Consider the following 128,434-nt stretch of genomic DNA (forward strand, 5'->3'; position numbering starts at 1 on the left):
TCCCAGGCGGTCTACCATCCAAGTACTAACCAGGCCCGCCCCTGCTTAGCTTCCGAGATCGGGCATTTTCAGTGTAGTATGGCCGTAAGCTGCCAGGTCAACTGAAAAGATCCTATTTGAAGGCGACGCAGGCCAAACTAGACTCCAGCAAAAAGTGTCAAACAGCGCCCTCTGCTGTCAGGCAAGAGCAGAAACCATAAAAAGCTTACAGCACCTGGTATTACCAGGCGGTCTCCCATCCAAGTACTAACCAGGCCCTCCCCTACTTAGCTTCCGAGATCGGACGAGATCGGGCGTTTTCAGGGTAGTATGGCCGTAAGCTCCCAGGGCAACTGAAAAGATCCTATTTGAAGGCGACACAGGCCAAATTAGACTCCAGCAAAAAGTTTCAAACAGCGCCCTCTGCTGTCAGGCAAGAGCAGAAACCATAAAAAGCTTACAGCACCTGGTATTCCCAGGCGGTCTCCAATCCAAGTACTAACCAGGCCCGCCCCTGCTTAACTTCCGAGATCGGACGAGATCGGGCGTTTTCAGGGTAGTATGGCCGTAAGCTGCCAGGTCAACTGAAAAGATCCTATTTGAAGGCGACGCAGGCCAAACTAGACTCCAGCAAAAAGTGTCAAACAGCGCCCTCTGCTGTCAGGCAAGAGCAGAAACCATAAATAGCTTACAGCACCTGGTATTACCAGGCGGTCTCCCATCCAAGTACTAACCAGGCCCTCCCCTACTTAGCTTCCGAGATCGGACGAGATCGGGCGTTTTCAGGGTAGGATGGCCGTAAGCTGCCAGGGCAACTGAAAAGATCCTATTTGAAGGCGACACAGGCCAAATTAGACTCCAGCAAAAAGTTTCAAAAAGCGCCCTCTGCTGTCAGGCAAGAGCAGAAACCATAAAAAGCTTACAGCACCTGGTATTCCCAGGCGGTCTCCAATCCAAGTACTAACCAGGCCCGCCCCTGCTTAACTTCCGAGATCGGACGAGATCGGGCGTTTTCAGGGTAGTATGGCCGTAAGCTGCCAGGTCAACTGAAAAGATCCTATTTGAAGGTGACGCAGGCCAAACTAGACTCCAGCAAAAAGTGTCAAACAGCGCCCTCTGCTGTCAGGCAAGAGCAGAAACCATAAAAAGCTTACAGCACCTGGTATTCCAAGGCGGTCTCCCATCCAAGTACTAACCAGGCCCGCCCCTGCTTAGCTTCCGAGATTGGACGAGATCGGGCGTTTTCAGGGTAGTATGGCCCTAAGCTGCCAGGACAACTGAAAAGATCCTATTTGAAGGCGACGCAGGCCAAACTAGACTCCAGCAAAAAGTGTCAAACAGCGCCCTCTGCTGTCAGGCAAGAGCAGAAACAATAAAAAGCTTACAGCACCTGGTATTCCCAGGCGGTCTACCATCCAAGTACTAACCAGGCCCGCCCCTGCTTAGCTTCCGAGATCGGACGAGATCGGGCGTTTTCAGGGTAGTATGGCCGTAAGCTGCCAGGTCAACTGAAAAGATCCTATTTGAAGGTGACGCAGGCCAAACTAGACTCCAGCAAAAAGTGTCAAACAGCGCCCTCTGCTGTCAGGCAAGAGCAGAAACAATAAAAAGCTTACAGCACCTGGTATTCCCAGGCGGTCTCCCATCCAAGTACTAACCAGGCCCGCCCCTGCTTAGCTTCCGAGATCGGGCGTTTTTAGGGTAGTATGGCCGTAAGCTGCCAGGACAACTGAAAAGATCCTATTTGAAGGCGACGCAGGCCAAAATAGACTCCAGCAAAAAGTGTCAAACAGCGCCCTCTGCTGTCAGGCAGGAGCAGAAACCATAAAAAGCTTACAGCACCTGGTATTCCCAGGCGGTCTCCCATCCAAGTACTAACCAGGCCCGCCCCTGCTTAGCTTCCGAGGTCGGACGAGATCGGGCGTTTTGAGGGTAGTATGGCCGTAAGCTGCCAGGGCAACTGAAAAGATCCTATTTGAATGCGACGCAGGCCAAACTAGACTCCAGCAAAAAGTGTCAAACAGCGCCCTCTGCTGTCAGGCAAGAGCAGAAACCATAAAAAGCTTACAGCACCTGGTATTCCCAGGCGGTCTCCCATCCAAGTACTAACCAGGCCCGCCCCTGCTTAGCTTCCGAGATCGGACGAGATCGGGCGTTTTCAGGGTAGTATGGCCGTAAGCTGCAAAGACAACTGAAAAGATCTTATTTGAAGGCGACGCAGGCCAAACTAGACTCCAGCAAAAAGTGTCAAACAGCGCCCTCTGCTGTCAGGCAAGAGCAGAAACCATAAAAATCTTACAGCATCTGGTATTCCCAGGCGGTCTCCCATCCAAGTAATAACCAGGCCCGCCCCTGCTTAGCTTCCGAGATCGGACAAGATCGAGCGTTTTAAGGGTAGTATGGCCGTAAGCTGCCAGGACAACTGAAAAGATCCTATTTGAAGGCGACGCAGGCCAAAATAGACTCCAGCAAAAAGTGTCAAACAGCGCCCTCTGCTGTCAGGCAGGAGCAGAAACCATAAAAAGCTTACAGCACCTGGTATTCCCAGGCGGTCTCCCATCCAAGTACTAACCAGGCCCGCCCCTGCTTAGCTTCCGAGGTCGGACGAGATCGGGCGTTTTGAGGGTAGTATGGCCGTAAGCTGCCAGGGCAACTGAAAAGATTCTATTTGAATGCGACGCAGGCCAAACTAGACTCCAGCAAAAAGTGTCAAACAGCGCCCTCTGCTGTCAGGCAAGAGCAGAAACCATAAAAAGCTTACAGCACCTGGTATTCCCAGGCGGTCTCCCATCCAAGTACTAACCAGGCCCGCCCCTGCTTAGCTTCCGAGATCGGACGAGATCGGGCGTTTTCAGGGTAGTATGGCCGTAAGCTGCAAAGACAACTGAAAAGATCTTATTTGAAGGCGACGCAGGCCAAACTAGACTCCAGCAAAAAGTGTCAAACAGCGCCCTCTGCTGTCAGGCAAGAGCAGAAACCATAAAAATCTTACAGCATCTGGTATTCCCAGGCGGTCTCCCATCCAAGTAATAACCAGGCCCGCCCCTGCTTAGCTTCCGAGATCGGACGAGATCGGGCGTTTTCAGGGTAGTATGGCCGTAAGCTGCCAGGGCAACTGAAAAGATCCTATTTGAAGGCAACGCAGGCCAAACTAGACTCCAGCAAAAAGTGTCAAACAGCGCCCCCTGCTGTCAGGCAAGAGCAGAAACCATAAAAAGCTTACAGCACCTGGTATTCCCAGGCGGTCTCCCATCCAAGTACTAACCAGGCCGGCCCCTGCTTTGCTTCTGAGATCGGACGTTTTTTTATTTTTTATTATAGAACTTACAACAGTACATCACAGATCTGCGTTTTTTTTAATTATTATTTTTTAAAAATCATATATATATATATATATTTATATATATATATATATATATATATATATATATATATATATATATATATATATATATATATATATATATATATATATATATATATATATATATATATATATATATATATATATATATATATATATATATGTATATATATGTATATATATGTATATATTTGTATATATTTGATATATGTATATATTTGATTACTATTATAATGTTTTTTTCCCTGTCCTCTCTCTAGCCTATAAGTTGAACATTATTTTGCCATTGTCTGCTACTGAGATTAGGCTGCTCCCTTCTGTAAAAGAGTTCTCGAAGCTTTCTTGGTCGGCGGCCCGGCATATCGACATGGCCTTCTTTACATTAGCCTCAAAGTATGTCCATACGGGTATCTTCTTTTTTTCAAACTTTGTGAGGTTCCGTCTCAGCCATATGGCGTACCTCGCATGGCTCAGCATAAAGTTCCATAGGAATGGAATGGCCTTTATTGTCATTATACAAGATGTACAACAAAAGTGGAGAGCTTCTCCTTCCAGTGAAGTAGTCAAGTTTAAAGAAACAAAAAAGTATATAAAGTAGAGAAAAAAAACAATTTAACAAGATATATACAATATATCCAAAATATACACATAGTATTGCACAGGAGCATATGCAGGAGCAGATATATTAATTTTAGTGCAATGATCAATGGGTCATAGTGCAAATAATGTCTGGTGTATACAGATGAGTAAAGTTACATATGAGTGTATTGTAATGGTTGTTAAATAAATAAATATGATTGAGATAGTAACAGAGGCAGTGATGGAAAATATTGCACATTTGTACGTTGTATGTCTGAGTTCAGGGTGGTGATGGCTCTTGGGAAGAAGCTGTTTCTCAGTCTGCTTGTTTTTGCCTTGATGCACCTGTAGCGTCTGCCGGAGGGCAGCAGGTCAAACAGCTGAGCACCGGGATTTAAATTGTCCTTGATGATGTTGCGAGCTCTGCTGAGGCACCGGGTGGAGTAGATGTCCGTCAGGGAGGGGAGATGGCAGCCGATGATGCGCTGCGCTGCCGTGACTGTCCTCTGAAGCCTCCCTCTGTCCGCCTCAGTGCAGCTTCCGTACCAGGTGGAAACGCAGTAGGTCAGCAGGCTCTGGATGGATGAGTGGTAGAAGGCCAGTAGCAGCTCCCTGTTCGGGTTGTTCCTCCTGAGGACTCTCAGGAATTGTAGACACTGCTGGGCCTTCTATATGACAGCTGTGATGTTGTCTGTCCAGGAGAGGTTGCCGGAGATCTGGACTCCCAGGAACCTGAATGTGTGGACCCTTTCCACACACTCGCCATTGATGTAGAGGGGGGGCGGGTCACTTCTGTTCCTTCTGAAGTCCACGATGATCTCCATTTGTTTTGTGCGTGTTCAGGGCTAGGTTGTTGTTGGAGCACCAGGTCGTCAGCCTCTGGACCTCCTCCCTGTAAGCTGCCTCGTCTCCCTGTGAGATCAGTCCGACCACTGTGGTGTCGTCAGCAAACTTGACGATGATGTTGCTCTCATGGGCCGGACTGCAGTCGTGTGTGTAGAGGCAGTACAGGAGGGGGTTCAGCACGCAGCCCTGTGGTGATCCGGTGCTCAGACTGCGGGTGGAGGAAAGGTGGGGGCCGAGTCTCACAGTCTGGGGTCTGTTTGTTAGGAAGTCCTTGATCCATCTGCATGTGAGGGGAGGGAGGCCTAGGGTGTCCAGTTTTGTAGTTAGGATGTCCGGGATGATGGTGTTGAAGGCCGAGCTGTAATCCACAAAGAGCATCCTGGCATAGCTGTGCTGTGGTTCCAGGTGGTGCAGGGCTATGGCGATGGCGTCCTCTGTGGATCTGTTCGCCCGGTATGCAAACTGGTGGGGGTCGAGTGGGGGGAGGAGACAGCCTTTTATGTGCTGGAGGACCAGTCTCTCAAAGCACTTCATGATTATGGATGTGAGGGCAACAGGGCGATAGTCACTGAGGCTGGATGCGGGTGACTTTTTCGGGATGGGGATGATTGTGGCGGATTTCAGGCAGGTGGGGATGACTGCTTGGGCCAGGGAGAGGTTGAAAATCCTGCAGAAGACTCCGGACAGCTGGTGTGCACATGCTCGGAGAACCTTTCCAGGTACGCTGTCAGGGCCTTCCTGGGGTCCACTGCTTGGAGCACACGCCTCACGTCATGCTCTCCTACAGTTAATGGGGGGAGGGGGGGGGGGTCGTCGTGGGGCCGGGAGGGGCTGGGGGCAGGGCTGGAGAAGATGAGTGTGGCTGTGGTGTTTCAAAGCGGGCAAAGAAACTGTTGAGTTCCTCTGCCAGAGACACGCTCAGGTCTCCTGACATCACATCACGTCCTCTGAAGTTAGTGATGCTCTGCAGTCCCTGCCACACCTCTCGTGGTCTATTGCTGGAGAGGTGGGACTCTATCCTCCTGTTGTAGTCCGCTTTGGCTGTTTTTATTCCTCTTCTCAGGTCAGCTCGAGCCGTACTGTACAGAGCTCTGTCGCCTGACCTGAAGGCAGAGTCGCGGGCTTTGGGGAGGGAGCGGACCTGGCTGGTCATCCAGGGTTTCTGGTTTGGAAAAATCCGGATGACTTTGTCCACAGACACAGTTCCCATACAAAACTTGATATAGTCTAGTACTGTCACTGTGTGTGTTTCCAGGTCCTGATGTTGAAATAGGTCCCAGTCTGTGTGTTGGAGGCAGTCCTGAAGTTCACTGAGTGCATTTTCCGGCAATGTGGTGATGATCTTTTTGGTGGGTCTGGATCTGCGTGTGAGGGGGGTGTATGCAGGAGTGAGCAGCAGGGAGAGATGGTCTGACTGTCCGAGGTGGGGGAGTGGTGTTGCTCTGTAGCCGTGCTTTATGTTTGAGCAAACATGATCAAGAGTGTTTGCTCCTCGCGTTGGACACTTGACATGCTGATGAAACTTCGGGAGTACAGTCTTTAAATTGGCCTTATTAAAGTCCCCGGTTATAATATGAACGCCATCAGGGTGGGCCCGCTGATGTTCATTGATGACGTTCAACAGGAGAGAGAGTGCTGTGCTAGCGTCCGTTGGGATGTAAACAGCGTTGACGATCACAACAGTTAGCTCCCTCGGGAGAAAATACGGCCGGCATCTTAAGGACATGTACTCAATGCCAGGGGAGCAGTGAGTCTCTATGATCTTGCTGTTGTTGCACCAATCCTCATGCACGTAAATACAGACCCCCCCCCCCCCCCCCCCCCCACCTCTGCTCTTACCGGAGTCCTCTGTTCGATCCCAGCAGTGTAGAGAGCGGCCGGCTAGCTGCACGCTAGCATCGGGGATCGTCGGTTTCAGCCAGGTCTCCGTGATGATTAGAACACAACAGTCACGAATGTAGCGGTTTCCCTCAAGCTGTAACTCCAGGTCGTCCTTTTTGTGGGTAATGGATCTGGCGTTGGTGAGGTACAGGCTGGGCAGGGGTGGCTTATGTGGGTTGTTTTGTAGCCGTAGCAGTAAGCCGGACCTGCGACCTCGCTTCTGCTTGTGCTCCCGACGCCGCCTGCGCCTCTTTCCAGACCCGACAACAATCCACGGAGCGCCCGGTGGTCTCGCTAGTTCGTCTGGGATGTTGTGTCGATGATGAAAGTCTCTGCAAACTGCCAGTTTGTGTCGGTAGCCGATGTCCACAAGGTCCTGTCGGGTGTAGTGGTGTAATGCCGATGTATACGTGGATAGAGTCCATAGACAAACACACATAAAATAAGCAAAAAAAGCACTGAAAGGGAGAGCCGTGAGCCGCTGCGTCTGTGCGCGCCGCCATCTTTGATGTGGTGTCAATTGGCCAAAGGGGAATTCAAAACAGAGGCTCGTGGACCATGAACAATTTTATGGTAGCTGGAGACTTCAACCAATGAAATCCATCCATTTTCTGCACCACTTATTCTCATCAACGGACTGTATTCCCCACCTGTTACCAGCATGGGGACATTCCAACCCAAGATGACAACATACTGGACCAGGGACACAGCAACGTATGTGGCACAGACCCAGTGTCACACTGCCCTACTTTTAGCCCAGACTGAGAGCCACTTTAGCAGCTGAAATATCTCAGGTGGGAGGGTGTTATACTGAAGATCTAAAGGTCCCTGGTTCAAGCACGGTTTTAGCATAATCCTGATTTGCATTGTGACTTGGCAAATAGTTTGGAAAAGGGACCTTAACTTCAAAATCCCGCCCATCCAGCCAACCTTGAGTTCACTGAGACATTAAGGTGAGCCTGAGGTTGGCTCAGGTGCTTTCTTCACAGCTGGCTTTTAAACCTTTCAAGCCTCATTTCCAATTGTGATTTCTTGTTTTGTTGAAAAAAAGCCCATTATTTCTGGAACATGTTATATGAACTACAATTTTCCCTACAAAGGAAAAGTCAATTTGGACAATTGTCATTCTGCCCCCACTTTGGACACATCGTCGTGATTCATTGTTTGGCAACTGCTTTGCGACCTCGCCAATCCTCTTCACAGCACATTCCCCATTGATCCCCATTCACATGTAAAAGATCCCCGGTTCGAAACTGGGTGGAAACATAGCCGTTCAATTCCTACTTTTACAAAAACATGGGAACAAGGACATGTGCTTGATCTCTGAAGGTGTATACACAAGCATCTGTCCCCAGTTTGGACACACAATCCATATTTCCCAGATGACTGATTGGGTGCATCACTGGCCTGCATGGAGGGGCTGTGGTGTCATTGCGTGTGTGGCAAAGCGAGCAGGGTAGGTAGTTTTCTGACAACGCCACCTGGGGACTTTCACCCCAGGATGTAACAGGTTTGATCAATCACAAACTCTACATTAATCCCCAAAATCCCACAGAACAAGATCGTGATTTACAATGATAAAAGTAGTTATTTTATTAAACGATTATCTTAAAATGAGTGACAAACCATGAATAATACAAATAAAGTGGTGATGGGAGGAGTCAAAAAGAAAAGTGGCCTGGGCTGGGGCTTACCACGACAGTGGTAACATAATGGGAGGGATCCAAACCACACTGCATCCGTGACTCAGTAAACCAAAAGTGGGAAAAAAGGGGACCAACAGGGAAACTGCTGCCGCTCTGGGCCCTCAGCACCTGCCAACGAAAAAGAACATCCTTAAAAGCATAAAAGCAAGGCAACACTCACACACACTTCATTAATTAAAAGTCAATTTCAAACCAGCTGATGCCGGGGCTTGCCCTAGGGTCATGGTTGGCGCTACCTCCCTGGGTCTGTCCTGGGTCGCGGGCACCAATGTGCCCTTGGGGGGGCGTTCACCGGCCTCCAGGCAGTGGGGTCCGCGCTGCTGGTGGCCTGAAGTCTACGGTGGTGGCTTGGGGTTGCTGTGCTGTGGTGGCTGCTGCGGGGACCGGGCTGTGTGTTGGGAGGGGGCCTGATCCTGCTCATGGAGACATGCTCCTTGGAGTGGGGCCTGCTGGGGGGACGGTGCTCTTCTGGGCGTTTGGGTGTCTGCTGCCACTGGTCCTATGCTCTGCTGCATCGCTGTCCCTGTCTTTGCCCATCCCCAGTCTTGCCTTAGGGCTCGTCAGGGATGGTTCTCCGGTACGTGGGTGGAGCGCTGCTGGTTCTGGGGGCGGGGGGGAGGTCGGCCCTCCCGTTGGATGGTGGGGTCCGTCGGTGGCCTTGCGCTGGTCTTAACTCCTCGGCTCTGGTGCTTGGCCTCCCCATGACTTGGAGCTATGGCTCTCCCTCACGGGGGTGAGCTGCCCGGCGGGTGTCGGCCGGCGCGGTGGAGCGCCTTACCACTTGCCTGCACGCCCCCTCCGCTTACTCATGTGCAGGCCTCCTCCCCTTGCCCGCTCTTTTGTCTACCACACTGCCGTAGCCCCGATGCCGTGGTCGAGGGGAGTCTGGGGGTGCTATCCCTTGGCGGCCCGTACCTCCCTGGGCTTGGGGCCTGGTTGTGGGTCTGGGACCCCTGGGTCCCCCGCCCTGTGATGCCCCGGACGCCCAACCCGGGGACGTCCACAGTGTGTGCTTGCGTGTGTCTGAGATTATTTTATGTATTTATTGTTTTAAATACTTAGATAAATAATGATTAGTTTTATTATAATTATATATATATATGTGTGGGTGTGCGTGTGTGTATATGGCTATATAGATATACGGGGGGGCTCTGCGGGGGTCTGGCGCAGGGCGTTCCATCTCTACCGCCCGGTCCTTCATGGAGCAGTGTGCCCGGGCCTCTTCTGTTCTGGTATCTCTTGGTGTAATTCTACCTTACAAATGGATGCCTTCTTCCGGCCGATACTCAGGGCTGACCTCTGCTGGTGGTGCGGTGGCACACGGTGCAAACATCTCCTTTTTGCCCTCGAAATACAAGGGCAACAGGACAATCCCTTGGTTCCACCAAGACTTGAACTTAGACCACTGGATTTAAAGTCCGGGGTGCTAACCATTACACCACGGAACCTGCAAGGACACCTTTGCCACAGGACACAACCACAGGACACCTTTGCATCAAATGTTTCCAGCTCAAATCAACTAACTCATCCTTAACAGACCGCATTCTCTGTGCTCGTGGTCGAAATTTTGCTTCTCGGACAATGGGGTCATCTGCCCCCATTGATCATGCAGTCACGGTGGGCGAGAGGTTTGCCGCTGCTCTGCTTTGCCATGCTGTTTTCTTTACCTTTCCCCGGTCGGTTGGCAGCCTTGATGGGGGTGTTTCGCAGTTGACTGGGTTGTGCGCTGTTGGTTGGGGCCTGGGGGGTTTTGGGCTTTTGTCGCAGCCATGCTGTTTTCCTTGTGGTGGTGTACTGTTAGTTGTTGTCAACAGGTGCTTTTGTTGTTTCTTCACGGTCCGCATTCGCTGCACTCCACTGCCCCCATTGATCTGCTCCTTGAGTCTTGGTGACCAAGAGGTTTTTTGCCGCTCTGCTTTGACATGCTGTTTTCTTTACCTTTCCCCGGCCTTGTCGAGGGTGGGTGGTGTGATGTCGGTTATGGGGGCCGGTAAGTTGCCGCCCTGGGCTTTTGTTGTTCCTGGAGCACATAAAGAAGAGTGGCTAATACGGGGGTTGAACCCGTGACCTTGGCGTTATTAGCACCACGCTCTGACCAACTGAGCTAACCGGCCACTGGACACCATTGCAATATTTTATGTTTTTTTTTATTTTATGTACCCCGAAGCAGACTCAATCGGTACGCTGGGGTCTGAGGGCGATAGGTGGGTACCTGGTGGACACCTTGTTTGTGCTCTTGACAGGTATTTCGGGACAGTTTAACAATTGGCTTTTGATGGTGGAACAAGCTAAAACAAGGAAAACAAATTGTTCAGCGTGCCTGGGAGTGGGCCCCTTATTGCAAATAGTTCCCGCTGTGATTTCCGCCGAGTGTCCCTGATGAATACATCCACTGCTCCAGAAGCAGCCTCGGCTAATTGTCGGCCATTCGCCATAGCGCACCCCGAGGTTACAGAGGTCAAAGGTAAGCCCATATTCAGCAGCACAGTGGCGAAAGGTAAATTTATGTGCATTACCGTTTCCACAGGTTCCCCATTGGTACAACCCGGCATTAATATCTCTTGGTGTAATTCTACCTTCGAGATGGATGCCTTCTTCCGGCCGATACTCAGGGCTGACCTCTGGTGGTGGTGCGGTGGACCCGGCGTGAGTGATAGGTTACCGACCGAGAACATGACTGGTGTTTGTGCCCCGATTTCTTTCCTTCTTCCAATGACAGTATTGTCAGTAGATGTGGAGCGCCTAGTGCATAGTGCTACTTCCGTAGGGTCTCACCTCGTGCCACCGGCCACCCTGAGGACCAGGCGAGGTGTGTCAACCTCACCCTGGTTAGACACCCCCAACCCGACGTACATTGACGCCATAGGTATCCCTCGTGGCGTCCCAGAGGAGTATACAATTATAGATCAGATTATATCCAGTTTTGCTTCTATCATCCCTGTGATTTCCATTAACCATAATACCGAAGTGATTCATTATCTGCATTATAACGTTCAGCGTCTCTCTAATCAAACTGAAGAAGTGTTCAGAGCAGTTAGTGTAGCAGTTAGCTACTTCTCTGATGGCCTTCCAGACTTGCATGGCAGTTGAAATGTTTAAAAATGTATAATTATGGTTAGAGCATTTAAGAGCATTTAAGAGTAGTAATAGTTCATGTCATCCATATAAAATTCAGTTGTAAAAGAAAAAAAGACACCCTCCTATTTTTTTATGTTTGTGTCTAAAATAACCAAATCTCCATTGTTGGCGTTTGAGTGTAATACCGCAAGCTCCACTAGGGGGTGCTAGCAGCGATGGTGGTATAGAGTAGGTGACAAAACGACAGAGGAAGAATAAATCCTGAGGGTGAATATACGTCAAGTCTTCGTGGATTGTCTTCTTTATTCTGTACCACATGTTAGTATAAAGTAGAAATAATGTATGCAAACGACTGTAAAGAGTGTAGAAGTTGCTAAAGTAAACAGCTGACTGCAAAGTGGTTTGTTATAAATGTTTTGTAGAGCACTTGAGCACATGTGAAATGGCTAACGGCTAATGCTAGCAATCCTTAATGTATGGTGAATAGCATTAAGCAGGTTAACTGCAATATGTGAAATGTGTTACTGATAGTATTGTACTAAAGATATGTGAAAAGTATACATTGGCTGTGGAAATTGTCACTAGATTGACATGTAAAGCCATTGTCTTAACATCACAAATGTTTAGCTGTTCAAATGTTTGTTGAACCAATAATGCTGAAAACAAACGGCCAACTGTTGGTGTAGTCATCTTATGAGATCTGAAGTGCTGTTATTGGTCTGAGAGAAAGAATAAATCCTGAGGGTGAATATACGTCAAGTCATCGTGGATTGTTGTCCTTATTCTGTACCACAGGATTTTCAAGGCATACATGTTAGAATAAAAAGTAAATTCAATTATTATAGTGTTAAGTTATCACCCTTATATCCGTTTGCTTAGACAATAGACAATAGTCTTGAGTGTTTTGACCCAAGATGCTGACCAGCAACTCCCAGCACCACTAATCTTGCAGGTGCCTGGGAATGCCAGCAGCAACCTTGAAGAAGTTTCATCATGCAAAATGGGCCAAGATAAGAACACATGCACAAAAAGTAATTATTCTCACATACACACACACACATAGACAACAAGTACAGCTTGTGCAACTGCTTGCTTCCCCCTCCCCTTAGAGTTGCACGACCATGTATTAGGGACCTCCTAAAGAAAATAAAAAGAGAGGAGCATGAATGGCATACTTAGAGTGGAGCGGCATGTCACTGGGTTTGTTTTTTCACTCTCCTTGCTGCGAGAAACCGCAGAAGGTGCTTGAATCCAAAGAGTATGACATTGTGATGTGTTGTCATTCAGCGTTACTTTGCAGAGGCTCATCCACTTGACAGTTTAATTTTTTTTCTCTTACAGTGTGTCCCCACGTGGTATTGGTGGTTCAGTGGTAGAATTCTCAGACATTTGCTGTCAGCCAATCAGGATGCGACACAGACGTCAGACAAGCAAAGACACTCGCCTGCCACGCGGGCATGATTACCATTACCATTACCATCTATCAGGGATGGCAACTGAATTAAGAATCAAAGCCAGAAACCTGCCACAGGATTTCAGATAATGTTTTGATGCAGACTGGTCATGATGCCTCTGAAGTTCACCAAAGCAGACCTGACTTAAAGTGACTACACTTCCAAAGTTCCCAGTGATGACTGAACCTCTCGCTCCTTGTTTCCCTGAGAAACTCATATCTTCAATTTAATTATTGAGAATTGTGTTTACCCACAGTCCTGGAAGATCGCAAAGGTGCTAGGTCGAAAAGGTTTACTTAAACAAGTTATTCCTTGTGTGCTGTTGTAGTCTCTGTCACGCAATTGGTCAGCGTGTTTGGCTGTTAACTGAGAGGTTGGTGGTTTGAGCCCACCCAGGGACTCTCAATTCACACGTGTTGGACTTTGGACTCCCTCCCTTGTATGAACATTTTTCCCCATTGGCGAACTGTTTTTGTGTTGGTGCCAGATGCACAGCTGGCACTGTGGCTAAGCTGGTCAAAGTGCCTGTCTCGCACTGTATCTTCAATTTAATTACACTGGGGAACACTCAAAATGTTGCATTTAAAGTAAGACTTGTTTTTAGTCAATTTAAGTGTGCTGAGTTCAAATCTGAAGTTAGTTTTTTTCTGCAAGCTACAGATTTTATGCAATCTTTAATTTTTATTAAAAATAGAAAAAAATCGAGCATTATTATAGGATATTGCAATGTCAGCCACAAATCAGTATATTTAACAAGGCAAAAGAAACAGAACATTAAAATGTGATTTTAGATTAAAGTACACCATTGTTAGAAGTGCCATATGTTTTTCTGGAAGCGTTTCTCAGAAAACAGTCTTTATCGCAACGTGAGATAAGCATAATTTACAACGTTCTTCAGATAAGAGTCAATCACAGCTAATAACGCTTATCACTTTCTGTCAGTACAGTATTTTAGTCAGGCAGGAATTTGCGTTTGTAACTTTAACACTTCATCTGGGCAATCTCGTTTAATACTCCAGCAGTAGTCGGCCATCATACTTTTGTCCCAGCGACCTTGGTAGCGTTCTTCCATGATCTTTAGGTCTTGGTGGAACCGCTCTCCTTGTTCGTCACTCACAGCCCCCAGGTTTTCAGGGAACTGGTCAAGGTGGCTGTTCAAGAAATGAAGCTTGATGCTCATGTTGCACCTGAGAGCACGAAAAGCGAGGAGCATTCTGTTCACAAGTTCATTGTAGTTCTCTGCCTTGTTGTTTCCAAGGAAGTTCTAAGCGACTGCCACAAAGGATAACCATGCTGCCCTCTCCAAGGCGGTCATCTTGGCAACAAACTGATCATCACGAATGAGGGTTCGAATCTGTGGGCCATCAAACACACCTGCTTTGATCTTCTCGAACGACAACCCTGGTATAGCTTTGATTATGTGTTGGAAACATTCACCTTCGGTATCCAGTGCCTTGACAAATTGTTTCATCAAATCTAGTTTGATGTGCAGAGGAGGAAAGATGATCCTATCTCTGTCAACAATTGGGTCATGTGTGATATTTGGCATGCCTGCTTCAAGGGTTTCACGAACAGGCCAGTCCTTCTGGACCCAGTGTCTGTCTCGTGCTTGACTGTCCCACATGCAGAGGAAACATGGAAACTTGGTGAAACCTTTCTGTTGACCAAGAAGGAAGTTTACCATTTTCAAGTCTACACAAATGATCCAGTTGTGCTCACGATATTTTAAGAATTCCATGACCATTCTGATGTCATCATAGTCTTCCCGCAGATGAACTGAATGACTTACAGGCACTGCCCCGTAAACATTGCCACTTGAGACTGCGTTTAGAACTGTCTACAAAGAGCCGCCATTCAGTTGGATCACAGTGAGGAACACCCAGTTCTTTGAGAAGACCTGGGATATCATGGCAGTAAACAAACTGTCTGTCTTCAGAAAAGAAGGTCACAAAAACCTGGTCGCGCTTTCTGTAATATGACACTTTAACAGTGTGATCAACAAGATTTTTGCCTTGTAATCTTGATGCCAAAAGCTCAGCTGCTTTCTTTGAAAGACCTAAATCCCAAACTAAGTCATTCAGTTCAGTTTGGTGAAGAGGCTTGGGGACTGGGGGAGATTCAGTCTCTGAAGAACATTCCTCGGATTGTTCCCACTCAGTTTCTGGCAATTCATTGTCACAACTGTCTTCCTCGTTCGTATCATGTCCAATGTCTTTATCGTTTAATGAAGGCAAACCTTTGAAAACTGGAACAGGAATGGAATCTATGTATATAATCTCAAAACGCATAGATTTGGGTTACGTAAGTTCATATATTTAGACTATTTCATCTATCTCAAATTGCATGAAAACTAGAGCTTATGGAGAAAAACTAATTTCAGATTTGAAATCAGCACGTAAAAATCATTCAGAATCAGTTAAAAAATCCAATGCAACAGAAAGTTGAAAAAATATTGTTCCCCAGTGTTATTGAGAATGGCATTTACCCACAGTCCTGGAACATCGCAAAGGTGCTTGGTCGAAACGATTTACTTCAACAAGTTATTCCTTGTGTGCACGGTCATCTCCTTGGCCTTCTCGGTGTTGAGGATGAAGGAGCAGAAATCTTCTGGCATAGTGTACTTGACCACAGAAGGAGGACCAACTGAGCTATCCAGGCCTTTGTAGAATGAGGACAACTCACAAACTGAAATCTTCTGGCATACTGTGCTTGACCTTGCAGAGAGGAGAGCTTCTTCTCTGGCTCTGAACAAAGGCGGTCGCATCTTTCCCCTCTCCTCCCTATCCCTTATCTTCCCTGCTTTGTTGTCCCTTGGTACTTTATGGAAACGATGTGAGGTGCCTGGCTTTTAACTAGCCGTGGAAAGACTTGTGTAGCCCCTCACACAAACCACGTGTCTTCCTCCCATGCACATGTTGCCAGCTGATCCTTGACATCAGCAACATTTTGGTTCTAGGACAATGGGGTCACCTGCCCCCATTGGTCTTTGCCAAGCAGTCACGGTGGCCGAGAGGTTAAGGCGTTGGACTTGAAATCCAATGGGTTTTTTTCTGTGACGCTTTGGTTGGGCATTTGTTGCCGCCATGCTGTTTACCTTGTGGTGGAGTACTGTTGGTTATGAGGGCCGGGGTGTTGTCGACGGGGGCTTTTGTTGTTTTTTCACGGTCTGCATTCTCTACACTGGTGGTCTAAATTTTGGGTAGAGGATAATGGGGTCCACTGTCCCCATTGATCTGCTTCTTGCAGTCTCGGTGGCCGAGAGGTTTGTTGCCACTCTGCTTTGACATGCTGTTTTCTTTACCTCTCCCCGGTCTTTCAGCGGCCTTGTCGAGGGTGTTTCACAGGTGGGTGGGTGGTGTGATGTTGGATATGGGGGCCAGTGGGTTGTCACCGTTTTGTTGTTCCTGGAGCACATGAAGAAGAGTGGCCAGTACGGGGGGTTGAACCCATGACCTTGGCATTATTAGCACCACACGCTGACCAACTGAGCTAACCGGGATAACGGCAGAGAGCTGCTGGAATGACAAGGCGCTACGAAACGCGTATCGGGCGAGCCTCAGCGTCTGGGTCTCATCCCGAGCGGCCAGCTCATCTTGCACTTGTTGGCTGAGGCTCGCCCGATATGCGCTCCGCAGCACCTTGTCATTCCAGCTGCTCTCTGTCGCTATCCATTCGACTCGACAACCGGCTGCGGGAGCGCAACGCACAGCGGAGGGCGGAGCCTCTCCAACCCACAGGTCGGCTCCAAATCCCACCTCCTGGGGCTCTTCTGGCACCACTCCTCCCTCCCTGCTCCAGCAGCGGAGCGCCGTCTTACGACGCCGGGAGTGTCGTCCCCATGCAACTGGGAGCCAGTCGCCTTTCGTCAGCGGAGAGGAGTCACCACCTATGCCTGTGGCTGTGCCTGTGCCTGTACTGTGGGAGTCCTATACACGATTTCCCGCTGTCCAGTTCGCCCAGCACGCCAACGCTCTTCCTCCACCAGGGATATTCCCCAGCTGCTTGCACTGCCCGCTCCAACCACAACCTCTCAATTCACACATGTGTTGGACTTTGGATTCCCTCCCTTGTATGATTTTTTTTCTCTTACAGTGTGTCCCCACGTGGCATTGGTGGTTCAGTGGTAGAATTCTCACTTGCCAAGCGGGAGGCCCGGGTCCGATCCCCGGGTCCGATTCCCGGCCAATGCAACAGGGCTGTTTTTATACCTTTCATCGGTGGTCGTGTTGAAAAAAGTGCAAAGACCCTTTTCGGGACCAACACATGACCTCTGAATTCGATCAGAAAAGTCACACCTAACCACCTGAGACTTGATTATCTCAAAAACACTGTCAAAAGTGGCATTCTCATCCACAGCGTGTTTGAGCCTGCAACCTCAATGAGACGCTCACTGGCCCTAAAACAACAAGACCTTTGATAGCTCAGTTGGAAGAGCGGATGACTATAGTGTTTCAAGCTTGAATCCTGAGGTCCCAATATCAAGTCTGGCTCGAAGGACAAGCCGTTTGCTTATGTTATGTCTGCCAGGAAAGAATGGCAATACCGTCTACCGTCATTTTCCATTGCATTTGCATTTGTGGTTAAGGCGATGGACTAGAAATCCATTGGGGATTCCCCGCGCAGGTTCAAATCCTGCCGACAACGTGCGATTTAGGGGGCACTCGGGGTGTCAAGACACCTGAACAGCACACAGCTTCCAGCTCGCAACTCCCTTGTGGAAGGACCACAATGGGTCATCCTGAATAGCAGGTCATCATAGCTGCCTTCCTGGGGTCCACTGCTTGAAGCACACGCCTCACGTCATGCTCTCCTACAGTTAATGGGGGGGTCCGTCGTGGGGCCGGGAGGGGCTGGGGGCAGGGCTGGAGAAGATGAGTGTCGCTGTGGTGTTTCAAAGCGGGCAAAGAAACTGTTGAGTTCCTGTCTTCTCTGCCAGAGACATGCTCAGGTCTCCTGACATCACATCACGTCCTCTGAAGTTAGTGATGCTCTGCAGCCGTGCTTTATGTTTGAGCAAACATGATCAAGAGTGTTTGCTCCTCGCGTTGGACACTTGACATGCTGATGAAACTTCGGGAGTACAGTCTTTATTTATTTATTTTTATTTTTTTTATTTTTTTGTCCCGTCCAGCCATTGGGGCAGATAGTATTGTTGATCTGAATGCTCTTACATGCTAGACAGATTTGCTCTGTGTCAGGAAAGGTGTTGGCTACAACTTCCCTGTACCATGAAATTTTATTTGCCGTTATTTGATGTTTTTGTTATGCCATTTGGGGCGACTGGACCGGAGCAAGAAGAAGAACAGAAAAGAAGAAGAGAGAAGAGAAAGGTGGGGCCGGGGGGGGCAATAGAGGGAGAGACAAAAACAGCAGCAACAAGAATTCGCAAAACAACAACAGTGACAAACAGAACAGTTAAATGTCAATGATGGCTAAGGGTCACAATAGAGATGATATCAGTGAAATGAAACAGTCCAACTTACCAGTAGCAATAGTAACGATGAAGACATGACCCATGATAGTAAACACAATTGCAACCATACAGTTACAGTAATTAAAATCTCACTGCTTGACATCATTATTACTGTAATAATAGCATACCAATACTATATAAACATCAGGGATAAGATAGTAGATTGTATAGAGAAGCACCCATGTGCTGTGAGTGCCCATATGGAGGTGTGTTGTGTATGTGAATGCGAGTGTGTGAATGTGTAATTGTCACTGAGAATGACAAAAGGAGAGAGACTGCCTTCTACCGCCCAGCAAACCCCGCCCCGCGCAGCCAGGTCAAGCCCCCACCGCCAGAGATCCTCCGGCCACGTGGGTGTGGGCAAAGCCAGGGCCGACTCCCCAAGACCCGCCCCCGAAGCAACTCCCCGAAGAGACCAGCAAGAGGCCATGGAGGAGCAATCCCAACCGGCAACAGGGCGCCAGCAGGCCGGAGGAGAGCCGCACCCCCGAGACCAGCGGGAGACCATACCCCACTAGGGCAGAAGGGCATCGAAGGCCACACACCCATGGGCACAGGGGCGCCCCCGCTGGCCGGAAGGGAGCCCGTCCACGGCCGGAGGCACCGCCTCCCACCCCCCACACACCCCCAGGAAGCAGAACCAGGCCCGCCCCAGGTAACCCCAGGCCCGACCACCGACATAGGACCGCCCCGGCCAGGACAGAAGAGGCCCGGGCACACTGCCCCATGGAGGACCGGGCGGTTGAGATGGAACGCCCTACGCCAGACCCCCGCAGAGCCCCCCCCCCCCCCCGTATATCTACATGGCCATATACCCACATACACACCCACACATATACATATATATATATATAATTATAATAAAGCTAATCATTATTTATCTAAGTATTTAAAACAATAAATACATAAAATAAACTCAGACACATGCACACCCCATCCACTCAATACACACACATGCTGTGGACGTCCCCGGGTGGGGCGTCCGGGGCATCACAGAGCGGGGGACCCAGGGGTCCCAGACCCACAACCAGGCCCCGAGCCCAGGGAGGTACGGACCGCCAAGGCATAGCACCCCCAGACTTCCCTCGAATCAGGGCTACGGCAGTGTGGCAGACAAAGGAGCGGGCGAGGGGAGGAGGCCCGCACATGAACAAGCGGAGGGGGCGAGCAGGCGAGTGGTGAGGCGCTCCACTGCGCCGGCCGACATCCGCCGGGCAGCTCACCCCCGTGAGGGAGAGCCATAGCTCCAAGTCACGGGGAGGCCAAGCACCAGAGCCGAGGAGTTAAGACCACCGACGGACCCCACCATCCACCGGGAGGGCCAGCCCCCCTCCCCGCCCCCAGAACCAGCAGCGCTCCGCCCACATACCGGAGAACCATCCCCGACGAACCCTAAGGCAAGACTGCAGCGATGCAGCAGAGCATAGGACCAGTGGCAGCAGACACCCAAACGCCCGAAAGAGCACCGCCCCCCCAGCAGGCCCCATCCCGAGGAGCATGCTCCCCATCCCCACACGCCACCCAGGCCCACGTCCCCACGAGCAGGATCAGGTCCCCTCCCAACACACAGCCCGGTCCCCGCAGCAGCCACCACAGCGCAACAACCCCAAGCCACCACCGTAGACTTCAGGCCACCAGCAGCGCGGACCCCACTGCCTGGAGGCCGGTGAACGCCCCCCCGAGGGCACGTTGGCGCCCGCGACCCAGGACAGATCCTGGGAGGTAGCGCCAACCATGACACCAGGGCATGTCCCGGCGTCAGCTGGTTCCAGCGGGACCCCCAGGAAGGCCAGGCAGACCAGACCAAAATATCCTGCAGCCCAGGGCACCCCGAGCCGCCAAGCCCCAGCAGCCAGCGGGCCAATCGCTCTCCGGTCCAGCCCGCTACACCTGTGTGTGTGAAGATGGTATTGTGTAGATAGTGCAATTAAAAATTGGCCTGCCCCATATGGCTGACCTATGTGTGTGGTGTATGTGTGTGTGTGTGTGGAAGGAAGGTGAGCAATGGTGGGTCCCATGCCTGCCCAGACCCCCCCCCCCCCCCCCCCCCAGAACTGAGTGTCTAAGGTGCGGTTAAAATTGAAGGGTGACCAGCCAGAGGAATGCCGAGGACAAAAGGGCATCCGCAAGGAAACCCTTCGCCCCCGGCAAAACCAGTTGCAGGCCACCCCCCAAAGTCCTACATGTATGTGAGGTGGTGCAGTGCAGCAGGGAGGATCGGGGCCCCACACACGCCCACCCCGCACTACCGGCTAACCGAGCCGGGCAAGCCAGCCGCCGGGAGCAAGCCCTGGGCCACAGGACCAACCACAAGCCCCACCCAGCCCATCGTGGCGGCCAGTCCGGCCTGCCAGCTCCCCCCCGGAGGGCCCCACCAGAGATTGAGCCAGCTACGCCACCCCCGGACCACCAGGAGCCGCGGACAAATCACACGTCCCGAGGAAGCTCCTACAACCACCAGAACAGCAGGAACCGCGCCCCGGCAACACATCCGTCACCATGGCAGCCCAGGGAGTGACACCACAGAGACCGCAGGAGAACCGGGACCCGCATGGGGAAGAGCCCAACCCCGCCCCCCGGGCTCGTGAGCCAAGAATGCCAGGGCGGGACAGAGACACACACACCAGGCAGCAGAGCCCACCAGGCAGACGACACCCCAACAGCCGCAAAAAGTGAATGCCCCCCCAGTCCCACCCTCCACCACAGCGCTGACCCGTCTCCACCACATCTCCCATCCACCCACGGACCCGCCAAGTAGGACACCCCGGAGGCGGGAAGACCGCCACCAGACCGGAGACAGAAGGGGCCAACCAGACACCGGCAAATAGCAGGGGCCGCCCGTGAGCCACCGGCCAGCCCCACCCCCCAACCCTTGGTCGAGGCCCCCCCACGACCCAGAGCCCACCACCCCACCCCCCAAGCAAGCCCCCCGCTAATCCCGGCCCGCGCCGCGCAGAGCACCACCCCCACCGCTATCCGCCCCGCTACCCACGCACCCACAGCCAGCGCCCCCACCCGCCCGCCCCACATCCACTACAACCCAGCCATCCCCCTACCGAAGGGAGGGAAGCAGGTAATGCCCCACCCCAGCACCGCACCTCCCCACCCAGAGCCCAAGCTGCACAAACGAGACCCCCCCTCCCGTATGAGCTTACCAGGCGCCCCACCCGGGGCCATACACCTACCATACACAAAAATTAAAATTGAGAATAAAAATAATAAATAAAAAATAAAAATAAAGTAATTGATAATAATAATAATAATAATAATAATAATAATAATAGTAATAATAATAATAGCAATAATAATAATAGTAATCATAATAATAATAATAACAATAATAGTAATAATAATAATAGTAATCATAATAATAACAACAACAATAATAATAATAATAATAATAATAATAATAATAATAATAATAATAATAATAATAATAGTAATAATAATAGTAATAATAATAATATTTATTGATAGTTATGTATGTATAATAATGATACTACTATTGATACTTAATATATAATAATTTATATATAAATATATATATAAATATAAATATATAAAATATATATATAAATATATTTTCTAATAATTTAGATCTTTTAGCTATTTTAGATATGATATATATATATATATATGATATAAATATATACATGCATACCTACACACACACATATATAGCCATATACATACCTAAGGGGGAAGGCTCTGCAAGGGCAGCGGGGTATAACCACCCGTGCCCACACCAAGGGCAGGGCCAAAGCCTCCCATGCCCACACCCCACGGTCCCACACAGTAGCCAGGCCAGAGCACCCAGGGCAAACCCGGCCCACCCCCAGGGGCGAGGGAGGCCGCGGAGGAACCAGCGCCACCGGACGCACACAGGCCCCCCCCAGCAGCAGCAGGCGCCCACCACCCACAGGATGCGGCTCCCCGTTTACCCACCACCCCGAGGGACGGCCTGCACCACCCCCGGGACGACCACCACCACCCCACCCACGCCCCATCCCCAGATCCGGACAGCCCCCCACCAACCCCCACCAGAACCTCCAGGGGGTCAGCCCAGCAGGAAGGGACAGAGATACACAGCACCCACCCGCTCACCCCCCAGACGCCAGGGCAACCCGGCGACCAAGACCATGCCCCAAGCCAGAGGAACGAGACCGCCAGGGGCAGAGACAGGCACACTCAGCCCTTCGAAAAATTACATTAAGCGATTAATTTTAGAGATTAATTATTGGAGCCCATATAGATTGAAATTCTGACAGTTGTTCTTTGGATTCAGCAGACATTCTCTCAATTGCTATATGATCTAACAGAAGATTTTTGTAAAAGGCTATGTTCAGTTTTTTTTTGGATTTCCAATTGATAAGAATGGTTTTCTTGGCAATGCTTAACGCTGTGATGAGGAGTTGTGTGTGATTTGTTTCTACGTTGACTGTAGAAAGATCACCCAACAAGCATAATACAGGTGAGGAAGGAATAGAGGTCCCAAGTGCCAAAGAAAGGTCCTCGCACACTGCTTGCCAGAAATTACTAATGGGGGCACATGCCCACATGGAGTGTAAATAATCATCTACTACATGATCTGGGCAGTATACACAGATGTTGGAGTCGGTTAGTCCCATTTTAAACATTCTCTGCCCTGTGTAGTGTACTCTATGAATGGTTTTGAACTGAACCAACTGTAGGTTGGGATTTTTTATTAAACGGAACGAATTAAGGCATATTTGCTTCCAGAACTCAGGGTCACAGCTTGTAGATAAATCTAGGTTCCATTTGGAGACTGGAACCCCAACGGTGTTGTCACACTTTGACAAAAGAATGTACAACTTGGATAATGTTTGGGGAGTGGATACGTTTAAGAATTGGTCAATGGTGGGATAGCTTTCCCAAGATATGTTACGAAACCTAGCTCTAATTATGGATTTAATTTGTGAGTATTCAAGAAATGTATTCTGGCTTAACCCATACTGTGTAACAAGGTAAGTGAATGACACAAACTTTCCCCCCCTTATGATATTTTCCAAGCAACTTATTCCTTTGTCATGCCATGTTGTAAAATCCAATGTTTTTTTTTAAGCAATATATCAGGGTTATTCCAGATCGGAGTGTACTGGCAAGGATTGAGCGAGGACCTAGTTATTTTTAAAAATTCCCACCAAGCTGTCAGAGTGGTTTTAATATTTATGCTTTTAAAACAATCGTGTTTCCTAAGGATTTGACTTATGAAAGGTAAGTTAAAGATGGGGATTTCTTGGCTAAATGATTGTTCAATGTCTAGCCATAACTGATCCAAGGGGTTAGGTTTTATCCATTTTAAGATATACTGTAGCCTATTTGCCAGGAAGTAATTGGAGAAATTTGGCAGTTCTAAGCCCCCACATTCTTTAGATTTTTGTAATGTTTTTAGGCTTATTCGTGCTGGCTTATTTTTCCAAAGAAATTTAATTATATATGAATCTAATGACTTAAACCAAGTTATAGATGGTCTGGTTGGGATCATAGAGAACAGATAATTGATCCGTGGTAATATCATCATTTTCACAGTGGATACTCTGCCCATAAGAGAGATCGGCAAAGTTCTCCAACGTTCAAGATCATCCTCAATCGATTTCAACAGTGGGGTATAATTCAAGCTGATCAGGTCTGACAGATTGGGGGAAATGTTGATGCCCAAATACCTGATATTCCCTGAACGCAGTGGTATAGAGGGGGTGCTCTGGAAAACGAAATTAATGGGCAATACTATGGATTTAGACCAGTTAATAGAGTAGTCCGAGAAGGTGCTAAAGTTATTGATGAGTGTGATAGCTTGGTGCAGTGAGAAGTGTGAGTTTTTTAGGAAGAGTAACACATCATCAGCATAAAGGCTTATCTTATGATGAACATTTGTTGTGTGGATCCCTTTAATATTTCCATGTTGTCGAATTGCAGCTGCAAGAGGTTCAATGAAGATAGCAAACAATGAGGGGGAGAGTGGACAACCTTGCCTAGTACCTCTTTGTAAAGTGAATTCTGGAGAGATCAGATTATTGGTTCGAACGGAGGCCTTTGGGATGCTATATAATATTTGGATCCACGTTCTAAATGACTCTCCAAAGCCAAATTTCTGTAGGGTTGCAAAGAGAAATTTCCAGTTAACTCTGTCGAATGCCTTTTCAGCGTCTAGTGAGACGATTGTGGTTTCCAAATTATGGATGATAGAATGATCAATCAAATTGGTTAAGCGGCGTACATTGCTAACTGAGTGTCTCCCCTTGATAAATCCTGATTGATTGGGATGATGGGATTATATGAGGGGTAACTTTTTCCAGTCTTCTAGCTAATACTTTGCATATTATTTTAAGATCCGCATTAATAAGTGAAATTGGACGATAACTGGAAGGTAATGTTGGGTCCTTTTCTGATTTTAGCAAAAGACTGATTGTAGCAGAATTCATATATGGGGGTAGGCGTGCATTTTCTTTTATTTCCTGAACCATTTAAAAAAAAACTGGGGCTAGCAGTGACCAGAATGTTTTATAAAATTCGGCAGGAAACCCGTCCGGTCCTGGTGCCTTGTTATTTGGCATTTCCTGTAGAGCATCATAAAGATCTGTCAGTGAAATGGGTAAGTCCAGGGTTGTCACCTGATTTTTTTTCTAATTTTGGTAATTCTATGGTACTAAGAAATGTTTCAATGTCTGGAACAGAAGGGTTAATCTGAGGTGTGTATAGTCTTTTATAAAAGTCCCTAAAGACTGAATTAATTTCCTCCGGAAGGTGAGTGATGTTACCTTCTGAGTTTCTAATGGAGGATATAGAGTTTTTTTCTTTATTAAGTTTTAGTTGGTTAGCTAAGTATTTTCCAGATTTATTGGCATGTTCAAACTTCTCCAAACGTAGTCTTTGTAATTGGAACTGAATTTTCTTATCAGTAATTTCTTTTAAATCTAATTTCAATTTTCTAAGGTTATTCAGAGTATTCTCATCCTGTGAATTTGCATATGCGGTTTCAAGGAGTTTAATTTTTTCCTCCAATTCCAATTCCAATAATCTTTCTTTCTTTTTCTTATATGATGAGTAGGAGATAATTTTCCCGCGCATTACTACTTTTGCTGTCTCCCAGAGAACACAAGCCGAGGTTCCCGGTTGGTCATTAAAATCTAAAAACATTGTCCACTCTCTCTCAAAGACCTTTAAAAAGTCTGGGTCTTTAAGCAATGATGTATTAAATCTCCAGCATTTAGTAGGTGTACTTGTGGTTTGGTTAGTAAGAAAGAGAGAGACTGGTGCGTGATCACTAATAACACTGGGGAACAATATTTTTTCAACTTTCTGTTGCATTGGATTTTTTAACTGATTCTGAATGATTTTTACGTGCTGATTTCAAATCTGAAATTAGTTTTTCTCCATAAGCTCTAGTTTTCATGCAATTTGAGATAGATGAAATAGTCTAAATATATGAACTTACGTAACCCAAATCTATGCGTTTTGAGATTATATACATAGATTCCATTCCTGTTCCAGTTTTCAAAGGTTTGCCTTCATTAAACGATAAAGACATTGGACATGATACGAACGAGGAAGACAGTTGTGACAATGAATTGCCAGAAACTGAGTGGGAACAATCCGAGGAATGTTCTTCAGAGACTGAATCTCCCCCAGTCCCCAAGCCTCTTCACCAAACTGAACTGAATGACTTAGTTTGGGATTTAGGTCTTTCAAAGAAAGCAGCTGAGCTTTTGGCATCAAGATTACAAGGCAAAAATCTTGTTGATCACACTGTTAAAGTGTCATATTACAGAAAGCGCGACCAGGTTTTTGTGACCTTCTTTTCTGAAGACAGACAGTTTGTTTACTGCCATGATATCCCAGGTCTTCTCAAAGAACTGGGTGTTCCTCACTGTGATCCAACTGAATGGCGGCTCTTTGTAGACAGTTCTAAACGCAGTCTCAAGTGGCAATGTTTACGGGGCAGTGCCTGTAAGTCATTCAGTTCATCTGCGGGAAGACTATGATGACATCAGAATGGTCATGGAATTCTTAAAATATCGTGAGCACAACTGGATCATTTGTGTAGACTTGAAAATGGTAAACTTCCTTCTTGGTCAACAGAAAGGTTTCACCAAGTTTCCATGTTTCCTCTGCATGTGGGACAGTCAAGCACGAGACAGACACTGGGTCCAGAAGGACTGGCCTGTTCGTGAAACCCTTGAAGCAGGCATGCCAAATATCACACATGACCCAATTGTTGACAGAGATAGGATCATCTTTCCTCCTCTGCACATCAAACTAGATTTGATGAAACAATTTGTCAAGGCACTGGATACCGAAGGTGAATGTTTCCAACACATAATCAAAGCTATACCAGGGTTGTCGTTCGAGAAGATCAAAGCAGGTGTGTTTGATGGCCCACAGATTCGAACCCTCATTCGTGATGATCAGTTTGTTGCCAAGATGACCGCCTTGGAGAGGGCAGCATGGTTATCCTTTGTGGCAGTCGCTTAGAACTTCCTTGGAAACAACAAGGCAGAGAACTACAATGAACTTGTGAACAGAATGCTCCTCGCTTTTCGTGCTCTCAGGTGCAACATGAGCATCAAGCTTCATTTCTTGAACAGCCACCTTGACCAGTTCCCTGAAAACCTGGGGGCTGTGAGTGACGAACAAGGAGAGCGGTTCCACCAAGACCTAAAGATCATGGAAGAACGCTACCAAGGTCGCTGGGACAAAAGTATGATGGCCGACTACTGCTGGAGTATTAAACGAGATTGCCCAGATGAAGTGTTAAAGTTACAAACGCAAATTCCTGCCTGACTAAAATACTGTACTGACAGAAAGTGATAAGCGTTATTAGCTGTGATTGACTCTTATCTGAAGAACGTTGTAAATTATGCTTATCTCACGTTGCGATAAAGACTGTTTTCTGAGAAACGCTTCCAGAAAAACATATGGCACTTCTAACAATGGTGTACTTTAATCTAAAATCACATTTTAATGTTCTGTTTCTTTTGCCTTGTTAAATATACTGATTTGTGGCTGACATTGCAATATCCTATAATAATGCTCGATTTTTTTCTATTTTTAATAAAAATTAAAGATTGCATAAAATCTGTAGCTTGCAGAAAAAAACTAACTTCAGATTTGAACTCAGCACACTTAAATTGACTAAAAACAAGTCTTACTTTAAATGCAACATTTTGAGTGTTCCCCAGTGTAATGATAGGGTGTATGTGAATATTTGATATGTCAGATAAGATTGAGCTACTTGTTAAGAAGTAGTCAATTCGGGAGTACGTGTGGTGCACTGGTGAGAAATACGTATATTCTCTGTGAGTAGGGTGATAAGAGCGCCAAGCATCACAAAGACCAAAATCAGTCATATATTTTTTCAGTGTTGTTGTTGCTTGAGACTCACGATGTCCCCCAGCTGGGCTAGACCTATCCAGGTGTGCAGAGAGAGAAGAAAAAAAGGTGTGAAAGAAAGAGGGGTCATCAACATTAGGACCATATATGTTGGCAATGCAAAATTTAACATTGTCCACAGATATGTTAATTATTATATATCTACCTTCTATGTCTGTAGTATTGTTGAGCAGTGTAAAATTGACCCTCCGGCTAATTAAAATGGCTACGCCCCTCTGTTTGGAGTTGTAGTTTGCTAGGTATATGTGTGGAAACTGTGGTGAGTGAAATGTATGGGCAGCTGCATTGGAGATGTGAGTCTTTTGCAATAAGACAATGTCTGCTTGGATATTCTTTAGATGGTTAAACATTTTTTGTCTTTTTTCTCGAGACCCGACTCCCCTGACATTCCAAGTGACAAATTGCAGTGAGGACATCCTAGACTAGCTTATGATGATATGTGTGTGTATATATGTGCAAGTGTGAAGTATATGTGCCTGTAGGTAATGTAAGCATATACTATTACATATATGCTTAAAGTGCACATGGGCATATTATAATGTAGTCCTCCTGATCTGACTAGTGAAGGTGTAATGTTGGTGTATGCATGTGTGAGATATGCGTGTGTGTAAGTGGCAGTGTTGTAGGTTTATGTGTCAGATGTACAGTACGAGCCACCTGTGTACATGGATGTGTGCCTTTATGTACAATGTTTATATTTGCGGGTTTGTGATAATGTGAGTGTGTGTGAACTGTATAGACATGCTGGTACAGAAAACAGACAAGTGACAAACAGGAATATAAGTGAGTGAAAGAGGGGAAAGACAGTGAGAAAGTGTGCAAGACAGGGAGGAAAGGAATGAGGTGACATGCAAGGAAGAAAAATGGGGAGTAATTTGAAGGCAGAGTGCAGGCGTTAACGAGGATGAGCGCGTTATGATATACGAACCTTTATCATGTAACTATGAAAAAGTAGGACGTTACCTTACCTTACCAAGCATATTCAGTTACCATGTTAGAATGATTAATACAGCCACGGTGTAATTTCACGATCGCGGTATAGCTGTCCATTAACAAAGAGTTTGTCCACTGTGATGACAGCTCGGCACCCCTCGTTGATGAACTTTTTTCGGATAGGGAATAGGCGACGGCGTCTGTCGAGGATCTCCCTTGGGAACTGGTCGTTCACGCTGAAGTCCGTCCCCTTCAGCTCTCGGCCTCGGCCTTTCACCTGCTCCTTCTGCTTGAAGTGTTCAAATTTTGCCACAATGGGTCTCGGTCTTGTATTTTCTGGCTTCTTGGCTCCCAGGCGGTGGACGCGATGGAAGGTGATGTCCCCGATGACGTCAGCCGGGAGCTTGAGCCGTTGCGCCATGAAGGCCCTTACGGATTCTTCCGGGTCTTCCTCGGATTTCTCCGGAATTCCTGCAAAGACGAGGTTGTCCCTCATGCTTCGAGCCTGAAGGTCCAAGATCGTTTCCTTCATGGACTTGTTTTCCTGGCGGAGTTGTGAAACTCCGTCGGTGAGGGACTTCACCGATTCACGGAGGGTTGCGTTCTCTGTCACCAAGGAGATTATTTGTTTTTGGCTGAAGTCCAGAGACTCACGGATGGCCTGAAATTCTTTATGGAGTACCTCGACAAGAGCCAGGCGGCCGTCCAAGCAAATCAGCCTCTTGTCGATGGAATCGAGGATGTCCTTGATGTCTGTGCCTGGTGGCGACGTCTCCCCAGGGGAGTCCTCAGGACGGCTACGCTTGGAGTTCGGCGTCTTGGGTGACTTGCCCGACTTGCCCATGACGATACTATCGAAGCAACCGTCGATGTACTCCTCCAGATCTTCCAGGTTTGTTTTTTGTGAACTGTAACTTTTCCAGCAGTTAAATATGTTGGTTTATATCTAAGGATACTTTGCGGATGTTTAAATAGTTAAGATTGTTTGGGAGCGCTGTATTCCGCTTGTCTGACTTGCGCGCGTCACGTACCCTCTCGCGAGATTACAGCATCACGCCTCTGAGTACAGTCTTTAAATTGGCCTTATTAAAGTCCCCGACTATAATATGAACGCCATCAGGGTGGGCCCGCTGATGTTCATTGATGACGTTCAACAGTAGAGAGAGTGCCGTGCTAACGTTAGCATCCGGTGGGATGTAAACAGCGGTGACGATCACAACAGTTGGCTCCCTCGGGAGAAAATATGGCCGGCATCTTACGGACATGTACTCAATGTCAGGGGAGCAGTGAGTCTCTATGATCTTGCTGTTGTTGCACCAATCCTCATGCCGTAAATACAGACCCCCCCACCTCTGCTCTTACCGGAGTCCTCTGTTCGATCCCAGCGGTGTAGAGAGCGGCCGGCTAGCTGCACGCTAGCATCGGGGATCGTCGGTTTGAGCCAGGTCTCCGTGATGATTAGGACACAACAGTCACGAATGTAGCGGTTTCCCTCGAGCTGTAACTCCAGGTCGTCCTTTTTGTGGGTAATGGATCTGGCGTTCGTGAGATACAGACTGCCAGTTTGTGTCGGTAGCCGATGTCCACAAGGTCCTGTTGGGTGTAGTGGTGTAATGCTGATGTATACGTGGATAGAGTCCATAGACAAACACACATGAAATAAGCAAAAAAGCACTGAAAGGGAGAGTCGTGAGCCGCTGCGTCTGTGCGCACCACTATCTTGGATCGTCTCGCAAGAGACTCGTCCGGGCGAGACCGGTCCAATGGGCCGGTATTATGGTTAATGGAAATCCAAGGGATGATAAAAGCAAAACAGGATTTAACCTGATCCATAATTTTATACTCCTCTGGGACGCCACGAGGGATACCTATGGCTCTTGAAATTTACTTTTAATTACTGAAGTGTGTGTGAGGGTTGCCTTGTTTTTATGCTTTTAAGGACGTTCTTTTTTGTTGGCAGGTGCTGAGGGCCCAGAGCGGCAGCAGTTTCCCTGTGTCCCTTTTTTTCCACTTTTGGTTTGCTGAGTCACGGGTGCAGTGTGGTTTGGATCCCTCCGTTTATGTTACCGCTGTCGTGGTAAGCCCAGCCCAGGCCTCTTTTCTTTTTGATAACTCCTCCCATCACCACTTTCTTTGTATTATTCATGGTTTGTGGCTCATTTTAAGAGAATTGTTTAATGAAATAACTACTTTTATAATTGTAAATCACGATCTTGTTCTGTGGGATTTTTGGGGTTAATGTAGAGTTTGTGATTGATCCAACCTGTTACATCCTGGGGTGAAAGTCCCCAGGTGAAGTTGTCAGCAATTTACCTACCCCGCTCGCTTTGCCACACATGCAATGACACCACAGCGGCCACCTCCTTCCTCTGAGCCCCTCCATGCAGGCCAGTGATGCACCCAATCAGTCATCTGGGAAATATGTATTGTGTGTCCAAACTGGGACAGTTGCTCGTGTACACAACTTCAGAGATCAAGCACATGTCCTTGTTCCCATGTTTTTGTAAAAGTAGGAATTGAACGTCCGTGTTTCCACCCAGTTTCAACCCGGGGATCTTTTACATGTGAATGGGGATCAATGGGAATGGGCTGTTGAGGACTGGCGAGGTCACAAAGCAGTTGCCAAACAATGAATCACGACGATGTGTCCAAAGTGGGGGCAGATTGACAATTGTCCAAATTGACAAATATTTCTCCTTTGGAGGGAAAATTGTAGTTCATATAACATGTTCCAGAAATAATGGGATTTTCTTCAACAAAACAAGAAATCACAATTGGAAATGAGGCTTGAAGGGTTTAAAAGCTAGCTGTGAAAAAAGCACCGGAGCCAACCTCAGGCTCACCTTTGATGTCTCAGTGGATTGAAGTTTGGCTGCATGGGCGGGATTTTGAAGTTAAGGTCCTTTTTCCAAACTATTTGCCAAGTCACAAGGCAAATCAGGATTATACTCAAAGCTTGAAGGCTTGAACCAGGGACCTTTAGATCGTCAGTCTAACACTCTCCCAACTGAGCTAGTTCAGCTGCGAAAGTGGACCTCAGTCTGGGCTAAAAGTAGGGGCAGTGTGACGCTGGGTCTGTGCCACGTAATTTGCTGTGTACCTGGTCCGGTGTGTTCTCATCTCTTGGGTTGGAATGTTCCCATGCTGGTAACGCGTGGGGAATACAGTCCGTTGATGAGAATAAGCGGTACAGAAAATGGATGGATTTCACTGGTTGAAGTCTCCAGCTACCACAGAAACGGTCATGGGCCACGAGCCTCTGTTTTGAATTCCCCTTTGGCCAACTGACACCACATCAACTCTCAGAATTGTAGTTCATTAGATTAGATTAGATATTGAAGGATTTCATGTATGTTGGTCTCCTATTCTTTGTGTCCCATGTATGTTTGTCTCCTATTTCTTGTGTCTCACTCATATAACTATGCACTACATTTAATCAAATAGAACCAAGCAGCCTTGGGCAAATCACAGGACACATAATCGCTTTCAGGCACATACAGTTCCGGAGCTCTACTACACATCCACAATTTTGACTAACAACAGATAACGGGAGAGCATGACGTCGGCAGCCACGGCCTGTCGATAACGGCTGGCTCCACCGCTCCACCCCGCCCGCCCTGCGTTGGTGACAAGACGTCGGCCGAGGAAAGGAGGGGGGCCACCTGTGAAACGCCAGAGATCTACCGACATTTCTTAGCATAATAAAATCCGGGCAGGGACAGTTAGCTGTACTCATTTGTTCTGACCTGTTCTGACAATATGGCGATGCCATATTGTCCATAGGCATGAAACTGAGTGTGAATGGTTGGCTATATGTGCCCTGTGATTGGCTGACAACCAGGATGTACCCCGCCTCTCGCCCGAATACAACTGGGATAGACTCCAGCAGCAGCAGTAGAAAATGAATGAACATATCCATACATCTTACGTACTGCCTATCTTCACAAGGGTCGCGGGCATGCTGGAGCCTACCCCAGCTATATTCAGGCGAGAGGTGGACTACATCCTGGTCACCAGCAACACACAGGGCACATATAGACAACCATTCACTGTCACATTCATGGCCACAGACAATATGGAGTGTGTGTGGGGTGGGGGTCAAATGAAAGTGAGTATGAATGGTTGTCTCTTTGTGCCCTGTGATTGGTTGACAACCGTTGAATACATGTGCATCAAGAACCTTCTACAACAGTGTAGTCATCAAGCTGGACTTGTTCCACTGTATGCGACGGCTTCTTCGTGAGTGTGCCTCAGAACATCACCCGCTATACAGCACCTTTGCACAGTTCCTATCGGCTGCCTTCTCTGTGGTGGACCAGGAAGACCTGCAGAGGCTCCAGGATGCATACGTCTTCTGTGGCATCCAGCCTGCAAATCCCACCAAGCAGCATATTCGTGAGCACTGCAGGATAAAGATTCCTCCGCCCGGGACGCTTATTCAGAGAGTGGAAGGGGTGTTGAAGCACTTTCTGTTAGAATAAAATGTAGATACATGTACTATTTTGTTAGTTATCACCCTTATATCCATTTGCTTAGACCAGGGGTCAGCAACCCGCGGCTCCAGAGCCGCATGTGGCTCTCCAGCCTCTTTGTTGCGGCTCCCTTTGCAATGCTTGAATATTTTTTAGCACCCGTGTGGTGAAAATGCACGTCTTTGTTATGAGTTTACAGAAATCCAACTTTGTGTGAGACCATGAATGCATCCTGACTGAGTTCTGACTGGTGACTGAATGAGCAGACAGGATGCTATCCAGTTCTCTCTGACAGGTTAACATGAAGGGAAATGAGTAATACTTTGAGTTATTTGAGTTATTAATTATTATTAATGAGTTATTTGACGATTCTAAAAAATAAATTAGAGCTCATTTAAAAACAAAAGTTTATCTCCAGTACTAGCAAGAGTACTCCAACTCGTCTTTTTTTTTCCCTCCAATGTTGTTTTAAACATACAACGTTTTGCGGCTCCAGGCTATTTTTCTTTAGTGGGCAAGTGGGTGAAATGGCTCTTTTCATAGTAAAGGTTGCCGACCCCTGGCTTAGACAATAGAAAGTGTTTGAATGTGCTGAAGAAGGAATGTTCCCGTGACCCTGATCAGAGACCCCCAGCGACCCCCAGGTCCTGGAGGTGCCTGGATGCACCAACAGCGACTCTGCAGATGCTCATGTTAATCCCGCAAGAATGTGTCAAGATAAATAACTCATAAAACATTAAAAGTAATTGCTCTCACATACACACACACACATAGACAAACAATTACAGCTCGTGCAACTGCCTTCTCCACCCCCCCTTAGAGTTGCACGACCATGTAGTAGGGACCCCCGACAGAGAATAAAAGGAGAGGAGTGTGAACTGCATACTCAGAGTGGAGCGGTATGTGGTTTCACTCTCCTCGCTGCGAGTAACTTTGAATATTGTTGTCTGTCTCTTCTGTATTTCTGTATTTAAGTGTTTTTACAAGTGTCACAGGAGTTTGAACCTGACACTTTCACCTGACCACAGATCCGAATGGCATCCCTCTATATAAGCCCTCCATGCTAAAGAGATGGAGGATCCAACGTGTCCACATTCTGCGCGGTTGCCTCAATGATCCTGAGGTGGAAGGGGGCATACTGTACCGCCATGGAGGAACGATACAGTTAAACCACGTGCCAGGTGAGCGTGCAGCAGTCCCTGTCTGGATCCCCATCAGAGGCACGTCGCAGCAGGAGGGCTACCACTTCCACCAGGCCAAAAGGGTGACCGGCACGCAGGTGTCCCCAGAGCTGTTCCAGGCCCAGGCCATGACAGGAGTGTGTCGCTGGAACTATCAGTGTCTGCTGGACGTGAAACTGCCAGGCGTTTGTCTCCCGCCTGTTTTCGACCCTGCACTGATGTGCTCCCTGAATGCTGTTTCCAGACGGGTCTTTGGCGAAGAAAAGTTTGTCCAGGTTTGGCCTGGAGTACAGGGAGCCAGAGTGTTGTTCGGTCCCTTTAGACTGGGACAAACATAAAACCAAGAAGGACCCCGGCCGCGCCACAAGTGCTCCTTCTCCAGGCATCCTGTCTGATCAAGGAGCTGGTCAGGGAGCAGAACCAGTGCAGCCTTCCTCCACACCTCCCACCAGGCTTTTCAACTTTGTTCCCCACTCTGTTCACCCTCTTCAAACTGCTACTGCGACTACGTCTAGTCGTGTGGCCCCTATCCCAGCATCTGAGTTGGACAATAAAGCTTCTGTTTCTGAGCTTCAGCCACAGCCAGGTAAAAACTTATCTAAACTAATCATGTGTCCCCTTGTTCTAATAGTGTTGCATCTTGTTTGAACCAAATAACAAATGTGTATCTCATGGTTTTCTTTGCCTAGAGCCCACAAGAAGATTGCCCATCCAATGTTCTCCGACTGCTGCCCGCACTGGACCAGTGAAGACTGGAGGGAGAGTATTTGTGTTGGACCACAAGCGCTGGCCGTCTCCAAAGAAGTCGGCAATTGATGAGCTCCTTAATAAACACCGCGGGCACGAGGACATGATCAAGCTTGTGGTTCGGGAGTATGGCACTCTTGTCCACAAGTCCAGCAAAGACCCCAACAGCATGCTGCATCCAACATCAAAATTGCATATTTCCAAATACATGAAACACAACAGTAAATTTCTCAATACATCATCTTCACTAAATACCAGCCCAGAGAAGCTGCAACATACACAGCAGCTTTGGCAGTTGCTAAGCACTACCTCTGCTGTGCCTGTCGTGACACTGCCTGCAGCTATGGTCATTCCACCATCACCACCACCACCACCACCTGCTCATACCCCATTGGAGCAGGAGCAACCACCTCCCGTGTCAAAAAAAACTCAAACAAAAACATGTCTGTGCTGTTGTCAACCAAAATCAAAATATCAAGGGGATGGGACATCAATACATGACTTTTATCAGCGGGGCCCTGTCAGATACTTTTATTGCCCCACAAAAGTGTTCCAAAAATATGGTGCAGAAGGTCTGACAAACCCCAAGATGCCATTTCAAGTGTTCAGTCAAACAGACTTCTTCCAGCGAGAGCTCGATGATACAAGAAAGAGGGTGGAGGGAAAAAACAGCAGAAGAAGAGGAAGAGGGAGGAATCTCCTCCACCCCCTGTCCGAAAGTGCCGGTTCTGCAGGATGCAGCTAAAGCAGGATCCGAACAGCCCCCACATCCACACTGGCTTTCCAGGGCAAGCAGGGAAGTACATCTACTGCCCTGCCAAAGTCTTCTCTATCTATAAAGAGAACGGGATGGAAAGAGAGATGAGCTGGAGGGAGTTCCAGGCCTCTCCTTTTTATGAAAAGGAGAAACAACGGCAGCAAAATAAATGAATTTTTTTTTTATTATTCATAGCTTGTGATTAGTATTCATTTTTTATTTCTGAGAGTGTTTTTGAGTGTGGCATGGCAACCTGATAAATAAATATTGTTTGTTACATTGCATTGATTTTGTGTTTTATTTCAAGCACTGGTATCAATATAAGCCTGATAGTAATCATATAGGGATTAATTGGAAAAAAAATATATTGTGGAGAAGAAAATGGTGACTTGACTGATGCTTAGACGGGATTCGGACACCTGACTTCATTTCTCCGAAGTCTCTCTGCTTGTCTGACATCTGTCTCGCATCCTGATTGGCTGGCAGCAAATGTCAACAACACCCACGCGGCCCGCGCTTGGCAAGTGAGAATTCTACCACTGAACCACCAATGCCACGTGGGGACACACTGTAAGAGAAAAAAAATCAACTGTCAAGTGGATGAGCCTCTGCAAAGTGAAAGCTGAATGACAAAACATCACAATGTCATACTCTTTGGATTCAAGCACCTTCTGGCGTAATGGGATCCACAACAATCATGTCAGCTGTGGATGCAACGTCAATGCGTTCTTGAAGGGCAAGTGACAAAAAGAAGTACATGGTACAGAAATCAGCTGCCAAAGTTTCACTGACCAAGCACCCAGGCACTGCAGGGATTTGAACCCAGGATCTCCTGTTTACTAGACAGGCACTTTGACCAGCTTAGCCACGGTGCCAGCAGTTCATCTGGTACCAACACAAAAACAGTTTGCCAATGGGGAAAAATATTCATACAAGGGAGGGAGTCCAAAGTCCAACACTTGTGTGAATTGAGAGTCCCTGGGTGGGCTCGAACCACCAGCCTCTCAGTTAACAGCCAAACGTGTTGACCAATTGCGCGACAGAGATTACAACAGCATGACTGCAGTCAGGTTTCACTAAGTGCTGTCCACCTCAACTCTCGGGTGGTCCGGTCTGTTACGTTTCAGGTGTCATTCTGAATACTGCCCTTTCGCAGGAAAAGAGCCTTTGTACTTTGTCAACATGAGCTCTAAAGAAAGGTATAAGCTGAGATATACTGCATTGGCCGGGAATCGGACCTGGGCCTCCCGCTTGGCAAGCGAGAATTCTACCACTGAACCACCAATGCCACATTGGGAAACACCGTCGGAGAACAAATGAAATTGTCGAGTGGATGTGCCTCTGCAAAGTGGCGCTGAATGACAAAACATCACAATCACAACACATGCACGGGATGCCAGGGGAGGCCGAGTACTAACAGAGCTGAGCGAGAGGGCATAAGAAAAAAATTAGTGACCTTGTGGTGGTTACCCGACAGCACCAAGGATATGGTGCACGTCTGATGCGTAATGCATGCCAGGTGATGTTCATCTAGCGAGAAGACATTCTTGTGGGGGACAAGCTCAACAGTAGGAATGTTAAGAGAACTGACCAGTCCGCTATCAATGAAGTTCTCGTCCGCCCCAGAGTCAATTAATGCTGTGGTAGGAGAAGCTTCCCCCGCCCAGGATATCGTACCTTCCACCTGAAGTCGGCCCACCAAAGCGGATGACGCAGCCGGTGTGGTTGGAGCGGGCAGTGCCAGCAGCTGGGGAATATCCCTGGTGGAGGAAGAGCGTTGGCGTGCTGGGCGAACTGGACAGCGGGAAATTGTGTGTAGGACTCCCACAGTACAGGCACAGCCACAGGCGTAGACGGTGACTCCTCTCCGCTGACGAAAGGCGACTGGCTCCCAGTTGCATGGGGACGACACTCCCGACGTTGTAAGACGGCACTCTGCCGCTGGAGCAGGGAGGGAGGAGTGGTGCCGGAAGAGCCCCGGGAGGTGGGATTTGGAGCCGGCGTGTGGGTCGGAGCGGCTCCGCCCGATACGCGTTTCGTAGCGCCTTGTCATTCCAGCAGCTCTCAGCCGCTATCCCGGTTAGCTCAGTTGGTCAGCGTGTGGTGCTAATAACGCCAAGGTCATGGGTTCGACCCCCCGTACTGGCCACTCTTCTTTATGTGCTCCAGGAACAACAAAACGGCGACAACCCACTGGCGCCCATATCCAACATCACACCACCCACCTGTGAAACACCCTCGACAAGGCCGCTGAAAGACCGGGGAGAGGTCAAGAAAACAGCATGTCAAAGCAACCAAACCAATCCAACGCCTTAACCTCTCGGCCACCGTGACTCCTTGGGAAAGACCAATGGGGCAGGTGACCCCATTGTCCTAGAACCAAAATTTTGCTGATGTCAAGGATCAGCTGGCAACATGTGCATGGGAGGAAGACACATGGTTTGTGTGAGGGGCTACACAAGTCTTTCCCATCCATCCATCCATCCATTTTCCTCCGCTTATCCGGGTCCGGGTCGCGGGGGCAGCAGTCTTAGTAGGGAAGCCCAGACTTCCCGATCCCCGGCCACTTCCTCCAGCTCCACTGGGAGGACACCAAGGCGTTCCCAGGCTGCTGTGAGACATAGTCCCTCCAGCGTGTCCTAGGTCTGCCCCGGGGCCTTTTCCCGGCTGGGCATGCCCGGAACACCTCACCAGGGAGGCGTCCGGGAGATGCCCGAGCCACCTCAACTGACTCCTCTCGATGTGAAGGAGAAGCGGCTCTACTCTGAGCCCCTCCCGGATGGCTGAGCTCCTCACCCTATCTCTTAGGGTGAGTCCAGCTACCCTACGGAGGAAACTCATTTCAGCCGCCTGTATCCGCAATCTCATTCTTTCGGTCATGACCCAAAGCTCATGACCATAGGTGAGGGTGGGAACATAGATCGACCGGTAAATTGAGAGCTTTGCCCTCCGGCTCAGCTCTCTTTTCACCACGACGGTCCGGTACAGCGATCGCATTACTGCCGAGGCTGCACCGATCCGTCTGTCAACCTCACGCTCCCACTTTCCCTCACTCGTGAACAAGACCCCAAGATACTTAAACTCCTCCACCTGTGGCAGGACCTCATTCCCAACCCGGAGGGAGCACTCCACCCTTTTCCGACAGAGAACCATGGCCTCTGATTTGGAGGTACTGAGTCTCATCCCAGCCGCTTCACACTCAGATGCAAACCGTCCCAGTAAACGCTGAAGGTCGCAGCCCGAAGAAGCCAGAAGAACCACATCATCTGCAAATAGCAGAGATGAGATTCTAAGGCCCCTGAACTGGACTCCCTCAACGCCTTGGCTGCGCCTAGAAATTCTGTCCATGAAAATTGTGAACAGAATCGGTGACAAAGGGCAGCCTTGGCGGAGGCCAACGTTTACCGGAAACAGGCTCGACTTACTACTGGCAATGCGAACCAGACTCCTGCCCCGTTTGTACAAGGACCGGATAGCACGTAGTAGCGCGCCACCAATCCCGTACTCCCGGAGCACCCCCCAAAGGATGCCACGAGGGACACGGTCGAATGCCTTTTCCAGATCCACAAAGCACATGTAGACTGGTTGGGCAAACTCCCATGCACCCTCAAGCACCCTGGTGAGGGTGTAGAGCTGGTCCAGTGTTCCACGACCAGGACGAAAACCGTATTGGACCTCTTGTATCAGAGGTTTGACCAACGGTTGTACCCTTCTCTCCAGCACCCTGGAATAGACTTTCCCAGGGAGGCTGAGGAGTGTGATCCCCCTGTAGTTGGAACACACCCTCCGGTCACCCTTCTTGAAAAGGGGGACCACCGCCCCGGTCTGCCAATCCAAAGGTACTGTTCCCGACTTCCACGCAATGTTGAAGAGACGTGTCAGCCAAGACAGTCCCTCAACATCCAGAGCCTTGAGGAATTCTGGGCGGAACTCGTCCACCCCCGGAGCTTTGCCACTGGGGAGCGTCTTAACCACCCCAGCTACCTCAGCCACGGTGATGGCACTGTCCACGTATGTGTCCTCAGACTCTGCTTCCTCTATGGAAGGTATGTCAGTGGGATTGAGAAGTCTTTCCACTTCTAGTTAAAAGCCAGGCACCTCACATTGTTTCCATAAAGTACCAAGGGATTGTCCTGTAGCCCTTGTATTTTGTGGGCAAAAAGGAGGCGTTTGCAAGTGGACCTCAGACCCTATCACTGGTCACCTGAACAGGGACTTGAATCCCGGACACTCAGATCAAAAGTCTAATGTTCAGGTGACTGGCTCAAACTTTGTCTTGTCTGACCACTCTTTTGTCCAGAAGATATTTGGCTAATGTGGTCTGTTTTCTTAAACCTGCAAATGTCCTAATACACAAGGGTATTGTTTTTGTAGGGAGCATTGTAGTACATGTGACATGTATACTACATATGACATCAGAAATGATGGGTCTTTATTCAACAGAAGAAGAACAACATTTCTTTTAAATAACAGCATAGGAGCTGCTGAAACACAGAGAAGGCACTGCTGGGATTTGAACCCAGGATCTCCTGTTTACTAGACATGTCTGTCAAAAAATCACAACAGTATACAGTGTCTTCTCTTAAGGGCCCCTGCTTACCAGTTGATGGGGTTTGACTTGATTCCTTTTAACATAAAAGCATTCCGTCGTCTCTTAATCTATAATCCTGGCTGGCGCTTTTGCAAAAGATAATATTTTCAAGCAGAGCTTCTGTGTTTCACCAGACCTGTGCAGAAACAAACTGAAATCTGTGACTTGATCAACCTAACTTCTGATCAAATGTGTTAGACCATGGAAGCTGGAATGTGCTTTTGAAAAGTCATTGACACGCAGTTTGCCAATTGGGAACCACACAAGTGCTGTGCAAGAGTGGAGCGCAAACGTGAATGAACAGTGACACTGGTGACATCCAGAGAACGTCCCTGGGTGGGCTCGAACCACCAGCCTCCCGGTTAACAGCCGAGCGCGCTGACCGATTGCGCCATAGAGACGCACACGCTGCCAACTTCTGTTCAGTTGAAGCCATACTAACGCATGCTATGCGTCCAGCATGCCCTTTGTTTTGGATGTGACTCGCACCTTCTGGTGTAACAATCGAGGCATTGCAAACCAGGACACCAGCTTTACTCTTTGATGAATGCAAAGTATTTTTGGGTACAAACCAGGGGTCTTGTGCTCTCACGGAAATGGCTCTGTCCCTTTTCAACATGAGTTGAGACGAATTGTATTAAAATAGACAGACTGCATTGGTCACTCAATCAGAATTTCTCAGTTTGCCAATTTCAGACTGCGTGACAAAGAATCAAGTCAAACTCCATCGACAGGATGGACAGGGAACAACAAAGCAGGGAAGATAAGGGATAGGGAGGAGAGGGGAAAGATGCGACCGCCTTTGTTGAGAGCCAGAGAAGAAGCTCTCATCTCTGCAAGGTCAAGTACAAGTATGCCAGAAGATTTTACCTTGTGAGTTGTCCTCATTCCATAAAGGCCTGGATAGCTCAGTTGCTAGAGCATCAGACTTTTAATGTGAGGGTCCAGGGTTCAAGTCCCTGTTCAGACGGTGAAGGTAGGCCCCTTCCCTGAATAACTTGTTTAAGTAAACCTTTTCGACCAAGCACCTTTGCGATCTTCCAGGACTGTGGGTAAACGCCATTCTCAATAATTAAATTGAAGATACAGTGCGAGACAGGCACTTTGACCAGCTTAGCCACAGCGCCAGCTGTGCATCTGGCACCAACACAAAAAAACAGTTCGCCAATGGGGAAAAATGTTCATACAAGGGAGGGAGTCCAAAGTCCAACACGTGTGAATTGAGAGTCCCTGGGTGGGGTCGGTTATCAAACTCGCTCCCAAGGAAATGTTGGAACTTGGGAAAGCATTAAGAATGGCAAGAAGTAGGATTAAGAATCCTACTTCTTGCCAACCCTATGGTAGAACTTCTTGCCTACCCTATGGTAGAAGATAAGATATGCCTTTATTCGTCCCTCAGTGGGGAAATTTGCAAGGTCCCGCAAGTTCCGCAACAGCAGTGGGAGTACCTCAGTATGTTTACAGACCATGGACTCCTCCTAAATTTAGATACATAGCCTTATCCATGCCAAAACCACACAACAACCTTGACCAAATCCTGACTGACATAACTGACTTGGTACATAATCACCGTCTCAACGGAACTGAATTAGCCCAACTGTTGACATTGACCACAGGCTCCAAGTATGGTGCTTTTTGTACAGCCATTTAGGGGGAATTCTGCAGGCAAAATGCTTGTGTGCCAGCAGCTGGGGAATATCCCTGGTGGAGGAAGAGCGTTGGCGTGCTGGGCAAACTGGACAGCGGGAAATTGTGTGTAGGACTCCCACAGTACAGGCACAGCCACAGGCATGGACGGTGACTCCTCTCCACTGACGAAAGGCGACTGGCTCCCAGTTGCATGGGGACGACACTCCCGACGTCATCAGACGGCGCTCCGTGTTTTGTCTGAGTCACGGCTGGTGTGTGTTGCTTTTTGTTGTTGTCTTGCCTGAAAGGACTTCTCGCTCGACCCAATTTTACTCTTGGCGAAACACTGATAATCCAGAACATAGCCTTAATTTGCAGGTGCATTAGTTGGAGGGCTCGTGGCCACCTGGTCACCTGAACAGGGACTTGAATCCCGGACACTCAGATCAAAAGTTTAATGTTCAGGTGATTGGCTCAACCTTTGTCCAGAAGATATTAGGCTTGTCCATGTGGGCAGTTTAAGACCTCTGTCGATCTTGGAGGTGGCCATTTCGGGACAGGGGCTTCTTCATCTCTGCAAGGTCAAGTACAGTATGCCAGAAGATTTTGCCTTGTGAGTTGTCCTCGTTCATCAAGGCCCTGGATAGCTCAGTTGGTAGAGCATCAGACTTTTAATCTGATTGTCCAGGGTTCAAGTCCCGGTTCAGGTGGAGAAGAGTCGACCCCACATTACCAGCATGGGGACATACCAACCCAAGATGAGAACACACTGGGCCAGGTACACAGCAACACATGTGGCAGAAACACAGCTTCACCCTGGCCCCTCTTTTAGCCTCTACTGAAAAAGCGGAACACCACCTTTGCAGCTGAAATCGCTCAGTTGGGCGAGTGCGAGAATTAAGATTTAAAGGTCCGTGGTTCAGGATTTGGAAGTGTTCAGCCAAATCATGCGGGCAAGACGCGAAAAGATGAACATATCCAGGGCCGAGGCCAAAGCTTTAAAAGAATTAAGAACAAACAGACAAATCGTAATCAAACCAGCAGATAAAGAGAGTGCGGTGGTGATTTTGGGACGAGAACAGTACACCCAAGAGGTTTATCGACAGCTGAACGATCAAAGATATTATAGAAAACTACAAAATCCAATTGTTCGGCAGACAATGCCAATGGTACGAGAGATCGTGTATAAATTGTATTATAAAAAGTTCATCCTAACCATCAGAAATAAGTTCAGACAATGGTCCGGCGTTCGTGCAAAAAGTAGGGTTAGCCTAACCCTAACCCAAACCCAAACCCAAACCCAAACCCAAACCCAAACCATATTGTACAACAACTGCAAATAAAACAAAGGTTCGGGTTTGTCTATCATCCCCAGTCCCAGGGAATGGTAGAACGAGTAAATGGGACACTCAAAGCCAAGCTCAATAAAATCTGTGCTTGCGCAAAGTTAAATTGTGCGGATGCACTAACAATTGCATTAATGAGCTATCGCATGCAAACTAACAGAATTACACATCTAACACCGCATGAGATGCTTACGGGTCGACCCATGCCAGCACTGCATTTGAGAGGGCCTTATAAAGGGCCCCCACTTGAGCAGTTGCAAAATGAATTGACTATATAAAATATGTTAACTGCCATACATGGAGCTATCTATGTGCAGGAGAAAAACAGGGTTCCTGAGTCGACAAAGGTGACTTGGTGGTGCCAGGCAACCAGGTGTACATCAAAGTGTACAGGCGAAAGTGGCACGAGCCAAGACGATTGGGACCCTATAAGGTGGTTGAGCAGCCTTACCTATTTCCCAATCCGGACGATCGTGAGGATGATGGCACTGACTCAGAGGACTCGATGAGCCATGAGGTATGACTGTTGCTATGATTGGCAAGGGAGCCGGACCTGGAGCTGAACATCACCATCTTTAAGTCACTATGCGAGTCCTCTCCACGAACTATGCTGATATTGCTTGAGAAACCGCCATGCTATGGACAGGACTGATCTAGAAGGGCAAGGGACTTGACGGGACTGAACAACAATGCACTCACTTACAGTTAATAAGTGTGGGTAATACCAGTCAATCAGTAGTAACACGTGTACTGGTTCAGTTGTTCAGCACTACTTACTATGTTAGGAGTATATCAGTCACTCACTATTCCAGTTGCCTTATACAGTACTTTAGAGCATTAAGGACTTTACACGGTCACTATAGACACAAAGGTGTGTTTTGTTTAGATTTGTTTTGCAGTTAGATTCCATTTATATATTAAAGGGTGTAGTGGATATGTTATTTATGTAACTCATAAATTGCAATAGTCACCAGACACTCAAATAGTAAGCATAGGGTCAGAGTTAGGAAGGGAATGTTCCAGCGAAGTTGGCGCCAACCAAGGGAACCCGCCGACTGAGCCATTCCGGAGGACCGCCCTCCTCCTACATGTGATGTGGCAAGTCACCACCTCATCTCGACGAAAGGAGCCCCTCATTACAAAGGGTCCCTCCAGATGACATCGTGCTGACCATCGGTGGGTGGTCGAAGAAAGGGACTGAAGATGGCCAACACCGTTTGTACAGAGGCACAATAATCCTCTGGGCGGTGAAAATGTGAGCAGAAACATTGCTCTTAACCAATTCTGCTCTCGCCCTGGGCCTTGAATCCCAGACCACAACACTTCCCCTTCCCCAGGCCCATGTTCCAGGAGGGCAGCGAGATCCCCTTGAATGTCATATGTGAATTCTCTTCGGAAATGGTAACGTGCCAAGGGGCCAAGACTGGACCAAGAGACATTATTTGTTGTTTTGGGAGTTTGGTACCCCCAAAAGGGGGGAATATATTGTAAAATGACTACTCTTTTGCACATTGCATATGACTTTTCTTCTTGGTAAACTCTAGTTGAACTTAAGAGGGCTACGTGACTTGGGGAGGCCAACCTGACCTGATTGTTACACAAGATGTTTTCGGATGTTTGGAGTCCAAGATGTTCTGCCAAAATACTTAGGTCCAGTCAGGAGGCATGACCAGATAGGGACTGAATTCTGGAAATCCACGTCATCGTTATTGTTCATGAGGTCTATATAAGTGCTGTTTTAAATAAACAAGAGCACCCTTTCCCGACAACTGCAGACGTGGTTCGTGTTGCATTACTTGCCAACAAGAGGAACCCGACGAGTACGAGGACCAGCTGTCCCTGCACCTGGACCTGATGGCGCGAGGGGAAGTGGTTTCCCCCATGGACCCGGCCTCCTCCCCGGCAACAGAGGCCCTCTGCCGTTGGGAGTCAGAGAACTTACTTGACGACACCCCACTGCTGACTTCCACGCCGCCAACGAAATCACCTGTGGAAAAAGAAGGCCAATGGGAAGAGCTGCTGGCGGACATCAGTTTCGACAGCTCTATGTCCGGCTCAATTGGCGGGAGCCAAAAGCAACTGGTCCAGCGACATTGGAACACCACCAGGAAAATGGTTGACCGGAAACTTACCGTGTGGAAGAAATTTGTCATCCTGGGAGATTCTAACGTGTCCCGGTTCCCACCACATGACTTCCCAGAACTGCAGGTTGACAGCTTTCCGCGGGGCCACCTTTAGGAGTAGCCGAGGCGCTACTCACCAAGGCAGTCATTCACACCAAGGTGGAATAACTGGTGTTGTCCTTCGGGATCAACAGTAGAACTCAGAAATTCAAAGAGACCACCTCCAGGCAGTTGCAGGCACTTTGGAAAGAGGCCAAGCGGGTCTTCCTGGAGGCGGCAGTTTTCATCCCATTAGTTAACCACTCACCATACTAATGCCTACTGAGAACCCTCAATGAGTATATTGAGGATAGACTACCGTCCATCCCGCTTCTGCAGGACAATCTGTTCCACACAGACCCAGACTGCATACCCAGACCACGTCCACTGCTGAAGCAATGCTCAGGCATTGGACACGATTTTTAAACTTGTAGGCCCCCAAAGGACAAAGTCCCTGGGGGGTCCCAAGTTTCACTAAATTGCCAAAATGTTAAAGTGTTATCCCCCAGTTTCAATCCATCCGGAGCACAATTATCCCTGTTATCCAAAGGCCTACCTTTTATACCTACCCAATCAGAAAACAAGAATTATAAATTGGAAAAACACAAAAGACTACTTTGGGATGTGCAAGAATATCATAGACGGCTTAGACTTATTGAATTTTTCGGTAGAGAAGAAGAAGAAAAAAGTGCATAGCCAAAGTTCCATCCCCCCTCGATTTGCCCCCCCCCCCCACTTAACACAATCTCCCCCGCCCTACACACCCTAATTAGAAAAGATAGGGAACTAGCCGAACAAAAACCTGAGGAAAAGGATAACCTAACCAAAAGGGAAAGAGCCGCACTAAAGGAATTGAATAGGGATAGCTCCATAGTTATCAAACCGGTGGACAAGGGATCATCTATAGTAATTCTTAGCAGAGAACAGTACGTCTGGGAGGGACAAAGACAATCAGGGGACCCCACTTATAAAAAACTTACACAACCCATGTATACACAAACGATACCCCTAGTTCGAAAAATCATCAAAGAACTCATCTATCAAAAATCCATCAAAACCCGAGACTTGGAATCCCCCACACCACATCCCCCGGGTAGACCAATTGTATCGGATTGTGGTAGTGAAACATATGGTACGGCTATATTTATTGACTTCTATCTTAACCCACTCTCCAACAAACATTTGGCTTATGTGAAAGATACCTACAATTTTGTCGAGTTAGTCCCAAAAAATTAAATTTCTTATTTTTTTCGCTAGACGTGGACAATATGTACACGAATATCGATACCAAGAGGGGCCTAGAAGCTGTCAAATACATATTTGATGAATACCCTGACAGGACAAGACCCCAGAAACAACTTTTACAATTATTGGAAATTAACCTCACTGGAAATGATTTTGAATTTAACTCAGAGTACGTCCAGTGGCTGGGCTTGTTGTGGGCGACCTGATGAGACCACCACTTAGCATGTGGCATGTGCGAGAGACTAGTCCGGGCGAGACCGGTGCAACTCATACTTACCTGGCAGGGGAGATACCATGATCAAGAAGGTGGTTCACCCAGGGTCGAGCCATTGCACATGGGTTGAGCTGACCTCTGCGAATTCCCCAAACGTGGGAATCTCGACTGCATAATTTGTGGTAGTGGGGGACTGTGTTCGCGCTCTCCCCTTATCCTGTGTTTAAGACAAGAGGCAGGTGCAGCACCGCGCCGAGCTCCTTGGCTTGCGAGTGCAGCCAGACCAAGCAAGAAACGACCAGCCCAGCACTACCAATGCTTGCTGAAAATGTCTGCCCGTCCGCGGGAGACAACCAACCAGCCATGAAGCCGATCTGCTCTCAGTCAGGAAACCTCAATGAGAAACGGCGACAAGACAGAGAAAGGGGCGTCGGCAACCATTTCGATTGATCTGAGTCTAAAGTTCAAGGTTTGCTCGCAGGCAAATTTGAAGCAGCGAGAATGAGCAATCCGCACCTCTGAGTAGGAGTTCATGGTTCTCACCTAAAAAAGGATAGCTTATAGCCGTAATCGTGTTGTTGTTTGTATTCTGTGTTTTGTCTGAGTCACGGCTGGTGTGTGTTGCTTTTTGTTGTTTTCTTGCCTGAAAGGACTTCTCGCTCGACCCAATTTTACTCTTGGCGAAACACTGATAATCCAGAACATAGCCTTAAACTGCAGGTGCATTAGTTGGAGGGCTCGTGGCCACCTGGTCACCTGAACAGGGACTTGAATCCCGGACACTCAGATCAAAAGTTTATTGTTCAGGTGATTGGCTCAACCTTTGTCTTGTCTGACCATTAACTCTTTTTGTCCAGAAGATATTAGGCTTGTCCATGTGGGCAGTTTAAGACCTCCGTCGATCTTGGAGGTGGCAATTTCGGGACAGGGGCTTCTTCATCCCTGCAAGGTCAAGTACAGTATGCCAGAAGATTTTGCCTTGTGAGTTGTCCTCATTCATCAAGGGCCTGGATAGCTCAGTTGGTAGAGCATCAGACTTTTAATCTGATTGTCTAGGGTTCAAGTCCCTGTTCAGACGGAGAAGAGTAGACCCCACATTACCAGCATGGGGACATACCAACCCAAGATGAGAACACACTGGGCCAGGTACACAGCAACATATGTGGCAGAAACGCAGCTTCACCCTGGCCCCTCGTTTAGCCTCTGCTGAAAAAGCGGAACACCACCTTTGCAGCTGAAATCGCTCAGTTGGGCGAGTGCGAGAATTAAGATTTAAAGGTCCGTGGTTCAAGCCTGGGTTTGAGCACAATCCCTGTTTACGTTGCGACTTTGCCAATAGTTTGAAAATGCTTATTGGCAGGCTGAAAGGACCTTAACTTCATTCATCAAAAGGCCACCCCTTCAGACAACGTTAGAGGAGGTTACAAGCCAAACCTGTCAAGCCGTGATTGTGATTTCATGTTTTGTTGAAGAAAAGCCCATAATTTGTGGAACAATTTTCCCTACAAGGGAGAAACATTTGTCAATTTGGACAATTGTCAATATGCCCCCACTTTGGACACATCGTCTTGTGTCATTGTTTGGCAACTGCTTCACCAGTCCCCTTAAAGGGCTCACCCTTCATAGTGTAGTGGTTAGCACATTTGCCTTACATGCAAAAGGTCCCTCGTTGGAAACTGGGTGGAAGCAAGGCCGTTCAATTCCTTCTTTCACAAAAAAAAAATCAAGGTGACAAATGGGAACAAGGATATGTGCTTGATCCCTGAAGGTGTGTACACGGGCATCTGTCCCCAGTTTGGACACACAATCCATATTTCCCGGATGACTGATCGGGTGCGTCACTGGCCTGCACGAAGGGGCTTATAGGAAGGAGGTGGCCGCTGTGGTGTCGTTGCATGCAAACAACATCCTCATCCTTGACACAGCGAAGACCAAAGAGGAGAATAATCGTGGATTCGGTCCGCTTACACTGGCAGGATTTCACCAGTCCTGTTGAAAGCCTGGCCACTGTTGTGTTTTTTGTCATGCAGTGGTTCGCCTAACACTGAAGACACTCCTTCGCCGGCGCTGTGGCTTAGTTGGTCAAAGTTCCTGTCTCGTAAACAGGAGGTCCTGGGTTCAAATCCCAGCAGTGCCTTGCATATGTGTTTCAGCGACTCCATTTTTTTCTCTCCAACATTTCAAGTAAATGTTTTGAATCAGATGTCATGTTCTGTTGAAGAAATATCCATCATTTCTGATGTCATATGTAGCATAAATGTCATATGTACTACAATGCTCTCGACAAAGGCAAAAACATTGTGCATTTGGACATTTGCGGGGCTAAGAAATTAGCAAAACAAAAGAGGTTCGGGTCTAACATTTAAGGGAAGCGCTCTACTATCTGAGGTAATTCCCCTGCTGCTGCAATGTTGGCAGAGAAGGTCCAGTCACAGAACTATTTTGGTTCCTTTGCTGGAGTACGTCAAAGTGACACTGTCTCTGCCTTGCTGAGTGCAGACATAAAGCATGTGGATGCCTGCGAGGCTTCCCCCACCCACCCGGAGTTCAGTTCGCAGGGTGTCATTGCGACACATAGCAGTTGCCATGGAGAAGTCCGTGGTGGGCCAGAGAAGAGAAACAACAGGTGTCCATGAACGAATGAAGGAGGGTCAGAGCGTCCCGCTGCAGCAATCTCTTGGGAGAAGTTGTTTTCACAACACGACCTTGGTTAGCCGTGGGGCTGGTGGGGACGCCGAAATCCAGATTAAGAATATTGTTTGGGTTAGGTCGGGCAGCCACATTCCAATAGACCGGACCACCCTATTGTCCTTTCTGGCCTCCCAATTGATCCAACTGCTTTTGCAAAGCCGAAATCTTCACCAAGATGGTATCCTTGTTGTGATTGGCAGTCACAGTCAGTGTGTGAACGGCTTTGCCCACCAAATCATTCACGATGGGCAGCTGTGGGCCAGCTCGATCCGCTGGCCAGCTCGTTCCGCTGCCTTCATCATCATACGAATTTTGCGATACACCAGGAAAGTGCCCAATCCAATCAGCAACAGACCTGTTATCATGGTTCCGAATAGGTAGACGTCTTCGATGTCCTCCACGGAAAGAATCGCCAGGCACATGACCTTCCACTTCCCCCAACTGTCCATCACGTACCCAGCGGTGAACGTTCCGTCAGGGCAGGCAGGTTCCCCCGTACCTGAGCTTCTCGTCGAGAAGATCGTGTCAATTGCGTGGAGAGACCAGTTGATCAATTCCATGATTTAGGCTTTTGGAGAGCAGTGCAGTGAGAGGCTCTTGAGGAAGTAGAAGACGAGACTAGACAAGACAAAGACGCTAAGCAGGGAAGATAAGGGATAGGGAGGAGAGGGGAAAGATGCGACCGCCTTCGTTGAGAGCCAGAGAGGATTGTACCCAAAAATACTTTGCGTTCATCAAAGAGTAAAGCTGGTGTCCTGGTTTGCAATGCCTCAATTGTTACACCAGAAGGTGCGAGTCACATCCAAAACAAAGGGCATGCTGGACGCATAGCAACTGAACAGAAGTTGGCAAGGTGTGAGTCTCTGTGGAGCAATCGGTCAGCGCGCTCGGCTGTTAACCGGGAGGCTGGTGGTTCGAGCCCACCCAGGGACGTTCTCTGGATGCATCAGTGTCACTGTTCCTTCATGTTTGCGCTCCACTCTTGCACAGCACTTGTGTGGTTCCCAATTGGCAAACTGCGTGTCAATGACTTTTCAAAAGCACATTCCAGCTTCCATGGTCTAACACATTTGATCAGAAGTTAGGTTGATCAAGTCACAGATTTCAGTTTGAAGCTCTGCTTGAAAATATTAGCTTTTGCAAAAGCGCCAGCCAGGATTATAGATTAAGAGACGACGGAATGCTTTTATGTTAAAAGGAATCAAGTCAAACCCCATCAACTGGTAAGCAGGGGCCCTTAAGAGAAGACACTGTATACTGTTGTGATTTTTTGACAGACATGTCTAGTAAACAGGAGATCCTGGGTTCAAATCCCAGCAGTGCCTTCTCTGTGTTTCAGCAGCTCCTATGCTGTTATTTAAAATAAATGTTGTTCTTGTTCTGTTGAATAAAGACCCATCATTTCTGATGTCATATGTAGTATACATGTCACATGTACTACAATGCTCCCTACAAAGATGTATTTGGACATTTGCAGGTTTAAGAAAACAGACCACATTAGCCAAATATCTTCTGGACAAAAGAGTGGTCAGACAAGACAAAGTTTGAGCCAGTCACCTGAACATTAGACTTTTGATCTGAGTGTCCGGGATTCAAGTCCCTGTTCAGGTGACCAGTGATAGGGTCTGAGGTCCACTTGCAAACGCCTCCTTTTTGCCCACAAAATACAAGGGCAACAGGACAATCCCTTGGTACTTTATGGAAACAATGTAAGGTGCCTGGCTTTTAACTAGAAGTGACTTGTGTAGCCCCTCACACAAACCATGTGTCTTCCTCCCATGCACATGTTGCCAGCTGATCCTTGACATCAGCAAAATTTTTGTTCTAGGACAATGGGGTCACCTGCCCCCATTGGTCTTTTCCAAGGAGTCACGGTGGCCGAGAGGTTAAGGCGTTGGACTCGAAATCCAATGGGGTTTCCCCCGTTTTCTTTACCTCTCCCCGGTCTTTCAGCGGCCTTGTCGAGGGTGTTTCACAGGTGGGTGGGTGGTGTGATGTTGGATATGGGGGCCAGTGGGTTGTCGCCCTTTTGTTGTTCCTGAAGCACATAAAGAAGAGTGGCCAGTACGGCCACTGTACTGGCCGTACTGGCCACTGTACTGGCCACTCTTGATCTTCTTGATCAAGCATCAAGAAGACCACATCAATTTAAAAAAATTAAAAAGTGATATCTTGGCAGAAAAATGCCCGGTTAGCTCAGTCGGGAGCGCATGAGACTCTTAATCTCAGGGTCGTGGGTTCGAGCCCCACATTGGGCGGTTCAGCTCTTTTGGTGATACATCTTAAAGATTTCTTTCCTGTGGAAAATTCTGCAACATGCGGAAAACATTTCATTCGAAGTACACAAAAACAAATCCCATTCTTGTAGGACCACAAATGGTAGAGCGCTCACTTCGCATGTGAGATGAAGTGGAATCGATACCTGCATTCTCCAAATGGTATATTATGCCTTTTTCTTGCCAAAAAAGCATTCTCAATCTCCCACATCGTACCGGATGCTTGGATTAATTGCATTCTAATGATGTTTCCTAAAAACACAGGTGGTGTCAAAAATGGTGCATTAGTATAGTCCGATGAGGATGGGATTCGAACCCATGCGTGCAGAACACAATGGATTAGCAGTCCATCACCTTAACCTCTCGGTCACCTCATCTCCTTTGTGAACATGGTCTTGTTGACTCAAAATGACACATCTTAATTAGTGTTTTGGTGTTGCAGAAATTGTGGCAGCCTTCCTGTGCAGCGGGGGGATTTAACTCAAATGCTAGAGTTCTTGCTCTACATGCAAGAAATAGCGGGTTTGAGACCCGTATTGTCGAAATGATATGTTATGGCTTTTTTTGCCAACAAAAGCGTTCTTGATCTCCGACATCGTACCTTATACTTTGATTCATTGCATGCTAATAATGTTTACTAAAAATACAGGTGTGGTCAAAACTAGTGTATTTTTATAGCACCACGCTTCAAGTGGACAGACAATCTTGTCTTTTCAGACAATACAATTACAAAAGCAACACACACCTGCCATGACCCTGAATCGGCCGGGGTTGTTGCGGCCACAACACAGAGTAGGAACCACTATACAATTACGGCTGTGAGCTATGCTTTTCTGGGCAAGAACCATAAACTCAGACTTGGAGGTGCAGATTGCTCATTCCAGCTGGTTCTTTTTCGTCTGCGAGCAAAGCTTGAATTTCATGTGGGTGTTGTCCTGGCAGGAGAAACATTTTAGCTTGTGTCGGCATGGCTACCGTGACAATGGCCCATTTTCCTTTCCAGTAAATGTGCATCAGCTGAACACTTTGCAGACCTAATGCTGTGAACATTTGTTGTATGTCACCTCCCAACTGAACTTGTCTGGTCTTAAAATGTAATTGTCTGGCTGTGTTGTTGTGATCGATGTTGATGAAATCAAGAGAACAAAGTCACCCCTTTACAAACTATTTGCCAACTCACGATGCAAACAGCGATTGTGCTGAAAACTGGGCTTGAACCAGGGACCTTTAAATAGTCAGTCCAACGCTCTCCCAAATAAGCAATTTCAGCTGCAAAGGTGTTTCTCTGCATTTTCAGTCTGGGCTAAAAGTGGGGGTAGGGTGAAGCTGTGTCTGTGCCACTATTATGTTGCTGTGTACCTGGTCCAGTGTGTTCTCATCTTGTTTTGGAATGTCCCCATGCTGGTAACGGGTGGGGAATAGAGTCCGTTGATGACGATAAGCGGGGCAGAAAATGGATGGAGTTCACTGGTTGAAGTCGCCAGGTACCATAAAAATGGCAATGGGCCACAAGCGTGTTCTGAATTCCCCTTTGGCCAAATTGGCTAAATGGCCGTACAAAAAGCACCATACTTGGAGCCTGTGGTCAATGTCAACAGTCGGGCTAATTCAGTTCCGTTGAGACGGTGATTATGTACCAAGTCAGTTATGTCAATCAGGATTTGGTCAAGGTTGTTGTGTGGTTTTGGCATGGATAAGGCTATGTATCTAAATTTAGGAGGAGTCCATGGTCTGTAAACATACTGAGATACTCCCCCTGCTGTTGCGGAACTTGCGGGAACTTGCAAATTTTCCCACTGAGGGACGAATAAAGCTCCTCTTGCTCCTTCTGAAACAAGGTTGTCTGTGGAATTGATCAAACATCAAGATGGCCACATCGATAAAAAAGAAAAACAAAAAATTATATCTACAGCAGAAAAAGGCTTGGTTAGCTCAGTGGGTAGAGCATGAGACTCTTACTCTCAGGGTCCTGGGTTTGAGACCCACATTGGGTGTGCATGTGAGGAAGACACTTGGTTTGTGTGCGGGGCTACACAAGCCTTTCCAGTTCGAGTTAAAAGGTAGGCACCTCAGGCAGGCATTGGTGGTTCAGTGGTAGAATTCTCGCTTGCCAAGCGGGAGGCCCGGGTCTGATCCCCGGCCAATACAGTATATCTAAGCTTTTACCTAGAGCTCATGTTGAAAAAGGACAAAGGCTCTTTTCCTGCCAAAGGGCAGAACTCAGAATGACACCTGAAAAGTAACAGACCGGACCACCTGAGAGTTAAGGTGGACAGCACTTGAGTATTTGCAAATTTCTGTCAGAAGTGGAAACTTACTGAAACCTTACTGCAGTAAGGATGTAGTCTCTATGGAGCAATTGGTCAGCGCGTTCGGCTGTTAACTGAGAGGTTGGTGGTTAGAGCCCACCCAGGGACGCTCAATTGACACATGTGTTTGGCTTTGGGCTCCCTCCCTTGTATGAACATTTTTCCCCATTGGTGAACTGTTTTTGTGTCGGTGCCAGATGCACAGGATTTCCTTTTTTACTAAAGGCATCATTGTCAAGTTTGCATGCTTCGCAGGCACTATGCTTTAGTTGGTCAAATTACATGCCAAGCAAAGAGGGGCTCCTTGGTTCTAATTCCAGCAGTCCTCTACTGGTATTTCCATGACTCTGGTTTTCATACTTTTTATCAGAGGTCATGTTGAAGAACAAAGACTGTTTTCTGGAGAAACGCAAGACCCCAGGATGCAATAGGTCTGCTTTGTATACTTTTCAGCAGCAGTCATGTTGAAAAGCACCCCTGGTTTACTGCCCAGGAGGAGCAGCCTCGGCCACTTTAGAATGAAGGGTGATGCCACTTCAAGATGCAAGAAGCTGTCAGAAGTGGGACTCAAACCCACGCCTCATTAGATACTGCAACCTGAATGCAGCGCCTTCGACTGCTCGGCCATCCTGACCCTCCAGAGCCCACTTTTTTAAAAGGCATTCATACACTCTGTAGGTTATTATTTTATGTTAGTGTCAGGTTCAAACTCCTGGGACACTTGTAAAAACACTTAATTACAGAAGAGACAGACAACAAAATTCAAAATTTCTCGCAGCGAGGAAAGTGAAAAAACAAACCCAGTGACATGCCGCTCCACTCTGAGTATGCCATTCATGCTCCTCTCTTTTTATTTTCTTTAGGAGGTCCCTAATACATGGTCGTGCAACTCTAAGGGGAGGGGGAAGCAAGCAGTTGCACGAGCTGTACTTGTTGTCTATGTGTGTGTGTGTATGTGAGAATAATTACTTTTTGTACATGTGTTCTTATCTTGGCCCATTTTGCATGATGAACAGGAACATCTTCAAGGCCACTGCTGGCATTCCCAGGCACCTGCAAGATTAGTGGTGCTGGGAGTTGCTGGTCAGCGTCTTGGAATGTTCCTGCTTTAAAACACTCAAGACTATTGTCTATTGTCTAAGCAAACAGATATAAGGGTGATAACTTAACACTATAATAATTGAATTTACATTTTATTCTAACAGTTAGTCCAGATTAACAGCCTAGTTATTTGTGTCAGTCCCAGGGACCATTTCTAGACCCTTGTGTGACACTTGTGTTGGAGAGCCTCTTTTGGAGAGCCCTTGCATTCTTCCCAATTGGTAAACCCTTTGTATTGGTGCCAAATATACGGGATTCTCCCCCTGCTGACCGAATGACACACGACAAATGGCGTCGTCTCAATGGTGGAGCCGTTAATGTCTAGAAGAGTAAAGGCAGCATTGCCAGGGTGACTTGCTTGGCTGGCGCTGTGGCTTAGCTGGTCAAAGTGCCTGTCTTGTAAACAGGAGATCCTGGGTTCAAATCCCAGCAGTGCCTGGCTGCTTAGTGTGAAACTTTGGAAGCTGATTTCTGACCCACGTACCTCTTTTCCTCACTTGCCCTTCAAAAACGAGTCAATGGTGCATCCACAGCTGACATGATTGTTGTGGATCCCATTACGCCAGAAGGTGCTTGAAGCCAAAGAGTATGACATTGTGATGTTTTGTCATTCAGCGCCACTTTGCGGAGGCTCATCCACTTGACAGTTTAATTTTTTTCTCCGACAGTGCAACCCCATGTGGCATTGGTGGTTCAGTGGTAGAATTCTCGCTTGCCAAGCGGGAGGCCCGGGTCCAATTCCCAGCCAATGCAGTGGATCTCAGCTTGTACCTTTCTTTAGAGTTCATGTAAAAAAGTACAAAGGCTCTTTTTCCTGCGAAAGGGCAGAACTCAGAATGACACCTGAAAAGTAAGAGAATGGACCACCTGACAGTTAAGGTGGACAGCACTTGAGTATTTGCACATTTCTGTCAGAAGTAGAAACTTATTGAAACCTTACTGCATTGATGCTGATGTAGTCTCTGTGCAATTGGTCAGAGCGTTGGACGGGCCGCGCTTGTGTTGTTGACATTTGCTGCCAGCCAATCAGGATGCAAGACAGATGTCAGACAAGCAGAGAGACTTTGGAGAAATGAAGTCAGGTATTTGAATCCCGTCTAAGGCATCAGTCAAGTCACAGTTTTCTTCTCCACAATTTTATTTTTTTCCAATTAATCCCTATATAATTACAAATTATTCCTATCAGGCTTATATTGATACCAGTGCTTGAAATAAAATACAAAATCAATGCAATGTCACAAAGAATATTTATTTATCAGGTTGCCACACTCAAGAACACTCTCAATAATAATAAAAAAATCTACATGTAAGTAGTTATGAATAATGAATATACACATTGTTCACTTATTTTGCCGCCTTTGTTTCTCATTTTCATAGAAAGGAGAGGCCTGGAACTCCAGTTCATCTCTTTTTCCATCCTGTGCTCTCTATAGATGGAGAACACTTTGGCAGGACAGTAGATGTACTTCTCTGAAGCCAGTGTGGATGCGGGGGCTTTTCCGGCCCTGCTTCAGCTGCATCCTGCAGAGGCACTTTCGGACAGGGGGTGGAGGAGATTCCTCCCTCTTTCTCTTCTTCTGCTGTTTTTCCTCCACCCTCTTTTTTGTCTCATCCATCTCTCGCTGGAAGAAGTCTGTTTGACTGAAATCTTTAAATGGCATCTTAGGGTCTGTCAGACCTTCTGCAGCAATAAGATTATCTGACAGGGCCTTGTTGATGAACGTCGTGGTTGATGTCCCATCCACTTGATATTTTGATTTTGGTTGGCCACAGCACAGACATGGTTTTTGTTTGAGTTTTTTGGCACAGGAGGTGGTTGCTGCTGCTCCAACGGGGTATGAGCAGGTGGTGGTGGTGAAATAACCATCGCTGCAGGCAGTGTCACTACAGGCACAAGATGCAACTATTCCAACAAAGGGACAAATGATTACGCGTTTTTACCTGGCTTTGCTTTGGCTGAGCGAGAAGTCCTTTCAGGCAAGAAAACAACAAAAAGCAACACACACCAGCCGTGACTCAGACAAAACACAGAATACAAACAACAACACGATTACGGCTACAAGCTATCGTTTTTTGGGTGAGAACCATGAACTCTTACTCAGAGGTGCGGATTGCTCATTCTCGCTGCCTCAAATTTGCCTGCGAGCAAACCTTGAACTTTAGACTCAGATCAATCGAAATGGTTGCCGACGCCCCTTTCTCTGTCTTGTTGCCGTTTCTCATTGAGGTTTCCTGACTGAGAGCAGATCGGCCTCACGGCTGGTTGGTTGTCTCCCGTGGACGGGCAGACCTTTCCAGCAAGCATTGGTAGTGCTGGGCTGGTCGTTTCTTGCTCGGTCTGGCTGCACTCGCAAGCCAAGGAGCTCGGCGCGGTGCTGCCTCTTGTTTTAAACACGGGATAAGGGGAGAGCGCGAACACAGTCCCCCACTACCACAAATTATGCAGTCGAGATTCCCGCATTTGGGGAATTCGCAGAGGTCAGCTCAACCCATGTGCAATGGCTGAGCCTCGCCCTGGGTGAACCACCTTCTTGATCATGGTATCTCCCCTGGCAGGTAAGTATGAGTTGCACCGGTCCTGCCCGGACTAGTCTCTCGCACATGCCACATGCTGAGTGGTGGTCTCATCAGGTCGCCCACAACAAGCCCAGCCACTTGACCTGTGTCCAAATTCAGAGACAGGACTCTGGTTATCTCAAGGAGTCAGTCTGTGTGGCACTCTTGTGACTTCATTCTGAGCAAAGGCAGCGACAGCAAGTGGCTTAGGGCAGTTGCTGCAGACGTTCAATGCGGGGACTGAAGTACTGACTCCACGTCCCTAGTCACACCATGTAACATGAGAGGCCAATATGTTTAACCCTGACACGTGTAGATGTGCAAGGTCGTTGTGAGTCAGTGGGTTGTCAGGGTCAAACTCCTGTGACACTTGTAAAAACACTTAAATGCAGAAATACAGAAGAGACAGACAACAATATTCAAAGTTACTCGCAGCGAGGAGAGTGAAACCACATACCCAGTTACATGCCGCTCCACTGAGTATGCAGTTCAAACTCCTCTTTATTTATTCTCTTTCGGGGGTCCCTACTACTGGTCATGCAACTCTAGGGATGGCAGTTGCACGAGCTGTATTTGTTTCTCTATGTGTATGTGTGTGTATGTGAGAGGAATTACTTTTATTGTTTTATGAGTTCTTATCTTGACACGTTCTTGCAGGATTAACGTGAACATCTGCAGGGTTGCGGTTGGCGCATCCAGGCACCTCCAGGACCTGGGGGTTGCTGGGGGTCTCTGATCAGGGTCACAGGAACATTTCTTCTTCAGCACATTCAAACACTCTTTCTATTGTCTAAGCAAATGGATATAAGGGTGATAACTGATGCTATATTCATTCTATCTACATTTTATTCTAACAAGGATCTATCCCTGAGCATCCGACAAATGCTCTGTCTCACCCTAAACCCAGTCCTGACAGCATTCTCAGTCGAGGACCTTGTCTTATTGTGTTGTCCATTGTGTGTCCATGTTTTGTTTATATTTCTGTTATATTACCTCAGATAGTAGAGCGCTTCCCTTAAATGTTAGACCCGAACCTCTTTTGTTTTGCTAATGTGGTCTGTTTTCTTATCCCCGCAAATGTCCAAATGCACAATGTTTTTGCCTTTGTCGAGAGCATTGTAGTACATATGACATTTATGCTACATATGACATGAGAAATGATGGATATTTCTTCAACAGAACATGACATCTGATTCAAAACATTTACTTGAAATGTTGGAGAGAAAAAAATGGAGTCGCTGAAACACATATGCAAGGCACTGCTGGGATTTGAACCCAGGACCTCCTGTTTACGAGACAGGAACTTTGACCAACTAAGCCACAGCGCCGGCGAAGGAGTGTCTTCAGTGTTAGGCGAACCACTGCATGACAAAAAACACAACAGTGGCCAGGCTTTCAACAGGACTGGTGAAATCCTGCCAGTGTAAGCGGACCGAATCCACGATTATTCTCCTCTTTGGTCTTCGCTGTGTCAAGGATGAGGATGTTGTTTGCATGCAACGACACCACAGCGGCCACCTCCTTCCTATAAGCCCCTTCGTGCAGGCCAGTGACGCACCCGATCAGTCATCCGGGAAATATGGATTGTGTGTCCAAACTGGGGACAGATGCCCGTGTACACACCTTCAGGGATCAAGCACATATCCTTGTTCCCATTTGTCACCTTGATTTTTTTTTGTGAAAGAAGGAATTGAACGGCCTTGCTTCCACCCAGTTTCCAACGAGGGACCTTTTGCATGTAAGGCAAATGTGCTAACCACTACACTATGAAGGGTGAGCCCTTTAAGGGGACTGGTGAAGCAGTTGCCAAACAATGACACAAGACGATGTGTCCAAAGTGGGGGCATATTGACAATTGTCCAAATTGACAAATGTTTCTCCCTTGTAGGGAAAATTGTTCCACAAATTATGGGCTTTTCTTCAACAAAACATGAAATCACAATCACGGCTTGACAGGTTTGGCTTGTAACCTCCTCTAACGTTGTCTGAAGGGGTGGCCTTTTGATGAATGAAGTTAAGGTCCTTTCAGCCTGCCAATAAGCATTTTCAAATTATTGGCAAAGTCGCAACGTAAACAGGGATTGTGCTCAAACCCAGGCTTGAACCACGGACCTTTAAATCTTAATTCTCGCACTCGCCCAACTGAGCGTTTTCAGCTGCAAAGGTGGTGTTCCGCTTTTTCAGCAGAGGCTAAACGAGGGGCCAGGGTGAAGCTGCGTTTCTGCCACATATGTTGCTGTGTACCTGGCCCAGTGTGTTCTCATCTTGGGTTGGTATGTCCCCATGCTGGTAATGTGGGGTCTACTCTTCTCCGTCTGAACAGGGGACTGAACAGGGACTTGAACCCTAGACAATCATATTAAAAGTCTGATGCTCTACCAACTGAGCTATCCAGGCCCTTGATGAATGAGGACAACTCACAAGGCAAAATCTTCTGGCATACTGTACTTGACCTTGCAGGGATGAAGAAGCCCCTGTCCCGAAATTGCCACCTCCAAGATCGACGGAGGTCTTAAACTGCCCACATGGACAAGCCTAATATCTTCTGGACAAAAAGAGTTAATGGTCAGACAAGACAAAGGTTGAGCCAGTCACCTGAACAATAAACTTTTGATCTGAGTGTCCGGGATTCAAGTCCCTGTTCAGGTGACCAGGTGGCCACAAGCCCAACTAATGCACCTGCAGTTTAAGGCTATGTTCTGGATTATCAGTGTTTCACCAAGAGTAAAATTGGGTCGAGCGAGAAGTCCTTTCAGGCAAGAAAACAACAAAAAGTAACACACACCAGCCGTGACTCAGACAAAACACGGAGCGCCGTCTGATGACGTCGGGAGTGTCGTCCCCATGCAACTGGGAGCTAGTCGCCTTTCGTCAGCGGAGAGGAGTCACCGTCCACGCCTGTGGCTGTGCCTGTACTGTGGGAGTCCTACACACAATTTCCCACTGTCCAGTTCGCCCAGCACGCCAACGCTCTTCCTCCACCAGGGATATTCCCCAGCTGCTGGCACTGCCCGCTCCAACCACACCGGCTGCGTCATCCGCTTTGGTGGGCCGACTTCAGGTGGAAAGTACGATATCCTGGGCGGGGGAAGCTTCTCCTACCACAGCATTAATTGACTCTGGGGCGGACGAGAACTTCATTGATAGCGGACTGGTCAGTTCTCTCAACATTCCTACTGTTGAGCTTGTCCCCCACAAGAATGTCCGCTCGCTAGATGAACATCACCTGGCATGCATTACGCATCAGACGTGCACCATATCCTTGGTGCTGTCGGGTAACCACCACAAGGTCACAAATATTTTTCTTATGCCCTCTCGCTCAGCTCTGTTAGTACTCGGCCTCCCCTGGCATCCCGTGCCTATGTTGTGATTGTGATGTTTTGTCATTCAGCGCCACTTTGCAGAGGCACATCCACTCGACAATTTAAATTGTTCTCCGACAGTGTTTCCCAACTTGGCATTGGTGGTTCAGTGGTAGAATTCCCGCTTGCCAAGCGGGAGGCCCGGGTCCGGTTCCCGGCCAATGCAGTATATCTCAGCTTATACCTTTCTTTAGAGCTCATGTTGAAAAAGTACAAAGGCTCTTTTCCTGCAAAAGGGCAGTATTCAGAATGACACCTGAAACGTAACAGACCGGACCACCCGAGAGTTAAGGTGGACAGCACTTAGTGAAACCTCACTGCAGTCATGCTGTTGTACTCTCTGTCGCTGCAATTGGTCAGCACGTTTGGCTGTTAACTGAGAGGTTGGTGGTTCGAGCCCACCCAGGGACTCTCAATTCACACATGTGTTGGACTTTGGACTCCCTCCCTTGTATGAACATTTTCCCCATTGGCGAACTGTTTTTTTGTTGGTACCAGATGAACTGCTGGCACTGTGGCTAAGCTGGTCGAAGTGCCTGTCTAGTAAACAGGAGATCCTGGGTTCAAATCCCAGCAGTGCCTGGGTGCTTGGTCAGTGAAACTTTGGCAGCTGATTTGTGAACCATGTACTTCTTTTTGTCACTTGCCCTTCAAGAACGCATTGACGTTGCATCCACAGCTGACGTGATTGTTGTGGATCCCATTACGCCAGAAGGTGCTTGAATCCAAAGAGTATGACATTGTGATGTTTTGTCATTCAGCGCCACTTTGCAGAGGCTCATCCACTTGACAGTTGAATTTTGTTCTCTTACAGTGTGTCCCCACGTGGCATTGGTGGTTCAGTGGTAGAATTCTCACTTGCCAAGCGCGGGCCGCGCGCGTGTTGTTGACATTTGCTGCCAGCCAATCAGGATGCGACACAGACGTCAGACAAGCAAAGAGACTCGCCTGCCACGCGGGCATGATTACCATTACCATTACCATCTATCAGGGATGGCAACTGAATTAAGAATCAATGCCAGAAACCTGCAACAGGATTTCAGATAATGTTTTGATGCAGACTGGTCATGATGCCTCTGAAGTTCACCAAAGCAGACCTGACTTAAGGTGACTACACTTCCAAAGTTCCCAGTGATGACTGAACCTCTCGCTTTTTGTGTTCCCCGAGAAACTCGGTCAGCTGTGGAATTGATCAAAAAGGCCAGGTTAAGCAGAAAAAGGCCTGCTTAGCTCGCAGGGGCCGCGCGGGTGTTGTTGACATTTGCTGCCAGCCAATCAGGATGCGAGACAGATGTCAGACAAGCAGAGAGACTTCGGAGAAATGAAGTCAGGTGTCCGAATCCCGTCTAAGCATCAGTCAAGTCACCATTTTCTTCTCCACAATATATATTTTTTTCCAATTAATCCCTATATGATTACAAACTATTCCTATTAGGCTTATATTGATACCAGTGCTTGAAATAAAACACGAAATCAATGCAATGTAACAAAGAATATTTATTCATCAGGTTACCATGCCACACTCAAAAACACTCTCAGAAATAAAAAATGAATACTAATCACAAGCTATGAATAATAAAAAAAATGTTCATTTATTTTGCTGCCTTTTCATAAAAAGGAGAGGCCTGGAACTCCCTCCAGCTCATCTCTCTTTCCATCCCGTTCTCTCTATAGAAGACTTTGGCAGGGCAGTAGATGTACTTCCCTGCTTGCCCTGGAAAGCCAGTGTGGATGTGGGGGCTGTTCGGATCCTGCTTTAGCTGCATCCTGCAGAACCGGCACTTTCGGACAGGGGGTGGAGGAGATTCCTCCCTCTTCCTCTTCTTCTGCTGTTTTTCCCTCCACCCTCTTTCTTGTATCATCGAGCTCTCGCTGGAAGAAGTCTGTTTGACTGAACTCTTGAAATGGCATCTTGGGGTTTGTCAGACCTTCTGCACCATATTTTTGGAACACTTTTGTGGGGCAATAAAAGTATCTGACAGGGCCCTGCTGATAAAAGTCATGTATTGATGTCCCATCCCCTTGATATTTTGATTTTGGTTGACAACAGCACAGACATGTTTTTGTTTGAGTTTTTTTGACACGGGAGGTGGTTGCTCCTGCTCCAATGGGGTATGAGCAGGTGGTGGTGGTGGTGGTGATGGTGGAATGACCATAGCTGCAGGCAGTGTCACGACAGGCAAAGCAGAGGTAGTGCTTAGCAACTGCCAAAGCTGCTGTGTATGTTGCAGCTTCTCTGGGCTGGTATTTAGTGAAGATGATGTATTGAGAAATTTACTGTTGTGTTTTATGTATTTAGAAATATGCAATTTTGATGTTGGATGCAGCATGCTGTTGGGGTCTTTGCTGGACTTGTGGACAAGAGTGCCATACTCCCGAACCACAAGCTTGATCATGTCCTCGTGCCCGCGATGTTTATTAAGGAGCTCGTCAATTGCCGACTTCTTTGGAGACGGCCAGCGCTTGTGGTCCAACACAAATACTCTCCCTCCAGTCTTCACTGGTCCAGTGCGGGCAGCAGTCGGAGAACATTGGATGGGCAATCTTCTTGTGGGCTCTAGGCAAAGAAAACCATGAGATACACATTTGTTATTTGGTTCAAACAAGATGCAACACTATTAGAACAAGGGGACACATGATTAGTTTAGATAAGTTTTTACCTGGCTGTGGCTGAAGCTCAGAAACAGAAGCTTTATTGTCCAACTCAGATGCTGGGATAGGGGCCACACGACTAGACGTAGTCGCAGTAGCAGTTTGAAGAGGGTGAACAGAGTGGGGAACAAAGTTGAAAGCCTGGTGGGAGGTGTGGAGGAAGGCTGCACTGGTTCTGCTCCCTGACCAGCTCCTTGATCAGACAGGATGCCTGGAGAAGGAGCACTTGTGGCGCGGCCGGGGTCCTTCTTGGTTTTATGTTTGTCCCAGTCTAAAGGGACCGAACAACACTCTGGCTCCCTGTACTCCAGGCCAAACCTGGACAAACTTTTCTTCGCCAAAGACCCGTCTGAAAAAAGCATTGAGGGAGCACATCAGTGCTCAGCAGTGTTGCCAGCAGTGTTGCCATTCGGATCTGTGGTCAGGTGAAAGTGTCAGGTTCAAACTCCTGTGACACTTGTAAAAACACTTAAATACAGAAATACAGAAGAGACAGACAACAATATTCAAAGTTACTCGCAGCGAGGAGAGTGAAACCACATACCCAGTGACATGCCGCTCCACTCTGAGTATGCAGTTCATACTCCTCTCTTTTTATTCTCTTTCGGGGGTCCCTACTACATGGTCGTGCAACTCTAAGGGGGGGTGGAGAAGGCAGTTGCACGAGCTGTATTTGTTTGTCTATGTGTGTGTGTGTATGTGAGAGCAATTACTTTTAATGTTTTATGAGTTATTTATCTTGACACATTCTTGCAGGATTAACATGAGCATCTGCAGAGTCGCTGTTGGTGCATCCAGGCACCTCCAGGACCTGGGGGTCGCTGGGCGTCTCTGATCAGGGTCACAGGAACATTCCTTCTTCAGCACATTCAAACACTTTCTATTGTCTAAGCAAATGGATATAAGGGTGATAACTAACAAAATAGTACATGTATCTACATTTTATTCTAACAGAAAGTGCTTCAACACCCCTTCCACTCTCTGAATAAGCGTCCCGGGCGGAGGAATCTTTATCCTGCAGTGCTCACGAATATGCTGCTTGGTGGGATTTGCAGGCTGGATGCCACAGAAGACGTATGCATCCTGGAGCCTCTGCAGGTCTTCCTGGTCCACCACAGAGAAGGCAGCCGATAGGAACTGTGCAAAGGTGCTGTATAGCGGGTGATGTTCTGAGGCACACTCACGAAGAAGCCGTCGCATACAGTGGAACAAGTCCAGCTTGATGACTATACTGTTGTTGTAGAAGGTTCTTGATGCACATGTATTCAACAGTTGTCAACCAATCACATACTCACTTTCATTTGACCCCCACCCCACACACACTCCATATTGTCTGTGGCCATGAATGTGACTGTGAATGGTTGTCTATATGTGCCCTGTGTGTTGCTGGTGACCAGGATGTAGTCCACCTCTCGCCTGAATATAGCTGGGGTAGGCTCCAGCATGCCCGCAACCCTTGTGAGGATAGGTAGTACGTAAGATGTATGGATATGTTCATTCATTTTCTACTGCTGCTGCTGGAGTCTATCCCAGTTGTATTCGGGCGAGAGGCGGGGTACATCCTGGTTGTCAGCCAATCACAGGGCACATATAGACAACCATTCACACTCAGTTTCATGCCTATGGACAATATGGCATCGCCAATGGGGGGGGCACGGAGAAAACCCACGCACACACGGGGTAACCAGAGAGCATGGAAAAGAGCATTTAGAAGCTTAAGTTCATGGTGTGTGAACTGACATTGATTTCATCTCTTTTCTTTTAGATGCCACGGAAGAAAGGTTTCCGTATGCGACGCACACCCAGGGCTGCCCAAGCTGTTGACTGTGCAGTTGCAACAAAAGGTAGGGAAGAAGTGAAGAGCTTGCAACCAAAAGGCGCTAAATCCAATTTTCACTAAGTTGCATGTTTTTCATGAGTTTAATAGACCTCTGTCATGTGTATCCAAATCACATATTTTGGTCTTGAAATCATTTTAAAAAATATGAAAAAAAGTGATGTTCTAGTGAGAAGGGGTTGCTTTACCCTACTGGTTGTTGCAATCGTAATCCTGCTCAAGGTTCAACGTGAAATTGTGACATACAAAACAGGAACTCCCCGTCGGGAAATCAAACAACAATCCGCGTGACAAAATTGTTAAACTGTTATTACTTTATTACTTTTGTTTATTCTTAGATTGTTTATTTTTTTACTGTTGAACTAGTTCTGTCCCCTTTGCTGCTGTGCAATGTAAATTTCTCCACTGAGGGACAAATAAAGGTATATTTGTCACGCTGCGCTGTGACATGTGCTTATACCTCATGTTGCTGTTTGGGGGCACGTCTGGGTTTTGGTGTCATTTGTACCCTTACTGCTCTCCTTGTGCATTTACAGACGCGGACCTCCCTTGAGTTGGGCGGAGCTACCTGACGGGTGCAGCTGTTGCCAATTCATCCTAATTTCCAGCCTCCATCATTAGGCACTGAGCTGCTGCAGGAGGGTGCTGGATTATTCCTTGGTGGATGTGACAGACCAGCTCCGAGCTGTTACCGTGCTCCTGTACCCCTTCAGCACTGCTTTCGCCTCTGCCACGCACCCTCCTACCCGTCCGGTAGCCCGCGTGCCTTTCGGACTACTTATTGTTTCGTGAGGTAATTTGTGTTGTGCCTGCTGGCACTAAGTCACGGAGCCCCCTCTTTGTGCGCCCTCGCTTTCAGTTTCTTGTGCCTCACTCACTGGACAATTAAAAGACTTTAAGACCTTACCTGAGCCTGCTGTGTCCTGCATCTGGGGATCAAACCGCCGCGCCACGCGCCCTTGCCCTGACAATATTCTGATTGGAGAGGCGCTGTAGATTGTAATGCACATAATTGATGCAATCAACATTTTTATTAACGGTGATCCAAGGGATAATTGACTCAAAACCTGCTGCAATCTGATTGACTAGTTTATATTCGTCAGGAACTCTCTTGTAATGTTTAGAAGCACTGGTGGACACCATTCCGTCTGGGACCGCCGTGGCAGTTATTCGGCCTCCGACCACACCTACAGACGAAAAAGAACACAGAGTGAGATAAAGAAGTATAGCTAATGACAAAAATGTCAAAACAAAACCAGGAAGCTTATCCTAAGTGGCATGTAATATAGTTTGCCGCTTGCATGTATGTTGTGCAGTATCAGTGTAATCAGGTGCTGAACTATCAGTGTGTGTGTGTGTGTGTGTGTGTGTTAGTTAATCCAGAAATCGCCTCAGTTGTTGGTTGGGGAGGAGGAGCCCCCAGGGCTCGGGATATCGCCAAGGGCAGCGACATCTTCACCACCTCCCCCCTCACGGGCTGCATCCAATGCAGACCGAGGCGACCTAAGAGATGAGACATCCTCCGGGGCAGGGTGGTCTTTTGGATGAGAGTCGCGACCCCCGCGGTGTAATGAGTACACAACGGTTGTCTGCGCAGCCAAAGCAGAGGCCAGCGACTGACCTAGGGTCACGAAGGCATGTGAAGTCTCCGAGTCCCAGTCCAGCCTGGCGTTGGCATGCTTAGAGCCCTTGGCACGCACTTGGCAACTGAAGGAAGAGATTGTTATTTGTGTTGTCCTGAGCTGACCCACATGGCTATGCAATGCATGTTTTGAAGGCTTGAACCAGGGACCTCATGTTTTTACACTCATATACTTGTTTTTGCCCGCTTCTATTTGACAACTATATAACTTGCTTCGCACACTTTTTGACTTTTCACACTTATATAACTTGTTTTTAACTTGTTTTTAACTCGTTCCGGCAACGGGATAAATATTATTCCCATATCCTGATAACGAACTAGAATGTTGTGAGAAACGAACTAGAATGTTGTGAGACATTGAGGTGCCTGAGGCAGAGGACGGAGGTGATGACTCCTCTCCTGCGGAGACAGGCTGGCCACCTGTTTTCGCACGGGCGAGTCTATAAAGCATTTGTTTTCTCAATCCCGGTTAGAGTCTGCTGTGAACTGTGCACGAGTGTCCAGCTTTCGGTTTCCAGATTACTCTACCGGGGTGTTTTTGGCTCTCCGCCCTCTGTCAACGGTAAGGTATGCTATTCTGGATCTGAACTGTGTTGATTGGAGTGTTATGTGGGGGCATGGGGGTGACAGCTTGTGTCTAGCATAATAACTCATGATGGGAAATGTTGTGAACTGCTGTGTGTTTTATCATTAAATATCATTAATATACATACAGCCGTTGTTTGTGGTCATTTCTCTGCTGCGATCTCTCCGAACCTGTAACAAGCTATTTCATAAAACAGCAACGCGCGCAAGGGTGCAGTGCGTTCCGCGTAGCAGGGGATGTACTGTCGACTGTAACCACACAGTCCCAAAAAGGACAGCATTTCACCCACCGTGGAAGGCTTGGGATGCCTGAGGATGGACGCACGATGGGCGTCCGACATGGCGCAGCCAGCAGCTGAGAGAACACGACCCAGAAAGGTGACAGTTTTCCTCCAGCATTGTAGCTTTTTGCGTGAGACTTTGAAACCCAATTCGTACAGACACAGCAGCACGGCTTCCGTGGCCTGCAAACAACAATCAGCAGAGTCAGTGGCGAGGAGGAGATCGTCCATCCATCTGGAAGCTGCAAAACTGACAACACCTAGTGCAAATGATGATTGAACAAACCAGGGCTGTTCTTGAAACCTTGGGGCATGCGGGTGTACTGGAACCGTTGGCCATGATAGATGCAAGCAAAATACTTTCAACTCACAAAAACCTACGTCAAATGGACCGTTGGACCACACCCCCTCCGGGATGGTGTCCAACATGGGTCCGAAGAGTTCGTGATCTGTCAGTGTTTTTAGCTCGTACCTGTCAATCAAGCGATGTTGAACAACGGACACGTCTGTGCATTGGCACACCACACGATACACCGACTCCGAGGGTGAGTGTTGTACCTGCGGTACCTCAGGGAGCGGCGTCCAGTCTTTAGCTGCCAACAACCGTTTCACCATGGGACCCAAGGACTGTTGTTCATGTCCTGGGGCCACAGCCAAAGAGATCAGGTGTGCCTTTGTACCAGGCCTGTTCCAACTTAACAAAATAGACGCTGGCCGCCACCCCCTCAGGACCTGCGAAAAGACGAGAAGAATTTAACCACTACTCCATACCTTCCTGATATGTCATATCCTGTTGTGTGTCGTAAAACAATGTGCAATGTAACGGGGGTGGTGGGAGGCATATACGTGGCCTTGGACAGGATCCATGGTTTCCACGTCTCATAGACTGACACCACACTGCTTGGTGACGAAGTCCGAGTCAGAAGGCACCAATAAATGTCGGCTGTTGTGGTTGCCGGCAGTTGTTTGAGCAGGTATTGTCCTCCTGTACTTTGGTTGTTGCAGTCCACTGTCGTGCCATCTGGCAACGTCAGGGTTAAACCAGAGTCTGTGCACAAAATAGTAGCATTAGAAGCAGTCAATATGTCACGACCAATCAAGTTCAAACCAGTTGGCACCGCCGTCCTGGTCTTGGTCGTATTGACCAGCAGGGGAAGTTTGAGAAGCCGCTTGCTGTTGCTGAGGTCGGTGGAATGGGCCGCCCCGCCCACGTGAGCCTCCTTGTGACTGCATGCCTGGTGGTTGATGAGCCCATGGTTGCTGTTGCTGTTGTTGTGGGAGCGACTGCAGTGGTCCTGATGGTGGCCACTGTCCAGTGCAGGTGAGGCAATCACGTGCCCAGTGGTCAAGAGCTCAGCACACGAAACAGCCAGTGTAGCCCTGAGACGGTCCACCCCTTCTCCCACCTCGGTTAGACATGCCACCACGCCCCTGCCACATTATGTTTTTCTCTTTCTTTTTATCTGAGGTGAACTCTCGTTCTTTAGCTAATTGTAATTTCAACAGTTGTGCTGCTAAATCCTTTTGTGTTTTATCTTTTTCGTCCTCCTCCTCACGGTGCCTGCGCATGTGGTGTAACAAGATCGCTTTGTATGATTTTTCTGTTTCGACTGACAGATTAGGAACATCTTTTAATTTATTAGCCACTGACGAGGGCATTCCAGCTAGCACTGCCGCTCGAAACAGTGTGGTCACAGACAGCGGACATCTCCCCAGGCCAAACTGAGGCCAGCTGTGAGGCGCAATACCTCGTTGATCCATGGGTCTGCTCCACGGGCCAGTGGAGGCAACTTATGACACATGCCGTCAATGTCTGTTATGGTAAAAGGTGTGTATACCGTGTGCTGGCTCGCCACGTCAACTTTTAAAGGCATAACTGTTTTAGATCAAGCCCCTGTGTCGTCTCGTCTCACAGGGGCTGGTGAAGATGGCGTTAGGGATATGTCATCTTCCTTCTGGCAACACATTAGACATGTCAATTTGTTTTAAAATCTTAGATACGCTTTTACTGTGTCTGGCCGAATCTATAAGGGACATGTTTTGCATCGCACCCGTGCAGGAAGTCACACCACCAGTCTCCACTATGGGTCGCCAACCTGTGGCGCGGGGCTGCCTATGTCTGTTGGGGGATGGCGCCTTGCTTGTTGTAGGGTCGGAACGTGTCTATTTAACTCCTCCCCATTAATGTCGACTTCTCCCTGGAATCTTAGAGAAGGATAGACTCCACTGGGAGGGTTTGGATAGGACGGGGGTGCCGATGACGTGACCACTAGGGCGCTTCTCGCCTTCGACTGTTTTTCCCGCGTCATGTACGGGGCGGCCAAAGCCAAGCTTGCCATCCCCATCGAATGAATCATTCGCCTGGAATCTTCTAATTTTTTCAGCGTATTCTTAAGTTCTGACTTCTGCCAGAATGACGCCTGCTCAATTTTCTCCTCCACCTGTCTTATTTATTTCATAATCTTTTCCTCCTCCCGTCTGAACTTACTCTGAACCTTCACAATATTATCCCTACTCTGTCCATCACACACTTCCCATATCTTACGTACCATCTGTCTATCTTTATTCTTATCCTGACTTACCAAGCCCCTCATAACCTGACCTTCCACAAAACCAAACAACTCACTTTCTGACACCCTCGGGGGACCCCCACACATTTCCTACTCCTCACATTCTCGGCCCAACTCACCTTCCATTCTATTCCCACAACAATTAAAACAAAAAACAAATACAAAACTGATAGTTGCAAGGATGTTGAGCAATAATGAAAGTTATCAAATAGACCCTGTCTATTTAAGCATCCATGTGAAGCGTTCCCCTCACCGCCTGCTGGTGTACTGCCCTTCACTGGACCCGAATGGAGCGTTACATTTACGGCCCTCCACCCAGTTGGGTACGCCGACCCTTAGCGGTCCCGGACCACGCAGTATACTGGAACAAACACCGGTTTTCTCAAAACTTCACAATAATGTCACAAAACATACACTATGTCAACACACCTGCTAGCGTAATAATATTATCAGACACACAGACACAATGCTACCAGGTTTCCACCAAATTTGTTATTGACCAATAGCAGAATTTGAATAAACAGGTTTCTGCTTACCTTTTTATTTGTAGAGGCGCGCCTGTAGTGGAAGCCCAGAGCATCGAACTGCAGCCTAAAGTAAGACCAAACCACACAACACAACTCCCCCTCCAACCACGTTGGGCGCCAATTGTTGGAATTTGACCACCTGTTCTTAGGTCAGTGATTCCTGTGGGTGTCGTGTTGGAGGCAAGAGATGACAACAAACTTGTCAGTTATATGGTTTACTCTCAGACCAGTCAGATTACACGGAGCTCCGGGCTCATAAGTCTTTCCCTAACACCTGCAGAGACGTAGGCTTTACTTACAGGTCAGAACAAATGAGTACAGCTAACTGTCCCTGCCCGGCTTTTATTATGCTAAGAAATGTCGGTAGATCTCTGGCGTATCACAGGTGACCCCCTCCTCGGCTGACATCTTCTCACCAACGCAGGGCGGCTGGGGTGGAGCGGTGGAGCCAGCCGTTATCGACAGGCCGTGGCTGCCGACGTCATGCTCTCCCGTTATCTGTTGTTAGTCAAAATTGTGGATGTGTAGTAGCGCTCCGGAACTGTATGTGCCTGAAAGCGATTATGTGTCCTGTGATTTGCCCAAGGCTACTTGGTTGTACTTGATTAAATGTAGTGCATAGTTATATGAGTGAGACACAAGAAATAGGAGACAAACATACATGAGACACAAAGAATAGGAGACCAACATACATGAAATCCTTCAATATCTAATCTAATCTAATGAACTACAATTCTGAGAGTTGATGTGGTGTCAATTGGCCAAAGGGGAATTCAAAACAGAGGCTCGTGGACCATGACCGTTTCTGTGGTAGCTGGAGACTTCAACCAGTGAAATCCATCCATTTTCTGTACCGCTTATTCTCATCAACGGACTGTATTCCCCACCCGTTACCAGCATGGGGACATTCCAACCCAAGATGAGAACACACCGGACCAGGTACACAGCAACTTACATGGCACAGGCCCAGTGTCACACTGCCCCTACTTTTAGCCCAGACTGAGGTCCACTTTTGCAGCTGAACTAGCTCAGTTGGGAGAGTGTTAGACTGAAGATCTAAAGGTCCCTAGTTCAAGCCTTCAAGCTTTGAGTATAATCCTGATTTGCCTTGTGACTTGGCAAATAGTTTGGAAAAAGGACCTTAACTTCAAAATCCCGCCCATCCAGCCAACCTTCAGTCCATTGAGACATCAAGGCGAGCCTGAGGTTGGCTCAGGTGCTTTTTTCACCTTCACCTTCAAGCCTCATTTCCAATTGTGATTTCTTGTTTTGTTGAAGAAAAGCCCATTATTTCTGGAACATGTTTAATGAACTACAATTTTCCCTCCAAAGGAGAAATCTTTGTCAATTTGGACAATTGTCAATCTGCCCCCACTTTGGACAAATCGTCGTGATTCATTGTTTGGCAACTGCTTTGTGACCTCGCCAGTCCTCTTAACAGCCCATTCCCATTGATCCCCATTCACATGTAAAAGATCCCCGGGTCGAAACTGGGTGGAAACACGGCCGTTCAATTCCTACTTTTACAAAAACATGGGAACAAGGACATGTGCTTGATCTCTGAAGTTGTGTACACGAGCAACTGTCCCAGTTTGGACACACAATACATATTTCCCAGATGACTGATTGGGTGCATCACTGGCCTGCATGGAGGGGCTCAGAGGAAGGAGGTGGCCGCTGTGGTGTCATTGCATGTGTGGCAAAGCGAGCGGGGTAGGTAAATTGCTGACAACTTCACTTGGGGACTTTCACCCCTGGATGTAACAGGTTGGATCAATCACAAACTCTACATTAACCCCAAAAATCCCACACAACAAGATCGTGATTTACAATTATAAAAGTAGTTATTTCATTAAACAATTCTCTTAAAATGAGCCACAAACCATGAATAATACAAAGAAAGTGGTGATGGGAGGAGTTATCAAAAAGAAAAGAGGCCTGGGCTGGGCTTACCACGACAGCGGTAGCATAAAAGGAGGGATCCAAACCACACTGCACCCGTGACTCAGCAAACCAAAAGTGGAAAAAAAGGGACACAGGGAAACTGCTGCCGCTCTGGGCCCTCAGCACCTGCCAACGAAAAAGAACGTCCTTAAAAGCATAAAAGCAATTTCAAGAGGGGTCTGTCAAAGAGGGATTCAGGTAACCCTCTATGGGCTCACGCTGACACTGTTGTCCAGGCTGTATTGCCAGTGCTTCAGCCGCGGTGGATGGGGACGACTGGAGGAGGAAGAGGAAGGAGAAAGAAAGAGGCAGGTCCCGGAATCGACACCTCCAAGATCGATTGAGGTCTTAAACTGCCCACATGGACAAGCCAAATATCTTCTGGACGAAAGAGTTCATGGTCAGACAAGACAAAGGTTGAGCCAGTCACCTGAAGGTTAGATTTTTAATGTGAGTGTCCGGGATTCAAGTCCCAATGCCTCCTTTTTGCCCTCAAAATACAAGGGCAACAGGACAATCCCTTGGTACTTTATGGAAACGAGTGAGGCGCCTGGCTTTTAACTGGAACTGGAAAGACTTGTGTAGCCCCGCTCACAAACCAAGTGTCTTCCTCACATGCACATGTTGCCAGCTGATCCTTGACATCAGCTGTCACAGACATTCGTGTCATTTGGGGAACTCATCCTGGTCCACGTTTACCTCTGATTTGTATTTGAACTCAAATCAACAAGTAAATAAGTAAGCATACACTACCTGGTAAAGGACAACACAGTTGATTGCTGCAGGGTAAGTCGGTTCCACCAAGACTTGAACTTAGATAGAAGAGGATAGTGGGGTCCACTGCCCCCATTGCTCTGCTCCTTGCAGTCGTGGTGACCAAGAGGTTTGTTGCCGCTCTGCTTTGACATGCTGTTTTCTTTACCTTTCCCCGGTCTTGTCGAGGGTGTTTCGCAGGTGGGTGGGGGGTGTGATGTTGGTTATGGGGGCTGGTAAGTTGCCGCCGTGGGCTTTTGTTGTTCCTGGAGCACATAAAGAAGGTGGCCAGGGCCCCGTTTCACGAAGCAGGTTCAACCAACTCTTGAGTCTAACCCCGAACTCTGAGTTGATCTACTCTGAGACAGGAAACTCTGAGTTACGGGTTTCAGAACAGGTGATTTCATTTGGTTCAATCAACACAGAGTTTGTTCACTCTGAGTTAAGCGCGTGCACCACAACTTTAAAAAGCCCTGATCATTGGAGCCCCGTTCCCTCGATTCACCATGGCAATGAGTGATCGTTGCCATGGTGAAGAAAAGATTGTCATATTTCAGTCCTCTGGAACTGGATATATTAATGCGGTCATACGGCGAATTTGAAAGCGTTTTTAAAGAGTAAAGCAACATTGAAAGCGTTTTTAAAAAGAAAAGCAACACGGCTGCAGCAGCAAAAGAACGTGAGTCGGCGTGGGAGAAGATTACTGCTCGAGTCAATGCGTAAGTTTAAATTTATTATATACATTTATGCAATCACAATAATATTAGGCTACAGATGCAAACAAGTAGAATGGTGTTACAGCTACAATTTATGTCACTTAGATGTAATCCCACCGGCGAAAAAAGAACGTGGAAGCAGCTGAAGATGAAATATAAAAACATTGTTCAAACAGGTAAGCCCTCAGCATAACAGTCAGGGTGCCTCTTTTTAATCATGTTTACCACTAAATATCATTCAGCGGCTGTTTCAGTGTGCATTATCTCCAACATAATATTGTTTTCACACACATAAATGTCCTCGCCTGTATACAGTTAAATCAGACATATGAAAAGCAACATCTAACTTCTACTCAGCCAACAGAAAGCGGGCAGATGCCCGCAAAACTGGCGGAGGACCACCCCCACCACGTCTGACCGAGGCAGAGGAGCTGGCCATGAGTCAGACTGTCGGGAGGCCAGTCGCAGAGGGGATCCCTGGAGGAACCTCATCCTCGGACATGATTACACAGGAGCCACCAGCCTTGATAAGATGTAATAGGCCTAGGCCTCAAACTTCTTTTGGGCCTATAGTTCAATGTTAATTTCCCTTTCATGTGTTTTTCTTTTGTCTCAACAGATTCTGAAGGCGTACTTGGTCTAGTGGATCCATTTGCCACTTTCACTGTAAGTAGCCAATAGTCCAGAGATTATGCCATATTTAAAGTATAGCATAGTGAAACACAACACTCTAAACAGGATGATGAAGATGATGGGACCACAATGTCTGCTGCCTTCTCTGTGGTGTCTGAGAGGGAGCCTGAGAGGCCTACAGAGGTAAAATCTTGATGTTACTGATTTCCTCTCCATTCACATGTCTTTACATGCTTTTGTGGATTATAGTGACTTTTAGCCTACACTGAAGTATTAACGGATTCTTATCCATTTTAACAGAGCATGGCTGGGCAGCAGGAAGAGGGTCCCTCAACCTCCACAGCACAGATTGACACAGTGAGATATTCAGTAAATTCCAGAGGTTAATTCAGTGGAATTCATGTGCAACTGTATAATGTCATCCTTATGTGTTCCCAGCTACCACTAAAAGAAATCTACAAAGTGCATTTATTAAAAACAGTACAAAAAACAGAAAAAGAAATGGTGCTGCTGGACCGCCAGATAACTAAAACGGATCTGGAAATTTAATTATTAAAACACAAGTTAGAGGTGGGTGCAAGGTCATAGGTGAATTGTGTTGATGATTGTAACAATTAAAAAGTAAGAAACCATTTTTTTTCTTATTTGTAGGAAATAAAGAAGACCAAATAAAAAAAATTTTGTCTTTCTGTTTATTTTACTGCTGTTGGTGATGGTGATTATGAAAAACGACCAAACTGGCTTTAAACACGCGCGACAATGAATGAATCACACCGTGTGTAGCGTAAGAGGGCGGAGACAGAAAGAAACTCGAGGTTCATTGAAGAAAACCTGGTCCCGACCAGGTTATGTTCACAGTCTGTTGCCATAGTAACTGACACCGAGGTTAAGTTATCTCTCTCTGTGAAACAGGCTGGAGTTTGACTTACCTCCCTTTTTGAAACGGAAAACTCAGAGTTTCCCTCATTTCAGGGTTAACATACTCCGAGTTTTCACTAAACCTGCTTTGTGAAACCGGGCCCAGTACAGGGGTTGAACCCGTGACCTCGGCGTTATCAGCACCACGCTCTGACCAACTGAGCTAATCGGCCACAGGACACCATTGCAATATTTGATGTATTTTTATTTTATGTACCCCGAAGCAGACTCAATCGGTACGCTGGGGTCTGAGGGCGATAAGTGGGGACCTGGTGGACACCTTGTTTGTCCTCTTGACAGGTATTTCGGGACAGTTTAACAATTGGCTTTTGATGGTGGAACAAGCTAAAACGAGGAAAACGGACCGTTAAGCATGCCTGGGAGTGTCAACCTCACCCTGGTTAGACGCCCCCAACCCGACATACATTGACGCCATAGGTATCCCTCGTGGCGTCCCAGAGGAGTATAAAATTATGGATCAGGTTAAATCCAGTTTTGCTTTTATCATCCCTTGGATTTCCATGAACCATAATACCGGTCCATTGGACCGGTCTCGCCCGGACGAGTCTCTTGCGAGACGATCCAAGATAGTGGTGCGCACAGACGCAGCGGCTCACGGCTCTCCCTTTCAGTGCTTTTTTGCTTATTTCATGTGTGTTTGTCTATGGACTCTATCCACGTATACATCGGCATTACACCACTATACCCGACAGGACCTTGTGGACATCGGCTACCGACACAAACTGGCAGTTTGCAGAGACTTTCATCGTCGACACAACATCCCAGACGAACTAGCGAGACCACCGGGCGCTCCGTGGATTGTTGTCGGGTCTGGAAAGAGGCGCAGGCGGCGTCGGGAGCGCAAGCAGAAGCGGGGTCGCAGGTCCGGCCTACTGCTACGGCTACGAAACAATCCACATAAGCCACCCCTGCCCAGTCTGTATCTCACCAACGCCAGATCCATTACCCACAAAAAGGACGACCTGGAGTTACAGCTTGAGGGAAACCGCTACATTCGTGACTGTTGTGTCCTTTACGACCAAGATGGCGGCGCGTGAACAACGTGAGGCTCAGCGTCTCTCCAGATTTTGCAAATTCGCTGTGTTTTATCTGCTCCTCGCTGTTTTTTTCATCCAGTACAGTGCTGCTTTAACATCCTATAGCAGACAGGAGCTCCTAGACATAAAGTCCTCCAACTCGGACCGTTTTATCGCCGATCTCCGACTCATCCCGGAGATCTCCAGGACACTGGAGGCTGCCCACTCCACCCGGCCGGGCGGAAGTGCTCGCAGACGGCGTCGAGATCGTAAACAAAGGCGGGGTAAGCGCGGAGGGCTACGAGCTAGGCTAAAGCTAACACCGCACCGGCTCCCTTTACCCAGCATTTTCCTTGCTAATGTCCGATCTCTGATCAACAAAATGGACGAACTACGACTCTGTATCACCAACAACAAACGGATTATGGACTCCAACGTCATGATTTTCACAGAGACTTGGCTTAACAGCAGTATCCCGAACAATGCTATCGAGTTAGCAGGACGCTCCATCCTTAGGGCAGACAGGACTGCGGACTCCGGTATAACCAAAGGTGGAGGTTTGTGCATTTATATGAACAATGCTTGGTGCACAAACTCTGTTATCACAGAGAGTCACTGCTCACCCAATGTGGAGTTTCTCATGGTAAAATGTAGACCTTACTACCTCCCAAGAGAACTCACATCGGTCATTGTCACTGCTGTCTACATGCCACCAGATGCTAACGCTAAGATTGCAATGAAGGAACTGCATGTAGCCATTAGCAAACAGCAAACAAGACACCCGGAGGCTGCTTTTATTGTTGCGGGTGACTTTAATCACTCCAACCTGAAGACAGTCCTCCCCAGGTTTCATCAGCATGTTTTGTGCCACACCAGAGGAGACAAGACACTGGATCATGCTTATTCAAACATACCTGGAGCCTACAAGACGACACCCCTCCCCCACATAGGACAGTCTGATCACCTATCCCTTAAGTACTTACCACTCATCCAACGTGTGAAACCCACAGTGAAGACAATAAAAGTGTGGCCGATGGGAACAGACTCTGTGCTACAGGACCAGTTCAAGCACACAGACTGGAGTATGTTTGCAACCTCAGCAACCACTCACTCCCATACTGACATCGAGCGCTACGCTTCCTCGGTAATGGACCATATCTCTGCCACCATTGACGGCGTCACCACAGAGAAACGGATCACCATGTACCCCAATCAGCGGCCCTGGATGAACAAGGATGCCCGTCTACTGCTGAAGGCCCGCAACACCGCCTTCAGATCTGGAGACGCACAAGCCTACAGTACAGCAAGGGCTAACCTGAAACGGGGCATCAAGCAGGCAAAGCACTGCTACAAGCTGAAGGTTGAGGAGCACTTCTCCAACTCCAATCCCCGACGCCTGTGGCAAGGCATCCGAGTCATCACGGACCATAAACCCACCAACCCCTCCCCCCCTCCCTCTGACACATCCTTCCTAGATGAGCTCAACAACTTCTACGCTCGCTTTGAGAAGGACAACCACACATCTGCAATAAAGGCAAAATGGACAGCTGATCACCAACCACTAACACTCTCCACTACTGACGTTGAAGCAGTGTTACGCAAGATCAACGAACACAAAGCTGCAGGACCTGATGGCATCCCTGGTCGTGTTCTCAGAGCATGTGCTGGTGAGCTGGCGGGGGTCCTGACGGACTTATTCAACCTTTCCTTGGCCCAGGCGACTGTCCCAACCTGCTTTAAAACCACTACCATCGTGCCAATACCAAAACACTCCGCCCCAACGTGCCTAAATGACTACCGTCCAGTGGCGCTCACCCCCATCATCTCCAAGTGCTTGGAGCAGCTAGTCCTGGCACATCTCAAATCCTGCCTTCCCCCCACCCTGGACCCCCACCAATTTGCCTACCGTAAGAACAGGAGTACAGGAGGAGTCTCCACAGCACTGCACTCTGTCCTCTCACACTTAAACAATAAGGACACATATGCCAGAATGCTCTTCATAGACTTCAGTTCAGCATTCAATACAGTCATCCCCTCCAAGCTGGTAGCCAAACTCACAGACCTGGGCATCACAGCTCCTGTCTGCAACTGGTTACTGGACTTTCTAACTAACAGGCCGCAACATGTCCGGCTGGGCCACCACTGCTCCTCCACCCTCACCATAAACACCGGAGTACCACAAGGCTGTGTGTTAAGCCTCTACTCTCTCTTCACCCACGACTGCAAACCCAAACATGGCTCCAATACCATCATTAAGTTTGCAGACGACACTACAGTGATTGGCCTCATCAACAACAACGATGAGTCTGCCTATAGGGAGGAGGTGGACTACCTGGCTGCGTGGTGCAAGGACAACAATTTACTACTCAACACAACAAAAACAAAAGAACTCATTGTGGACTTCAGGAAGAATGCCGCCATGCATCCACCAATCTCCATCAACGGTGAGACAGTGGAGCGTGTGGCCAGCTTCAAATTCTTGGGGATCCACATCTCACAGGACCTCTCCTGGACTACCAACTGCTCCAGCCTGGTCAAGAAGGCTCACCAGCGCCTCTTCTTCCTGAGGACCCTGAAGAAGAACCACTTCTCTTCAGACATCCTGGTGAACTTCTACAGATGCACAATCGAGAGCATCCTAACCAGTTGCATCACAGCCTGGTATGGGAACTGCTCTGTCGCGGACCGGAAGGCATTGCAGAGAGTAGTCAAATCTGCCCAACGCATTGCCGGAGCCTCACTTCCTGCCATCGGGGACATCTACAGGAAGCGTTGTCTCAGGAGGGCATCACAAATTGCCAAAGACTCACACCACCCAGCACACAGACTGTTTGCCCTCCTACCCTCAGGGAGGCGCTATAGGAGTTTACGGACAAGAACCACCAGGTTCAGGAACAGCTTTTTCCCAACAACTGTCTCCTTGCTGAACTCTGCCCCCCATTGCCCACCCATTCCACTACTTACATCCCCCCGCTGACCTATGCCCTCCCCCATCACTTCATTGCACTATTGTACTATTGCACTATTGTACATATACTATCTGTTGATTCATTGATCATGCTGTTTATAATTTATATAATCTGCAATAACCATACTCTACTCTAGTCACTCCATTGCAATACTGTATATATTACTGTTATTATATATTGTCATACCCATACTGTTTATAATCTGTATAATCTACAATAGCCATATTATAGTCATTTATATCCTTGTACATATCATCACTGTATTATAGTCATAGCCTATATAGTTTTATTTACATAGATCTGTCCATACTAATGTACTTATAAAAATTGCACTTCTGGTTGGATGCTAACTGCATTTTGTTGCCCTGTACAAGTGACATGAGCAATAACAATAAAGTTGAATCTAATCTAATCTAATCTAATCTAATCATCACGGAGACCTGGCTCAAACCGACGATCCCCGATGCTAGCGTGCAGCTAGCCGGCCGCTCTCTACACTGCTGGGATCGAACATAGGACTCCGGTAAGAGCAGAGGTGGGGGGGTCTGTATTTACGTGCATGAGGATTGGTGCAACAACAGCAAGATCATAGAGACTCACTGCTCCCCTGACATTGAGTACATGTCCGTAAGATGCCGGCCGTATTTTCTCCCGAGGGAGCTAACTGTTGTCTTGTTGTTTTAGGGCGAGTGAGTACGGCCGAGCGTAATGCCAAGGTCATGGGTTCAACCCCCTATACTGGCCACTCTTCTTTATGTGCTCCAGGAACAACAAAACGGCGACAACCCACTGGCCCCCATATCCAACATCACACCACCCACCTGTGAAACACCCTCGACAGGGCCGCTGAAAGACCGGGGAGAGGTAAAGAAAACAGCATGTCAAAGCAGAGTGGCAACAAACCTCTCGGCCACCGAGACTGCAAGAAGCAGATCAATGGGGACAGTGGACCCCATTATCCTCTACCCAAAATTTAGACCACCAGTGTAGAGAATGCGGACCGTGAAAGAACAACAAAAGCCCCCGTCGACAACACCCCGGCCCTCATAACCAACAGTACTCCACCACAAGGTAAACAGCATGGCAGCAACAAATGCCCAACCAAAGCGTCACAGACAAACCCCATTGGATTTCGAGTCCAACGCCTTAACCTCTCGGCCACCGTGACTGCTTGGAAAAGACCAATGGGGGCAGGTGACCCCATTGTCCTAGAACCAAAATGTTGCTGATGTCAAGGATCAGCTGGCAACATGTGCATGGGAGGAAGACACGTGGTTTGTGTGAGGGGCTACACAAGTCTTTCCACTGCTAGTTAAAAGCCAGGCACCTCACATTGTTTCCATAAAGTACCAAGGGACAACAAAGCAAGGAAGATAAGGGATAGGTAGGAGAGGGGAAAGATGCGACCGCCTTTGTTGAGAGCCAGAGAAGAAGCTCTCCTCTCTGCAAGGTCAAGTACAGTATGCCAGAAGATTTTAGTTTGTGAGTTGTCCTCATTCTACAAAGGCCTGGATAGCTCAGTTGGTAGAGCATCAGACTTTTAATATGAGGGTCCAGGGTTCAAGTCCCTGTTCAGGTGGTGAAGGTAGGCCCCTTCCCTGAAATGTTAAACCTACTTCTTTTATCCTCCTTCTGTGGTCAGTACACTATGCCAGAAGATTTCTGATCCTTCATCCTCAACACCGAGAAGGCCAAGGAGATGACCGTGCACACAAGGAATAACTTGTTGAAGTAAACCTTTTCGACCAAGCACCTTTGCCATGTTCCAGGACTGTGGGTAAACGCCATTCTCAATAATTAAATTGAAGATACAGTACGATACAGGCACTTTGACCAGCTTAGCCACAGTGCCAGCTGTGCATCTGGCACCAACACAAAAACAGTTCGCCAATGGGGAAAAATGTTCATACAAGGGAGGGAGTCCAAAGTCCAACACGTGTGAATTGAGAGTCCCTAGGTGGGCTCAAACCACCAACCTCTCAGTTAACAGCCAAACGCGCTGACCAATTGCGTGACAGAGACTACAACAGCACACAAGGAATAACTTGTTTAAGTAAACCTTTTCGACCTAGCACCTTTGCGATCTTCCAGGACTGTGGGTAAACACAATTCTCAATAATTAAATTGAAGAAATGAGTTTCTCAGGGAACACAAGGAGCGAGAGGTTCAGTCATCACTGGGAACTTTGGAAGTGTAGTCACCTTAAGTCAGGTCTGCTTTGGTGAACTTCAGAGGCATCATGACCAGTCTGCATCAAAACATTATCTGATATCCTGTGGCAGGTTTCTGGCATTGATTCTTAATTCAGTTGCCATCCCTGATAGATGGTAATGGTAATGGTAATCATGCCCGTATGGCAGGCGAGTCTCTTTGCTTGTCTGACGTCTGTGTCGCATCCTGATTGGCTGGCAGCAAATGTCTGAGAATTCTACCACTGAACCACCAATGCCACGTGGGGACACACTGTAAGAGAAAAAAATTCAACTGTCAAGTGGATGAGCCTCTGCAAAGTGGCGCTGAATGACAAAACATCACAATGTCATACTCTTTGGATTCAAGCACCTTCTGGCGTAATGGGATCCACAACAATCATGTCAGCTGTGGATGCAACGTCAATTCGTTCTTGAAGGGCAAGTGACAAAAAGAAGTACATGGTTCAGAAATCAGCTGCCAAAGTTTCACTGACCAAGCACCCAGGCACTGCTGGGATTTGAACCCAGGATCACCTGTTTACTAGACAGGCACTTTGACCAGCTTAGCCACAGTGCCAGCTGTGCATCTGGCACCAACACAAAAACAGTCCAAAGTCCAAAACATGTGTGAATTGAGAGTCCCTGTCAGGTTCAAACTCCTGGGACACTTGTAAAAACACTTAAATACAGAAGAGACAGACAACAATATTCAAAGTTACTCGCAGCGAGGAGAGTGAAACAACATACCCAGTGACATGCCGCTCCACCCTGAGTATGCCATTCATGCTCCTCTCTCTTTATTTTCTTTAGGAGGTCCCTAATACATGGTCGTGCAACTCTAAGGGGAGGGGGAAGCAAGCAGTTGCACAAGCTGTACTTGTTGTCTATGTGTGTGTGTGTATGTGAGAATAATTACTTTTTGTGCATGTGTTCTTATCTTGGCACATTTTGCACGATGAAACTTCTTCAAGGTTGCTGCTGGCATTCCCAGGCACCTGCAAGATTAGTGGTGTTGGGAGTAGCTGGTCAGCGTCTCGGAATGCTGCTTCAAAACACTCAAGACTATTGTCCCAATGGTGCCAGGTTGCATCGAGCATACGGGAGTCGTCACCCAGCTGATCCGGGAGGCACGGGAAGGCAAAGGAGACCTGGCAGTCCTGTGGCTTGACCTTGCCAATGCCTACGGGTCTATCCCACACAAACTGGTGGAAACCTCGCTTGACAGACACCACATTCCAGGCAAGATCAAGGACCTCATACTGGACTATTACAGCTGCTTCAGTTTGAGAGTCACTTCCGGAAAAAAGAAATCTGCATTTCATCGGCTAGAGAAGGGCATTATCACTGGATGCACCATTTCAGTGATATTGTTTGCCTTGGCCATGAATATGCTGGTGAAGTCAGCAGAGGTGGAGTGCAGAGGTCCACTCACCCGCTCTGGTATGCGGCAGCCCCCCATCAGAGCGTTTATGGATGATCTGACAGTGACTACAACATCAGTCCCGGGCTGTAGATGGATCCTTCAAGGCTTGGAGCGTCTCATTAGCTGGGCCCGGATGAACTTCAAGCCAGCCAAATCCAGGTCTCTGGTGGTGAAGAAGAGAAAAGTCACAGACCAGTTTCGCTTCTCAGTCGGAGGCACCCAGATTCCATCGGTGGGGGAGAAGCCAGTGAAGAGCCTGGGCAAGATCTATGACTGTACCTTGAAGGACACCGGAGCACTCCAAGCGACATCAGAGGAGTTGGGAACCTGGCTGACCGCAGTGGATAAGTCAGGATTACCAGGCAAGTTTAAAGCCTGGATCTACCAACACAGCATCCTGCCACGCCTAGTCTGGCCGCTGCTGGTCTACAATGTGCCACTGACCACCGTCAAGGGCTTCGAGAGGAAGGTCAGCTGTTTCCTGCGGAGGTGGTTGGGCTTACCGCGAAGCCTCAGCACCATCGCCTTGTACGGGAGGAGCAACAAGCTGAAACTGCCCTTCAGTAGTCTGATGGAGGAGTTTATGGTCAACCGAGCAAGAGAGGTGCTGCTGTATAGGGACTCTAATGACATCAAAGTCTCCTCGGCTGGCATAGAAGTACGAACTGGCAGGAAATGGAAAGCTCATGAGGCGGTAGACCAGGCTGAGTCCCGCTTACGACACAGTGAGCTGGTAGGAACAGTGGCTTCCGGACTTCACCAAGGCCCAGGGAAAGGAAAGGCGTCAGCTGATCCAGGAGGAAGTCCGAGCAGGGGTAGAGGAAGCCCGCTGTACCAGGACAGTAGGGATGCGGCAGCAGGGAGGATGGACCCGATGGGAGGACGCAGCTGACCGGAAGATATCGTGGACAGAGCTTGGCGATCTGAGCCACACCGGATTGAGTTCCTCATCCAGTCGGTGTACGATGTGCTCCCAAGTCCGTCCAACCTCTTTCGCTGGGGCTTGGCGGAGAATCCTCTCTGCCCTCTCTGCCGGAGTCCTGGATCACTGGAACACATCCTCAGCTGCTGCCCAAGGGCACTGGGGGACGGGCGCTACCGCTGGCGCCATGACCAAGTACTGCGGGTCATTGCAGAGGCCATCAGCACAGGAATCTCCACCAGTAAATACCATCAACCAACAAGGCAGTCCATTGTCTTTGTTAGGGCTGGGGAGAAGCCGAAGCAGTGCCGGAGTCAAGCAGGGGGGCTGCTGGCAACAGCCCGAGACTGGCAGCTGAAAGTCGACCTAGGGAGACAGCTCAAATTCCCAGAGAACATCGCAGTTCTCAGGCCAGACATAGTCCTGGTGTCAGAAACAACTCGGCAAGTGGTCCTGCTGGAGTTGACTGTTCCCTGGGAAGACCGGATGGAGGAGGCCTTTGAGAGGAAGAGGGCCAAGTATGAGGAGCTGGCAGACAAATGCCGAAGCAGAGGATGGAGGACCCGATGCAACCCCATCGAGGTCGGGTGCAGAGGTTTTGTAGGCCAGTCTCTCATTAGAGCACTCACGATGCTGGGAGTGAAGGGTCAGCATAACAAAAGAGCCATCAAGAACATCACTGACGCAGCAGAAAAGGCGTCCAGATGGCTGTGGATCAAGCGGGGAGATCCGTGGAGAACAAAAGCTACTTAGACACAAGCCGGGACTGATCAACTGTTCTGACTGATCTGGGTCACCTGGGCGAGGGTGTCTGTTGTGAGACCCGAAACACCCAGTGAACCCAGGATACAACACTGATGATGTGTCTAAGTTGCACCGAAAGTGTATGTCAAAACTCTATTGTCTAAGCAAACGGATATAAGGGTGATAACTTAACACTATAATAATTGAATTTACATTTTATTCTAACATTTCCCTCCTGTTTATCACACATTTATCTGTTTGCAGTCCCTCCTAGGCTCTCCTCTCGGTTTTCACCTAGCAGGTCATCTATGTCAGAAATTGTGCTTACACCTGAACGGACGTGTTCTCGTCGTCTGAGTCAAAGTACTTGTCTTGGTCAGGAAACAAGTCAGGGGCATGTCCATGATGGCTATCTGAGTCGTCACTGTCATCGCTGCCACCTGCCACCAGTAGGGGGTACATTTCATTTACCTTTGTTGTAATTGGTGCCATGGCTAAATCCACAGTCCATGTGATTGTAACCTTCAGGATAGGGATACAACAACATCCACATAAGGCACACAAAAGAAGGGCAACAGCGAGTGCAATAAGCACGGACATCACATAAGGAGACCATTGTCCCCCAAGTTTTCTCCAGTCACCGAACATCTCAGTGTCAACACCAGTGTTCCTTCATCTTGGTGTTTAGCACCTTTAAACCAGAAATCGCACGCAACAGCATTCCTGTGGAATCTGTATTGTTGGGGATGGACATGCAACATTGGTCGCCAAGCATGGCGCACACTCCTTGCTGATGTGCCAGCAGTCCATCCAAGGCGATACGATTCTGGAAGGCCATGAGTGACGTGGCATGGAGTTGTTCTCCAATTGCTGTGAGTCCGGCCTCGGTGTAGTTCCCAAGCTTTTGTATGTTATAGTGGATGTAGTTAATCCTATCCGCATTTTTGTTAACTGTTATCCATGGGATAATACTTTCCAAACCTGATGCAACCTGATTTACTAGTTTGTATTCGTCTGGTACCCCTTGTGGCACGCTGATGGCATCGATGTCGGTGGGATTGTCTTGCATCATCCAGTCGGGGGCTGGAACTTCTCTCTTCCTTTGGAAGTAGTTTGGGATGTGGTGTTTATCTGCTTCAATGATAGCACTTAGTAACATGTCAACATTCATAGGGTAAATAGATACTGGAATCAGTAATGTCACTACTGCACATGTTCCGGTCATGTTATAAACGATGTCATCGAGGTATTCGTCCTCGCACCACTATCACACGTCTACTCTAAAGTACTAAGTTGATGGGGGTGTGTTTCCTCCTTCTGTGTTGTAGGTATCTTGATTTTTTTTACATGTCTACAATATTTGAACTCAACGTGACCTACATTTTTTTGCGGTTCCTTTTAGCTGTACACTGGTGAAATTTGCTCGGGCTACTTTAGTAGAGAATGGTGGGGGCCTTTTTGTCTCATTGACTACTGGGAATATAGTGTTTATATCACATAAACATTCTCGACAAAAACATTCTAATATTCTGAACATGATGGTGACAGTGTGGACATTTTTGTCATTACTTCAGGGACTCAAGTAGCATTGATCAGTGCTGGTACAATCTGGAGAAGTGGGGTCATGGTCTTACAGGCAACACAACTAATATTTTTAACATAGTTTGCTGCACTTTTTGCTGCTTGTTCAATGTTTAAAACCCAGTTGTTAAAAGTTCCTGAAATGGTTCCATGGTGATGCCTTCCATTTTTACTATTGGATTCATTACAATAATCATATAGACTTAAACATTTATTAATTATTATATTATTTATAGCTTAACCCGACTACAATAGTTATTGGTAAGCCGGGGGACATTTTGGTTACTGTTTCATTTTTGTGCCATTCTGCTACAGTGCCCTCAAAACCAGGTTGCATTGTTGGGTTTTCTGGCCAAGGGTATGTGCTATAATCTTCACTGCTCAGCACGATGCCCCAGAGTCTAGGACTCTGAAGTCCCCTGCGTCACAGACGGGTCTTTACCTTCCTCGTCAGACTCCCGAACAATGACTAGTTTACAATGCGATTGATGTACCTCTTTTTGCAATTTCAATGTCGTCAATGTCGTTAACAATACTTGATAAGGTCCTTCCCACTTGGAAGAGTGTCAGTGTTTTCTTTTTACACTTATAAAACAATAAAGTCCATGTGTATTACTTGAAATAAATATTCTGGTTTTTGAAATTGGCCACACCGAGGTCGCAAGCTGCCCTGGGCATTGTGTTTTGCATAGTAGTGCAAAGTATAGTAAAGTGCATAGTAAAGTGGGTGTTAATAGTGTGGCACATCCCTCCTGTTGAGACATGTGTAAAACCATGGCTCAAAATAGTGTCCCACTTATGCAAATTTTTTGGCAAGATTGTTTTATTATCTGTCGACATATTAACATTTTTGTCCAGGGTTGCTTTATTCCTAAGACAGTGGTCAATTTCTTTCTTTGGACTCTGTTGTTGCATGTCTGCCAGAATGTCAAAGTCTACTTGTAATTTTTTAGTGTTAAGATGGTTCAGTTCCTTTAGTGCTGCTTGTTTTATCATTTTATCAGCGAACGCATTTCCTAAGGATATCGGATCAGTATTATTTGTAATATGTGTCATGCATTTACATACAGCAATTTGTTTTGGCAATTGCACTGCTTCTAGTAATGCTGTTAGTAATCCGTCATGAGTTACTGGTTTTCCCGTTGATGTTATCATACCTCTGTTTTGCCAATATTGTGCAAAGGTATGTACTGTTGAATATACATATTGGCTATCAGTATAAATTGTCACCTTTTGACCTTTCATTAATTTGCATGCTTCTGTAAGCGCTACTAATTCTGCTGCTTGCACAGAATAAGAGGATGGTAAATGTTCTGCTTCCAACACCATATCTTGTGTAACAACTGCATAGCCTGTTATTGTTTGTCCAAAATTATTTTTCTTCAAGGAACCATCTACAAAATCTCTTTTTGTTAGTGCCTGATCTAATATGTCTGGTCTACACTTTGCAGTTTGTGTTGTTAGTTCATAACAATCATGTGGTTGGCCTTCCTCAGGGAGTGGTAGAAGGGTAGCTGGGTTGAGCGTGGTGCATCGCTCAAGTGTTAAATGTGGTTGGGACAAAAGTGTTGCCATGCAAGACAGATGTCCAGCAGGAGACAAAAATGTCACGTTAGTCTGTAATAGCAGGGTGGAAACCGCATGAGGTACTTTCAGTACGAGTAGATGGAATAATACAATGGTTGCACTTGTTTCCACGGCTATAGGTGCTGCTATTACAGCCTGCACACAAGGTTATGTAAAGACCTTTACAATCTACTGTTTGTATAAATGTTTTGCTGTAATCAGGTAGTGCTAGAATCGTACTTCCTACCAGTATATATATATATATATATATATATATATATATATATATATATATATATATATATATATATATATATATATATATATATATATATATATATTTTTTTTTAACACAGAATGCTTTTTCTGCCTCATTCCACTATAAGGGTGCTGTCATTTTTAAGTCTGTTTTATATGTTATGTTTGTTAATGGTGACACTATTTGTGCATAGTTTGGAATCCAACATAAATAATAATTAGTGAGTCCTAAAAAGGACATCATTTGTTTTTTTCGTTTGTAGTTTAGCTGCATTTAAGATTGCTTGTTTTCTGTCTGTTAGAATGGTTCGCCCTTGTCCTGTCAACTGATGCCCTAAATACTTCACTGATTGCTTACAAAATTGTCTTTACTCACTTTATGGCCTTCTTTTGCTAAATGGTGTAATAAGGCTATTGTGTCTTCTTCACATGACTTCCTATCTTGTGACGCTAGTAGGATGTCATCTACATATAATAATATCTGGCTTCCATTTGGGGGTTCAAACGTGGACATACTGGCCATCATTGCTTGTGAATAAATTGTCGGGCTTTCACAATATCCTTGTGGTAAGCGTGTATATATATATATATATATATATATATATATATATATATATATATATATATTTTTTTTTTTTTTTTTTTTTTTTTTTTGCAAACGTAAATGTGAACCTGAACTTTCTTTCTCTATTTGAATGGAGAAGAATGCATTACTGATGTCTACTATGGTGAACCATGTGACATCTGTTGGTAAAGAATTTAACAATGTTAGCCATTTCACATGTGCTCAAGTGCTCTACAAAACATTTATAACAAACCACTTTGCAGTCAGCTGTTTACTTTAGCAACTTCTACACTCTTTACAGTCGTTTGCATACATTATTTATACTTTATACTAACATGTGGTACAGAATAAAGAAGACAATCCACGATGACTTGACGTATATTCACCCTCAGGATTTATTCTTCCTCTGTCGTTTTGTCACCTACTCTATACCACCATCGCTGCTAGCACCCCCTAGTGGACCTTGCGCTATTACACTCAAACGCCAACAATGGAGATTTGGTTATTTTAGACACAAACATATAAAAATAGGAGGGTGTCTTTTTTTCTTTTACAACTGAATTTTATATGGATGACATGAACTATTACTACTCTTAAATGCTCTAACCATATTTATACATTTTAAACAGTTTTTTTTTGTTTTTTTAAACCATGTTACCTTATCTTTTATGTACCTTACACTCACACCACCCTTTTCTGCTTATAGCATGTCAACTGCCATGCAAGTCTGGAAGGCCATCAGAGAAGTAGCTAACTGCTACACTAACTGCTCTGAACGCTTCTTCAGTTTGATTAGAGAGACGCTGAACGTTATAATGCAGATAATGAATCACTTCGGTATTATGGTTAATGGAAATCACAGGGATGATAGAAGCAAAACTGGATATAACCTGATCTATAATTGTATACTCCTCTGGGACGCCACGAGGGATACCTATGGCGTCAATGTACATCGGGTTGGGGGTGTCTAACCAGGGTGAGGTTGACACACCTCGCCTGGTCCTCAGGGCAGCCGGTGGCATGAGGTGAGACCCTACGGAAGTAGCACTATGCACTAGGCGCTCCACATCTACTGACAATACTGTCATTGGAAGAAGGAAAGAAATCGGGGCACAAACACGTTTGTCATGTTCTCGGTCGGTAACCTATCACTCACGCCGGGGCCACCGCACCACCACCAGAGGTCAGCCCTGAGTATCGGCCGGAAGAAGGCATCCATCTCTAAGGTAGAATTACACCAAGAGATATTAATGCCGGGTTGTACCAATGGGGAACCTGTGGAAACGGTAATGCACACAAACAAACCATCCCGTTCCCTCAGATCTTCCGCGTCCCTCCATCTCACTGTTCCCTCTGCACGCCTTAACACTATGGGGAGCAGAGCTTTCAGCCGCTCTGCTCCCCAACTCTGGAACTCATTGCCACCAGACCTCCGTAACTCTGCCACCCTTCCCATTTTCAAATCTAAACTCAAAACCCATCTGTTTAAACTTGCCTATTCCCTCTAACAGCTTCACATGGTCCCCCCTCTCCCGATTTATTGTATGCTCTTATTTATTGTTTGTTGTCTTTTATCTTGTATTTTATATTGGTGTTTTTTATCTCCTGTACAGCGACCTTGGGTGTCCTGAAAGGCGCTTTTAAATAAAATGTATTATTATTATTATTATTATTATTATTAAATTTACCTTTCGCCACTGGGCTGCTGAATATGGGCTTACCTTTGACCTCTGTAACCTCGGGGTGCGCTATGGCGAATGGCCGACAATTAGCCGAGGCTGCTTCTGGAGCAGTGGATGTATTCATCAGGGACACTCGGCGGAAATCACGCTAAACAATCTGTTTTCCTTGTTTTAGCTTGTTCCACCATCAAAAGCCAATTGTTAAACTGTCCCGAAATACCTGTCAAGAGCACAAACAAGGTGTCCACCAGGTACCCACTTATCGCCCTCAGACCCCAGCGTACCGATTGAATCTGCTTCGGGGTAAATAAAATAAAAAAAACCCATAAAATATTGCAATGGTGTCCAGTGGCCGGTTAGCTCAGTTGGTCAGAGCGTGGTGCTAATAACGCCAAGGTCACGGGTTCAACCCCCATACTCACCACCCATCTTTATGTGGGAATGCGGACCGTGAAGGAACAAAAAAGCCCTCGTCCACAACACCCCGCCCCTCATAACCCCCCCGGGCCCCATAACCACCAGCGCACAACCCAGTCAACTGTGAAAACACCCGCCTCATGGCCGCCAACTGACCGGGGAAAGGTAAGTATTTGCCCAAGCAGGGGCTTGTTGGTCTAGTGGTATGATTCTTGCTTAGGCTGCAAGCCCTCCGTGCCCCTCAACTACTTTTTTACACAATTCCCAGAACACCACCATCAGTGAAGTTATATCAACGCTAATGTAATCTGACAGGATGTACTTCAGGGCCCGGCGCTGTCTTTACCCTTGCAGGTTCCGTGGTGTAATGGTTAGCACCCCGGACTTTGAATCCAGTGGTCTAAGTTCAAGTCTTGGTGGAACCAAGGGATTGTCCTGTTGCCCTTGTATTTTGAGGGCAAAAAGGAGGTGTTTGCAAGTGGACCTGAGACCCTGTCACTGGTCACCTGAACAGGGACTTGAATCCGGGACACTCAGATCAAAAATCTAACCTTCAGGTGACTGGCTCAACCTTTGCTGATATTTGGCTTGTCCATGTGGGCAGTTTAAGACCTCATTCGATCTTGGAGGTGTCGATTCCGGGACCTGCCTCTTTCATTCCACTTCTTCTTCCTCCTCCAGTCATCCCCACCCACCGCGGCTGAAGCAGTGGCAATACAGCCTGGACAACAGTGTCAGTGTGAACCCATAGAGGGTTACCTGAATCCCTCTTTGACAGAGCCCCTCTTGAAATGGACTTTTTTTTTTGTCCCGTCCAGCCATTGGGGCAGATAGTATTGTTGATCTAAATGCCCTTACATGCTAAACAGATTTGCTCTGTGTCAGGAAAGGTGTTGGCTACAACTTTCCTGTACCATGAAATTTTATTTGCCGTTAATTGATGTTTTTGTTATGCGCATTTGGAGCAACCGGACCGGAGCAAGAAGAGACACAGAAAAGAAGAAGAGAAGGTGGGGTGGAGGGGGGGGGGGGGGGGGGGAGTAGAGAGAGAGACAAAAACAGCAGCAACAAGAATTCCCATAACAGTGACAAACAGAACAGTTAAATGTCAATGATGGCTAAGGGTCACAATAGAGATGATATCAGTGAAATGAAACAGTCCAACTTACCAGTAGCAATAGTAACAATGAAGACATGAACAATGATAGTGAACACAATTACAGCCATACAGTTACTGTAATTAAAATCTCACTGCTTGACATCATTTTTACTGTAATAATAGCATACCAATAGCATGTAGACATCAGGGATAAGATGGTAGATTGTGTAGAGAAGCACCCATGTGCTGTGAGTGTCCATATGGAGGTGTGTACTTCTGTGTATATATTCATATATGTGTGCGTAAGCGTGCTTGTGTATGTGAATGCGAGTGTGTGAATGTGTAATTGTCACTGAGAATGACAAAAAGAGAGAGACTGCCTTCTACCACCCAGCAAACCCCGCCCCGCGCAGCCAGGTCAAGCCCCCACCGCCAGAGATCCTCCGGCCCCGTGGGTGTGGGCAAAGCCAGGGCCGACTCCCCAAGACCCGCCCCCGAAGCATCTCCCTGAAGAGACCAGCAAGAGGCCATGGAGGAGCAATCCCAACCGGCAACAGGGCGCCAGCAGGCCGGAGGAGAGCCGCACCCCCGAGACCAGCGGGAGACCATACCCCACTAGGGCAGAAGGGCATCGAGGGCCACACACCTGTGGGCACAGGGGCGCTCCCGCCAACCGGGATGGAGCCCATCCACGGCCGGAGGCGCCGCCCCCCGCCCCCCACACACCCCCAGGAAGCAGAACCCGGCCCGCCCCAGGTAACCCCAGGCCTGACTACCAACACAGGACCGCCCCGGCCAGGACAGAAGAGGCCCGGGCACACTGCCCCATGGAGGACCGGGCGGTAGAGATGGAACGCCCTGCGCCAGAACCCGCAGAGCCCCCCCGTATATCTCTATAGCCATATACACACACACACACCCACACATATATATATAATTATAATAAAACTAATCATTATTTATCTAAGTATTTAAAACAATCTCAGACACACGCAAGCACACACTGTGGACGTCCCCGGGTTGGGCGTCCGGGGCATCACAGGGCGGGGGACCCAGGGGTCCCAGACCCACAACCAGGCCCCGAGCCCAGGGAGGTACGGACCGCCAAGGGATAGCACCCCCAGACTCCCCTCGACCACGGCATCGGGGCTACGGCAGTGTGGCAGACAAAGGAGCGGGCGAGGGGAGGAGGCCCGCACATGAGCAAGCGGAGGGGGCGTGCAGGCGAGTGGTAAGGCGCTCCACCGCGCCGGCCGACACCCGCCGGGCAGCTCACCCCCGTGAGGGAGAGCCATAGCTCCAAGTCATGGGGAGGCCAAGCACCAGAGCCGAGGAGTTAAGACCAGCGCAAGGCCACCGACGGACCCCACCATCCACCGGGAGGGCCGACCTCCCCCCCGCCCCCAGAACCAGCAGCGCTCCACCCACGTACCGGAGAACCATCCCTGACGAGCCCTAAGGCAAGACTGGGGATGGGCAAAGACAGGGACAGCGATGCAGCAGAGCATAGGACCAGTGGCAGCAGACACCCAAACGCCCAGAAGAGCACCATCCCCCCAGCAGGCCCCACTCCAAGGAGCATGTCCCCATGAGCAGGATCAGGCCCCCTCCCAACACACAGCCCGGTCCCCGCAGCAGCCACCACAGCACAGCAACCCCAAGCCACCACCGTAGACTTCAGGCCACCAGCAGCGCGGACCCCACTGCCTGGAGGCCGGTGAACGCCCCCCCAAGGGCACATTGGTGCCCGCGACCCAGGACAGACCCAGGGAGGTAGCGCCAACCATGACCCTAGGGCAAGCCCCGGCATCAGCTGGTTTGAAATTGACTTTTAATTACTGAAGTCTGTGTGAGGGTTGCCTTGCTTTTATGCTTTTCAGGATGTCCTTTTTCGTTGGCAGGTGCTGAGGGCCCAGAGCGGCAGCGGTTTCCCTGTTGGTCCCCTTTTTTCCTACTTTTGGTTTACTGAGTCACGGATGCAGTGTGGTTTGGATCCCTCCCATTATGTTACCGCTGTCGTGGTAAGCCCCAGCCCAGGCCTCTTTTCTTTTTGACTCCTCCCATCACCACTTTATTTGTATTATTCATGGTTTGTCACTCATTTTAAGATAATCGTTTAATAAAATAACTACTTTTATCATTGTAAATCACGATCTTGTTCTGTGGGATTTTGGGGATTAATGTAGAGTTTGTGATTGATCAACCTGTTACATCCTGGGGTGAAAGTCCCCAAGTGAAGTTGTCAGCAAACTACCTACCCCGCTCGCTTTGCCACACACGCAGTGACACCACAGCCCCTCCATGCAGGCCAGTGATGCACCCAATCAGTCATCTGGGAAATATGGATTGTGTGTCCAAACTGGGGACAGATGCTTGTGTATACACCTTCAGAGATCAAGCACATGTCCTTGTTCCCATGTTTTTGTAAAAGTAGGAATTGAACGGCTATGTTTCCACCCAGTTTCGAACCGGGGATCTTTTACATGTGAATGGGGATCAATGGGGAATGGGCTGTGAAGAGGACTGGCGAGGTCACAAAGCAGTTGCCAAACAATGAATCACGACGATGTGTCCAAAGTGGGGGCAGAATGACAATTGTCCAAATTGACTTCTCCTTTGTAGGGAAAATTGTAGTTCATATAACATGTTCCAGAAATAATGGGCTTTTTTTCAACAAAACAAGAAATCACATATGGAAATGAGGCTTGAAAGGTTTAAAAGCCAGCTGTGAAGAAAGCACCTGAGCCAACCTCAGGCACACCTTAATGTCTCAGTGAATTCAAGGTTGGCTGGATGGGCGGGATTTTGAAGTTAAGGTCCCTTTTCCAAACTATTTGCCAAGTCACAATGCAAATCAGGATTATGCTGAAAACCGTGCTTGAACCAGGGACCTTTAGATCTTCAGTATAACGCCCTCCCACCTGAGATATTTCAGCTGCTAAAGTGGCTCTCAGTCTGGGCTAAAAGTAGGGCAGTGTGACACTGGGTCTGTGCCACATAAGTTCCTGTGTCCCTGGTCCAGTATGTTGTCATCTTGGGTTGGAATGTCCCCATGCTGGTAACAGGTGGGGAATACAGTCCGTTGATGAGAAAGTGGTGCAGAAAATGGATGGATTTCATTGGTTGAAGTCTCCAGCTACCATAAAATTGTTCATGGTCCACGAGCCTCTGTTTTGAATTCCCCTTTGGCCAATTGACACCACATCAAAGATGGCGGCGCGCACAGACGCAGCGGCTCACGGCTCTCCCTTTCAGTGCTTGAAGACCAGACCTTGAAGACACAGACTGGGACCTATTTCAACATCAGGACCTGGAAACATACACAGTGACAGTACTAGACTATATCAAGTTTTGTATGGGAACTGTGTCTGTGGACAAAGTCATCCGGATTTTTCCAAACCAGAAACCCTGGATGACCAGCCAGGTCCGCTCCCTCCCCAAAGCCTGCGACTCTGCCTTCAGGTCAGGCGACAGAGCTCTGTACAGTACGGCTCGAGCTGACCTGAGAAGAGGAATAAAAACAGCCAAAGCGGACTACAACAGATAGAGTCCCACCTCTCCAGCAATAGACCACGAGAGGTGTGGCAGGGACTGCAGAGCATCACTAACTTCAGAGGACGTGATGTGATGTCAGGAGACCTGAGCGTGTCTCTGGCAGAGGAACTCAACAGTTTCTTTGCCCGCTTTGAAACACCACAGCCACACTCATCTTCTCCAGCCCTGCCCCCAGCCCCTCCCGGCCCCACGACGACCCCCCCCCCCCCCCCCATTAACTGTAGGAGAGCATGACGTGAGGCGTGTGCTCCAAGCAGTGGACCCCAGGAAGGCCCCGGGCCCTGACAGCGTACCTGGAAAGGTTCTCCGAGCATGTGCACACCAGCTGTCCGGAGTCTTCTGCAGGATTTTCAACCTCTCCCTGGCCCAAGCAGTCATCCCCACCTGCCTGAAATCCGCCACAATCATCCCCATCCCTAAAAAGTCACCCGCATCCAGCCTCAGTGACTATCGCCCTGTTGCCCTCACATCCATAATCATGAAGTGCTTTGAGAGACTGGTCCTCCAGCACATAAAAGGCTGTCTCCTCCCCCCCACTCGACCCCCACCAGTTTGCATACCGGGTGAACAGATCCACAGAGGACGCCATCGCCATAGCCCTGCACGCGGTGCTGAACCACCTGGAACAACAGCACAGCTATGCCAGGATGCTCTTTGTGGATTACAGCTCGGCCTTCAACACCATCATCCCGGACATCCTAACTACAAAACTGGACACCCTAGGCCTCCCTCCCCTCACATGCAGATGGATCAAGGACTTCCTAACAAACAGACCCCAGACTATGAGATTTGGCCCCCACCTTTCCTCCACCCACAGTCTGAGCACCGGATCACCACAGGGCTGCGTGCTGAACCCCCTCCTGTACTGCCTCTACACACACGACTGCAGTCCGGCCCATGAGAGCACTATCGTCGTCAAGTTTGCTGACGACACCACAGTGGTCGGACTGATCTCACAGGGAGACGAGGCAGCTTACAGGGAGGAGGTCCAGAGGCTGACGACCTGGTGCTCCGACAACAACCTAGCCCTGAACACGCACAAAACAAATGGAGATCATCGTGGACTTCAGAAGGAACAGAAGTGACCCGCCCCCCCTCTACATCAATGGCGAGTGTGTGGAAAGGGTCCACACATTCAGGTTCCTGGGAGTCCAGATCTCCGGCGACCTCTCCTGGACAGACAACATCACAGCTGTCAAAAAGAAGGCCCAGCAGTGTCTACACTTCCTGAGAGTCCTCAGGAGGAACAACCCGAACAGGGAGCTGCTACTGGCCTTCTACCACTCGTCCATCCAGAGTCTGCTGACCTACTGCGTTTCCACCTGGTACGGAAGCTGCACTGAGGCGGACAGAGGGAGGCTTCAGAGGACAGTCACGGCAGCGCAGCGCATCATCGGCTGCCCTCTCCCCTCCCTGACGGACATCTACTCCACCCGGTGCCTCAGCAGAGCTCGCAACATCATCAAGGACAATTTACATCCCGGTGCTCAGTTGTTTGACCTGCTGCCCTCCGGCAGACGCTACAGGTGCATCAAGGCGAAAACAAGCAGACTGAGGAACAGCTTCTTCCCAAGAGCCATCACCACCCTGAACTCAGACATACAACGTACCCGGTCATTAGCATAATGTAAATGTGCAATATTTTCCATCACTGCCTCTGTTACTATCTCAATCATATTTATTTATTTAACAACCATTACAATACACTCATATATGACTTTACTCATCTGTATACACCAGACATTATTTGCACTATGACCCATTGATCATTGCACTAAAATTTATTAAATATCACTAGTTTGATGGTTATTATAAGATAAGGTTAGGGTTAGGGTATATAGGCCTTTATTCATCCGTCAGTGGGGAAATTTGCATATTTATGGTTACCATAATGTCATTATGTGGTTACATCACCTTATACTTCTGTATGTGTAAAAAAAATACCAAGAAGGCAGGAAGTGACCAAAAGTAACAGTTATGGACTGTAAAGTAATAGATGGAGAGGTAGGATTCAATGAGCTTTGCTTTTTCCTACTCCTTTTGGACATGTGGAACTGGGAACTGATTATGGGATGTATTCCCTTGTATGTTGATGCATGTTGAAATCAAATGAAACCACATTGTAGAAACATGATGGTAACAGGGCTACTGAGAAAAACTACTTTATACCTTTAAAATAAAATACATTCAACCTTTTCCATCAAGGCCTGTCAACAGTGGAACTCAACAGAAATCAAATGAACCCCTGATATGAAACTATTGATGAGAAAGGTTGAGTCTTAAAAGAAAAACAAAGTTGTACATTAGTCCTGATCCTTGCTACTCACTTCAAAACGGCCAAACTAAAGGTTATTTCCCACACAAGTTTCTCACGACCCCCAGTCGAGTTGTTTTTAAAACAAAAAAAACGTATGCCCCCGCTGTATATATTGTATTTATTGTCTCCTTTATATTACAGTGTCTCGTAGATCTCTCAACCACTGTATATCTTACAGCGGGTCGTAGATCTCGTACTCCTACGAGACTCATCTTGAGGCCGTGGTGGGTGGGAGTCAAACTGCTAATGCCTACAGTTGTTTTTTTCAACATGTGGCAGATATTTGGCAGATATTCATATAATATTCATATATCAGTCAACTACGTTGTAATTACAACTGCGTTGGGCACTGGATGATCAACAAGTCAGTGGGGGGTATGTTGCTGAATCTCCGGGGTGTGTTTAATTACAACTTCGTTGACGTTGTGCGCTGGATAATACAAGATAGTGGGTGTATGTTTGACAGGATAGTGGGTGTATGTTTGACAGGATAGTGGGGGTATGTTGCTGAATCTCCGGGGTACGTTTGGTTTGAAGCTAAGGGGGCGTGTTCGTGGAAGCTAAGGCGTGTGTTGATTGGCTGATTTGAAGCTAAGAGGCGTGTCGGTGGGTGGCTCTTAGGCTAAGGTTGAGGGTTCGACGGTGATTCTATCACACTTTATGCCCCGCACACTGGCTGGATGGACCGCCGGAGGATCTGCGAGGTAATGTAGGAATTATTTCTTTAATTCAAGAATGTATTTTTTAATTTTGATATTCATTTGTTTAATTTAAACGAGGTTAAGAAAAAAGAGGGTAGAGGGGGGCAAGACACACACACACACACGTGCATATGTCAAGCCAACTCCAATGTTTAATCCGAATTATCCTTTGATTTCCGGTGTTTTTGATTCTCGGCCTTTGCCGGGTGATGACATCATATCCTGATACAGCTGCGGCGGCGGCAGGTGCGATGCTACCCTGGGGGTTGTAAGTCACATGACGATGGCGTCATAGTGACAACCAAGGAAACCATGTCGCACCTGGGGGTCGTCAATCAAATTTTGACAGGGTGGAAAGAACATACCAGGGGTCAAAAGGTCAAGTGGTCCCCGGGGGGTCATAAATCACAAATCTTGACTACAACCCCATTCTATTTCTCTCTCACATCTTGCCAGCTGATCCTTGACATCAGCTGTCACAGACATTTGCATCATTTGGGGAACTCATCCTGATCCACGGTTACCACTTATTTGTATTTGAACTCAAATCAACAAGTAAATAAGTAATCATACACTAACTGGTAAAGGAAGACACAGTCCAAACACTTGATTGCTGCAGGGCAAGTTGGTTCCACCAAGACTTGAACTTGGATCACTGGATTCAAAGTCCAGAGTGCTAACCATTACACCATGGAACCTGCAAGGGTGCCGACATCGTCGAGTCCTGAAGTACAACCTGTCAGATTACTTCACTGATCCTGTAGTTTTGGGAATTGTGTTGAAAAAAAAGTCATAAGCAGGACCAAGGGCGGGGATCCCTGATTGAAATCCCAAAGCTGGCATTTTCCTTGTCCTTGCTTTGCCAGTCCCCTTAAATACCCCTTTATGCAGGTTTCCATAGTGTAGTGGTTATCACGTTTGCCTAACATGCAAAAGGTCCCCAGTTTGAAACTGGGTGGAAACATGGCCTTTCAGCTCCTTCTTTTACAAAAAAATCAAGGTGACAAATGGGAACAAGGATATGTGCTTGATCTCTGAAGGTGTGCACACGAGCATAATGTATTTCAAGTAACCTTTGTGGTAAAAATCTTCTCCATATATGGCACATGTGTGCCACGTCCAAAAAAGCACTCCACTCGCTCAGAGAAGAAGGGTTAGGGTTAGGATTAGGGTTAGGGTTAGGGTTAGGGTTAGGTTAAGGGTTAGGTTAAGGGTTAGGTTAAGGGTTAGGTTAAGGGTTAGGGTTAGGGTTAGGGTTAGGTTAAGGGTTAGGGTTTGGGTTAGGGTTAGGGCTAGGGTTAGGGTTAGGGTTAGATAGATAGATAGACTCCCTTTATTGTCATTGCACAAAAACACAGTAGGGAAATTGCCAACGAAATGTCGTTGCCTGGCTCCCATATAATAACAGACACAAAAGAAGATAAGTAATAATAAATAATAATAATAATGTGGAGAATAAATAGATAGAATAGACACCAAATATGAACAACATAATGTAAAGTGCAGCGTGAACAGTAAATTGCCCAAATAATTTAAATAATTTAAATAAATAATAATAGTGTAAGTAAAGGTAGAGGGGCTTATTTGGCATTCAGCAGTCTGATGGCCAGGGGGAAGTAGCTGTCTCTGAACCTGGTCGTCCTACAGCGGATGCTGCAGAGCCTTCTCCCCGATGCCAGGCGAGAGAACAGTCCATGCTGGGGGTGTGTGGGGTCAGAGCAGATCCGATGGGCTCTAGATACACACCGGCTGTTTGCTATGTCCTTAATGGGGGGGAGCTGGGTCCCGATGATCTTCTCCGCTGTCCTCACCACTCTCTGCAGTAACATCCAGTCCGAGGCCTTGCAGCTCCCAGACCAGACTGAGTTGCAGTTGGTCAGCAGGCTCTCGATGGTCCCTCTGTAGAAGGTGGTAAGGAGAGGAGGGGAGAGGGAGGCTCTTCTCATCCGCCGCAGGAAGTGCAGTCGCTGCTGTGCCTTCTTCGCCAGAGCGGAGGTGTGGAGTGACCAGCCGAGGTTGTCCGTGATATGCACCCCCAAGTACTTGGTTGTGTTCACAACTTCTACGGCTGTGTCGTTGATGCTGAGTGGAGTGTGGCTGGGTCTGGATCTCCTGAAGTCGACGATGATCTCCTTTGTTTTGTCAACATTCAGGATCAGGTTGTTCGCCTTGCACCAATCTACAAGGTGTCGCACTTCCTCCCTGTAAGCCAGTTCGTTGTTGTCCTGAATGAGGCCCACAACTGTTGTGTCGTCCGCGTACTTCAGGATATGGTTGCTGCTGTACTTGGGGCGACAGTCATGGGTCATTAGGGTAAACAACAGGGGGCTCAGAACACATCCCTGGGGTGAGCCGGTGTTCAGGGAGATGACACTGGATGTGTTGTTGCCCACTCTGACATACTGGGTTCTATCTGTGAGGAAGTTAAGGTTAAGGGTTAGGGTTAGGGCTAGGGTTTTGGCACTTATGGAACACATTTAGTGTGATGTGCTTTATGGCACATGTGTGCCACGTCCAAAAAAGCACTCCACTCGCTCAGAGAAGAAGGGTTAGGGTTAAGGTTAGGGTTAGGGTTAGGGTTAGGGTTAGGGTTAGGGTTAGGATTAGGGTTAGGGTTAGGGTTAGGGTTAGGGTCAGGGTTAGGGTAGGGTTGGGGTTAGGGTTAGGGTTAGGGTTAGGGTTAGGGTTAGGGTTAGGGTTAGGTTAAAGGTTAGGGTTAGGTTAAAGGTTAGGGTTAGGGTTAGGGTTTTGCCACTTATGGAACACATTTAGTGTGATGTGCTTTATTGCTTGGCACACTCAACCATTGTTCGAAAATGCACTTTATTCACTCTCAAACACATTGTGAGCAAAAGATGATACGGGGGTCATAGTGAGCCAGCGGAAGGTGCAACAGTTTCATGGGGCTGAGAAGCACTGCTGTGGAGTTACAGCTAAAATGAGAAAATGTGTTTCTCTCGCTGTGATAATGTATTTCAAGCACCCTATAGGCTTTGTGGTAAAAATCTTCTCCATATAGGCACATGTGTGCCACGTCCAAAAAAGCACTCCACTCGCTCAGAGAAGAAGGGTTAGGGTTAGGGTAGGGTTAGGGTTAGGGTTAGGGTTAGGGTTAGGGCTAGGGCTAGGGCTAGGGCTAGGGCTAGGTTTAGGTTTAGGGTAAGGGTTAGGTTAAGGCTTAGGGTTAGGGTTTTGGCACTTATGGAAAACATTTAGTGTGATGTGCTTTTTGGCACATGTGTGCTACGTCCAAAAAAAGCACTCCACTCGCTCAGAGAAGAAGGGTTAGGGTTAGGGTTAGGGTTAGGGTTAGGGTTAGGGTTAGGGTTAGGGTTAGAGTTAGGGATAGGGTTAGGGTTAGGGTTAGAAAAGCCTATAGGTTGCTTGAAATACATGATCACAGCGAGAGAAACACATTTTTTTCATTTTAGCTGTAACTCCACAGCAGTGCTTCTCAGCCACACAAAACTGTTGCAGATAGAACGGGATGAGAAGCTGCGTCAGGCACACTTGGAATGAGCCTCCTGGCACCTTCCGCTGGTTTACAATGACGCGCCGTATCATCCTTTGCTCACAATGTATTTGAGAGCGAATAAAGTGCTTTTTTGAACAACGGTTGTGTGAGCCAAGCAATAAAGCACATCACACTAAATGTGTTCCATAAGTGCCAAAACGCTTTTCTCTGAGCGAGTGGAGTGCTTTTTTGGACGTGACACACATGTGCCATATATGGAGAAAATTTTTACCACAAAGCCTATAGGTTGCTTGAAATACATTATCACAGCGAGAGAAACACATTTTCTCATTTTAGCTGTAACTCCACAGCAGTGCTTCTCAGCCACACGAAACTGTTGCAGATAGAACGGGATGAGAAGCTGCGTCAGGCACACTTGGAATGAGCCTCCTGGCACCTTCCGCTGGTTTACAATGACGCGCCGTATCATCCTTTGCTCACAATGTATTTGAGAGCGAATAAAGTGCTTTTTTGAACAACGGTTGTGTGAGCCAAGCAATAAAGCACATCACACTAAATGTGTTCCATAAGTGCCAAAACGCTTTTCTCTGAGCGAGTGGAGTGCTTTTTTGGACGTGGCACACGTGCCATATATGGAGAAAAGTTTTACCACAAAGCCTATAGGTTGCTTGAAATACATTATCACAGCGAGAGAAACACATTTTCTCATTTTAGCTGTAACTCCACAGCAGTGCTTCTCAGCCACACGAAACTGTTGCAGATAGAACGGGATGAGAAGCTGCGTCAGGCACACTTGGAATGAGCCTCCTGGCACCTTCCGCTGGTTTACAATGACGCGCCGTATCATCCTTTGCTCACAATGTATTTGAGAGCGAATAAAGTGCTTTTTTGAACAACGGTTGTGTGAGCCAAGCAATAAAGCACATCACACTAAATGTGTTCCATAAGTGCCAAAACGCTTTTCTCTGAGCGAGTGGAGTGCTTTTTTGGACGTGGCACACGTGCCATATATGGAGAAAAGTTTTACCACAAAGCCTATAGGTTGCTTGAAATACATTATCACAGCGAGAGAAACACATTTTCTCATTTTAGCTGTAACTCCACAGCAGTGCTTCTCAGCCACACGAAACTGTTGCAGATAGAACGGGATGAGAAGCTGCGTCAGGCACACTTGGAACGAGCCTCCTGGCACCTTCCGCTGGTTTACAATGACGCGCCGTATCATCCTTTGCTCACAATGTATTTGAGAGCGAATAAAGTGCTTTTTTGAACAACGGTTGTGTGAGCCAAGCAATAAAGCACATCACACTAAATGTGTTCCATAAGTGCCAAAACGCTTTTCTCTGAGCGAGTGGAGTGCTTTTTTGGACGTGGCACACATGTCTCATATATGGAGAAAATTTTTACCACAAAGCCTATAGGTTGCTTGAAATACATGATCACAGCGAGACAAACACATTTTCTCATTTTAGCTGTAACTCCACAGCAGTGCTTCTCAGCCACACGAAACTGTTGCAGATAGAACGGGATGAGAAGCTGCGTCAGGCACACTTGGAATTAGCCTCCTGGCACCTTCCGCTGGTTTACAATGACGCGCCGTATCATCCTTTGCTCACAATGTATTTGAGAGCGAATAAAGTGCTTTTTTGAACAACGGTTGTGTGAGCCAAGCAATAAAGCACATCACACTAAATGTGTTCCATAAGTGCCAAAACGCTTTTCTCTGAGCGAGTGGAGTGCTTTTTTGGACGTGGCACACATGCCATATATGGAGAAAATTTTTACCACAAAGCCTATAGGTTGCTTGAAATACATGATCACAGCGAGAGAAACACATTTTCTCATTTTAGCTGTAACTCCACAGCAGTGCTTCTCAGCCACACGAAACTGTTGCAGATAGAACGGGATGAGAGGCTGCGTCAGGCACACTTGGAATGAGCCTCCTGGCACCTTCCGCTGGTTTACAATGACGCGCCGTATCATCCTTTGCTCACAATGTATTTGAGAGCGAATAAAGTGCTTTTTTGAACAACGGTTGTGTGAGCCAAGCAATAAAGCACATCACACTAATTGTGTTCCATAAGTGCCAAAACGCTTTTCTCTGAGCGAGTGGAGTGCTTTTTTGGACGTGGCACACATGTGCCATATATGGAGAAAATTTTTACCACAAAGCCTATAGGTTGCTTGAAATACATTATCACAGCGAGAGAAACACATTTTCTCATTTTAGCTGTAACTCCACAGCAGTGCTTCTCAGCCACACGAAACTGTTGCAGATAGAACGGGATGAGAAGCTGCGTCAGGCACACTTGGAATGAGCCTCCTGGCACCTTCCGCTGGTTTACAATGACGCGCCGTATCATCCTTTGCTCACAATGTATTGGAGAGCGAATAAAGTGCTTTTATGAACAACGGTTGTGTGAGCCAAGCAATAAAGCACATCACACTAAATGTGTTCCATAAGTGCCAAAACGCTTTTCTCTGAGCGAGTGGAGTGCTTTTTTGGACGTGGCACACATGTGCCATATATGGAGAAAATTTTTACCACAAAGCCTATAGGTTGCTTGAAATACATGATCACAGCGAGAGAAACACATTTTCTCATTTTAGCTGTAACTCCACAGCAGTGCTTCTCAGCCACACGAAACTGTTGCAGATAGAACGGGATGAGAAGCTGCGTCAGGCACACTTGGAATGAGCCTCCTGGCACCTTCCGCTGGTTTACAATGACGCGCCGTATCATCCTTTGCTCACAATGTATTTGAGAGCGAATAAAGTGCTTTTTTGAACAACGGTTGTGTGAGCCAAGCAATAAAGCACATCACACTAATTGTGTTCCATAAGTGCCAAAACGCTTTTCTCTGAGCGAGTGGAGTGCTTTTTTGGACGTGGCACACATGTGCCATATATGGAGAAAATTTTTACCACAAAGCCTATAGGTTGCTTGAAATACATTATCACAGCGAGAGAAACACATTTTCTCATTTTAGCTGTAACTCCACAGCAGTGCTTCTCAGCCACACGAAATTGTTGCAGATAGAACGGGATGAGAAGCTGCGTCAGGCACACTTGGAATTAGCCTCCTGGCACCTTCCGCTGGTTTACAATGACGCGCCGTATCATCCTTTGCTCACAATGTATTTGAGAGCGAATAAAGTGCTTTTTTGAACAACGGTTGTGTGAGCCAAGCAATAAAGCACATCACACTAAATGTGTTCCATAAGTGCCAAATCGCTTTTCTCTGAGCGAGTGGAGTGCTTTTTTGGACGTGACACACATGTGCCATATATGGAGAAAAGTTTTACCACAAAGCCTATAGGTTGCTTGAAATACATTATCACAGCGAGAGAAACACATTTTCTCATTTTAGCTGTAACTCCACAGCAGTGCTTCTCAGCCACACGAAACTGTTGCAGATAGAACGGGATGAGAAGCTGCGTCAGGCACACTTGGAATTAGCCTCCTGGCACCTTCCGCTGGTTTACAATGACGCGCCGTATCATCCTTTGCTCACAATGTATTTGAGAGCGAATAAAGTGCTTTTTTGAACAACGGTTGTGTGAGCCAAGCAATAAAGCACATCACACTAAATGTGTTCCATAAGTGCCAAATCGCTTTTCTCTGAGCGAGTGGAGTGCTTTTTTGGACGTGACACACATGTGCCATATATGGAGAAAAGTTTTACCACAAAGCCTATAGGTTGCTTGAAATACATGATCACAGCGAGAGAAACACATTTTCTCATTTTAGCTGTAACTCCACAGCAGTGCTTCTCAGCCACACGAAACTGTTGCAGATAGAACGGGATGAGAAGCTGCGTCAGGCACACTTGGAATGAGCCTCCTGGCACCTTCCGCTGGTTTACAATGACGCGCCGTATCATCCTTTGCTCACAATGTATTTGAGAGCGAATAAAGTGCTTTTTTGAACAACGGTTGTGTGAGCCAAGCAATAAAGCACATCACACTAATTGTGTTCCATAAGTGCCAAAACGCTTTTCTCTGAGCGAGTGGAGTGCTTTTTTGGACGTGGCACACATGTGCCATATATGGAGAAAATTTTTACCACAAAGCCTATAGGTTGCTTGAAATACATTATCACAGCGAGAGAAACACATTTTCTCATTTTAGCTGTAACTCCACAGCAGTGCTTCTCAGCCACACGAAACTGTTGCAGATAGAACGGGATGAGAAGCTGCGTCAGGCACACTTGGAATGAGCCTCCTGGCACCTTCCGCTGGTTTACAATGACGCGCCGTATCATCCTTTGCTCACAATGTATTTGAGAGCGAATAAAGTGCTTTTTTGAACAACGGTTGTGTGAGCCAAGCAATAAAGCACATCACACAAATGTGTTCCATAAGTGCCAAATCGCTTTTCTCTGAGCGAGTGGAGTGCTTTTTTGGACGTGACACACATGTGCCATATATGGAGAAAAGTTTTACCACAAAGCCTATAGGTTGCTTGAAATACATGATCACAGCGAGAGAAACACATTTTTTTCATTTTAGCTGTAACTCCACAGCAGTGCTTCTCAGCCACACGAAACTGTTGCAGATAGAACGGGATGAGAAGCTGCGTCAGGCACACTTGGAATGAGCCTCCTGGCACCTTCCGCTGGTTTACAATGACGCGCCGTATCATCCTTTGCTCACAATGTATTTGAGAGCGAATAAAGTGCTTTTTTGAACAACGGTTGTGTGAGCCAAGCAATAAAGCACATCACACTAAATGTGTTCCATAAGTGCCAAAACGCTTTTCTCTGAGCGAGTGGAGTGCTTTTTTGGACGTGGCACACATGTCTCATATATGGAGAAAATTTTTACCACAAAGCCTATAGGTTGCTTGAAATACATGATCACAGCGAGAGAAACACATTTTCTCATTTTAGCTGTAACTCCACAGCAGTGCTTCTCAGCCACACGAAACTGTTGCAGATAGAACGGGATGAGAAGCTGCGTCAGGCACACTTGGAATGAGCCTCCTGGCACCTTCCGCTGGTTTACAATGACGCGCCGTATCATCCTTTGCTCACAATGTATTTGAGAGCGAATAAAGTGCTTTTTTGAACAACGGTTGTGTGAGCCAAGCAATAAAGCACATCACACTAAATGTGTTCCATAAGTGCCAAATCGCTTTTCTCTGAGCGAGTGGAGTGCTTTTTTGGACGTGACACACATGTGCCATATATGGAGAAAAGTTTTACCACAAAGCCTATAGGTTGCTTGAAATACATTATCACAGCGAGAGAAACACATTTTCTCATTTTAGCTGTAACTCCACAGCAGTGCTTCTCAGCCACACGAAACTGTTGCAGATAGAACGGGATGAGAAGCTGCGTCATGCACACTTGGAATGAGCCTCCTGGCACCTTCCGCTGGTTTACAATGACGCGCCGTATCATCCTTTGCTCACAATGTATTTGAGAGCGAATAAAGTGCTTTTTTGAACAACGGTTGTGTGAGCCAAGCAATAAAGCACATCACACTAAATGTGTTCCATAAGTGCCAAAACGCTTTTCTCTGAGCGAGTGGAGTGCTTTTTTGGACGTGACACACATGTGCCATATATGGAGAAAAGTTTTACCACAAAGCCTATAGGTTGCTTGAAATACATTATCACAGCGAGAGAAACACATTTTCTCATTCTAGCTGTAACTCCACAGCAGTGCTTCTCAGCCACACGAAACTGTTGCAGATAGAACGGGATGAGAAGCTGCGTCATGCACACTTGGAATGAGCCTCCTGGCACCTTCCGCTGGTTTACAATGACGCGCCGTATCATCCTTTGCTCACAATGTATTTGAGAGCGAATAAAGTGCTTTTTTGAACAACGGTTGTGTGAGCCAAGCAATAAAGCACATCACACTAAATGTGTTCCATAAGTGCCAAAACGCTTTTCTCTGAGCGAGTGGAGTGCTTTTTTGGACGTGACACACATGTGCCATATATGGAGAAAAGTTTTACCACAAAGCCTATAGGTTGCTTGAAATACATTATCACAGCGAGAGAAACACATTTTCTCATTCTAGCTGTAACTCCACAGCAGTGCTTCTCAGCCACACGAAACTGTTGCAGATAGAACGGGATGAGAAGCTGCGTCAGGCACACTTGGAATGAGCCTCCTGGCACCTTCCGCTGGTTTACAATGACGTGCCGTATCATCCTTTGCTCACAATGTATTTGAGAGCGAATAAAGTGCTTTTTTGAACAACGGTTGTGTGAGCCAAGCAATAAAGCACATCACACTAAATGTGTTCCATAAGTGCCAAATCGCTTTTCTCTGAGCGAGTGGAGTGCTTTTTTGGACGTGACACACATGTGCCATATATGGAGAAAAGTTTTACCACAAAGCCTATAGGTTGCTTGAAATACATTATCACAGCGAGAGAAACACATTTTCTCATTTTAGCTGTAACTCCACAGCAGTGCTTCTCAGCCACACGAAACTGTTGCAGATAGAACGGGATGAGAAGCTGCGTCAGGCACACTTGGAACGAGCCTCCTGGCACCTTCCGCTGGTTTACAATGACGCGCCGTATCATCCTTTGCTCACAATGTATTTGAGAGCGAATAAAGTGCTTTTTTGAACAACGGTTGTGTGAGCCAAGCAATAAAGCACATCACACTAAATGTGTTCCATAAGTGCCAAAACGCTTTTCTCTGAGCGAGTGGAGTGCTTTTTTGGACGTGGCACACATGTCTCATATATGGAGAAAAGTTTTACCACAAAGCCTATAGGTTGCTTGAAATACATTATCACAGCGAGAGAAACACATTTTCTCATTTTAGCTGTAACTCCACAGCAGTGCTTCTCAGCCACACGAAACTGTTGCAGATAGAACGGGATGAGAAGCTGCGTCAGGCACACTTGGAACGAGCCTCCTGGCACCTTCCGCTGGTTTACAATGACGCGCCGTATCATCCTTTGCTCACAATGTATTTGAGAGCGAATAAAGTGCTTTTTTGAACAACGGTTGTGTGAGCCAAGCAATAAAGCACATCACACTAAATGTGTTCCATAAGTGCCAAATCGCTTTTCTCTGAGCGAGTGGAGTGCTTTTTTGGACGTGACACACATGTGCCATATATGGAGAAAAGTTTTACCACAAAGCCTATAGGTTGCTTGAAATACATGATCACAGCGAGAGAAACACATTTTCTCATTTTAGCTGTAACTCCACAGCAGTGCTTCTCAGCCACACGAAACTGTTGCAGATAGAACGGGATGAGAAGCTGCGTCAGGCACACTTGGAACGAGCCTCCTGGCACCTTCCGCTGGTTTACAATGACGCGCCGTATCATCCTTTGCTCACAATGTATTTGAGAGCGAATAAAGTGCTTTTTTGAACAACGGTTGTGTGAGCCAAGCAATAAAGCACATCACACTAATTGTGTTCCATAAGTGCCAAAACGCTTTTCTCTGAGCGAGTGGAGTGCTTTTTTGGACGTGGCACACATGTGCCATATATGGAGAAAATTTTTACCACAAAGCCTATAGGTTGCTTGAAATACATTATCACAGCGAGAGAAACACATTTTCTCATTTTAGCTGTAACTCCACAGCAGTGCTTCTCAGCCACACGAAACTGTTGCAGATAGAACGGGATGAGAAGCTGCGTCAGGCACACTTGGAATGAGCCTCCTGGCACCTTCCGCTGGTTTACAATGACGCGCCGTATCATCCTTTGCTCACAATGTATTTGAGAGCGAATAAAGTGCTTTTTTGAACAACGGTTGTGTGAGCCAAGCAATAAAGCACATCACACTAAATGTGTTCCATAAGTGCCAAATCGCTTTTCTCTGAGCGAGTGGAGTGCTTTTTTGGACGTGACACACATGTGCCATATATGGAGAAAAGTTTTACCACAAAGCCTATAGGTTGCTTGAAATACATGATCACAGCGAGAGAAACACATTTTCTCATTTTAGCTGTAACTCCACAGCAGTGCTTCTCAGCCACACGAAACTGTTGCAGATAGAACGGGATGAGAAGCTGCGTCAGGCACACTTGGAACGAGCCTCCTGGCACCTTCCGCTGGTTTACAATGACGCGCCGTATCATCCTTTGCTCACAATGTATTTGAGAGCGAATAAAGTGCTTTTTTGAACAACGGTTGTGTGAGCCAAGCAATAAAGCACATCACACTAAATGTGTTCCATAAGTGCCAAAACGCTTTTCTCTGAGCGAGTGGAGTGCTTTTTTGGACGTGGCACACATGCCATATATGGAGAAAATTTTTACCACAAAGCCTATAGGTTGCTTGAAATACATTATCACAGCGAGAGAAACACATTTTCTCATTTTAGCTGTAACTCCACAGCAGTGCTTCTCAGCCACACGAAACTGTTGCAGATAGAACGGGATGAGAAGCTGCGTCAGGCACACTTGGAATGAGCCTCCTGGCACCTTCCGCTGGTTTACAATGACGCGCCGTATCATCCTTTGCTCACAATGTATTTGAGAGCGAATAAAGTGCTTTTTTGAACAACGGTTGTGTGAGCCAAGCAATAAAGCACATCACACTAAATGTGTTCCATAAGTGCCAAAACGCTTTTCTCTGAGCGAGTGGAGTGCTTTTTTGGACGTGGCACACATGTGCCATATATGGAGAAAATTTTTACCACAAAGCCTATAGGTTGCTTGAAATACATTATCACAGCGAGAGAAACACATTTTCTCATTTTAGCTGTAACTCCACAGCAGTGCTTCTCAGCCACACGAAACTGTTGCAGATAGAACGGGATGAGAAGCTGCGTCAGGCACACTTGGAATGAGCCTCCTGGCACCTTCCGCTGGTTTACAATGACGCGCCGTATCATCCTTTGCTCACAATGTATTTGAGAGCGAATAAAGTGCTTTTTTGAACAACGGTTGTGTGAGCCAAGCAATAAAGCACATCACACTAAATGTGTTCCATAAGTGCCAAAACGCTTTTCTCTGAGCGAGTGGAGTGCTTTTTTGGACGTGGCACACATGCCATATATGGAGAAAATTTTTACCACAAAGCCTATAGGTTGCTTGAAATACATGATCACAGCGAGAGAAACACATTTTCTCATTTTAGCTGTAACTCCACAGCAGTGCTTCTCAGCCACACGAAACTGTTGCAGATAGAACGGGATGAGAGGCTGCGTCAGGCACACTTGGAATGAGCCTCCTGGCACCTTCCGCTGGTTTACAATGACGCGCCGTATCATCCTTTGCTCACAATGTATTTGAGAGCGAATAAAGTGCTTTTTTGAACAACGGTTGTGTGAGCCAAGCAATAAAGCACATCACACTAAATGTGTTCCATAAGTGCCAAAACGCTTTTCTCTGAGCGAGTGGAGTGCTTTTTTGGACGTGGCACACATGTGCCATATATGGAGAAAATTTTTACCACAAAGCCTATAGGTTGCTTGAAATACATGATCACAGCGAGAGAAACACATTTTCTCATTTTAGCTGTAACTCCACAGCAGTGCTTCTCAGCCACACGAAACTGTTGCAGATAGAACGGGATGAGAAGCTGCGTCAGGCACACTTGGAATGAGCCTCCTGGCACCTTCCGCTGGTTTACAATGACGCGCCGTATCATCCTTTGCTCACAATGTATTTGAGAGCGAATAAAGTGCTTTTTTGAACAACGGTTGTGTGAGCCAAGCAATAAAGCACATCACACTAATTGTGTTCCATAAGTGCCAAAACGCTTTTCTCTGAGCGAGTGGAGTGCTTTTTTGGACGTGGCACACATGTGCCATATATGGAGAAAATTTTTACCACAAAGCCTATAGGTTGCTTGAAATACATTATCACAGCGAGAGAAACACATTTTCTCATTTTAGCTGTAACTCCACAGCAGTGCTTCTCAGCCACACGAAACTGTTGCAGATAGAACGGGATGAGAAGCTGCGTCAGGCACACTTGGAATGAGCCTCCTGGCACCTTCCGCTGGTTTACAATGACGCGCCGTATCATCCTTTGCTCACAATGTATTTGAGAGCGAATAAAGTGCTTTTTTGAACAACGGTTGTGTGAGCCAAGCAATAAAGCACATCACACTAAATGTGTTCCATAAGTGCCAAATCGCTTTTCTCTGAGCGAGTGGAGTGCTTTTTTGGACGTGACACACATGTGCCATATATGGAGAAAAGTTTTACCACAAAGCCTATAGGTTGCTTGAAATACATGATCACAGCGAGAGAAACACATTTTCTCATTTTAGCTGTAACTCCACAGCAGTGCTTCTCAGCCACACGAAACTGTTGCAGATAGAACGGGATGAGAAGCTGCGTCAGGCACACTTGGAACGAGCCTCCTGGCACCTTCTGCTGGTTTACAATGACGCGCCGTATCATCCTTTGCTCACAATGTATTTGAGAGCGAATAAAGTGCTTTTTTGAACAACGGTTGTGTGAGCCAAGCAATAAAGCACATCACACTAAATGTGTTCCATAAGTGCCAAAACGCTTTTCTCTGAGCGAGTGGAGTGCTTTTTTGGACGTGGCACACATGCCATATATGGAGAAAATTTTTACCACAAAGCCTATAGGTTGCTTGAAATACATTATCACAGCGAGAGAAACACATTTTCTCATTTTAGCTGTAACTCCACAGCAGTGCTTCTCAGCCACACGAAACTGTTGCAGATAGAACGGGATGAGAAGCTGCGTCAGGCACACTTGGAATGAGCCTCCTGGCACCTTCCGCTGGTTTACAATGACGCGCCGTATCATCCTTTGCTCACAATGTATTTGAGAGCGAATAAAGTGCTTTTTTGAACAACGGTTGTGTGAGCCAAGCAATAAAGCACATCACACTAAATGTGTTCCATAAGTGCCAAAACGCTTTTCTCTGAGCGAGTGGAGTGCTTTTTTGGACGTGGCACACATGTGCCATATATGGAGAAAATTTTTACCACAAAGCCTATAGGTTGCTTGAAATACATTATCACAGCGAGAGAAACACATTTTCTCATTTTAGCTGTAACTCCACAGCAGTGCTTCTCAGCCACACGAAACTGTTGCAGATAGAACGGGATGAGAAGCTGCGTCAGGCACACTTGGAATGAGCCTCCTGGCACCTTCCGCTGGTTTACAATGACGCGCCGTATCATCCTTTGCTCACAATGTATTTGAGAGCGAATAAAGTGCTTTTTTGAACAACGGTTGTGTGAGCCAAGCAATAAAGCACATCACACTAAATGTGTTCCATAAGTGCCAAAACGCTTTTCTCTGAGCGAGTGGAGTGCTTTTTTGGACGTGGCACACATGTCTCATATATGGAGAAAATTTTTACCACAAAGCCTATAGGTTGCTTGAAATACATGATCACAGCGAGACAAACACATTTTCTCATTTTAGCTGTAACTCCACAGCAGTGCTTCTCAGCCACACGAAATTGTTGCAGATAGAACGGGATGAGAAGCTGCGTCAGGCACACTTGGAATTAGCCTCCTGGCACCTTCCGCTGGTTTACAATGACGCGCCGTATCATCCTTTGCTCACAATGTATTTGAGAGCGAATAAAGTGCTTTTTTGAACAACGGTTGTGTGAGCCAAGCAATAAAGCACATCACACTAAATGTGTTCCATAAGTGCCAAATCGCTTTTCTCTGAGCGAGTGGAGTGCTTTTTTGGACGTGACACACATGTGCCATATATGGAGAAAAGTTTTACCACAAAGCCTATAGGTTGCTTGAAATACATTATCACAGCGAGAGAAACACATTTTCTCATTTTAGCTGTAACTCCACAGCAGTGCTTCTCAGCCACACGAAACTGTTGCAGATAGAACGGGATGAGAAGCTGCGTCAGGCACACTTGGAATTAGCCTCCTGGCACCTTCCGCTGGTTTACAATGACGCGCCGTATCATCCTTTGCTCACAATGTATTTGAGAGCGAATAAAGTGCTTTTTTGAACAACGGTTGTGTGAGCCAAGCAATAAAGCACATCACACTAAATGTGTTCCATAAGTGCCAAATCGCTTTTCTCTGAGCGAGTGGAGTGCTTTTTTGGACGTGACACACATGTGCCATATATGGAGAAAAGTTTTACCACAAAGCCTATAGGTTGCTTGAAATACATGATCACAGCGAGAGAAACACATTTTCTCATTTTAGCTGTAACTCCACAGCAGTGCTTCTCAGCCACACGAAACTGTTGCAGATAGAACGGGATGAGAAGCTGCGTCAGGCACACTTGGAATGAGCCTCCTGGCACCTTCCGCTGGTTTACAATGACGCGCCGTATCATCCTTTGCTCACAATGTATTTGAGAGCGAATAAAGTGCTTTTTTGAACAACGGTTGTGTGAGCCAAGCAATAAAGCACATCACACTAATTGTGTTCCATAAGTGCCAAAACGCTTTTCTCTGAGCGAGTGGAGTGCTTTTTTGGACGTGGCACACATGTGCCATATATGGAGAAAATTTTTACCACAAAGCCTATAGGTTGCTTGAAATACATTATCACAGCGAGAGAAAAACATTTTCTCATTTTAGCTGTAACTCCACAGCAGTGCTTCTCAGCCACACGAAACTGTTGCAGATAGAACGGGATGAGAAGCTGCGTCAGGCACACTTGGAATGAGCCTCCTGGCACCTTCCGCTGGTTTACAATGACGCGCCGTATCATCCTTTGCTCACAATGTATTTGAGAGCGAATAAAGTGCTTTTTTGAACAACGGTTGTGTGAGCCAAGCAATAAAGCACATCACACAAATGTGTTCCATAAGTGCCAAATCGCTTTTCTCTGAGCGAGTGGAGTGCTTTTTTGGACGTGACACACATGTGCCATATATGGAGAAAAGTTTTACCACAAAGCCTATAGGTTGCTTGAAATACATGATCACAGCGAGAGAAACACATTTTTTTCATTTTAGCTGTAACTCCACAGCAGTGCTTCTCAGCCACACGAAACTGTTGCAGATAGAACGGGATGAGAAGCTGCGTCAGGCACACTTGGAATGAGCCTCCTGGCACCTTCCGCTGGTTTACAATGACGCGCCGTATCATCCTTTGCTCACAATGTATTTGAGAGCGAATAAAGTGCTTTTTTGAACAACGGTTGTGTGAGCCAAGCAATAAAGCACATCACACTAAATGTGTTCCATAAGTGCCAAAACGCTTTTCTCTGAGCGAGTGGAGTGCTTTTTTGGACGTGGCACACATGTCTCATATATGGAGAAAATTTTTACCACAAAGCCTATAGGTTGCTTGAAATACATGATCACAGCGAGAGAAACACATTTTCTCATTTTAGCTGTAACTCCACAGCAGTGCTTCTCAGCCACACGAAACTGTTGCAGATAGAACGGGATGAGAAGCTGCGTCAGGCACACTTGGAATGAGCCTCCTGGCACCTTCCGCTGGTTTACAATGACGCGCCGTATCATCCTTTGCTCACAATGTATTTGAGAGCGAATAAAGTGCTTTTTTGAACAACGGTTGTGTGAGCCAAGCAATAAAGCACATCACACTAAATGTGTTCCATAAGTGCCAAAACGCTTTTCTCTGAGCGAGTGGAGTGCTTTTTTGGACGTGACACACATGTGCCATATATGGAGAAAAGTTTTACCACAAAGCCTATAGGTTGCTTGAAATACATTATCACAGCGAGAGAAACACATTTTCTCATTCTAGCTGTAACTCCACAGCAGTGCTTCTCAGCCACACGAAACTGTTGCAGATAGAACGGGATGAGAAGCTGCGTCATGCACACTTGGAATGAGCCTCCTGGCACCTTCCGCTGGTTTACAATGACGCGCCGTATCATCCTTTGCTCACAATGTATTTGAGAGCGAATAAAGTGCTTTTTTGAACAACGGTTGTGTGAGCCAAGCAATAAAGCACATCACACTAAATGTGTTCCATAAGTGCCAAAACGCTTTTCTCTGAGCGAGTGGAGTGCTTTTTTGGACGTGACACACATGTGCCATATATGGAGAAAAGTTTTACCACAAAGCCTATAGGTTGCTTGAAATACATTATCACAGCGAGAGAAACACATTTTCTCATTCTAGCTGTAACTCCACAGCAGTGCTTCTCAGCCACACGAAACTGTTGCAGATAGAACGGGATGAGAAGCTGCGTCAGGCACACTTGGAATGAACCTCCTGGCACCTTCCGCTGGTTTACAATGACGTGCCGTATCATCCTTTGCTCACAATGTATTTGAGAGCGAATAAAGTGCTTTTTTGAACAACGGTTGTGTGAGCCAAGCAATAAAGCACATCACACTAAATGTGTTCCATAAGTGCCAAATCGCTTTTCTCTGAGCGAGTGGAGTGCTTTTTTGGACGTGACACACATGTGCCATATATGGAGAAAAGTTTTACCACAAAGCCTATAGGTTGCTTGAAATACATTATCACAGCGAGAGAAACACATTTTCTCATTTTAGCTGTAACTCCACAGCAGTGCTTCTCAGCCACACGAAACTGTTGCAGATAGAACGGGATGAGAAGCTGCGTCAGGCACACTTGGAACGAGCCTCCTGGCACCTTCCGCTGGTTTACAATGACGCGCCGTATCATCCTTTGCTCACAATGTATTTGAGAGCGAATAAAGTGCTTTTTTGAACAACGGTTGTGTGAGCCAAGCAATAAAGCACATCACACTAAATGTGTTCCATAAGTGCCAAAACGCTTTTCTCTGAGCGAGTGGAGTGCTTTTTTGGACGTGGCACACATGTCTCATATATGGAGAAAAGTTTTACCACAAAGCCTATAGGTTGCTTGAAATACATGATCACAGCGAGAGAAACACATTTTCTCATTTTAGCTGTAACTCCACAGCAGTGCTTCTCAGCCACACGAAACTGTTGCAGATAGAACGGGATGAGAAGCTGCGTCAGGCACACTTGGAACGAGCCTCCTGGCACCTTCCGCTGGTTTACAATGACGCGCCGTATCATCCTTTGCTCACAATGTATTTGAGAGCGAATAAAGTGCTTTTTTGAACAACGGTTGTGTGAGCCAAGCAATAAAGCACATCACACTAAATGTGTTCCATAAGTGCCAAATCGCTTTTCTCTGAGCGAGTGGAGTGCTTTTTTGGACGTGACACACATGTGCCATATATGGAGAAAAGTTTTACCACAAAGCCTATAGGTTGCTTGAAATACATGATCACAGCGAGAGAAACACATTTTCTCATTTTAGCTGTAACTCCACAGCAGTGCTTCTCAGCCACACGAAACTGTTGCAGATAGAACGGGATGAGAAGCTGCGTCAGGCACACTTGGAACGAGCCTCCTGGCACCTTCCGCTGGTTTACAATGACGCGCCGTATCATCCTTTGCTCACAATGTATTTGAGAGCGAATAAAGTGCTTTTTTGAACAACGGTTGTGTGAGCCAAGCAATAAAGCACATCACACTAATTGTGTTCCATAAGTGCCAAAACGCTTTTCTCTGAGCGAGTGGAGTGCTTTTTTGGACGTGGCACACATGTGCCATATATGGAGAAAATTTTTACCACAAAGCCTATAGGTTGCTTGAAATACATTATCACAGCGAGAGAAACACATTTTCTCATTTTAGCTGTAACTCCACAGCAGTGCTTCTCAGCCACACGAAACTGTTGCAGATAGAACGGGATGAGAAGCTGCGTCAGGCACACTTGGAATGAGCCTCCTGGCACCTTCCGCTGGTTTACAATGACGCGCCGTATCATCCTTTGCTCACAATGTATTTGAGAGCGAATAAAGTGCTTTTTTGAACAACGGTTGTGTGAGCCAAGCAATAAAGCACATCACACTAAATGTGTTCCATAAGTGCCAAATCGCTTTTCTCTGAGCGAGTGGAGTGCTTTTTTGGACGTGACACACATGTGCCATATATGGAGAAAAGTTTTACCACAAAGCCTATAGGTTGCTTGAAATACATGATCACAGCGAGAGAAACACATTTTCTCATTTTAGCTGTAACTCCACAGCAGTGCTTCTCAGCCACACGAAACTGTTGCAGATAGAACGGGATGAGAAGCTGCGTCAGGCACACTTGGAACGAGCCTCCTGGCACCTTCCGCTGGTTTACAATGACGCGCCGTATCATCCTTTGCTCACAATGTATTTGAGAGCGAATAAAGTGCTTTTTTGAACAACGGTTGTGTGAGCCAAGCAATAAAGCACATCACACTAAATGTGTTCCATAAGTGCCAAAACGCTTTTCTCTGAGCGAGTGGAGTGCTTTTTTGGACGTGGCACACATGCCATATATGGAGAAAATTTTTACCACAAAGCCTATAGGTTGCTTGAAATACATTATCACAGCGAGAGAAACACATTTTCTCATTTTAGCTGTAACTCCACAGCAGTGCTTCTCAGCCACACGAAACTGTTGCAGATAGAACGGGATGAGAAGCTGCGTCAGGCACACTTGGAATGAGCCTCCTGGCACCTTCCGCTGGTTTACAATGACGCGCCGTATCATCCTTTGCTCACAATGTATTTGAGAGCGAATAAAGTGCTTTTTTGAACAACGGTTGTGTGAGCCAAGCAATAAAGCACATCACACTAAATGTGTTCCATAAGTGCCAAAACGCTTTTCTCTGAGCGAGTGGAGTGCTTTTTTGGACGTGGCACACATGTGCCATATATGGAGAAAATTTTTACCACAAAGCCTATAGGTTGCTTGAAATACATTATCACAGCGAGAGAAACACATTTTCTCATTTTAGCTGTAACTCCACAGCAGTGCTTCTCAGCCACACGAAACTGTTGCAGATAGAACGGGATGAGAAGCTGCGTCAGGCACACTTGGAATGAGCCTCCTGGCACCTTCCGCTGGTTTACAATGACGCGCCGTATCATCCTTTGCTCACAATGTATTTGAGAGCGAATAAAGTGCTTTTTTGAACAACGGTTGTGTGAGCCAAGCAATAAAGCACATCACACTAAATGTGTTCCATAAGTGCCAAAACGCTTTTCTCTGAGCGAGTGGAGTGCTTTTTTGGACGTGGCACACATGCCATATATGGAGAAAATTTTTACCACAAAGCCTATAGGTTGCTTGAAATACATGATCACAGCGAGAGAAACACATTTTCTCATTTTAGCTGTAACTCCACAGCAGTGCTTCTCAGCCACACGAAACTGTTGCAGATAGAACGGGATGAGAGGCTGCGTCAGGCACACTTGGAATGAGCCTCCTGGCACCTTCCGCTGGTTTACAATGACGCGCCGTATCATCCTTTGCTCACAATGTATTTGAGAGCGAATAAAGTGCTTTTTTGAACAACGGTTGTGTGAGCCAAGCAATAAAGCACATCACACTAATTGTGTTCCATAAGTGCCAAAACGCTTTTCTCTGAGCGAGTGGAGTGCTTTTTTGGACGTGGCACACATGTGCCATATATGGAGAAAATTTTTACCACAAAGCCTATAGGTTGCTTGAAATACATTATCACAGCGAGAGAAACACATTTTCTCATTTTAGCTGTAACTCCACAGCAGTGCTTCTCAGCCACACGAAACTGTTGCAGATAGAACGGGATGAGAAGCTGCGTCAGGCACACTTGGAATGAGCCTCCTGGCACCTTCCGCTGGTTTACAATGACGCGCCGTATCATCCTTTGCTCACAATGTATTGGAGAGCGAATAAAGTGCTTTTATGAACAACGGTTGTGTGAGCCAAGCAATAAAGCACATCACACTAAATGTGTTCCATAAGTGCCAAAACGCTTTTCTCTGAGCGAGTGGAGTGCTTTTTTGGACGTGGCACACATGTGCCATATATGGAGAAAATTTTTACCACAAAGCCTATAGGTTGCTTGAAATACATGATCACAGCGAGAGAAACACATTTTCTCATTTTAGCTGTAACTCCACAGCAGTGCTTCTCAGCCACACGAAACTGTTGCAGATAGAACGGGATGAGAAGCTGCGTCAGGCACACTTGGAATGAGCCTCCTGGCACCTTCCGCTGGTTTACAATGACGCGCCGTATCATCCTTTGCTCACAATGTATTTGAGAGCGAATAAAGTGCTTTTTTGAACAACGGTTGTGTGAGCCAAGCAATAAAGCACATCACACTAAATGTGTTCCATAAGTGCCAAATCGCTTTTCTCTGAGCGAGTGGAGTGCTTTTTTGGACGTGACACACATGTGCCATATATGGAGAAAAGTTTTACCACAAAGCCTATAGGTTGCTTGAAATACATTATCACAGCGAGAGAAACACATTTTCTCATTTTAGCTGTAACTCCACAGCAGTGCTTCTCAGCCACACGAAACTGTTGCAGATAGAACGGGATGAGAAGCTGCGTCAGGCACACTTGGAACGAGCCTCCTGGCACCTTCCGCTGGTTTACAATGACGCGCCGTATCATCCTTTGCTCACAATGTATTTGAGAGCGAATAAAGTGCTTTTTTGAACAACGGTTGTGTGAGCCAAACAATAAAGCACATCACACTAAATGTGTTCCATAAGTGCCAAAACGCTTTTCTCTGAGCGAGTGGAGTGCTTTTTTGGACGTGGCACACATGTCTCATATATGGAGAAAATTTTTACCACAAAGCCTATAGGTTGCTTGAAATACATGATCACAGCGAGAGAAACACATTTTCTCATTTTAGCTGTAACTCCACAGCAGTGCTTCTCAGCCACACGAAACTGTTGCAGATAGAACGGGATGAGAAGCTGCGTCAGGCACACTTGGAACGAGCCTCCTGGCACCTTCCGCTGGTTTACAATGACGCGCCGTATCATCCTTTGCTCACAATGTATTTGAGAGCGAATAAAGTGCTTTTTTGAACAACGGTTGTGTGAGCCAAGCAATAAAGCACATCACACTAAATGTGTTCCATAAGTGCCAAAACGCTTTTCTCTGAGCGAGTGGAGTGCTTTTTTGGACGTGGCACACATGTGCCATATATGGAGAAAAGTTTTACCACAAAGCCTATAGGTTGCTTGAAATACATTATCACAGGCAGGAACACATTTTCTCATTTTAGCTGTAACTCCACAGCAGTGCTTCTCAGCCACCTGAAACTGTTGCAGGTAGAACGGGATGCGAAGCTGCGTCAGGCATACTTGGAATGAGCCTCCTGGAACCTTCCTCTGGTTCACAATGACGCGCCGTATCATCCTTTGCTCACAATTAGTTTGACAGTAAATAAAGTGCATTTTCGAACAATGGTTGTGTGTGCCAAGCAATAAAGCATATCACACTAAATGTGTTCCATAAGTGCCAAAACGCTCTTCTCTGAGCGAGTGGAGTGCTTTTTTGGACGTGGCACACATGTGATATATATGGAGAAAATTTTTACCACAAAGCCTATAAGTTGCTTGAAATACATTATCACAGGCGAGAAACACATTTTCTCATTTTAGCTGTAACTCCACAGCAGTGCTTCTCAGCCACACGAAACTGTTGCAGATAGAACGGAATGCGAAGCTGCGTCAGGTACTTTTGAAATGAGCCTCTTGGCACCTTCCTCTGGTTCACAATGACGCGCCGTATCATCCTTTGCTCACAATGTATTTGAGAGCGAATAAAGTGCTTTTTTGAACAATGGTTGTGTGAGCCAAGCAATAAAGCACATCACAATAAATGTGTTCCTTAAGTGCCAAAACGCTCTTCGGAGGCCTTCTCTGAGCGAGTGGAGTGCTTTTTTGGACGTGGCACACATGTGCCATATATGGAGAAAATTTTTTACCACAAAGCCTATAGGTTGCTTGAAATACATTATCACAGCGAGAGAAACACATTTTCTCATTTTAGCTGTAACTCCACAGCCGTGCTTCTCAGCCACCTGAAACTGTTGCAGATAGAACGGAATGCGAAGCTGCGTCAGGTACTTTTGAAATGAGCCTCCTGGCACCTTCCTCTGGTTCACAATGACGCGCCGTATCACCCTTTCCTCACAATTAGTTTGAGAGTAAATAAAGTGCATTTTCGAACAATGGTTGTGTGTGCCAAGCAATAAAGCATATTACACTAAATGTGTTATAAGTGCCAAAACGCTCTTCTCTGAGCGAGTGGAGTGCTTTTTTGGACGTGGCACACATGTGCCATATATGGAGAAAATTTTTACCACAAAGCCTATAGATTGCTTGAAATACATTATCACAGCGAGAGAAACACATTTTCTCATTTTAGCTGTAACTCCCCTGCAGTGCTTCTCAGCCACCTGAAACTGTTGCAGATGGAACGGGATGCGAAGCTGCGTCAGGCACACTTGGAAGGAGCCTCCGCTGGCTCACAATGACATGACGTATCATGCTTTGCTCACAATGTGTTTGAGAGCGAATAAAGTGCATTTTCGAACAATGGTTGTGTGTGCCAAGCAATAAAGCACATCACACTAAATGTGTTCCATAAGTGCCAAAGCGCGCTTCGGAGGCCTTCTCTGAGCGAGTGGAGTGCTTTTTGGACATGGCACACATGTGCCATATATGGAGAAATTTTTTACCACAAAGCCTATAGGGTGCTTGAAATACATTATCACAGCGAGAGAAACACATTTTCTCATTTTAGCTGTAACTCCACAGCAGTGCTTCTCAGCCACCTGAAACTGTTGCAGATAGAACGGGATGCGAAGCTGCGTCAGGAACACTTGGAAAGAGCCTCCTGGCACCTTCCGCTGGCTCACAATGACATGACGTATCATGCTTTGCTCACAATGCGTTTGAGAGCGAATAAAGTGCATTTTCGAACAATGGTTGTGTGTGCCAAGCAATGAAGCTAATCGCACTAAATGTGTTCCACAAGTACCAAAACGCGCTTGGGAGGCCTTCTCTGAGCGAGTGGAGTGCTTTTTTGGACGTGGCACACGTGCCATATATGGAATTTTTTTTTTACCACAAAACCTATAGGGTGCTTGAAATACATTATCACAGCGAGAGAAACACATTTTTTTCATTTTAGCTGTAACTCCACAGCAGTGCTTCTCAGCCACACGAAACTGTTGCAGATAGAACGGGGTGCGAAGCTGCGTCAGGCACACTTGGAACGAGCCTCCTGGCACCTTCCGCTGGTTTACAATGACGCGCCGTATCATCCTTTGCTCACAATGTATTTGAGAGCGAATAAAGTGCTTTTTTGAACAACGGTTGTGTGAGCCAAGCAATAAAGCACATCACACTAAATGTGTTCCATAAGTGCCAAATCGCTTTTCTCTGAGCGAGTGGAGTGCTTTTTTGGACGTGACACACATGTGCCATATATGGAGAAAAGTTTTACCACAAAGCCTATAGGTTGCTTGAAATACATTATCACAGCGAGAGAAACACATTTTCTCATTTTAGCTGTAACTCCACAGCAGTGCTTCTCAGCCACACGAAACTGTTGCAGATAGAACGGGATGAGAAGCTGCGTCAGGCACACTTGGAACGAGCCTCCTGGCACCTTCCGCTGGTTTACAATGACGCGCCGTATCATCCTTTGCTCACAATGTATTTGAGAGCGAATAAAGTGCTTTTTTGAACAACGGTTGTGTGAGCCAAGCAATAAAGCACATCACACTAAATGTGTTCCATAAGTGCCAAAACGCTTTTCTCTGAGCGAGTGGAGTGCTTTTTTGGACGTGGCACACATGTCTCATATATGGAGAAAATTTTTACCACAAAGCCTATAGGTTGCTTGAAATACATGATCACAGCGAGAGAAACACATTTTCTCATTTTAGCTGTAACTCCACAGCAGTGCTTCTCAGCCACACGAAACTGTTGCAGATAGAACGGGATGAGAAGCTGCGTCAGGCACACTTGGAATGAGCCTCCTGGCACCTTCCGCTGGTTTACAATGACGCGCCGTATCATCCTTTGCTCACAATGTATTTGAGAGCGAATAAAGTGCTTTTTTGAACAACGGTTGTGTGAGCCAAGCAATAAAGCACATCACACTAAATGTGTTCCATAAGTGCCAAATCGCTTTTCTCTGAGCGAGTGGAGTGCTTTTTTGGACGTGACACACATGTGCCATATATGGAGAAAAGTTTTACCACAAAGCCTATAGGTTGCTTGAAATACATTATCACAGCGAGAGAAACACATTTTCTCATTTTAGCTGTAACTCCACAGCAGTGCTTCTCAGCCACACGAAACTGTTGCAGATAGAACGGGATGAGAAGCTGCGTCAGGCACACTTGTAATGAGCCTCCTGGCACCTTCCGCTGGTATACAATGACGCGCCGTATCATCCTTTGCTCACAATGTATTTGAGAGCGAATAAAGTGCTTTTTTGAACAACGGTTGTGTGAGCCAAGCAATAAAGCACATCACACTAAATGTGTTCCATAAGTGCCAAATCGCTTTTCTCTGAGCGAGTGGAGTGCTTTTTTGGACGTGACACACATGTGCCATATATGGAGAAAAGTTTTACCACAAAGCCTATAGGTTGCTTGAAATACATTATCACAGCGAGAGAAACACATTTTCTCATTTTAGCTGTAACTCCACAGCAGTGCTTCTCAGCCACACGAAACTGTTGCAGATAGAACGGGATGAGAAGCTGCGTCAGGCACACTTGGAATTAGCCTCCTGGCACCTTCCGCTGGTTTACAATGACGCGCCGTATCATCCTTTGCTCACAATGTATTTGAGAGCGAATAAAGTGCTTTTTTGAACAACGGTTGTGTGAGCCAAGCAATAAAGCACATCACACTAAATGTGTTCCATAAGTGCCAAATCGCTTTTCTCTGAGCGAGTGGAGTGCTTTTTTGGACGTGACACACATGTGCCATATATGGAGAAAAGTTTTACCACAAAGCCTATAGGTTGCTTGAAATACATTATCACAGCGAGAGAAACACATTTTCTCATTTTAGCTGTAACTCCACAGCAGTGCTTCTCAGCCACACGAAACTGTTGCAGATAGAACAGGATGAGAAGCTGCGTCAGGCACACTTGGAACGAGCCTCCTGGCACCTTCCGCTGGTTTACAATGACGCGCCGTATCATCCTTTGCTCACAATGTATTTGAGAGCGAATAAAGTGCTTTTTTGAACAACGGTTGTGTGAGCCAAGCAATAAAGCACATCACACTAAATGTGTTCCATAAGTGCCAAATCGCTTTTCTCTGAGCGAGTGGAGTACTTTTTTGGACGTGACACACATGTGCCATATATGGAGAAAAGTTTTACCACAAAGCCTATAGGTTGCTTGAAATACATTATCACAGCGAGAGAAACACATTTTCTCATTTTAGCTGTAACTCCACAGCAGTGCTTCTCAGCCACACGAAACTGTTGCAGATAGAACGGGATGAGAAGCTGCGTCAGGCACACTTGGAATTAGCCTCCTGGCACCTTCCGCTGGTTTACAATGACGCGCCGTATCATCCTTTGCTCACAATGTATTTGAGAGCGAATGAAGTGCTTTTTTGAACAACGGTTGTGTGAGCCAAGCAATAAAGCACATCACACTAAATGTGTTCCATAAGTGCCAAAACGCTTTTCTCTGAGCGAGTGGAGTGCTTTTTTGGACGTGACACACATGTGCCATATATGGAGAAAAGTTTTACCACAAAGCCTATAGGTTGCTTGAAATACATTATCACAGCGAGAGAAACACATTTTCTCATATTAGCTGTAACTCCACAGCAGTGCTTCTCAGCCACACGAAACTGTTGCAGATAGAACGGGATGAGAAGCTGCGTCAGGCACACTTGGACCGAGCCTCCTGGCACCTTCCGCTGGTTTACAATGACGCGCCGTATCATCCTTTGCTCACAATGTATTTGAGAGCGAATAAAGTGCTTTTTTGAACAACGGTTGTGTGAGCCAAGCAATAAAGCACATCACACTAAATGTGTTCCATAAGTGCCAAAACGCTTTTCTCTGAGCGAGTGGAGTGCTTTTTTGGACGTGGCACACATGTGCCATATATGGAGAAAATTTTTACCACAAAGCCTATAAGTTGCTTGAAATACATTATCACAGGCGAGAAACACATTTTCTCATTTTAGCTGTAACTCCACAGCAGTGCTTCTCAGCCACACGAAACTGTTGCAGATAGAACGGAATGCGAAGCTGCGTCAGGTACTTTTGAAATGAGCCTCTTGGCACCTTCCTCTGGTTCACAATGACGCGCCGTATCATCCTTTGCTCACAATGTATTTGAGAGCGAATAAAGTGCTTTTTTGAACAATGGTTGTGTGAGCCAAGCAATAAAGCACATCACAATAAATGTGTTCCTTAAGTGCCAAAACGCTCTTCGGAGGCCTTCTCTGAGCGAGTGGAGTGCTTTTTTGGACGTGGCACACATGTGCCATATATGGAGAAAATTTTTTACCACAAAGCCTATAGGTTGCTTGAAATACATTATCACAGCGAGAGAAACACATTTTCTCATTTTAGCTGTAACTCCACAGCCGTGCTTCTCAGCCACCTGAAACTGTTGCAGATAGAACGGAATGCGAAGCTGCGTCAGGTACTTTTGAAATGAGCCTCCTGGCACCTTCCTCTGGTTCACAATGACGCGCCGTATCATCCTTTCCTCACAATTAGTTTGAGAGTAAATAAAGTGCATTTTCGAACAATGGTTGTGTGTGCCAAGCAATAAAGCATATTACACTAAATGTGTTATAAGTGCCAAAACGCTCTTCTCTGAGCGAGTGGAGTGCTTTTTTGGACGTGGCACACATGTGCCATATATGGAGAAAATTTTTACCACAAAGCCTATAGGTTGCTTGAAATACATTATCACAGGCGAGAAACACATTTTCTCATTTTAGCTGTAACTCCACAGCAGTGCTTCTCAGCCACCTGAAACTGTTGCAAATAGAACGGGATGCAAAGCTGCGTCAGGTACTTTTGGAATGAGCCTCCTGGCACCTTCCGCTGGTTCACAATGACGTGCCGTATCATCCTTTGCTCACAATTAGTTTGAGAGTAAATAAAGTGCATTTTCGAACAATGGTTGTGTGTGCCAAGCAATAAAGCATATTACACTAAATGTGTTCAATAAGTGCCAAAACGCTCTTCTCTGAGCGAGTGGAGTGCTTTTTTGGACGTGGCACACATGTGCCATATATGGAGAAAATTTTTACCACAAAGCCTATAGATTGCTTGAAATACATTATCACAGCGAGAGAAACACATTTTCTCATTTTAGCTGTAACTCCCCTGCAGTGCTTCTCAGCCACCTGAAACTGTTGCAGATGGAACGGGATGCGAAGCTGCGTCAGGCACACTTGGAAGGAGCCTCCGCTGGCTCACAATGACATGACGTATCATGCTTTGCTCACAATGTGTTTGAGAGCGAATAAAGTGCATTTTCGAACAATGGTTGTGTGTGCCAAGCAATAAAGCATATCACACTAAATGTGTTCCATAAGTGCCAAAGCGCGCTTCGGAGGCCTTCTCTGAGCGAGTGGAGTGCTTTTTGGACATGGCACACACGTGCCATATATGGAGAAATTTTTTACCACAAAGCCTATAGGGTGCTTGAAATACATTATCACAGCGAGAGAAACACATTTTCTCATTTTAGCTGTAACTCCACAGCAGTGCTTCTCAGCCACCTGAAACTGTTGCAGATAGAACGGGATGCGGAGCTGCGTCAGGCACACTTGGAAAGAGCCTCCTGGCACCTTCCGCTGGC

General features: G+C 46.9%; 27 non-coding genes and 3 pseudogenes across 27 annotated transcripts; 7 read left to right on the plus strand and 23 right to left on the minus strand.

Annotated features, from left to right (window-relative positions):
- Positions 1-90, minus strand: part of LOC131133510 (5S ribosomal RNA) — a 109-nt pseudogene extending 19 nt beyond the window's left edge.
- A 112-nt stretch (positions 91-202) lies between these two features.
- LOC131132956 (5S ribosomal RNA) lies at positions 203-321 on the minus strand. The gene has a single exon (XR_009130538.1). It is a non-coding gene; the product is annotated as a 5S ribosomal RNA (ribosomal RNA).
- A 112-nt stretch (positions 322-433) lies between these two features.
- On the minus strand, positions 434-552 carry LOC131133930 (5S ribosomal RNA). Its single transcript, XR_009131204.1, has one exon. It is a non-coding gene; the product is annotated as a 5S ribosomal RNA (ribosomal RNA).
- Positions 553-664: 112 nt separating this feature from the next.
- On the minus strand, positions 665-783 carry LOC131133131 (5S ribosomal RNA). The gene has a single exon (XR_009130712.1). It is a non-coding gene; the product is annotated as a 5S ribosomal RNA (ribosomal RNA).
- Positions 784-895: 112 nt separating this feature from the next.
- LOC131133931 (5S ribosomal RNA) lies at positions 896-1,014 on the minus strand. Its single transcript, XR_009131205.1, has one exon. It is a non-coding gene; the product is annotated as a 5S ribosomal RNA (ribosomal RNA).
- Positions 1,015-1,126: 112 nt separating this feature from the next.
- Positions 1,127-1,245, minus strand: LOC131133147 (5S ribosomal RNA). The gene has a single exon (XR_009130728.1). It is a non-coding gene; the product is annotated as a 5S ribosomal RNA (ribosomal RNA).
- Positions 1,246-1,357: 112 nt separating this feature from the next.
- LOC131133795 (5S ribosomal RNA) lies at positions 1,358-1,476 on the minus strand. Its single transcript, XR_009131072.1, has one exon. It is a non-coding gene; the product is annotated as a 5S ribosomal RNA (ribosomal RNA).
- Positions 1,477-1,588: 112 nt separating this feature from the next.
- LOC131133416 (5S ribosomal RNA) lies at positions 1,589-1,697 on the minus strand (annotated as a pseudogene).
- A 112-nt stretch (positions 1,698-1,809) lies between these two features.
- LOC131133993 (5S ribosomal RNA) lies at positions 1,810-1,928 on the minus strand. The gene has a single exon (XR_009131265.1). It is a non-coding gene; the product is annotated as a 5S ribosomal RNA (ribosomal RNA).
- A 112-nt stretch (positions 1,929-2,040) lies between these two features.
- LOC131133505 (5S ribosomal RNA) lies at positions 2,041-2,159 on the minus strand. The gene has a single exon (XR_009130885.1). It is a non-coding gene; the product is annotated as a 5S ribosomal RNA (ribosomal RNA).
- Positions 2,160-2,271: 112 nt separating this feature from the next.
- Positions 2,272-2,390, minus strand: LOC131133442 (5S ribosomal RNA; annotated as a pseudogene).
- A 112-nt stretch (positions 2,391-2,502) lies between these two features.
- Positions 2,503-2,621, minus strand: LOC131133995 (5S ribosomal RNA). The gene has a single exon (XR_009131267.1). It is a non-coding gene; the product is annotated as a 5S ribosomal RNA (ribosomal RNA).
- A 112-nt stretch (positions 2,622-2,733) lies between these two features.
- Positions 2,734-2,852, minus strand: LOC131133517 (5S ribosomal RNA). Its single transcript, XR_009130886.1, has one exon. It is a non-coding gene; the product is annotated as a 5S ribosomal RNA (ribosomal RNA).
- A 112-nt stretch (positions 2,853-2,964) lies between these two features.
- Positions 2,965-3,083, minus strand: LOC131133242 (5S ribosomal RNA). The gene has a single exon (XR_009130819.1). It is a non-coding gene; the product is annotated as a 5S ribosomal RNA (ribosomal RNA).
- Positions 3,084-10,395: 7,312 nt separating this feature from the next.
- Positions 10,396-10,469, minus strand: trnai-aau (transfer RNA isoleucine (anticodon AAU)). Its single transcript has one exon. It is a non-coding gene; the product is annotated as a tRNA-Ile (tRNA).
- A 26,609-nt stretch (positions 10,470-37,078) lies between these two features.
- Positions 37,079-37,149, minus strand: trnag-gcc (transfer RNA glycine (anticodon GCC)). The gene has a single exon. It is a non-coding gene; the product is annotated as a tRNA-Gly (tRNA).
- A 3,630-nt stretch (positions 37,150-40,779) lies between these two features.
- On the minus strand, positions 40,780-40,853 carry trnan-guu (transfer RNA asparagine (anticodon GUU)). Its single transcript has one exon. It is a non-coding gene; the product is annotated as a tRNA-Asn (tRNA).
- A 6,250-nt stretch (positions 40,854-47,103) lies between these two features.
- On the plus strand, positions 47,104-47,262 carry LOC131133621 (U1 spliceosomal RNA). Its single transcript, XR_009130903.1, has one exon. It is a non-coding gene; the product is annotated as a U1 spliceosomal RNA (small nuclear RNA).
- A 1,849-nt stretch (positions 47,263-49,111) lies between these two features.
- On the plus strand, positions 49,112-49,185 carry trnat-cgu (transfer RNA threonine (anticodon CGU)). Its single transcript has one exon. It is a non-coding gene; the product is annotated as a tRNA-Thr (tRNA).
- Positions 49,186-50,598: 1,413 nt separating this feature from the next.
- trnan-guu (transfer RNA asparagine (anticodon GUU)) lies at positions 50,599-50,672 on the plus strand. Its single transcript has one exon. It is a non-coding gene; the product is annotated as a tRNA-Asn (tRNA).
- Positions 50,673-52,310: 1,638 nt separating this feature from the next.
- On the minus strand, positions 52,311-52,392 carry trnas-gcu (transfer RNA serine (anticodon GCU)). The gene has a single exon. It is a non-coding gene; the product is annotated as a tRNA-Ser (tRNA).
- A 3,397-nt stretch (positions 52,393-55,789) lies between these two features.
- trnat-ugu (transfer RNA threonine (anticodon UGU)) lies at positions 55,790-55,863 on the plus strand. Its single transcript has one exon. It is a non-coding gene; the product is annotated as a tRNA-Thr (tRNA).
- Positions 55,864-57,825: 1,962 nt separating this feature from the next.
- On the minus strand, positions 57,826-57,989 carry LOC131133619 (U1 spliceosomal RNA). The gene has a single exon (XR_009130900.1). It is a non-coding gene; the product is annotated as a U1 spliceosomal RNA (small nuclear RNA).
- A 1,246-nt stretch (positions 57,990-59,235) lies between these two features.
- trnat-cgu (transfer RNA threonine (anticodon CGU)) lies at positions 59,236-59,309 on the minus strand. The gene has a single exon. It is a non-coding gene; the product is annotated as a tRNA-Thr (tRNA).
- Positions 59,310-61,438: 2,129 nt separating this feature from the next.
- trnag-gcc (transfer RNA glycine (anticodon GCC)) lies at positions 61,439-61,509 on the plus strand. Its single transcript has one exon. It is a non-coding gene; the product is annotated as a tRNA-Gly (tRNA).
- A 14,990-nt stretch (positions 61,510-76,499) lies between these two features.
- On the minus strand, positions 76,500-76,574 carry trnai-gau (transfer RNA isoleucine (anticodon GAU)). The gene has a single exon. It is a non-coding gene; the product is annotated as a tRNA-Ile (tRNA).
- A 6,528-nt stretch (positions 76,575-83,102) lies between these two features.
- On the minus strand, positions 83,103-83,176 carry trnat-agu (transfer RNA threonine (anticodon AGU)). The gene has a single exon. It is a non-coding gene; the product is annotated as a tRNA-Thr (tRNA).
- An 8,934-nt stretch (positions 83,177-92,110) lies between these two features.
- On the plus strand, positions 92,111-92,182 carry trnaq-uug (transfer RNA glutamine (anticodon UUG)). The gene has a single exon. It is a non-coding gene; the product is annotated as a tRNA-Gln (tRNA).
- A 7,873-nt stretch (positions 92,183-100,055) lies between these two features.
- trnaq-uug (transfer RNA glutamine (anticodon UUG)) lies at positions 100,056-100,127 on the minus strand. The gene has a single exon. It is a non-coding gene; the product is annotated as a tRNA-Gln (tRNA).
- Positions 100,128-100,320: 193 nt separating this feature from the next.
- Positions 100,321-100,393, plus strand: trnav-aac (transfer RNA valine (anticodon AAC)). Its single transcript has one exon. It is a non-coding gene; the product is annotated as a tRNA-Val (tRNA).
- Positions 100,394-128,434: the final 28,041 nt, after the last annotated feature.

The sequence above is a fragment of the Doryrhamphus excisus genome, chromosome 7, assembly GCF_030265055.1.
Source record: "Doryrhamphus excisus isolate RoL2022-K1 chromosome 7, RoL_Dexc_1.0, whole genome shotgun sequence".
Lineage (NCBI taxonomy): Eukaryota > Metazoa > Chordata > Actinopteri > Syngnathiformes > Syngnathidae > Doryrhamphus > Doryrhamphus excisus.